Source organism: Tauraco erythrolophus, chromosome 9 (genome assembly GCF_009769465.1).
Source record: "Tauraco erythrolophus isolate bTauEry1 chromosome 9, bTauEry1.pri, whole genome shotgun sequence".
In the NCBI taxonomy this organism is placed as follows: Eukaryota; Metazoa; Chordata; class Aves; order Musophagiformes; family Musophagidae; genus Tauraco; species Tauraco erythrolophus.
This window is the reverse complement of record NC_141473.1, coordinates 1,152,786-1,296,964: the sequence shown is the minus strand read 5'-3', so window position 1 is coordinate 1,296,964 and position 144,179 is coordinate 1,152,786. Positions and strand designations below refer to the sequence as shown.

General features: G+C 47.3%; 1 protein-coding gene across 1 annotated transcript; it reads right to left on the bottom strand.

The window, feature by feature from the left end:
• Positions 1-43,578: 43,578 nt before the first annotated feature.
• On the bottom strand, positions 43,579-132,115 carry TCERG1L (transcription elongation regulator 1 like). Its single transcript, XM_086616749.1, has 13 exons — positions 131,789-132,115; positions 130,269-130,415; positions 129,241-129,418; positions 117,554-117,742; positions 79,731-79,856; positions 70,370-70,464; positions 68,511-68,599; positions 64,713-64,867; positions 58,195-58,264; positions 52,877-53,012; positions 49,092-49,181; positions 45,353-45,471; positions 43,579-43,735 (listed from the first exon to the last, which is right to left on the bottom strand). The coding sequence occupies exons 1-13, from the start codon at positions 132,113-132,115 to the stop codon at positions 43,579-43,581; spliced, it is 1,878 nt and encodes a 625-aa protein (XP_086472875.1).
• Positions 132,116-144,179: the final 12,064 nt, after the last annotated feature.

Genomic DNA, 144,179 nt, shown 5'->3' with positions numbered 1-144,179 from the left:
GTGTGTCAGAAGTTTCTGTACCGCAGCAGATTGGCTTAATGAGTAGGGAAAAGAGCAAACACAAAGTCAATGAATGGCCCTAGAAGTTCTTTTTCATCTGCAGATAAATAGCACTTTTTAGAGTCTTCAAGAGATGAAGCAGTCACTTGAGTTTTTCAATACCTCAGCAGCAGTGCCTTTTGCAAACAGAGCATGTCTTTCAGAGAGCAAAATTTCTTTCTCTTTCAAGAACCTGACATCTATAGAAGGTTTCTGGAGCACCACATCAAAAGAAAACCTAGAGAGCCGGGGATGAGACGTAGAAAACCACAGCTGAGCAGGAACAAAGTCATCAAGTAACAAGGAAAAAAGAAGGGAAGGTCTGGAAAAAGAAATTAGTTTATTAACATTTTATTCCAGGACTGGAGGCATGTAACTTTTTATCCACTTCTTGTGATGTCAACTGATTTTTTCAGCTAGCAAAATGCACCTCAGATAAACAGAGATCTTTTTTTTTTCCTTTTGCTGTGTTTAAACCTCCATATAGCTTTAGAGCTTCACAATTCTTGCATAAAGGATTTGAAATAAATATGCAGACAAACCATATTCTTCTTCATACAACAAGATTCTATTCAAGGTACCTTCATTTCTTGCAGGGTGATAATATTTTTTTCTAAGCTAGAGGGGAAACTGCCTTTCACACTCTGATTTTGAAACCATGAATTATGCTTAGATGAAATTAGTGCTATTAAGGAAATGAGTGAATAGCTGAAAACCAGCAAGGCTGGCTCTCAAAAAGTGAGGATCATCCCAATAACCTGTGGTCGCTCCGCAGCCGGCACTGGGCTGAGCATGAGGGCATCAGCTGCTGGGAACTCTCCCAAAGGTTAATCCTGCAATACAATATGCACCTCTCCACTCCTCTCCAGCTGTTTCCTGTCCCACCAGAGCTACACCAGCAATGTGGTGGCTTTCTTTCCTCATCACTGCGTTATTTCTCCGGTTTTAGTAAATAAAGCCTTTTGATTTTGTGTTCCAACGCCAAAGCAAGTCCGTTGCGCGCTGCATTTTTATTTCTGAAGATTAAAACGAGCCTGTGTATGGGGAAGGTTCATCTTTCTGAATTTCCACATCCAGTTAGCGTTCATCTGCTCTGATCTGTGGCACCCTCCTGAGGAATATATTCATTATTATGCAAATCCTGTGTGTGGCAGTACAACTGTCAGGTGCAAGATATTCTTAGAAAAATATTAACGTACACAGCCGCAAGCCTGCGCCCGACTGCGTATTTCAGTATAAAGTTCAGATAAAGAATAGTCAAAGGAAAAGTGCATTCGGAATTATTACATTATAATAAAGAAATAATTTGAAATACATTTTGTGGAATGAATTTGCAAGTTGCAGTTGAGATAAGTAACACACGTTCAGTCTCTTTTGGTGCAACTGCTCTTTTACCAGGTGTGACATTCTGGTTTTCCTCGAGATACCAAAGAAAGGACTTACCCTAAGACCTATCAAAGCCTCTAGAAAACTCCCATTGGTTTCAAAGGGTTTGGATGCTTTTAACCCTCTAAAATGCTGAGCAGATGGTTGGGAAAAAAAGTTTCCAGAACCCCAAGGAGTTCTTCCTCTCCTTAAGGCTTCCATGGGATCACATTGAGCTACCAGCTGAAGGAGAAAAAAGGCTAAACTGTGAAAGATAACAGTTGGAATAGAAACATTACATTTAAAATCCAGGCTCTCCTGTGACTGATCCCTTGGGAAACAGTGTGGACACGGGGGTCTGGCCGCACAGGTGCGGCGCTGAGGTCACGACTGCTGCCCATGGTGCTCCTCAGGGCCCCTCGCTGCACGCTGGTGCACACTTTCTGCTGGAGTCTCCATTCAGCAGCAGCTCTGGAAGTGACACAGATTGCTGGTTGGATGTGAGCTCACCTGAATGGCTGTGGCTTCCCTGAGAGCACCTTACACCCTGACAAGCTGAAATCATCCCGAGTCCGCCTCGATGAACCCACATCACCACCAGATGAAGCCAGCTGCAGACCCAGCATCACGGCTCTTCACATAAACCACCACGTATTATATATTTCTGTGTCACAGTGAACGGTGCCATAAGAAATAAAGCATTGACTCTTGTGCAAAGTACTTAATTCTTTTTTTTTATTAATTACTTTTTATTAATTAATACTTAATTCTGGGCTGCATCAAAAGAAGCGTGGCCAGCAGGTCGAGGGAGGGGATTCTGCCCTTCTGCTCTGCTCTCCTGAGACCCCACCTGGAATACTGCGTTCAGCTCTGGGGTCCCCAACACAAGAAGGACATGGAGCTGCTGGAGCGGGTCCAGAGGAGGCCACGGAGATGATGCGAGGGCTGGAGCACCTCTGCTATGGAGACAGGCTGAGAGAGTTGGGGCTGTTCAGCCTGGAGAAGAGAAGGCTCCGGGGTGATCTTATTGCAGCCTTCCAGTACTTAAAGGGGGCCTAAAGGAAAGCTGGAGAGGGACTTGTAAAAACGAGGGCATGTAGTGACAGGACACGGGGCAATGAGAAAGAAAATGAAAGAGGGCAGATTTAGATTAGATATAAGAAACAGATTTTTCCCTCTGAGTGTGGTGAGGCACTGGAACAGATTGCCCAGAGAAGCTGTGGCTACCCCATCCCTGGAAGTGTTCAACGCCAGGTTGGATGGGGCTTTGGGCAACCTGGTGTAGTGGAGGGTGTCCCTGCTCATGGCAGGGGGGTTGGAACTGAGTGATCTTTGAGGTGCTTTCCACCTTTTCCAGAGATGCTGGGAGCCCGATTTCGGGTGCCAAAGCATTGCCTTGGTTTCACCATGCTCCATGCTGTCTAGAAAAGGTACTTGCATGCAAGAGAAAAGAGGATAAAACTTGGCCTGAGTCCAGAAAGCATCTCCTGCTACATCCCTCCCCGAGCACTCGTCCGCTCAGAGCCACCGAAAGCCTCAGCTGGGATTGAGCAAAATTGGGCTTATTTACAATTTCTGTCCAGCAGGACACCTGTTATTTCTCCGCTGGTACAAACGTGATGAGTAGCAAATATCCATCCCGCCCGCCTTCCCACGCATCCCACACCCCGGGAGGTACCTGTAATCCGTGCAGTTATCGGGGCACAATTTAGCGGGGGGTTTTTGCTTTCTGAGGCTAACAAAACAGTATCAGAGAGCTTTTTTTTGTGATGAATATAAACATGGATTGAAAGCGCTCTTGTAAAGTTTGAGTCGAGTTCTCCTGAATAAAAAGGAAAAGGCAAATTGTCGCCAGTTGCTTGGTAACCAGCCAGAGCTCATTTCTCTTCAAGGGAAACCAATTAGGCCTTTTAACCTATTCTAATGGGGGGAGGGTGGGATGATCTATAAAAATTAAACTTCTTGGCTCTCTTTCTAGTCTCGAGGGTATCTTTTTCTAGGGGAACCCGTGCAGTTAATTTCAGGTGCGTGCTCCAAAGAAGGTGCTCCGAGACCTTCTCAAGTTGACTCCTCCAAGGTCCGTCCATCTCTCCCTTCAGGACATGAGACAACTCTCTTGAAATACTGCTCCATAAAATACCACAATACTACAGGCAACTGCTTTACATAAAAAGCAGCTACTATCAGGTACTGACACATTAGGAATCAATTAAATCTCTGCAAATACTTCTCTGAAGTACCTGGGAGCTGGAGCTATGGATAAGACAAAATAAACAAAACCATTTTTGAGTTTTTTGGGCAGTTCCTTTTGGTTTGTGGGTATGCGTGTGCCTCTACTTGTCTGCTGGGTCCAAATTTCCTGAAAACTAAGAAAGATCAGTGTATGTTTGTGGGTTAAATTTCTGAACTAAACTTTTTAGGTCAGGCTTGCTATATCTAAGATGATATTAGATGATTTATTAGGTCTTGTCCTGCTCCAGCTCAATATAGCGACAACTCTGCAATTCATCTTAATTCTCCCAAAAGTAACTATGCACAGTGGTAACAGGAGACATTGCTTTAGCTGAGTCCTAGTAGATGAGGATTAATATTTACCAGGCTGCCAGAAGCCTGTACCCAACCCTGTGAGGTTTTCCTGCTGCCTCAATCAAATTCAACTGATCTGAGCTTGAGCAGTTTATTTATATAGAACATTTCTAGATTTTGATTTCTGTTTCTTCTCTTGACTAATGATGGCTAGCAACTGGATAACTGGTTCTTAGAGTATTTCATATGTGCTCGTGGTACCCGTGGCCGTGAGGAGCTCCCAGCGCCAGGGGCTGACTGCATCGTCATCAACAATCAACAAGCAGCAAGAGGGGTGGAAAAGCAAACTCTGATACCAAATTGCAATGCTAGGAAGCCTCAGATGTTTTCCACACAACACTGCACTACTTTAAAACACAGATTGGAGGGCTTTCTTGGGAAAGGATTTCCACGTGTAAGTCTCTAGAATTTGTGTAATTAAACGTATCGCTATTAATACATGTTTCAAAGTTACTGAAGTGTGTTATTTCGTGCTCGGTTTGCTGGCCCTGCAGCAGAAGATAAGAGAGCAGCTCTCTGCCACCTGCCCAGGAAGAACAGATGGCACGTGTGGGCACGAAGGAGAAGCTGGAGAAAAGTCTTTCCCCACAAGTTGCCACATGCATCTCCAGACCTTCACCCCAGGGACAACTTAACCTCTAGCAGAAGCTAAATTAAGAGAGAGGGTCCAAAACTACTGATCATTGTCAAAGGATGCAGAAGAGTATTTTTCATGAACAAATCCTAATCAAGAGTGAATATTTTCCTTAGAGATAACTAAAAACATAAATATAAAAAAGATTAACCAGAAATCATGAACACAATGCAAGAATATGGCATGACATTCTGATGCTGTTTTTCTGTAATACACTAGCCCACTAGAATGTAAGGATCCATTCTTACCTTAAATATCTATTAATAAACTGGAGCGAGGCAAGAAGTTTTCTAAATAATTTTTCAACCGGTCTCCCTCCATGTACAAAGTCCATTTTCACATTCATCTCTAAATACTTCCATTCTCTCTACAGCTATTTTAAATCAGTTCCACTCATCTGGATTTCATGCTACACTCTGAACATATCCTATGACATTTATCTTTCAGTTCCTGCTCTACACTGATGCTCTTTCTATTTATTCTATTTGATATTCTCAAATAAAGCAGAGGCTCTTCAAAAGACATCTTCCATCGAAGTGCAGTTCAAACTGAACAGCGGTTCTGGCCGGGTTAAACGGGTGACTTGCTGTCTCTAATGGAAAGATGATGGTGGAATATTTGGCTATTGGCCTCTAAAGGAAATTCTGGCGATTGATAGTTTTCTATTTCATTCCTATTCCCCTCTCATCTTCTGGGACTAAAATGTAACATTCTTCTTTTTAATAGAGCGTACTTTGATGTTGCTGGGAACTTTGGGTTCGGCTAATTCTGAAAGATTTAATGTTTATTTTTCCTGTTACTGTCATTGGCTTAGAGATACCTATTTCTTCAGCCCTGAAATAATTAGGTGCTAAGTTTGTTCCAGGAAAGCAACAAGTATGGGACATCCAGGGGAGCTGGAAGGGGATGGAAAACAGTCCTTCTGGCTTCAAAAAGTGATGAGACAGGGCAATACATCCATCTCTAGCATGCCCTTCTCATAAACTGTGGGTCAGCAGAGACAGAGATTTGGAGGAATTTTACTAAGATCCGTAACCACAGCCAGGGATCATTGCTGCACATTAAATTACACATTGTAATAAAGAAAATCTCCAGGAAGACTTCAAGTCTGTCTCCTGGGACAGGAGTCAGCGGCTACAGTGCCTGGAGGGGCCATGGAGTATGTTCACATGGGTTTGAACTCCGGATCCAAGCCCCAAGTGTGGGTGCACAGCCAGCCAGTACCCATAGACCACCACTCTTTCAAAGCCTCGCAGAAGTGGTTTCTTTCTTTATCTTTCACCACTTCTTCCAAGAGTAGCACCACAAGGGGAGCTGGACTCCCTCATTTGCCATACACCTGCCATCTCAGGTTGAGTGAATAGGTTGAGCCAATCGCCGTTGAAAAGTCTGAGTTTGGTAAAAATCACCCAGGCAGAGGCAGATGATGGACAGGTCAAGATCTGCCCTGTGGAGCGAGATTTAGTCAGAGTGATGGTGGCCTTCACTTGGAACTGGCAGATGAAACCCTTGGCTCACCATTCACCACACGAACATCTCCAGAAACAAAACCTTTTCTGGAGCAGTTCAGTTGTAAAAGTTCAGGCTCAAAAGTGTATGAAATAAGTAGAATTTTGAAGTCTGGAGGAATCATTTGATAAAGTAACCATATAAACTAGAAGCAGATATCAAATACTTTCAACCTGGAGATTTAAACCCTATGCTCTCCATGACTAAAGCATGGTTTATCGCAGTTTATGGAGTATAAACCTTCCCATGATACAATTACTGGTGAAGGCAGAGTCCCTGTGTGATCCCAGGGTGCTCCACGGGTCCAGTCACCTACCTTTGTTGCCATACTCCAAAACCCAAATAATTATTTGTTCTCAGAGATATCATCACTGGGAGAGGTGTAACATAGCATCTTGCACTACCGGAGCATGTTTAACCTACCATTGTTCATGATGTAGGAAAAAAATCAACGCTGTCAGCTTTCTTCATCCTGAATGTCACTCTCAGCTGGAAAACCACTCTGAGACAAATGGAGATGGGAGAAAAAGGTCCCATCCAGATTTTACCAGCAGAGGATATTAAAACATGGATGCAGCAGTCGGGTAGGACCTGGTGCTAAAAGAATCACTGGGTGATGCGCACTACTTGAGAGGAGAAAGCTGATGAGAGGAGCGTCGTGGAAAGGATCATCTCTGTAGGATGTCCCTACCTGCATTTTTCCTTTTGGCTTTAGCATGGATAAGACCGTATCTGCCACTGCCACCTGTGAGATGAGCATTACCGTTACTCCACTATCTCAGGGGGTGCTGATAAGATAATCCTGTTACATTTCTGAATTGCTAAAATATGAGTTTTCTAGTGAAACAGTCATGAGTTTTCTAGTCAAAATAGACAGTGATAACAAGAAGAAAATTGGAATAAGCCAATATACCTGGTTTTGCTACACGTACCTTTACTGAACTCTCCATGTTTCTATCTGATAAATGTGATGAACTTACTTCCTGAGTTTTTAGGGCTTTGAGAATTTCTACTGGTTTCCTATTTTGAGTAATTTATACGATATAACGATAGCCTAACAGAAATAGGTGTAAGTGGAATAATATCAACCATTCCTCTCCTGATGTTCAAAAAGAGCCCAAAGACCTAATGAGGGCAGATTTTTAAAGGATCAAGTCTGAAGGCAGTCCAATCATGGGAATGTCACCATGTCCTGGTCTCCCTGTGACAGGGGCTTGGGCAGGAACGCCACTGAGCATGCACAGACCATTCCTGGGAGATCACCCCCACAAGTCTTGGGTCCGTCTCCGGTACATATCGGGTCAGAGCCTCACTAATCAGTTAAAAAGGAAGATATCTTTTCATGCGTTTTTCTTGAAGGTCTCCTTTGAAGTGCTGATCCAGCCAGGGTCTGACCTCCCTAAGTTATGCAAGAACAAATTTACTTCTTTGACTTCAATGAAGTCAATTCACTCTTCCACTATTTATCAGATTTAATAAGACTTTTTAACTTAGCAGGGTCAGTCAACCTGAATAAAAACTCTTCAAAGGATTGACGACAATTATCATTCCCTCCTCATCACAATTATCACGTCTGGGTGGGTTCAGACCACACATCCTCCTCTGCACATGCAGCTCTCGTGGAGCTGTTGGCCCTTTGCACTTTGTCGACTGAAGAGGCAGGATAGCTGCCTCTGGACGAGAGTGCAACGCCAGAGATGGAGAAACCTGTTGTGGTTGAAATCAGAAAATGTTTTGCATCCACAGCTATTTCAGTAAAAGCATGGACATTCCCCCAGGGGACTCTGGAGCTACAGCCACCCCTCCTGCAACGTTTCGGTGCAGAGGCAGAGCATGGTCCCTCTTGCTCTGCCCAGGGACACCCCAGGGGTGAGTCTGACCCTGGACAGATAAAAGGTGCTCACACTGATGCTCTGCAACTCTTCTCTCACTCAAAATTCTTTGTGACGTGTTTAATTTACAACTCAGATTGTTTGCAGAGACACTGTAAGTCTAAAGGAGAACCAACAGCTTAAATTTACATCGGGCTGTTTGTTCCGCCCTGCATCTCCGCACGGCTTTTGACCCTTCCTGGATAAACCCTGACTTCCATCGCAGGTTTCAGTCATTCCAGGACTTCTGTGCACGAAGCCCGAGGGCTCAGCTTGAAACCTCCTTAGTGCAGTTTGGAAGGTCAAGACACTAAACCACTTAGATTGAAAAATGTTAATATTTTAAGTACTCACATTAAAATAGAAGACCTTTGCACTTGTCTGATTTTAAAAATTAATTTCAATAGTTATTTTGCCTGTAGTATTTTCAAATATTATATTTCAATATAGACCCCCCTGAGAGTTACCCAGCAAAATTTCCATGAGCCTTTCTTCCGTCTCCATTTTTATTGCTGTGTTTGCTGTTATAGATGGGGCTTCTTTTAATGTGACTCAATTAATTCACCAGTGATTTGGAAAAAACATAAAATGGAAGCTACAGGTTAATCTGAAGAATGAAAGAGAAAGGTTCGAGTAATTCTTAGTATTTGGTTGAAAAGATCAAAACAGTTTTTCAGAGGACAGATCCATTGTTCTAAGAGACCTGAAACCACTCAGAATATATATCCTGTCACTTCATGGTTAGAGGACTTGTGGGATATAACGTTGTCATATCAAAAAGGGTGAAAATACTGCTAGTTCCTGTTTATTTTTTAACAGAGCCTGTCTCCTTTCCACCTGCTTTATGTTCTTTTGCTCACAAGAGTCCTCTGCCAAGAGTGCTCATGTTGCGTTGAGACAAAAGTCTCCTTAAAATATCATGTTTTTATGGTTGATGATCGTAATACCTCAAAACACACCACCATGTGCATTTCCAGAAAAATCATAAAAAAGAGAGGAATAACTGGGATGTTGTAGAAGAAGAATTGGAAACATTTTAGAAAAGTGACTTATGCAAAGCCAGTAAAGCATCTCTGTACTTTACAGGTGAAGAATCAAAATATCTTATCTAGACGTTTGCCAACCTGAAGAAAAGTCATTTCACAGATAACTCACGAGAGTGAAAAACATGAAAATTGAAAGTGTATTTCAAAGAGTGGTATTCATAGGTCAGCTCAAAAGATAGGCATCAGACAATTTAAAGAGAAATAATTTTTTTTTTTTCCCATAAGTAAGGAGATATTTGTCTTTGGTTTGTATCCAGCATAACTCCATAGATGTTGCTGGAGTCCAAGCAAGATCCAGAGCTCTTAATTGACCAGAACTGTTCCCATCATTAAGAATGTAGGACTTATTTCAATTACAAAAACTATTCAGTTACCTACACTGAGGCCTTTCAGCAGTAGGTGGCTTTTACATCTACTGATGATGATTGCAGTTTATTCACTTCTGGCTGTTTACACCCTATTTTTCTAGCCCAGGACATCAGTGGGCTGGTTAGCAGGGATCCAGCTTTGATGAACGAGCCCTTCAATGTTTATGATTTCATGGTATTAACCTGCTCAGCTCAACACAGCAAGATTAAACTCGGTGCTACTTTGTTTTGTCTAAGGCAGGATTTCTGCAGACAGACTCTGTTTGTGCCCAGACATATGAAATACAAGAATTTCAACATGGAGTAGAAGGATTTCTCCAAGATTCTCATCAAAGAGGCAGCTTCAGAGAGCTTTGAGAGGAAAAGAAACAGTTTATATACCAGGTATGTGTTGAGAGCCCTTAATTAAGCATTTGGAAACCAGCTGATGACCAGCACAGGCAGCCTGGCTACACGAGGATATTTGCAGAGAGCCATGGCAAGTTATCCCTCAAACTATGTGACATGAGATGATGACAGCAGATGGGAATTTCATGCATTACCCACAGAAAACAGAAGTATTTGCCTTCTGAATTAAAAAAAAAAAAAAAAACAAAACACCAACAAAACACAAAACCAAACAAAAACCACAAAACCTTAGGGAGCTATTTTTCAGTAACCTTGTCTTCCAGCATCCACCCAGGAGTAACTCTCCAGCAAACACGCCAGCCAATTAATTCTGGACACATTGCAAGAGAAGAAATATCAGCCAACAACCTTTTTCTAGTGACAGATTTCTGCCATTTCAGTGGTATACAAAAAGGACAGAAATGCATATCTTGGTTTCTCCAAAGCAATAGAACGGGCCAACTCATTATACATCTTCTCCATCTTCATCCGAAGAGCAGCTGCTTGTCCTGCCCACTCTACGTTCAGCAATGGCTGGAGCCAATTTGGACTAAACTCTGCTGTTCAGTGCCCAAAGGCACACGTGAAGCTTGGGCTGCTCTCGCAACAAAAGGCTCTGTTGCGACAGAAAGGATGGAGAGGGAAAAAGCAGCGTTTATCACTTCAGTCTGTTGTACAGAGGGATTCTGAAAACTTATGAGCAACACAGATTAGTCTTAGGAACTTTAAAGTTCAGGTCATTATTCATGTTCTTTTATACGTTTTGTGGAGGCTCATACATTTTTTTGCAAAGCAGATGAATCTCTGTTCAAGGTTTACCCAGAGGCACAAAGCTCTCTGCCAGCCAGATACAGATGAGCACTCTGAGCATCAATAACACTTACCACGTCAGTTATGACTACAGAAGACAAAGCACTTATTCTAATATGGATCACAATAAAAAAGCATAGATCATAAAACTTGGTCAAGAAATCTCATCACTGAATAAGGCAATAGCTTGGAAATATATCTGCTCCATACACAATCTTAAAATCACTCCCCAGCCAGTTCAGGTTGCTAAATTGAAAGCCTCTGGCGAGTCCATAAAGATTAACGTGGTAAGCTCTGTTAAATACCATTACGTGCCACCGTGATTGAGTTAAGCAGCGCAGCTAAAATTTGGTTATGATAGTGAAGGAAAACTAGACCATGATGTAGATGTATGACAATTTTAATTTCAAATTTTGAAAAATAAATTTAAACCAATTTGCTAAAGACCATTTAATGACACGGGACATTAGTTTCCCTGAATTAACTTATCACTGAACCATTTTGTTTATGAATATAGGAACCCAACAAAGCACCGGAGCTCATGGCTGGAGCTTTTTGCTACCTTTGTACTGCAAATCATACATTGCTATAAACCAGAGAGAGTATAAAAAGCTGTGTACAAACTGGTCTGCAACACCTACTCTTTGGCCACCAACACTGCTGCAAACAGTGGTACAGAAGTCTGTGGGTTGGGGCGTGCTCCCCCCACGAGACCTTCCCTGGCACCAGGCAGGGACCTCCCAGTGAGGACAGGTGAGGGTCATGGCTCGTGGGGAGCAGGCAGGGCTCAGGCTGGGAACAAGCTGATCAGTAGGATGCTGGTGGGAATTTCTTTGTAGGTCAAAACATGAGGTTGCTCATCTTTTGATTAGTATTTGCGTGAAAAGATCAGGATTTCCAGCCTGTCTTCTCACATCTCCAGTCCTTCCATCAGCTGCATCACAGTCAGAGCAGAGTTCAGCATCCTGCACCAAACTGGATTCTACCCTGCTAGAGGGCAAACTCTTTGAATGAGACTAAACTCAGTGGGATGACTGAGCGTGTGTGTCAGGTATGTGAATCTGAAGCCCACAGAGACCAGTGCAGAGCCCTCGTTTCGATCACAGGAGTGGTTTTGGTGAAGTCAGTAAGAGCCTGCACCAAACTGGGGGCCCAGTACCACTCTGACGTGCCATCGTGGGAAACATCAGGTCACAGAGGCCCCTGGTAAGTCAAGTGGTCTCTTGCCACGGGGCACCGTAAGAGCCATCCTTCACTTACATGTTAGTAAAAACCCAAACACAACAACAATGAGGCTGTTATAGGGCAGAAAGGAGCTAAAATGGCACCTGCCCACGTGGTGGCCCCGACCCACAGTGCACATGAAGCATCTCGTGTGCGGAGGTCGGGCTCGAGAGATGCAGAAAGAGCAGCGGGGCAGAGGGAGGAGGGGGCAGGAGGCACCAGCCGAGCAGCGAGGGCACTGGTAGCATCACCTAGGCACAGAAACGGGAAAACAGAAAGGCAAAAAAAGACAGAGGAAAGTGGCGGATGAAAAAAGTTTTGAACTACGAGCAAAGAAACTCCAACTGCTTGAGCCGGGCTACGTGGGGGGGACCTGGCGCCTGGAGCAGCCTGTATAAACAGACCTGAGCCACAAAGTCTGAATCCAACTCCAAGTTTCTCTTCTGCAGAAACCTAATTTTGCCTAAATGCTGGAGTGACAAGTGTAATAAAAATAACACTATAAAATGCATGAAGAATTTCCTTTCCTAAATATCAGATTTTGAAAGCAAAATAAACATTAATTCTCTGCTGTCCCGCCAGTGACACTGATGTGATTCGTGGCTATTCAGCTGCACAAGGCTATGTTCTTTTCTTTGAGAAAAAGAATATAAATCTTCAGACAAACTATCAAATGGCTTTATGATTAATTCTCTGTTATCCTTGAATTTAATGCCAATGGGTGGGAGGAAAAGAGGAATATCCCACAGAAGAGGAATGGAGAATCAGACAAACTCAGAAGCTCCCCAAGGTTAATCTGAAAGAGCTTCTTTCTCATCCCTCCCATGAAAGGTGATGCTTCGGGGTTGATGCTGGCAGTTCCTCCCAAAGTGCTCCTGGGACTGAGCCCCGCTGAGGAGCTGCTCTGGAAGTCACAGGGAAAATGCTGGGCTGGCGACTGCTCCCTTTCTGCCTGCCGTGCCCAACACGCTCAGCGCAGCTCCTCTTTGAACGCCAAAGCTCCACTGCTGCCATGTCCTGCAGGGAGGAGTGTTTAACAAAGGCTGTGCAAGCTCCAGCTGCATCTGCCCGGCTCTCAGGAACATCCTTCTGTGCCTCACGAAAGGCTGAGCAGTTCCCTCTTGCATTGTCTGTGGAAATCTAGTTGGATTTTCATAGAATCATGGAATGGTTTGGGTTGGGTTGGAAGAGACCTCCAAGATCATCCAGTTCAAACCCCCCTGCCATGGGCAGGGACACCCTCCACTACACCAGGTTGCTCAAAGCCCCATCCAACCTGGCCTTGAACATTTTCAGGGATGGGGCAGCCACAGCTTCTCTGGGCAACCTGTGCCAGTGTCTCACCACCCTCAGAGGGAAGAATTTCTTCCTTCTATCTAATCTAAATCTCCCCTCTTTCAGTTTAAAGCCATCACCCCTTGTCCTATCACTACACACCCTTGTCCAAAGCCCCTCTCCAGCTTTCCTGTAGCCCCTTCAGGCACTGAAAGGCTGCTGGAAGGTCTCCCCGGAGCCTTCTCTTCTCCAGGCTGAACAGCCCCAACTCTCTCAGCCTGTCTTCACAGCAGAGGTGCTCCAGCCCTCGGATCATCTTCATGACCCTCCTTTGGACTCACTCCAGCAGCTCCATGTCCTTCTCGTGTTGAAAATTCTTTTTATTTGAGAGGAGTTTAAAATAAGGAAATGAAGTCATGCCTGTATGGCTGATATAAACAGAATTTAACTGAAAGTGGTAAAAGATTTTTATAACAGCTCTTTCTTGCACAGACCACAAATTAGACACTGCCTGCTCCAGTCTCAGGAGGTTCCTCTCGCTCTGATCACTGGGTTGTACCGTGTTAAGAAGCACCGTTCAAGCAAAATGGATCAATAGCACTGACAATATGTGGCTTCCTGGTAAAATTCTCAGATAATTTTATTTTTGAAGTTCTTGTTTTTGTAAAAAGGCACTGACCAGTGTGGAAAGTTGTGTTTATGGGAACAATGGGGCAAAGGGATGCCTATCCCCTGACCTGCACCCAAGGGACCTTGGGGTAGGGACACTCCAGCCTCTAGCCGTGTGTAGGAGATGTCTCTCCACGAATGGGCTGGTGTGGGTTACAATCCCCGTGAGGACAGGAATTTTGTTTTTCATGTTGTCACCTGTGTGTTAGCAGCTGGATAGAAGCTGCCAACCCCTCCACCAAGCCAAGAAGCTGTCAGATCACCTTAAGGAGCATTGAACGCTACTGACAGGTTGTGAATGAATATTCATGGCCATTATTCTGCAGTCTGCACCCTATATAGGCATTGTCTGTTAAAAAAAATATCTAAAAATAATAAAAAAAATCTGAACTGATCTCTCAAGCTTGAGTTGCAAAATTTTGTCAAAATGAAATGTGGTTAAAAATAACCGAGGTGATAGACCGTGCTGTCCTTAGCACAGATTGCTGCTTCCTCAGGCACCGCTGGTCCCCAGCAGTGTAAAACACCCAGGTTCCCCAGGGAGAAGCTCCAGATGGGTGTCACAGATATAGCTGTTGTACTAAAAGAAATAGTTCCACGTTTCTGGGTGTTTAAAGACAAGAAGAGTAGAGCTTGGGGCCCCTTCTGCTCAGTTTCACAGCAGCAGGAGCAGCCACCCCCCAGGAGATACCGTCACAGCTTTCAGACCTATGACTCCAGCAAGCTTTCAAGAAACTTCTGGGAATTTTCTCAGAAAGTTCAGGCTTTTTATTGTCATGACTCAGGAATCAACAGAAATCAAGGTCAAAGTATGAAAGGTCAAGACTTTCTACAGTGTAAACTGGCATCTTTTGCTGTCTGGGCTCTGGAAAAGAGGCTGAGCAATAAAATGGGAAAATTGCTGATGTCACAAATTACTTGAAACCAATAAAAAAACTCAAACAGACTGTGAGGACATTTAGTGGGTACCAAACAAGTCCAGGTCAACTGTCAGGATGACGGTGGAGGAATCTGCATCTTGCCAAAGACACATTACTATAAATTTTGGAAGATTTCTGCCAATCATGTAGGGATTAGACCTGGGAATCATTTGTAAGAGCAAGCTCGTTTGCTCACTGCATGGTACTGCTCATTGCAAGTCAAGTGTTAGGCAGTATAAAAACAGAGTAGAAATCAAGCAATATGAAGGATACCTTAGTATCCTACCTGTTGTAGAATCTCTGTCCCAACCTAAATTTACGGTTTTCTAAACTAGAGCGGGCATACCTGGAAAATGCACTCAGTATTTCTCACTACCTCAAAAGAGCTGGGCAGACATCGAAAGTTCTGTGTCAATAATCAGTTAACACATGAAAAATCAAGAAGATGGGATAGTTGCATTCAAGTGGAAATAAATAAGAGGGTATCCTGCAGAGATTTATGGAATTGCAAAGAAAAGAGTAAGAGACATTAAACCTGACACTTGATCTGTCTTGCTATATATATATAAACTACCAACATTTTCTATCACAAAATTAATTTCACTTTTGACTTATTTTGTGTTGCTGAAGGAAAAGCCTTGCATGGAGTAAAGCATGTCACCCTACAATGACAGTGTTCAAGGTATCCGTGGAGAAGGACCTAACAGAAGTCATCCCTGCAAGCCCATGGGTGATAGTGCCAGGGCTCGTGCATCCTGCCTCCAGTACACCTCCTGTATGTACATGGGCTGGTCTCACAGTCAGATGCTTTGGAGCAGGGTACCACTGAGGTCATGGACTCCACAGGATTTAAAAATAAAAATCAGCACTCCTCCTATCAATGAAAACATCCTAACACACTACGTTAGGTTAAAGCAAACAAGGAAGATAAACCCTCATTCGCCATGGTAAAACTCAATGGTTAACTATTTGGGTTTGTAAGAACTAGTCCTCTAGTCCTAAGTAAGAGGTTTTTCTCCACAACTCCTGAGCTGATGATCAGAAGAGACGGACAGAATAATGTGCAAATGTGGGCCATTACCCAGAACAGCAGTGCCTGTGCTCTGGGGGCGGCAGGAGCTGGAAACCAAGAGTGGGTCTGGCCCGTGCAGGCAGATCAAGCAGTGGCTACGTCTTCATATTGATTAACTCACCATGCTACCAAGTGGTAACGGTGTGGACACTTCTCTGGGAGTTGGAAGCACATCTTGCAAGGCTGGGGCCAATGGGCTGGAGCATGCTGTGCATGCACGTAGGCAAATGGGGGGCTTTGAAACGGGCCAGAACTGAGCTGAAGTAGTCAATGCAATTCTGTGCAGCAGTCAAGAAAACTCACGTGGTCTTTGAATGCAAAAGAGAGAACAAACAAGAGAGCAAAACTCCTGTGTTTCCCAAAAAGAGTGTGTCTACACTGCTGTACAACCTAGAAGATTTAGAAACTCAATGTCTAGGAAAGTCCCAAGAGCATCGCAGGACAAGAACAACCAAAATGTTCCATCAGTTTTCAGTTAGGAGGTGTCAGCAACACATCTGCCATATCTTCCCCATCCACCAGGGTGAGAGGAAACTCTAGCTCCATAAAAGGCCTGGCTTCTTAAATTCTATTTGTGCTATTGAAAAGTAGCCACAAAAGTTTAAATAAAAAAGAAGAGAGAAGACGTGGCTGGTATGCTCAGAAGTGCCACACACGAAGAGCAAACAGAGCCTCGTGTAAATGATGGCTAAAAGGCACCATGGAGGTGGTCAAGGAGCAATGGCAGTGGTGACCGCTTACTTGTCCCTGGCAGGTTGAGCACCAAACAGGCCGGGAGGTGAAGGCTCCCTGGAGAATGCCCAGGGATGGGGCACCTGCAGGAAGGGGGAACGCCGGCCCTCAGGGTGCCAGGCAAAACCCTGCCACGCACTTCTCTGTCCACTCCTTGGAAAACTATTCTCTTTTAGACAAAAGGATGTGAAATAGAAATTAGTGATCACGCTACAGACTGCTAACACACGAACGAGAATTACTTAAAACATCATTAAATTATGTTGTAACGTTTATTCCATTTTGCTTATGATATAATTTTTCTATCTATTACAGCCACAGAAATAAATGATTTAATTTCTCCAGCCTGCACTCCAGATAAAGCCTTGCACTTGGAAGCTATGGAATATATATGTTAATCAGCTTCACTGCTGCCCATGCCATTACCAGCCCTATTCATTTGTTTCCTGTTGTCATTCTTGATTACACGTTTTTAGAACAGATTACTGTAATAACAGGGGGTGGGCAGGCAGCTCCCCTGCCACGAGCATCCTTGGATCAATCTTCTGATCAAGCTGAAATATATTTTTTCTAATAAATTGCCAGTCTGCTTTATGTTTTCTGTAACTTTTCAGTTTTGGAAATCAATTAATATTAACGATTCCAAGGAGAGGTAGTTAGAGCTTTGAAAACATCGTAGACAAACACTATTGAAAGAGTAAATGAAATACAGCACCGGTTCTGCTCGAAACAGCAAACCGAGGAATTGAGTGATTTTTCTGTGCCTCCCACTTCAGCACCCTCTGAAAAGAAAACTCTGCTCTGCCTCCGAGCCAGAGGTCTCAAGCGACGTGCCCGTAACGCCAGCCTTTTCCTGCTGCTTTGTCTGGGTTGGCTGTTTAGGTTGTTATTGATTTCTTCGTATTTTAAGCTGCCTTCTTTGAAACGGAGTAATTTTTGGCGTTTGATGATGTACGCCCTGTCAAAATAGCACAAAAGTCTGTACCTCACAAGAAAAGCCAACCAGCAACCCTCCCCATCTGCTGTTTATGAGTGAGTAGGTACTCCTATGACCATTACATTTTAACAGAAAACTACTGATTAATAACAAAGACCATGACCAACGTACCACTACCCAAAAGGCATCTTTACATCTGGATTTCCCTGTTCCTCTTGACCAGCCTTTGGAGACCACCTCTTTCCATTTCTACCACTGATCTGTCCAACTGCTCCCCGTGAGAACAAGGGCTTCAGGACCCAAACTGCACAAGAATTTTCAGCGGTGAGCCCGGCTGCAGCCAGACACCCCTTTGCAAGAGCTCTCCTTGGCTTTGGACGCGTCTCAGCCTTTGCAGTTGTTGAGGCTGGAGCAACAAGAGACTTGATAGGCGCAGGGATGGCTCGATGCTTTCCATCAGCTGAAACAAAACGGGATAGGAGCCAGTCGGAGCTCATAATTAGAGTATAAACTCAGACTCAATAACAAAGAACAGCAGCAGAAAATCCTGGATAGATAAAGCTGGAACAAGAGAATAGGTTGTTTCACCTTCTCATTTCTTTCATTCACATAGTAGAAAATTACTCTCTCTCTCTCAAAACACTCCCTCAAACCTCTGGTTTTGGAGGTGCAGATCATGGGGAGAACAGACCCCTTACATCCTGCTGAGCTCTAGCAACCACCACGTTAGGTCAAGACCTTCTCGCCACGAGCCACCGCAGAGACACAGGCGGCTGAGGTTTGGACTAATCATCAGTCCAGTAAAGATGGTGGTGGCAGATATGCACCACGCTTTTATGCTCTTCATCAGCAGCTTTCTGGTTTCCCCAGCATCACTGCAAGCTTGGCAGCCAGCTGAGCCCAGCAGCCTCCATGCCAGCCTGGCCAGCACCCCTGGGCACAGCATCTCCCTTCTCCGCTTCGCCATTCGGGGCTGCAAGGTCTCTCCAAGCGAGCTTTGCAGTGAACTCTAACAGCAGAACACCAAAGTATAAAATATTTCCTACTCAAATATAAGAAACCCATCCCAGTTTCAGCGAAGTAGAAGATACCTGCAGAACTAGAACCTGCTGGAAAAGCTCGGTGGCAGGAGGGCAGGACACAGCAGCAGAGCAGTCGTCCTGTCCAGCAGCACCCAGAGCAAGCTCCATCTCCTGCAGACCCACACTGGCCCATCAACCTCAAGACCCCACACCCCGTGGGGTGAGGACTGCACCATCCCCATGGCTGACTCCTTCCCGTGACCTTCCCTTGGGAAGGCAGCGAGTTCCTTCATTTCACACACACAATGCAATAAACCCCCAAGTGCCCGTGAGAACGACTCAGCAGCATATTCAATAAAGAGCTTTACTTCAATTAATGACTTACTTTCAATAATTACTTCACTTGTTTTGAGTTAGGAACTGTGAATCCACTGATAAACTGACCGATTTGAAAGATTTATTCCCAGTGTAGCTTCTGCAGCTCGGTTTCTGTGCAGCGATGCATCCCGGTGATTTACACCCGGCACTCAGCAGCCCCCGCAGCCAGCGGGAGGAGAAGCCCACTGCCCCGTCAAACAGGGGTGAAACACAGTCATGCTCCAAACACAGTCTCTATGTGGCCAAGGCCTCTTAGGTTTTCCAAAGACAAGGGTTAATTATTAATATCCAAGTAATTTAGATATTAATCTAAACACTGGCACAGGTTGCCCAGAGAGGTGATCGATGCCCCATCCCTGGAAACTCTCAAGGCCAGGTTGGACGGGGCTCTGAGCAACCTGGTCTAGTGGAAGGTGTCCCTGCCCATGGCAGGGGGGTTGGACTAGAAGACATTTAAAGGTTCCTCCCAACGCAAACCGTTCCATGATTCTCTGAATTTCTCAGCCCATTTCTCCCTTGTAGACCATTCTGCTGGATGACCCAGATTCACCTCATCCTGCAGCAGCTGTTGGGAGGGCTGGGAGGTGCCTGCCAGTGCTTCCCATTGCAAGACTCTGCCATCATCATCTAACTCCCTTTTCAAGTGCAATTACTGGAAGCAAACCTTTCCGCAATCCATATTGGCTCTGCTGCTTCACTACTATTCCCTGTGCTTTTTAAAAATAAAATTCTTTTTGCTTAAAACCAGAAAGCCTCTCAGAGCAGGGGCAGAGCTGCAGCAGCTGTGCAGTGGTGCGGGGACATGACTGTGTTGCCCGGGGCCCCGGGAGCGCCGCTTCCCGCTGTGCCCATGCTCAGCCCCAGCTGGATTCGGGGTGGCTGTGGGAGGTCTGGCCACAGGGCACGGGGCTCAGCACCCTCTGCAGCAGCTGCTGCTTGCAGGAGAAACGCATCTAATAGTCCGAGTGGTTAAACACTCAATTTGTCAGTAAGACGACCTATACTAACTGGATTTACATCAATTTAATCATTGGGGATTAGCATGCGTTGTTAGTGAAGGTGTGATAAATGGGGGTCTATAAAGGGACATTTAATCACCTCACTGCATTTAACCACGGGAAGTTTTTCAACAGACCAGACTCCTTGCCACACATGCCCAGGCAGCGTCCCACGAACTCCTGGCACAGGCACAAGGTTAACAGGGAAAGGCCAGAATGGGCTGTAAAGCATCGACGGTGGGTTCAAGGGCGCTGCTACCGGTGTGGTTTACAGCAAATCCTTCTCCGGTTTGGGTACAATCCTGCTGCACTGGAACAATCTCACTCAAACTGCACCATGGTCCAATTTTACGATGAAACCGATTTCTAAGCTTATTTCATACCTTCCGAGCAGCAGTGCCAGCCGGCGGCCGCGGTGCCACGCCGCGGTCCATGCCGCTCGGACAGCCGCCCAGCGGGCAGGCAGTGCTCCAGCTGCCCACGGCCCAGCAGGCTGCCCGCTGCGGTGCCCAGCGCTCTGCTGGGGTCATCTCTGTGTGTGCAGCCCCAAGGACGGGCTCTAACACCCCCCAGCGTCCCCCATGCCATGCACGTCACCCGCTGCAGCGCCCAGGAGCCTTGTGGCGCCCGGATTCCCTGCACGGTTCCAGATCAGCATTGCACTGGCGAGGCTGGTCCCTAAGGAAACAGCTTTACCCCTTAAGACACTTGTTGTTACGTTAAAAACACGTTATGCCCTCTAAGTGGCACGCACAGCCACACGTGTGCCTGCAAAAGAGCTGTTTAAAAATCTCTTTTTAAGCTTTTCCCAATTCTTAAGTCATCCCAACCCTTGTCTTTTCCTTTTTCTACCCTTCCCATCGCAGTACTCGCAGGTGATGTTATTATACTCCAGCTTCCATGACAGGAGAAATAAAATCCTGACACGGAACATTTTCACGGAGCTTTTTTCAGGTTAAATGTAAGCAGATTTGGCACGGAGAAGCTAATCCTTTCGAGGTGTACTCAGCCATCTCCCCGAGGAGCGGATCAAGTGGTACGTAGTGCAGAGCTCACCAATCACATTAAAAACCATCCCATTCTGCTGCGGATATCCCTAATGCCTCCCAGCGTGAAACGGGAGTCTGCGCAGGAATTTCAGGCTCTTTCCCCCTTTTTATTGGTGTCACGGGTGGGCCAAAGCCATGGGAGCTGCTGGTGGAGGAGCAGGGCAGAGCACAAGGTGTGAGTGGGGGGGGTCTGAGACCACCCTCTGCCCCTGGAGAAACGGGACAGAAGGGCACAATCCTGCCTTGCCCGTTTGCAACAATCATGGGTGTGATCCATTAAACAATCCGCTGAACTATTGAGAGGAAAGTCCTCGCGGTGATTCATTCACTACTCTGAGCTAGTCCTTGATGGCCAAACTGCTGGCAGACTCTTCAGGCACATAGATGTTTTACCTTACTCAGAAGAGTGCCTTTTTTTTTTTTTTAAAATCTAGTTGATGTTTGGTTGCTTATTCACAGTTTTTTATGACTTCACCAGTTTAGAAACAGAAATACCTGAATGTAAGATATACCAACCTGAAATCCATTCGGGGGAGTGCATGCTGATATATCAGGTATCTTTATGTTCACAACCATAGCAGCAAAACGTTTTTGTTAATTTAAGTATTTAGCATAGATTAGCTACAGGAGGCACATAAAGTTTCCTTAGAATCATAGAATCGTTAGGGTTGGAAGGGACCTTGAAGATCATCTAGTTCCAACCCCCCTGCCATGGGCAGGGACACCCTCCACTACACCAGGTTGCCCAAAGCCTCATCCAACCTGGCCTTCCTTATCTCCATTTGGCCCTTTTCTGCTGGTTTGCTGAAGACTCGGGACGAGCTGATATCCACAAACTTTACATCCTGACAACGTGCTCCCCTGGGACAGGGCCTGGTTGCAACCCCGCGGGAAGCAGGTCTCTGCCCTGGGAGCCCTTCATCACCTGCTGCCTTTTCACTGCGGGTGCACTTAGACTTGGGTGCAGAGCTTTTTGTCTGGTTGGAAGGGGGGTGTTTTAATTTTTCATTTCCCACAGGATTTGGAAGGCGATTGAGGCTTTTTCTTAAATGTTCACTTTTATGGAACCAAACACCCAACACCATGATCAAACGGGTGCCACTGAGCAGGGTCCCACTGCTGCCTGTGCCACCGCTGCATGGCATCGAGCATCACTTCTGCTGCGGGAGCTGGAAGCCAGGCTGTCGAGGGAGCCCTCCGGCACTGCCAGGAACTGAAACTGGGGGTTTTTCCGTAATTAAATGTCCTGGAAAACTGATGGGGTTCTGTGGGTGTTAAGGAGAAACAAAGCAGAGCAAGGAGCCCAGACACGTCTCTCTGTGCTCAGACGATGCTCTGGAGGACTTTGCTGGACCATAAAAGGAAAGGGCAACCAGTACGCTCCAGCATTCTGGTACAAAGAAAGCCCAGTCTTGTTCTGTTTTCTCATCGAACCGCATTAAAAGATTAACAAGGAGGATGTGATCTGCAGGAAAAGGGCATACGGGATTTCTGTTAGGAAGTCTATAAGCCGAACCAGATCAGCAATACCAGAGGTAGTAAAATATCTTTCTGCGAGCCTCACAACTCAGATTAAAGCCTTCAAGCAGCCCACAAGATTAAGGAAGTTACTTCCATAAAGCATAGTCTGTTACCCTTTCTGGACTTGGCTCAGCCACACAGTCAATCAGGGAAGAATATTTTCTCCTACTAAGAAAAAAATGTTTTTACAGTGACACTTCTTTGCAAAAACGAGAGTTTTCAGTGATAGCAAAATCCAATTTTGTTTCATCCGGCTTCTGCAGAACAGCAACTACCAGTTGGATGTTGTAAACCACTTCTCAAACCTCCCAATCCCAGGGTTAGCTCAATCTGCCTTCTGGTGTCTGTTGGAGGAGCAAGTCCCTCTCCCAGCATCTGGACACCGACGTCCTGTGCATTCAACCTGCACCGTGCTGAGCGTGCACTAGGTCACAAACCCCACACTTTGCAACCAGCTACAGAGAAAAATTCTTTTTCTGGGATGAAACAAATTCCATTTAGATTTGACTGAAAGAGGTCACGCAAGAAATCTACTTGGAGATGCTTTCAGGCAACCTCAAACCAGATTGTTCTTTCCACGTTAGCCATGCATGTGCAAGGTGTCACCTGCTCCGGGCATTGCCCAGCTGCCATCGCTGCCCTCACACTTCAGCTTTCCCAGGGAAAGGGCCAGAACCAGAGCAGAAGGGAAGGCAAACCAGGAAAGTCCACTGCAATCAAAGATTAATTTTTTTTCTGAAGGTTATTAGAAAGATTAATGTCTGTGCACGAACTTGTTGAATTTGTACCCAAGTTAATTGAGGACTGGATAATTGTATAATTTCTATATACATAGTTACACATATATATAACATAAATTAATAATAAGAGAATATTTCTTCTATTCTTCAACAGCCAACTTGCTGTTAATGCAGTTTCAATGTAAAATGCCATTTACAAAAGCATCATCTGATCAAGCTGCCCACAATGGTGCCAGCCCGGCCGCAGCAGCTGCGGCCCCATCACGGCCACGGCGGGTGAGACGCAGAAAGGCGGTAGGAGCGCCTGGGGAGAAGGGGAGGCAGAGCTGCCACTGGCCAAAATTTAGATTTTCGAATGTATCTTTCATCCACAACTGGAAATGGTTGACTTTAGGCTGGGATTTGGTGGGGCTCCAAAGCCTGCCATAAAATTTGGGGATGGCCAGTCAGCGGCGAGCCCCCGGCTTGGCAGAGCCACTTTGCCTCACCCTTCTTGCAACCTCCCATTTCAACCAGAACTGCACGGTTTCAAACACCTCTGCTAACAGGTTTGGATGTTTTTAAATTCTTGCAGCTAAGCTGACCAAGAAAAAAAGCAGGAAGCCAGGCACTGGAGAGAAGTCTGACTCTGGAAAGTGGAGTGGGCAGGAGCAGGGGTGCCACCAGCCCCATCCAGCCCCCGGCACACCTCTGGTCGAGACGCTGCCAGTGCCAAAGGCAAATTAAAAGCACATTAGGAGGAATCTCGAGATTTTTGACAAAAGGTTACGGAGGAGTGATGTGGGGCAAATGGCTTCACTTTATATACACTTCCAAGTGTCGCAGAGGGACGTAAGCATCAGTTTGACAAAATTATGGCAGCAGGAAAAGGCTCCAGGGAGGCAGCTGGGCTGGGAAGGAGCACGTTTGATGGGAGCAACGCAGATGGTAGTGGAGTTTTTGCTTCGCTAAGTGACACAACGTCAATAGAAGTGGTTATTAAAGGAGAATGATGCAAATTTTAACAACCAAAGTGCTGGAAAAGCCTTGCCTGGCCCAGGGGGATGCTTCTCCTGCCTAGCACTGCGGGAGATCATGGTGCTGACCTCCATGGGAAGATGGGGGAGGCCAAGAAATGAACCTGCACCAAGGAGAGTTTCCATTTATGCTATGATAGGAAAAAGAAATAATAATAATTCAAGTGGATGAGAGGATAACAGGCGACGGCAGTGTGTGCGGAGAGCAGCCTTGGCTCCCCCCTCCCCGTGTCAGGAGCGAGGAAACTGAAATTTCCAACTGGAAATTGCAGTCCAACTGAAATGGGAAGTAGCATCTCAAAACCAGGGAGCGTTTTCCTGGGAAGCCAGCACTAACCCACCCGGAGCGAGTGCGGAGAGGACGCGGGCAGCAGCCGCGGGAAGCGGCACATCTCCGTCGCTCCCCACTTCACCTCCGTGGTTAACTGGTCGTAATGGTGGCTATTCCTTGTCTGAAACAAATGAGGTGTCACTTTTCTGGGACAGTGCTGTGGAAGCAGCTGTGTGCTCACTCCCCAGCATCAGCCAGAAAAAAAGTAACTCCAACAGTGCAATGAGAAAGGAGTCTAAAACCAAAATTTAATTTGCCTTGTACCTCCAGTGTCCTCCTGGAACAGCTGTAAACTTCTCCCCGAGCATCCTTTGATTTGGCATTTAACTCTTTCCAAGCCAGGCAGCCCAAAAGCCCACCAGAGTCAGTGACTAGAGGCATCTGAGATGGGTTGGCAGAGACGTGCTGCTGGAGGAGGCAGTGGGGCTTTATTGAGCCCCAGGAAGGGCAGGAGGATGCCCGGGTGCCACGTTCAATCTGTGCCTTCAGAATAACCCATTCTCCCTTGCTTGCCAGGAATGTGAAATCTATGCCAGTTATGTTTGCAAAACGTAATTAATCGTTCTCAGCACACCATATCCAAGGCTCGTCGTAGCACAACAAGGAGTCATGTTGGGACATGGGACTAACTTGGAGGGACCAGGACGCAGCTCCTTTGGGTTAGCAACAATAATTTGTTGCTGTCAGAATGCAGCAACGGAGACAGACCCGCAGGTTTGGGAATCCTTTTGGCCCACTGTCGCCATGGCACGGCTTCTAAATCAAGCCCAGACATAATCAAAAAAATACTATTTCTTTTATAAGAAAGGATGCCCCATACCTGCACATATCAGCCCACGCAAGGGACGTCTGCAGGATTTGCAAGAGATTTACCAGTGGTGGAGAGCACTTTGGAAGGAGCTGGCTTTGCTAAATAGCTCGGCAGTTTTGGAACAAAGTATTCTTTCTCTATCCCCAAAGCATAAATTATCAGTTATAACACGTAATTGCGGCGAGAGAGAGGGGAAAACAAAAGTTAAATGAGCTAAACTGTAAACACAGACACTTTGTGAAAAAGGTAAGTGTGAAGTAAGTGAAGCAAAACTGGCGTAAACACAGGGGAGAGCGGATAATCGAGTTCAGGAATTAAAGTGAAAAAATAGGAGACGGAGTTTAGAAGGACGTCTATCGAGCGGCATACCAAAAGATCAGGAAAGTCAAGTCAAGGATAATCCGATCCCAGCAGGATTTGTGCAAAGTGCTGTTCTCTGACTGCAAACACTCTGCTTGGGCCTATTTACGACTGTTACTGTTGTTTGGGCTTGTCGATAACGCTGTCGCACCTTCCTGCCCGGTGACGGGTTTCAGACGAGCTGTGGAGGAACGGGAGCTCGTGATGGATTACGTCGGACTGACCAGATGCTTTTGCATCCTGAGATCCTGCCCCGGGCACTTGCAGGTACCCATCAGCTGCCAGCCACCCGCCAACAGCTTGTCCAACACCAGCAAAGACTTCAGCTCCAGTCTTTTAAATTGGATTGCACATTTACTGGGGGCACTTTGCAGCCTTTGGGGCAGCACGGGCAACAGGGATGGAAAGGACAACCAAAAAGCCCAATCATATGCACATGCTCTTGCTTCTTGCTCCGTTTCTGCTACTTTTAATGCACTGCTGCAGCTAGTCCAGGAGCGTTCCGAGGGGAGAGGGAAGCAGAGGAGATGGCAGAGGTAATATCATTTCTCTCTGCGAGCCTCCATAAAGCAGTATGATTTCCAATTTGTCAGCGCTCATTTCCAGGCGCGTTGCTTTGACGAGGCTGTACCCCCGAGCTAACGCGCTGCAGGTGGGGCTCGTGCTGGATTGCAAAATGGTTTTACACCAGCCCCTGATCTCAGCAGGGGACCAGGCCACGAGCTAAATGGGTTTTTATATTTGCTGTTTTGGAGGACTGGAGCTTTGGCATTTGGCTGTACGTGCTTCATCAGAGCAGCCGTGCCAGCGAGGGCCCGGGGAAGGCGCAGAGCCCCAGCATGGGCTTCCTCCGACAGCAGGGGCTGCAGCGTTGCTGCTATCAGCTATGGGGAGATGAACCAACTTTGGGTGTGAGGACCCACAGCTCCAGGTCTGCCAGCACCCCAGGTTCCTATGGGATATGCATTTCCATGGGTAGGGCTCAGCCAGCTCATCACCCGGGGCTACGCTCTGTGTTACAGGATCTTCTGTTAATGCTGCTACCAAATGATGTGCTGATTCGTGAAATAATTTGCTTAAAGATAAAAAAAGTCAGCCTGGAGAAAAGCTTGGAAAATTCAGGCACGTCTGGGCAAAACACTGGCGTGCAGCCCAAGGGCCACACTGAAAACAGGGGGTCTCTACGTCTGAGGGCTCAAGGGGCGACGTTGAGTTGATGGCTGGGGGCACCCACAACACATGCCGAGGGGAGCTGTCCCTTACCCGGGGTTTTCCTTGGTTTTCCAGCCCTGCAGATGCTTTGCTGTTGAGGCTGCGCCGCAGCAGAGCATCCACCTGTCCTTCAGGCTCAGCGCACCTCCCAGTCTCCCATTAGCTGATCTTCCGTGGTTAGATGGAGAAAAGCAGCATCTTGTTTAATTAAAACCTGGGAACATTTCCCTGAATTGCTCAGAAGATGCAGGGACGTGGTGTGAAGGCACAGTGTATATTTTCTTATTAAAAGCATCATGCCAGACGTACAAGGAAGAACTGAGCTACTACGTGTTTCATATCAGACTACCCTCAGCAGCACGCGGGGCAGCCGTGAAGATTGCTTTAGAAATTATTCAGGCTGTGGAGCATCAACTAAAGGTGGCTCAATTTATTGCTGTTTTTTAAACTTTGGAGTGATGTCACTATGTTCACACACACATATATACATCTCTCTCATATATCCATTTGCTGTAAAGTAGCTGTCAGACTCTAGCTACAAACCCAACACATGGGTTGGGTAATTATCATTACTCACAGTAGCAGCTAAGACCATTTAATAAAGAATATATATTTAGCATAGAAGTCAGAATAAATGTTTGTTTATAGAAACAGAAATAAAAACCATGTGCAAAACCATCTGCTCCTGTCATTACTGTCAGAAGGAACTGAGTTACTACCAGCCACTGATCCATCAGCTTTACCACGGGTTTGCATCAGTGCGACTGAGATTATCAACGGTGTCAGCCACAATAGGTTCTCCAGTTTGTTTTGCTTTGTTTGCTTCTGTTGCATTTAATTGAGAATCAGATCAGAGCTGGCTGGACTTAAAAACAATGTTTCTGATACACTTGGACAGACATCACCTTGTTGTTGGGCTTCCTGGAGCGGGTATCCCCAGCAGCCCTTGGGGATGCTCGTATGGGAGCAGGGACCTGGTGCCCTGCTGTCTGCCTGCCTGCTCCAGGGGCCGATCCCACAACACACCACAGTGAAGGAATACATTGATTTTTGCCTCTTCCTTAAGGTACAGGTCCCGCCCCCGGGAGACAGTCTGCTAAATACACACCAAAGAGCCGCTGTGAGAATATAAGTGAGGTTTGGAATATGATGTCTTCCTGAATATTATGGACAGATCGGTGGAGTAAAACTTATCATCTTGTCTGCTGTTTCAAAATAAATGTATATAAGAATCACAGAATGGTTTGGGTTGGAAGGGACCTTAAAGATCATCCAGTTCCAACCCCCCTGCCATGGGCAGGGACACCCTCCACTACACCAGGTTGCCCAAAGCCTCATCCAACCTGGCCTTGAACACTTCCAGGGATGGGGCAGCCACAGCTTCTCTAGGCAACCTGTTCCAGTGCCTCACCACCCTCAGAGGGAAAAATTTCTTTCTTATATCTAACCTAAATCTGCCCTCTTTCAGTTTAAATCCATTGCCCCTTGTCCTATCACTACACGCCCTTATAAAAAGTCCCTCTCCAGCTTTCCTGTAGGCCCCTTTAAGTACTGGAAAGCTGCTATAAGATCACCCCGGAGCCTTCTCTTCTCCAGGCTGAACAGCCCCAACTCTCTCAGCCTGTCTCCATAGCAGAGGTGCTCCAGCCCTCGGATCATCTCCGTGGCCTCCTCTGGACTCGTTCCAGTAGCTCCATGTCCTTCTTGTGTTGGGGACCCCAGAGCTGAACACAGTATTCCAGGTGGGGTCTCACGAGAGTTGAGTAGAGGGGCAGAATCACTTCCCTCGACCTGCTGGCCACGCTCCTTTTGATACCAAAACTACCAAGAAACTACCAAAAAACCCACCTCCTCTTTATTCTGTCCAACACTACCAGATACCAGTTGGAAAACAACTGTTTAATCACCATGAAGGTTTTATCATGGAAAGATGACGACAAACTACTTACATAGCCCCAGAAATAGCTGACAACTCCACTGAGGGAAATAAACTTCTTGCTTCTCATAGTCAAAGCCCAACAACCAAGATTAAAGACATCGAGAAACACGGACAGAAATCTAGAAACATGATTTTCATGCCATGAGAATTCCTGCCCAAAGCCCTGAGGAACAGACGTGTGACGGGCTCCAGGAGGCACAGTGGGATCCCACCTTGACAGAGCGGTCCGGGCTTGTGATGACCGCGGCGACGGCAGCCACCGGCACCGGGATGAGTAAATCGGCACCGGGATGGAAACCCGCGATTCCCGTGCCTGCACGCGTTTCAACTTACTTTTGGCATTCTGCATAATTTGTATTATAATTCCCAGCATATAAAGTAAACAATCTTACAGCTTTTTTGGTTTGTTTTTCCGTAGTATCTCTCCCGTGGCAAAACTTTTCTCCTAACAGAGGACAAGTGTGGAATACTTAAAGAGACCAGCAAAGCAGAGAGGAAAAAATTGCCTTTTCTCTTCCCAATCAATCTTCACGTCGGAGAAGAACACACAAAAAACTCCACTCTCACGGCGCAGGCGACACGCGTGATGAGCGCAGTAGGGCACAGCCGAGGCTGCAAATCCTTGCTATATAGAGCAACTCCTTCTTTTAATGGGAATATTCTGTACTGGATAGCCTTAGGGGCAGGCTCTGAAAGCTGTCCGAGCAATAGGGGGTTTGGAAAGAGCCTCGGCCATGCTCCTGGAGAACAGGGGTCCCCAGAAGAGTTGCTCTTTCACAGTATGCTCTGGTGTCATGCTGGGCAACCTGTGAAGTCTGCGTGGTCAACAGAGTGTCACAGGTGCTCCTGTTTCCTTTTCATTTTAGCATTTTCCTAAAAACTCACAATTAAATATACATGCTGCTGTAAATCAGACATATGGCACCTAATGCCAGCACTGACTTTGAGATCCTCAGCAGATAAAAACGTTCCTGCACGGACGCTGTGATGAGTGCCAGCTTCCCCCCAAGCCACAGCATGTCCTTACCCACACTGCGGGCATCGAGGCACAGGCACGTGCGTGTGAACTACTCCTACATCACACCACAGGGGCACGGGGCTATGGGGTGTGAGTAGTGGGGTTGAGCAGTGCCTGCACCGTTGTCTCCAGTGTTGCTGAACCACTTCTGCAGGGTTTTTCCAAACCAACCCCATGCAAAAGCTCCTTACTCAAGTGTTACGTATTCATGCAAGGAGCCCCAACCTATCACTGACTGTCGGGAGGTGCTGAAATTGAGCCAAAGTGTCTCGGAGTAGATCTTGAGGAAAACATGACACCACTGGCCCTTTGAGCAGAGGTCAGGAGGGGGCAGGAGCAGCCTGGGGAGCTCAGCTGTTCCCAGGTGCCCAGTGGGCTCAGCACAGCGCGGGTCACCCTGCCAGGGTGGGAAGGTGCCAGGAGACTTGACAGGCAGAAAATAACGGAAACGGGGGATTAATTAAATTGCCTGATGGCACGTCCAAAGTGAAGTTTTAAACCCACAACAGAAAAGTCCAAGTTCTAGTTTTTAATTTTTATTTTAGTGACACAGCAAGTCATCCTCGTCAGCCGGTTGGCGGGTACTGCATCTCCCTCCTTCCTCCCGAGCCCCACGGAGTCGCTCCGACATCAGCAACGACTCTCTGGCACAAGGCATGAGGAAGACCCTTTGACAGGTTATTATAATTCAGTCAGTTTGTGTTTTATCCACTGCACTGCATTTTGGGGGTTTTGCTTAAATTAAAAAAAATAAAAAAAAACACAACAGAAAAAAAAGTCCCTCATGCAGTTCATGGAAACAGCGAGCAGAATATTCATGCTCTTAATTTCAGCACTGAAATCAGTAGCTTGCATTTCATTTTAAATTAAAAAGTCGAAATAGTCTTTTTTAATTGCCTGAAGCAAACACTTTAATTTCAAAGCAGCACGTTGATCTGCTTTTTTCCAAAGCAACCTGGGGCAACAGAGATTCTGGTGCAACAGTTTCAAAAGTTGACATGATAGAAAACGCTCCTCCTTCGTAGCAACAGCAGAGACTTTAGCGACGCGAAGAGATGGCAGAGATCTGAAAGATTTAATAATTCTTAATTAGCCAATATTGGCACAAATTGGCACTGACAAAAGCATTATCTGCAGAGCGCGTCTGCCACCCGCGGAAAGCCACAGTCGGCGTTTCAGCCGCGCTTGTCTGCTCCGAGCGTCAGAAGCACCAAGCCCATCAGTTCTGCTTTGCTGAGACCCTTCATCGCCCGTCGGCAACGGCAATTTATTACTCACTCAACCAGTGCCCACCTAAGTGATTCCAACACAAAGGAATTAACTCTACTCTTAGGTCGCCCGCCTCCCGCCGGCGCGCAGCACAGCCCGGAGCTTCACCTTGGTGGCTACGGTGAGGTGTGCTCCATGCACGTGGATCCTGCTCCAAAGCCACAAGGGAGGCAGTGGAAGGGCTCAGTGGTCAACGTAGACATGCTGAGCATCCACGTTGCCTTGCAAAGGACAATGCAAATCAACCCTCTCCCCCGTCGCCCAAAGCCCTGAACCACCACCGTCCCCGAGGTCATCAGGACAACTGCATGGATGGAAAGTTATCCTGGGGGGAAAAGTTACAACGTCCCTTATAAGTGACTGCTTTGAGGCCAGAATAATACACGGAGACTGCCGGGGCTGAGAGCAATGTCTGCTTGGAATCATAGAATTGTTTAGTTTGGAAAAGACTTTGAAGATAGAGTCCAACCATTAGCCCAGTACTGCCAAGTTCACCACTAAACCATGGCCCTAAGCACATCATCTACACATCTTTTAAATGCCTCCAGGGATGGTGACTCCACCACTTCCCTGGGCAGCCTGTTCCAATGCTTGGCAACCCTTTTACGGAAGAAATTGCTCCTAATATCCAATCTAAAACTCCCCCTTGATAAGCAGCAGAGGGTGAGGGTTTGCTTTGTATCGTTTTTGCAGACACCATGCACACAGTGACCCAAAAAGCCCAACATATTTAGTCTTGAAGAATGATGATGTTTCAGTGCAGAAAATTATTTCACCTTTCCTGCGAGGAGGCCAAACACTCATGAAACCTGTCGCTTTTCTGACAGAGAAAAAAGAGGAATTTCTAACTGGCAAGAATTAAACACCATAAGGATCTTTCACAAGATGGGATCCCACCCCAGGAGACTGGTGCTGCAGATGACAAGCAATAACTGCCTCCACTGCTCACTTCAAGCTAATCAAACACAGAGCAAACCACCAAAGGAATATATTTTTTCAGGATTTCTTTTCCGCCTCCTCTACTGCTTCTCAGCGTGGGATGAAGGGATGGCCGTGTTTCAAAGATACAGTAATACACTCAAAAAGAAGCATAAGACCCAAAAGAAGCAGTTCAGGTAGCCATGCTACGTTTTGGCTTCTCACTGGTCCGAGGAGGACAAGAGGGACCTCCTGGAGCAGCTCACCCTGCCCAGAAGGGCTGTTTGCTGGGGTTGGTGGGCAGGAGGGGGTTCCTTGGCTGCAGACACAGCCTGGACGGCCACCAGCACTACCCAACCATCCCTCCCTTGACACAGTAACACCATTTTGATGCTGCTCCCCTCCAGCAAACAGCCATGTGCAATTCCAGAACAGAAGTGCCTTCCTCCCAGTGTATCACCCATCATCACTTCTTGCTGGTCTCAGTCACAATTGAGGCTTTGAGCAACCTGGTGTAGCGGAGGGTGTCCCTGCCCATGGCAGGGGGGTTGGAACTGGATGGTCTTTGAGGTCCCTTCCAACCCAAACCATTCTATGATGTGTGTGTCAGCATCATGTGCCGAGCTGCTTCCCGGGACTGAAACCAAACAGCCACTCCCTCGAGAAGGTATTGAGTGAGGAAAGGGAAGAGAGAGCTCTCCAGTGGTCTGTAAATAATACATTTTAATTAAGGTCTGAATTTCACCTCAGGCCACTCACAAAATCTTATGAATGAATTAAATGCCTTTAATCTCCTTCAGGATTATAAGTATTAAATGGCAACAGAGTGGAAAGCAGAAACACTGCACAGAGCCGCCAAACCCAGCCCGTTGGCATTGCTCGAGTCCTCCTAAAGTTTCTATTTTTGCTGTTTTACAATCTTCCTACACAAAACATCCAAATGTATTTCCTTTAACCGTGGACAAGGTTTGGCATAGTCCCCTGTGGCTCTTTGTGCCGGGCACCCCGCTCCGAGCAGCACTGCCGGGTGCTGCAGGGAAGAGGATTTCCACCACTTTGTAACACTACAGCTGCTCCGATTATTCCTGAGAAAAATATTAGCAGCTTTTGGTTAAAACCAAAAACATACTGTTGCAATTTGTAAGAAGATGTATGCAGGTTAGACGTATCAACCTCCAGTTGACTGTGTTTGAATTATTAAATCAATATTTTATTCTTTTAGGAGGAAAAATATCACATCTTATGGAAAATTGTTTTTAATGCAAACAAAACACAGGCCTTGAAAGTGCTTACAATGACAGTGTTTTCAGATGTAAAAGATCTTTATTAAAAATGCTCTTTGAAGTTAAATATTTTCCTGTTTTCCACGCAGTGCTTGTTGCAAGCAGAAACACTGCTTTCCTGTGATGCCAGAGAAAACCTTTTCTCTTCAAAGTTGGAAAAGAAGAAATGTATAAAAAACCCAATTTGCTTTACCAGGTAAAGCCTGATGTAAGAACACAGCAATCTGAAGCTTCTATCCAGCCTTCTGGATCGTTGCACCCCGGCACAGCGCTGAGCTGCCCGGAATCTCCTAACCCTCACCTCTCCTCCTCCCTTCCTTGGCAAGTTGTTCAGCTGCTTTTTGGGCAGTTAAGACTTGATTTAGCATCAGCAGCAGTTCATGCTGCTCACAAAGCTGGGGGAAGGTGGTGAAGAACGTAGCCTCTAACAAGTGCCCCTTGAAGTCGTCTTATTTTGTTGTATATATTTGAGGAGAAGACATGGCAGAAGAAGCTTGAGGAAGGATCAGTGGAGGTTCTCGTATCAGGAAGGACAATACTGGAATTTCAACCTCACCACAGTTGTGCTCTGCCATGAAAGCAACAACACAGAGGGTTTAACAGCAGAGCTGCTCTAGCTGAACACATCAGATAAAAATTACTAACAAAAGACGTCGGTATGTTAAGAATAGGTTTGATAAACGCCTGGAATCGCACAAAAGAGCTAGTTATATACAGGGAAAAAAGCCCAAACCAGTTTGATTAGTTCATCCCAAAGTGGTTTGGTTCAAAGTCAATGGCAGCTAAAGAAAAATGATTCCAACAGGCACACGTGGAAAAATTCAGAAAGATGACAACTGGTCCTTACAACACAGAAACTCATGTGTAGAGCAGAACTGGAGACTCTTCAGTTGAAAAGCTGCCTGCAGTTTGCATCTCAGGCCAGAATGAGAACTCACAAGGATTTTTTTCTTTTTCCTCTCTAGATAAATAACAAGTTCACAAAGATGGGGGAGTGTTCAGAGCCTGCCAATCAAAAAAAAAGGCTGAATCAGCACAGAAAGACGTACCTTTTCTGTATCAAAAGCTAACTCAAAAGAAATCAACTACAGAAGACATTGTGACATGTATCTTGAAAATTGTTTTTGAAGTTAAATGCTGAAAAATTATTCAGTTTTATAAATGGGAAGAGAAGAAAAAGGGGGACGTGTTGAGATCTTCAGTGAAGATGAGAGGACAGGAACAGCTGTCTAACTGTAGCTTCGAAAAAAAAAACCACCTTAATTTTTCTCCCACAAGGTAAATGGTGCTGAACACCTGGGCGTGGAAATACGATGGATCAGAAACAGATTGTAAACAAACCCAAACACTTCTGATATGATCACAGTCCAAACATCTTCAGTGGGGAGAACCACCAGGAAACACACCTGGCACAAGGGTGGAGAACAACCTGAGCAGAGCAGCTCACAGCTCCACGGCTGAAGTGGGGCAGAGCCCCGATTTTTTTAGGCAAAATGGGACAGAAACACCATGACGTGCTGCAGGAGAAGCTCTGGGGCTACATGGCATCATCTCCAAGGCTTTGCATGACCTCCAACACATGCTCACCATTGACGTGCTAACGAGCCTGACTCAAAAGGCTTAAATGACAGAAACCAATGAGCTGGCAGGCAGGATGAATAGCAATGGGAAATGTTTAACAACGAGAAATGTGAGATCAGGCACCTGGGGATTAATTTATGCCAAACCAAAGGTGATCATCAAGCAGAAACATGAAAGACTTACATTTACTTTATACCTGTATGGTAACTGCATCTAATTATCATGTTTTGCTACATGCACTGAAAAAGCCTCTGTAGATACGAACTGTGGTAGGTACAGAGAAAAGCTGAGAGGCAATTGCAAAAAGTAGCGTCTAACCTGAGAGGCTGGAAGAAACCTGTCTGGGTGAGGGATGGCAGAGCAAGGGCACCTTAGAATCATAGAATGGTTTGGGTTGGAAGGGACCTCAAAGATCATCCAGTTCCAACCCCCTGCCATGGGCAGGGACACTCTCCACTACACCAGGTTGCCCAAAGCCTCATCCAACCTGGCCTTGAACACTTCCAGGGATGGGGCATCCACAACTTCTCTGGGCAACCCGTGCCAGTACCTCACCACCCTCAATGTAAAGAATTTTTCTTATATCTAACCTAAATCTCCCCTCTTTCAGTTTAAATCCTTTGCCCCTTGTCCTATCACTACACATCCTTGTAAAAAGTCCCTCTCCAGCTTTCCTTCTACCAGCACACTGGGCCAATGACCACTAACAATTGTTACGGGCTTTCTAGGGTTGCATTTGGACTGGAGAGTAGATAAAAAATAATGTTGTCACCATTAAAGAACTAAAGTCTGGGAAGGCATCAGGCATCTCCACAGGGATGCAGTAGAACAAGAGCGAGCTGAGACTTGGAAACCAAAGCCCCTGCTTCCTTTGCTCTTTTCCAAGTTTCCAAATTTAAGCATTTATGACCCAAGAGGTGAAGCCTGCCTTTGCTGATGTCAGCAGGAATGTCAACAAAACCCTTTACGTATTAACTAAAAGTTACCAGTTATTAGGAGATTTGGATGCTCAGAAAAAGTTGGGCTCCCAACACATGTCCATGCTTCCACCTCTTTCATTTACACAGCTACACATTTTACCTTGTACCTTGAAAAAACAGGTTAACGCACACCAAAACTACAGGCAGACACCAGCAAGTTTTGAGTTAATATTCCCCCTGCCCTTCCCAGTATAGGACGCTTGAGGAAAAAAAGTCCAATTTATAGCAATTTTGACAAACTGTAAAGCATTCAGTCAGGGGTAGAGGGAGTATCCAGTTTACTATCTCAAGGTAACCTTTCACAAACTCTTCAAAAGCTAAATACTCTACATCAGCTTCAGATCTCTTTCTGCAGAAAGCTGCCAAAATTGGTCCCCTTTCTGAGAGGAAGCATGTTTTGTTGTTTTGGTTTTTTTCCCTGTGTTTCTAGTTGCTGCCCTGTTTTCCTTCCCCATGTGAAGACATTATTAAATATAACAACCTCAAGACAAGTAAACGGAGGAAAACCATGAAAAACTATCTGGATACAAACCAGCTCCGAAATAAGCAAACTTGCCAGAAGTGTATTCATTATGAAAAGCATGTGGAGAGGCAACAATTCTGGATGTCACAGCCACTGCTGAAGAAATACAATATATAGATATTTCATTGACGTTTGGAAGGATAAATCAAGTTCAATTGCTCACAGAAGCAAACCCAAAGCATCTCACTGTGAATCTAGAAAAGTAAATTCAGGGTCTCTTGGGAACGTTGCCATCATTTGTTTTCATTTCTCTGACTTCTCTTCATTTATGCTAGAGATTAGCTCTCCCAACAATGATCACAGCAATATAAAAACGTGTTCCCAGAGGAATGGGATGAAAGTAACATTTACCAAAGTAAACCCAAGTGAAGAAATCAAAGCAGGAAGAACTAGGTTTTAAAAAAAGAGCCACAAACTACTTAGGAACGGGAAACAAAATGACTTTAACTGTCGCTGAAGCACTAAACGTCTACCCAAAAACATGTAGCCTTGTCAGGAGGCCAAAAAGCAGAGAAAAATACCACGCCAAAACCCATAAAAACCTCCCATCAACAGTCTTTTGTCTAATTTCACATTGCCTTTATTGTTCAGAATTTATTTCCTAAGTATTTTCCATTTTTCCTAAAGAAAAAAAACTATAATATTATCAACTCTGTTTTTTCCTCCTATTTATCTCATTTTTAGCCAAATATAATCCTAACTAAGGACGTAAACGAACAAATTACTGTTGAAACAGCATTATTCAAGCTAAGTGAGCATTAGTATTTTATCCGTATGCCAGGCTACTATGCAACAAGCTCGAACCTTTGGCAGTCCACTTCAACTCAACTTAGTTTTAAATTACAACTTCCTTAATTTTTAGCATTTTATTTGTAGGGGAGGCAAAACCAGAGCTCTGTCTGGACACGTACCCTGCGGTCAGCTCAAATTCATTCTTCTTCCTCAAGTGGTTTCCCAATGGCCCAACCAATTATAAATTTATCTGCCACACATACCCTGTTCTGGGTAAATTTTTGAGGTTTCAGGGCTGCTGTCCCTACACCGTTGGTTGAACTGAAAACCACTAGATGCTTTGCAATGTGGGTTTGAGGGGTTTTTTTTTTCCAACTTGAAAATTGAGAAAAAAAAATATCCAAAAACTCCAAGGCACTTACCTGAGCAGAAGAGGACCAAGTCCATCACATACACGAAATCACGGAGCAATCAAAGGAAGACATGGAGCAACTGGAGACTCCAACGAGAAGCAACAAAACCAGTATCTAGCCCAGCATTGCCATGTGAGCAGACAGCAGGGCAGGAGCAAGAGAAGCTCCAAGACATGATCTAGCCTCTTTCCTTGTCCCATGCCACAACTGGGTATCACTCAGACAAGAGTTAAGTGTTTCAAATATATGAAATATATGAAGTTTCCAGCCAAAATAATATATACACTCCTTGCCACGACCATGCAAGTCAAGATGTAATAGATTTAAACTGCAGCAAGAGAAGGTCACATTTCCCAGGAAGGGGAAAACCCTTCTTGGCAGGAGCAGTGAGACCAAGGGATGAATCACCTGGGGAATCTCTGAAATCTCTGTTTCTGCAGGTTTAGAGAATCAAATTACCCAAAAGCCTGTCAGGGGGTGATTATATACAGCTGAGGCTGCTGGAAACAGGGAATGGCTTAAAGGAACAGGTGGTGGTGGTTTTCCCCACCAATCCCCACAAGTGTTCCAAGTTTAGTTCCATAACTCTTTCAACAAAGCAGACCAGGATCCGGTTTACCGAAATATCAGCAGCGTTGAACAAATGCTATAGGATCAAAATCTTTTCATTTTGATACAAGATTTTCTGGTCCTAAGAAATCCAATATGCTGAAAGTTTCACCAACAGCAGCAGCTTCTTTTTGAAGGTGTTTTAGCTCACCCTTGCTGCTTGTGTTCCCAAACTAATTTTTAGTTCTGTCCCTTGATGACACAGCAGGCTTGGACTCTGCCACTGATTGCATTTCACTTTTTTTTTTTTTTGTATTTTCAAACATAGCCAAGGTTTTTTCCTCTTACTACAAAGAAAGACTGTATTTATTAAAAAATCTTATTGCAGATTTAGTTTTAGTTATTTTTCCCTTTTTTTCCTCTGTAGAAATAGAAAATTCAAGGCTGTTATGCAGTTTTATTGGCTCCTTTAGGACCAGTTAGGGTCTTTCTAGAATTTTTTCCTAACTTTACCAACAACAAAAAAGGAAAACCTCCCTCACACACCCCGTTTTTTATTCCTCATTCTCAGAAATGCTGTATAATTTGACCTTTTTCTACTTTCAACAGCCAGACAATCCACCGCTGCTCATCAGAGGCTCAGGAGAAATGGTCCCAGCATAGCTACACCAGAAACCCTAAGTCATCTCCTCTTGCCCAGCCCTGGCCAGGTGACTCTGCCTGGGCTCTGACCAGGGCAGGTGGAACTCACCTGAGCCCATAAGCTGAGCCATGGTTGCAGGTAAATGTAAGTCTTCATGGGATCAGGCTTGGTACTCATCTCCAGTTTAAGACATGCATGTTGAGTGTTTCTTGTCAAAAATCCCCCACGTGCAAGTTGGAGAATCACAGAATGGTTTGGGTTGGAAGGGACCTTCAAGCTCATCTAGTTCCAACCCCCCTGCCATGGGCAGGGACACCCTCCACTACACCAGGTTGCTCAAAGTCTCATCCAACCTGGCCTTGAACACTTCCAGGGATGGGGCAGCCACAGCTTCTCTGGGCAACCTGTTCCAGTGTCTCACCACCCTCAGAGGGAAGAATTTCTTCCTTAGATCTCATCGAAATCTCCCCTCTTTCAGTTTAAAGCCATTGCCCCATGTCCTGTCACTACATGCCCTTGCAAAAAAAAAAAAGCTTGTGTTGGGTCATGGCAAGATGGGAAGGACTGTGACTCCCAGCAGATTCCCACCTCTACACTGGGGCAGTGACCTGGGATAAACGAATCCCCCTCAGGTGATCCTGGTGAGTCCAGGACTTAAAAGATGGATTTCACTTGGTTTAATATGACAGGTATTAGGAAACATGGAATTCCTGGAGAGCCAAAGATGAACAAAATTTGTAATTTGAACTATCTAGTAACAACCCACCCAGAGTGCTCTGTCCTTGAAACCACTCTAGGAAAAAATTCAATGGGTTACTCAAGTCAGGAATAATTAGATTTTCCTCTTCGTTACCCAGATAAAAGGAAGAGTGCCCTCATTTTAGAAGGTAAAAAGAGAGCCCTGAAAATTAACTCCTTACTCATGAAAATCAGTTTATTCTGATTTATTCCTGCAGAGTTGTTCAGGTTTAGTGATTATCATCTCCTGCTAGGCTTAGCCCCCCAGCGTGACCATGCAGAATAATGATCTCTTCTAGACTTCACTGTGCTGGCCAAAGTCTGAGCCTTTTAGGGTCCTTTTTTTAGTCTTCTCTTACATTAGCACCTTCTCTTCTCCTTGGTGTCCTCTAGTGAGGGGGCTGCGCTCCCCTGGTCCGGCTGCTACTGCATCACCTTGCATGGGTGAGCTTCATTCCAAACTATTTTGGGCAAGGTCTTGCCCATGATGCAGCAGTAGGCAAGCCTGTTGGGCTGGCCTTGCTACGTCTTGGGAAGGCACTGGGGGAAGTGTGTATCCCACCAAACGAAAATTTAGACATATGGCAGAAAAGGAATCACTAATGGTGGGTAAATAATATTTCCTGAGAAAAATAACCAACTCTGACCATTTAACGAAGCCCAGTGGTTTTTTAAGTGTCCTGAAGAAGCTCGAAGCTGTGACACAGCTGAGGTGAGAGCCAGGACACCTTCAGCCCTGCCCGACCGTCTGCAGGACAAACGGACGGACCTGGAACCAGTCCGTGTGCCGAGCTTTTGGACCCATCAAAGATACTTGCAACCTTCAAAGCCATCTTGAAGGTAGAGTAGTTATATTTTATTAAAGTAATATGATTGTCAACAACATTATTTAGAATGAGAATACTAAGGGCTATAATGTGCTATATTAGTCCCCCAGCGTATATTAGCCCCCTTCCAGCCCTAACCATTCTATGATTCTATGATTCTATATACTATCCCAACCCAAAAGATAACGTGGTAAAGCAAAAAGCACCTATGCTCATCCCAGACTGTACTAAAAAGTTGTAGTGGAAGGTTTTTCTTTGGCATACTGGACATGAATGCCAACTCATTTATATGCATAATGCCAATGTGTGTTTTGATAATTTTTAAACACGATGAAAGTGGTTTATAAATAAAGGGATGTAATGGTTCCCCTCAACCCATAGATTCATAGATTTCTAGGTTGGAAAAGACCTTAGAGATCATCGAGTCCAACCGTCCCTAACCCCCATTAAACCATATCGCTAAGTAGATCATCCACCCTATTCTTAAACACATCCAGGGATGGGGACTCAATCACCTCCCTGGGCAGCCTATTCCAGTGGCTGACAACCCTTTTAGAGAAGAAATACTTCCTAACATCCAACCTGAACCTCCCCTGACTAAGCTTATGCCCATTTCCTCTTGTTCTATCACCCATCACTAATGTAAAGAGCCCTTCCCCCACCTCCCCACCATCTGTTCTCAAGTATTTGTTATATTTGGATATTGTTATCCAGGCTTCTCTTTCAGCTCAGCAAAACTATTTCTATATAAGAACAGGAGAAGGTAACGTGGAGGACGGGCTCTGCCATCATCTCAGACTTCTGATGAACAACAAAAAGCAGTCGCCCCCCACAAAGTCATTTCTCTTATGTATCAATAACAATAAAGGAGAATGTTTTAATTTGAGGTACCTGAAGTGAGATTCAGATTTGTTAAGGGTACTGTGAAATAATTAGGCCATAAAAATGTTATTTTGGGATGAGATCTTACGCTTCCACAAACTTGAAGTGCTTCTCCAAAGGTATTTTACCTCCGTGACTATCAGTATTTTGCACTACAATGTTCCTTAATACACACATTTCATTTTGTTGTACCATGGGGCTAGTTCTGTTTATTTTTCTATTCCTCCATTTTAAATAAAGCAAAACCAGAGCCCAACTTGGAGGCTTTCTGACAGATACGGATCACCGCCGGCACCGATCACTCCTTGTGTTTCACAGAATTTCACCAGAAAATGAACCGCGCTGTCCATCTGCTATCATACTCACATCGTGACGAGGATTTCTGACATTGTCAAGAAATGCTAAAGTCAAGGAGAATCCCCAACATAATAATACCCCATTTTATTCATATTTGAAATAGGGGAGGGCAGTGTAAGGTCTAGATGTGCACATACATTTAAACCAGAAAACATCACAAGGGGTACAAGCCACTGAAACAGAGTTTTCAGCCATAAAAGCCAGATCTCATTGGTTTTCTGCATCTTACTTTTTCTTTTTTTTTTTTTTTTTTTTTTGACAGGAAAATTGGCAAAACCTTATGAAAACCCCTGTGAACTCTGTCTTCAAGTCTACTGAAAGACCTACACCTTCTTTCTGGGTCACCGCTGCCTGTTTCTACCACGCGCAGAAACTCAAGTGATCGGCCTTTGTCTCTCCGAAATTTGTGCAGGACCCCCGAGTCACACGGGGGTGGGAGCAGACCGGGCTCCTCCAGGGATGTAAAAATAATTGTTAAATAAAGTTGTGAGTGAGCAGCTGTCACGAGCCTTGCAGGCCCTGTAAAATCAAATGGCACTGGCAGCGCCGGTTTCACCCCGTAATTCCGACACGGCCACACGTTCCCTCGCTCACACCAACGGCAACTTTGGGTCAGGTCTTGCTCTCACGGAAATAAATGACAATTTTTTTCATGTGGGAGTTTGGAACTCTGTATGCTTTCTAAAACACATCTTACATTAAGTACTCTTCTTTGAGTTATTCTGAGTTTCATTTTTCCAAAGCATTAGAAAATACTCTTTATTTCCTTGATTCTAAAAAATATCCAGCACACGTCTAAAAAAAAGATTACCACTAGTTGGAGAAAACATCAACATCACTCCTAGCAAATGGAAATCTATAAATCTAATGGGTAATAACTTAAAAATTAGGTCAACTGAGAAAATTATTATGATCACAGACAGAGGAGAGTGGGTCTTTCCTTCAGCATAAAGGAAGGGCTGTATCGACGTTCAGCAGAGCCGTGCTGATTTTTTCTAGCCATGATATCCTACTTTTGCAATCAGAGCGACTATTTTGCTCCTAATATGCTCCAAACTCCAACTGATAGTAGTGGGATTTGCATACAAACCATGAGCCATAGGAACTCTCTCTGTTTTTTCTACTTCTCAAGTAAAAACCATGAGACCTGCACTATCTTACCCAATATTTCAAAAAGTTTAGAAACTTAAACCCCCCTGAAAATTGGCTTAAAATATTTATTAATTAAAAAAGTTAAATATTTGTTTATACAAATAGGATGAGAAAAATCTCATGCAGACTTTTCACGTACAGTAACATAAACTGAAGTCACACGGTGATGGTTTTCCAACAGAACTTCCCCCCAGGAACTGTGACGGAGAAGTGTCGCTATCGCCTGTGTGCCTGAAAGTCAGTTAATTCACGGTAAGTAGAAAGCAATTCCTGAAATGTAGACTTTTCCTATGGAACATATGCCAAGATTTTCACACTCTTCACTAAGATTAACAATTAATATCTCATTACTACTACTCAGAGAACTGGACGGAGACGTATGAACACCGGGTAATGGATTCCCGCGTACCACCGCACCTCTAAACACTTTATGGTAATGCATAAAGTTGCCCAAAGATTGCTTTAGATAATTCCCCTAAGTGATGAAAATATCTTGAGATCGTTATGGATGGCATCTGCTACTGCTTAATTACAAATCTGCATTGGATTCATAACTTGTGTATATTACAAGTAATTTGCATAATTAAAACAATTAAGGGATTGACATATCATGGCAATTAGAAATGCATCAAACTCTGGATGTTGTACAAAAGAGAGCTTCAATATGAAACATTAATTCTTTGAGAACAAAATATCCTTCAGATTCCTGCAGAACAACCTTCACAAATTCAATATGTGTCCAATAAACTCCGCTCAGAGCAAGTTTTTCTCCGGGATATCCGCTTCCTCGTCAAGGTGTTGCAAGTTTAACCCCGAACGCTTCAGCCTTCGTTTGAATTTCTGACTGCAGTCAAGCACGGACTTGGCTATTTATTGCCAGTTTCAGGAGTTTTTATCTCATTTTCCGTAGCCTTATCCTGTTTTCTTTGTCCCTCTTTTTAAGAATAAGTATGAACTGATTGAAAAAATGCTCTTGGTCCTTCTTCTTCTGAACAAGGCGAAACCGCTGATCTCTTCCGTATTTCTCTGCAAATTCTTTAAACGTCGTTCTGCAGAAAAGAGAGACATTTTAAAGCTGCGACTTTGCTCGTCCACGCTCGGACTCTTTGACCTGGATCTCACTTCGCTTTCCCACTGACACTCAAAATGGGTGTTCTGGGGAATGGCTGATAGGAACGTGATGGTAAGCTCTGGGATGAGGGAGGCGAGACCGTGTTGGAACTGCCCCGGCTTCGACTCACAGCTCAGCCTGCAATAGCTAATTCTGGTTTTTTGAATTAGAAAACTCTGCATGATTGAGGCCCTGAGCAACCTGATCTAGTTGGAGATATCCCTGTTCCTTGCAGGGGGGTTGGACTAGATGACCTTTGAAGGTCCCTTCCAGCCCTAACCATTCTATGATTCTATGATTCTATGGCTGACAGGACAATTTTGAATTATTAACACAGTGTTTGCTGCAGCCCAGTTACTGCCAGTACTTATGGCCAGTATTTCAGTAATTAGCCTGTAACAGGGTGGAAAACCCCACCCGTGTCTAACTGCAAACAAACGAGCTCTGACTGTCAGTCGTACACGACACCTGCTGAAATAGGATCAAACGCCAGTTCCATCTTTTCTAAAACCAGCAAAAAATTAACTGTACCTCTGAGTGACGGGCTCAATGAAATTGAAATCCACAGATGCCTTTGCCTGCGAATTCCATCGTCAGGTCCAGCATTTTCCAAAGCAAACACGGCACTTGATGGCATATCACATCAAGCCAGACACTACTGACAGTAGACGACTTCCTTCGATGCTGCGGTCTCACAGTCAGCTCAACAAAAACACTAACCAGTAAAATGTTCCCTGTCCTGTAGGCCAGCACGATTTTGCCTTGCAGACTGAAAACATCCTTGCTGGAACCAGCATTTACCTGCTACGTTAGCCCAGAATATTCTGAGTTTTGTTGTAAAAAAAATCTTGTAATTACTACTTCCACAGAGAGTGACGTGTTGCTTGTATCTATGTGTCCAGGCAGCAGTGCTGTACAATTACCTGCGTATTTTAGTAGAAAACTGTAATTTCTTAGTTCCAACAATGTAAACAGACATAATAGATAAGCTCTTTTTTCACATATAATATACAAATGAGCAAGTGCTATCCTAAGCACTCTCCATTGTGCAGTTTTGGATTCATTACTTAAAAATCGATGTAGAAAAGTAAATCACTGCATTGCATGTGGGGTTTTTTTTTTTTTAATTTAGTGATGTGGCATGAATACTAACTTTGCTAAATTATGTTTCTCTTCCATCAAAAACCAAACCTAAACACAGTTTTTCACTAGTTACACCTGCATGCCTGATATAAATGAGATTTAACATTCAGGCACTGATTTTATATAGCTAATATACACGTGTGCATGTTCTATAATTACAGCATATATATGCATATAAAATAAATGGGTTATGCAAAACATTGGACACTCTAATGAGAATGAGAGAAGAGAACAGAGAGATGGAACGTTCCCTTTCCCAGTAATATTAGGGAAGGAATGTCTGCACAGCGTTGTAACAACGGATGGACAAGCTTGCTGCAAGGAGTACGTTCGGTGTGACGGCGTTCTGGGCTGATAAGCGCGGCGAAATGAGACAGCTTATCTTAATTATCTCCATAATGCAATGCCATACCTTGGCGATAGCTTGGATTCTTCAAGGAGCTTTTTAAATTCTTCTTTGGCTAGCAACAATTTATTTTTCTTTTCTTTGTACTCTTCTCTGATCCTGGTCTTGACAAACTGTTCAAATATCTTTCCAAGAAAGGGAAACAAGATAGAGCATTTATTAACAAAGCCTTTATGGTATTCATGTTTGATCAAAGGGCTGTCAATCTCACAACCTACAGTTCTTATCTGCCCTCGGTACAGGCTGACTCGCACGCAGCTGAATCTGCTTCGTGCAGCCCTGATCATGTTCTCACAAAATAAGTAGCTGGAAAGAGGTATAATTTCGACAGATAACACTTTCATTCAAGCATCCAGTGCCACATCAACCAAAATTTCTTGACTTCAGTGTCTTTCTTGCATTTTCATGCCTATAGCACTATTTTTGTACATCTGTACAACTGACTGCATTTATTTGGTTTGGATCTCGCATCTTTCCCAACTTGCTGCAGTTCCTGAAAATGTCTGTAATGCTAAACATCAATATTCTGTAGATTACCCCCAAAAAAAGCCTGAGGACTTTTCAAATCAGTTGTCAAAAACCACGCTCGTACACATGATCCTCTGTACACCTCCCCCTGAAAGCTTTAACATGTTTGGAAGGGTCGACAACCTTCCTCTAACAGGATCTGGCAGCTAAATATGCAGCTGGGCACGCGGCATCAGGATTTTTGGTGTCTTGAAAAGGAGTTACGGAGTTCACTATGCCACAAAATTCTGCCAACTGCTTTAATCCCGTTTTTCATCCCAAAAATCTGGCCCTGCTTGTTTCACGCTTTAGAAGCGTGGCACGCCGAGTTGTTGAACCAAAGGAGCTGCTCCTCAACATGCTATTAGCTGTCCATAGTCACCATCCTTTCCACCACGAATCACACACATTAAATATGATTACTGCAGTTACTACCATGGTTGCTTTCTCATCAGCCATGAGGATGCACAGGTGCAGACCTACACGTCATGACAGCTAAAGGAACCAGATTACAACCAGTATTTAGTATGGTAGGTGGAAAAGGGAAGAAACAGCGCTGGAAAAGTAAACATAAAAAAATGGCCATGAAAGAAGCACTGTGAAAAACCTAGGGAATCTAAATATATTACACTGTATGCAATGGTGTAAGTTGAGTGTAAGAGGAGATGGAAAAAATGGAACGAAGTAGGTGACACTGTTGTTGCTTGCCTTGCCAGTAGCAGTGAAGCTATCGGTAATAAATCAAAATTAACAGAGAGCTCATCATTTAATACATTTGCTGCTTTACCCTTCATTGTTCCTTGCTTAAACACAGTAGCACCTTTCAACTGTTAACAACCCCTTGGAAAATATTGGAAAATAAGTGGAGCAAACCACAGACGTTCAATAACAAATCGTTACGTTCCTCGGGCAGTGTAAGGTCACCCACCGACAGCAGAGCTTGCACTCCTGGAAGTCAAACCCACCTGAAGACAAGTTCAAGTCAAGAGGAAGTTCCCTCAGATGCCTCAAACCACCCCTTACTCCTTGTCCTTCGTTAGACACAAACCATTGACCAGATCTGGGACTCGGCCCGGATTCAGCTGCACCTAGACTACTTTTAGAGATGGCGTTTAGAGAGCAAGGGGTCCTGGCTGAACATCATGACTCAACAGGAGGGTTTCCCTCACTCCTTGTCTTCCGTTAGCCATGAACCATTGACCAAGTCTGAGACTAAGCTTGGATCTAGCCGCACCTGGGCTCCATATGGAGTTTGGAGCGCAAGGTGGTCCACTCTGAACCTCGCGACTCAAGAGGAGTGTCTTCCTTACCATTCTGTGTCTCCAGCCTCTCTGTAAATCACTTCAATGTGAGTATAGCTTCATTTTCCTATGTGAAAAACTAGCCCTCACTCTCTCTCGCTCATCTGCGACCAATTGGCAAGATCATAAATCACTCCTAAATCAGTCGTTTTGCAACAAGATCACAGTCAAAATGTTTTATTTGCCCTTTCCAACCCTCCTGCCCAACCACAGAGAGAAGAAAACTGCAGTACAGCCAGCACTCCAGCACTCCTTCCTTCCTTCCTTCACTCCATCATTCACTCATTCCTCACTTTCATTGTGAGCCACTTTTCACCTCTACCCCCCTCTGATATAAATTCATTTGCATAATTTAAAAAGTACTCAGATGCTTTCTATTCAGGCCACACAGTCAGCATCCATGAAGGTAAATATTTCCATAAAACTAAATAATGTCTTCCAATTTGAGTTGCACTTCAATAAGTACTTTCATTAAATCAAACATCTACACTTGTCTGAGTCTAACTTACTTCTTAAATTACTTCTTGGAGGAAAATGGGGTCTAATTAAACGGAACTACTCATAGTGAACATCTAGAATGCTTAACTTCAAGGGTAGTCTCTAAAATACATCACACACCTGGCATGTGCTCCCAAGCTTATTTTTTTTTAACCCTGTTTTTCAGAAGAGCTACCAACAGTCATCCTCTTTCCTCTTAACTCTGAGCCTGAATTACTGTCACTCGCAGAGCCAACCTCGACCTGACTACGGGTTCCTACCTACAGGACTGCCAACAAATTGCTTTTCATAGCCCTTCCCTTGAGTATTAAATACACTCCACAACCGAGGTCCCCCTCAGCAGTGCTTCAAGCACAATATATTATGTGTATCCATTACGTATTTTTATTATATCATCTCCAAGGCTGATAAAACGAAAGAAGTAGATCTTGATTGACTCATCAAGGTCTAGGTTTCGTCCTTGCTGATTCCTTGAAATAAATACAAAACTCCTCACTCAGTCTCTTGTTTAGCAGTATTGCCCATTCTAGCAGTTTCTCTTACGTTTTCATTCTCATATTTCATTATTATTTTATTTCACTGCTTTCTTAAGAAAGGAAATATCGAAAAGGTAGTAAACGAAGATGTATGGGCCCCATCCCTCAGTAAATACCTACAGGAGGCTCTCTGGAGAATTACAAGACAATAAGGGCCCCAGTGCAGTGGAACAGGAATAAGTACATCTTTCATTGTGTTTGTTTAAAAAATGGATAATTCCATATTCAAAATTCCTCCTTCTCCAGGATGACAAAAGACTGGTAAGGAAGAGAAACAACTAGAGAATAGAAGCCTTCACCTTCTCTGCAACATCCTTGCACCTCTCCTAAATTTTTTAGACTGATCTGCAGCCCTCGGGTCCTTTAACATCCCTAGTGATAATTAATGCCCAAATAAACAAGGCAGCAAAAAGTCCACCTCCCTTTGCAGCTTGCCAGAAAAAGGAAACCCTTTCTAACAGACACCAGCACAGCCACAGTGCTCCGTCCATTTACGTCCAGCGAGTTTAGTTATTGCAAAACATAGCAGTAAAAACTGCCAAACTCCTAGAAAATATTCTAAGTTATAAAAATGAAGTAGTCTCTCTACAATATTTAAATAATTCAGAGTTACCTCACGGCCATTTCCCTTTCTACAGCCCAGTTTCCCAGACTCAGTAGCAGTTGTTCCTACAAGCTAAGAGACCGTAGCTCTTCTCTACGTGCAAACTCATTTGTTACCAGTTGCTTTTCAAAGGAGACAGCACTTCTGTATGAGCAGAGCTTATGTCACTGAAAAACTCAAAAAAGAAACTTTAATTTTATGCCAGTCTTTTTATCCTACCAAGATAATTACTCTGTTATTGCAGTTAATTTGGGAGATGTTTGCTGCCAATCGGAGGCTATGCTGGAGGTAATGCTCACCTGCTTACGTTCTTCTGAATTTAGCAGAAGGTAGCGTGGATCAAATACTATTTTGTGTAACTCTTTTTCCCATGTAGAAAATGCTGAAACCTGTGAAGTACACAAACACAGGTGCATTAAGGGATTTTAATATGGATGTGAAAGAAGGAAATGTTCCAAGGAGAAGCAAAAGAGTAGTTCAGAGAGCTAATGAACCCTCTAAAGAATGCCTCAGAGCTGTTGGAAGCTGAATTTTAATCTGTTTCTGGCAATGCTCTGGTCGCCCCCACACCATTAGTATTGATTTGCTCTAGGACATCTCCGTGAGGATCTGGGAGATGCTCATTCCACGTATTTTTGATGGAAAGAATCTGTAGCAGAAAAGAAAATGCCACTTTATTATCCCCTTTGTACAACAGAAGCATCAATTTCCATTTAAGCAATTATCTCAGCTTTAACTCCCCTTCTCTCCAAAACGTAAATTACAACCCAGGCAGGGCTGGCAATGCGGGCACACACCGAAAACCTTCAAAGCACCCTGTTTTTGTGATAAAGGTGCTGCCTCCCTCCAACAGCACGGCTGCCACGTCTCCTCCAGTTCGGGGCTTCCACCCCTTCCTGCTGAACCCAGCCCCACGCATCGCTCCCACTCCCGCAGCCATGTCAAACGGAAACATCACACTCCAACAGAGCTTCTTCCATCTTCTCCAACAGCTCCTTCGGGCCAGCGGGATGTAAGGACCACCAAGAGTCCGAGCAGGTCCCTCACCTGCCCCATCCCCTTTGCTGGGGGCATTCACCAACCGACGTTCTGGGAGCGCGAGACCAAACCCCCCCAGCCTGGTTGTGGCACCTGGCACAACATCGCTGCTAATTTGTTACGGAAAGCTCTGGAGTAACACAAAATATTCTAATCACTCCGTCTAATAACAAAGAAGAGTAAATCCACTAAAAAAATGAAGTATATGAAGTATAATTAAAATAGGGTAATTAATACTCAAACAGGAAAGCTCCTGAGGTTTGGGTTCCTCCCCTCCAGAAGGACCAGCAGCAGGAATCCTTTTTTTTGGGGATGTCTTTTATCCTCTCTGGGACATGAGCTTTGTTTCCAGTAGAAAGGCCAGTCTGAACTCAAAGCTAGTTAAGCTCAGGTTAATTTATCCTGTAATCATGCCTGTTCGTGATTTTTTCGTTTAGTAATTATTTAACTTCACACACTGCAGACATACACCCAAATTAAGCGTTGGCTACAGATACTTGTAATTTAATTCTCGCTACATGTCATATGCTGTTCGGGATACTCATTTCAGAGCTCTAAAAATCCATATAAAATACTAATATTCCGACTAACCTCCCAACACGTATTGTATCGTGGTCTTCCCTTCTGTGGGACTTCAACCAGGGAACACATGTGCTGGGGATGGTGGGGATGCCATTTCTTCTCAGAATAAATAATCGTTTCTGTGGGCTAGCATTAGCCCAGATGAAAAGGAGAAGAGATCTGAGCTTGTCGTGGGCTTCCAGTTCCCAACTCCTGCTCTTAGCCAGAGCACAAAGTACGGGGAAAACCCAGACGGGAAGGTGGGGGTTAAGATCCCTCTGCCCCCTCTTTTTTCTCCCCAATATTAAGAAGGTAAAATCTTGAGGAAAAAATTATGATTTCGAATTCTTAAAAAGGTCTTGTTTCACTGACACCATCCTAGCAAAGAGAAGAATTTCCTGGAAATGCCGACTGGAGAACTTGGCTGTTTTGATGCCGTGGCTGCGAGGAAGCCAGGAAGAGGCTGGATTTTCTCAGGATTTTGTGAAGATCTTTAAATTTCCAGGTGAATATCAGAAATTACATTTTACACTGGAGAACTTGCCACAGACTCAAGAATAGTGCTATTGTCTTGCGGCTACACCAAAATTTATTTTCAAAACGTGACAATATTCTTCTGTTGATCTAATTTATGCAGGAAGATGCGGAGCACACTGAACAACTCCATCTTGTTCACGCTTTTCGTAACGCCATCAAGTAACTTCTTGAGAAACGACACGACAAGGAAATGGCAGGAAATGTTCGTTTAAATAATCAGTTTAAAATAGCACTAATGGCCGCGCTGCATCTCAAGCGATGCTGGTGCTAACCAGCAGCTCTCAGACATTAAAAAAATGCTTAGGGTAAAAGCAAAGTAACCTATTATCTATATATTTTTAAATAACAGCAAAACCAAACCGTAAATTCCCTGAATTTCTTATTTTTATAAGTGAGTCTGAATCTTATACTGGAAACACTTGAGGAATCCTATTATAGAATATCCTTAATACTTTCAAATTTTGATGTATAGCCCACTGATTTAAAATATATCTTCAACCAGTATTTGTTTATAGCACTTCTGCATTTTTTAAGCATAAATAACAAAATATATTAATAAAGCAGGTCTGGCATGGAGATAATTTACCGTTGGGCTTCTGAAGCTCTAATTATCTACCTTTAAAGTCTGCTGATTACCAGTGATAAATTTTACAGGTTTTACTGCCTAACAGACGCCTCGCATTTTTTTTCTTTACAGAAATTACATGAACTTCTACAGAATACATATTTGCAGAGTGGTGGAGGGAGGTGTAAAATGTGCATACACTGCTCCATCATACACCCATTTACATCTGCAGGATCAGGACGTGTTACGCTTCTTAATTCCATTCACACTCAAACTCATCAGCTCTCTGGAAGAAGGGACACTCTGAGATGCACTTTTGCAGACGTGATTTTATGTTTATGGATAACGGTCCCCAAAACTCCTCATATCGACGGCAGTCTTTAGGTGGCCAGTTCAGCACAGGTTTGGAGGTGCTGCCACAGAAAACAGAAGTCAGGCTGAAGCTCTTTGCCAAGTCAGTCACCGGATGCTGGTACGTGATCTGTAACTCGTTATTTCGCTCTTGGGCATGAGGCTCATAGCACTGATGGCTTCTGTCTGTAAATTGAATTTATGCTCCATCTATCGACTCGTAATCTTGATTCGGTCACGGTAAAATGGCTGCAATAACTCTGAGCCCTCCCGTAACCTCCACCAGCCCCGGGGCCGCCAGCTCTGCGGGAGGCACGAGGCTCCGGGAGCGCTCGCTGGGCACATCGGGCCACCTCTTCTTGTCCCCGCTCAGCCCACAGCTCCTGCACCCCAGTCCCAGCTGGGACCACTGGGTCTTCCCAAGGAAGTCCAAGGACAGACAGGGAGGTCCAGGGAAAAGGGCAGGTTTTCTTAACCCCCCTGAGACTCCACTACGTCCCTTCCTAACAAACTAGGCAGATTTTGGATGGCCAGTAAGTGAATTTGGCTTCCCACTGCTGGGACCACTGGGGTTGTGGTGATGAAACCTCTGCCACGCCAACAAAAGCGCCGAGTTTGCCAGGACTATTTCTGAGCCCGGCGCTGTCTGTCAGGTGCCGTACACGACACATCTTTTGTGCTTGGTTCCTCAGTTCTGGGGTTGACGTGGGACCCCCGGGATGGCACGTGGCACTGCTCTGTGCTGGGAGAGCTACTGCTCTGCTTATCTTTGGGTCTGTCTATAGCAATTTAATCAGAACTGCACCTGCAAAGGGCTTCAGCGCCGCACAGCCATGTTTTACGGGATGGCATGGGAGGAAAAGTCACAGTAAAGCACCAGAAAACCGACACAGTGATTAGACAGAAAAACCCCTCTCAATAATTCTTCGTTTGACCACTGACTCACAATTATGAAACGATTCCTGCAGTGGTCCCAGATGACGCCCTATTTTCACAAACGAGACACGCCGAAGAACGCCGCGCGTTGCTTACCCCCCTCTCCAGCAGCATATCTCGGAAATGAGTGATGCGCTCTTCCAGGGGCGGCGTCACCCGAGGGGCTGAGCCCTCCTCGTTCCTCTCCTCCGCTTCAGCCTTCCCCTGGTCACCAGCTGGGGAATCTTCTGTTCTTTAACAAGGTAAGATAGAAAATAGTTCAGTAATCGTCAGCTCGGGGCGGGGGGATTTTTAACCCTCTCCAGCAAACCCTCTGGGATGGAGGGACTTCTTGGTGTGCGCGGAGCAGAGCCGTGGAGCGGGCTCTGACAGCTGAGGAGTGACCCAGACCTCCAGCTCTGACCCCTGCCCAGGCACCACTGGCACCTCGTTATGGGCAACAACGGTCTATCGGTGCCATCAAAGAGGAGGAACTCGGCGGCGAAGCACTCCGCTCTATTTCAAGCTACAGAAAAGTGACAGCTTTATATAAAATTCGTCAAGGAGTGGCGACTTTAAAGGAGTGACTGAAGAGACTCGTCTTGTTTTATTTTTTTCTTTCCTCTGTTTTTGCACCCCCAGACTTGGAAGTCAACACTGACCTTTATTTTATGTTCCCACGCGCCCCACGAGCTCGCTCCTATGGGAAGGAACCCAGCAATGCACCTTGGCCAGTGCCAGAAGGTCAGCATTTACCCTGACCGCCTTTTTCCAAGATTGCATCTGATTAGAATAAACAGGCATTTCTGAGAAAATACTTACTAACTTCTTGCCTGTGCCTACAAGACGCCGTGGCCACAGGCACGCACGCGGCACAGCGGTGCTCACATCAGGAAAGGGCTGGAAGCCAACACCTGTTTCCCCACTGCTGAAGATTTGCCCCCGTGTGCCCTCAGCATCAGCAGGGAGAGGTGAATTAGATGGGAATCTCGAAGGCAGGAAGGAGCCTGCTTCAGGGGTGACGGCATTTGGGATGAGGATGCCAAACTCCTGACTCCAGAGAAGGTGGCCAACTCGGACCTCGAAATCAGACTTGTGCTCTGGGTCCATCCTGCTGTCCCGTAATTGCTCTGAGCAATGAATGGGTTCAGGACAAATTAAGGCTCTTCCTGGAAAGATCAGGAGCCTTAAAATGATCACAAGGTTGAAACGAGGATAACAAGAGAACAGCAATTTGATTTTTGGCCTCCTACAAGGCATGACTGCATTTTCTACTGATGCAATTTTCAGCACTACGGAATAATACTTGGTATGAAATTTCAACAGGAAAACGCTTTTTTACTCCCAAGCAAATGAATTAGATCAGTGCGTAACGTGAGCCCCAGCATAGTATCTCCCTTCCACAAATAATGACATTACACTTACATCTGTCCTGAAACGATGCTGCATCACTAGTGATTTGAGAGATATCAGATTGGTGTTCTTCACAGAATGACAGGGACTTTTATATCGTAACAGCAAATTTTATTCTGTGACATGATGCATCAAAGTTCCAATCCAATTTCCAGTACAAACAAAGAGCTTTTTCAAGCTGAAACTGAAACACAGTGCACTGCTCCATCAGCCCAGCACCAGGAGAGCCCCTCTTGCCTTCAGTCCTTCCTACACAACTGAAAACGATGCTGCAAATCACACAGACCTTTTTTCTCCTGCCAAAAATGACAATGAAGAATACAATTTTCTTGAGCAAAGAATACAATAATCTGCACAACAAACTATGTGACTTCCTACCCAGAAGGACACATACGGGCAGCCTACCAGCACCATCCTGGAAGTCTGCAAAGCTCAAGATGGAGAAGGGGGTTTTTGCATAACTCTGGTACCCTCCGAAAGAAGAAGAGGCAATGAGCACAAACTGAAATCCAGGGAAATCTGTCAGTGTAAGAAAAAGCGACGGTGGGGCACTGGGGCAGGCTGCCCAGGGGGAATGCGGGGCTCTGTCCCTGGGGACACTCAAACTTCCCGGGACATCCCTGAATGAGCTGCTGGGAGCAGGTGGGGCAGAGACCCCTGAGCCCTTCTGTCATTCTGTGAAGAAAACCCAGAAACCCCAAGTTTCTCCAAAGACTGTTTTTCTTTTGCATAGAGTACACCCAGAGCACTGCCTGGGCAAGGATTCAACTTGAGGGCTTTTAAGCCATTCCATTATATCCCAGTGAAACGTAAGTGACAGTGCAACAGCAGCTCGTGGAGCCCAGAGCTCCTACACCTGCAGACTGTGGATGGAACTTTGAGGGAATCAGATCTTTCCATTCGCCCAGCGCTTCTGGACAACACAGGATTTACTGTGTGTCAAAGGGACAATATGGTTTACTAAGGAACTTTACTTAAATGAAATAAAATAGAGTAGGGAATCGAGCATATTTAAAAACAAGCCCTGAAGGACGTAACATCTCCTTTTTCAGCTATACTTAACCAAGAAAAAACGTTGATATTGCAAAAATAAGTGGATAATGGCTGGGGGTGGTGGTGGTGTAAATGGAGTTTGTTTTCCCCTGCTGCTGCAGAAGTGAGGCGCGGGGCTGTGAATGTTCAGCCACAACCTCCCTGCACGCTGGCACGGATCTCGGGGCAGATCCAGCCCTGGTGTCACCACCTGGCACTTGCTGGGACACGCACCCGGAGCAGCGCCGTACAGCGGGATGGAGGTGCTCCCTGGCTGCCAGCAGCGTCCTGCGTTGCACGTGGGAAAACTCATCCTCATCCTTAACGTGGATATGACAGTGATATAAATAGCTTTTCTGTCTGTCCAGCACAAAAAATGAAAATTTGTCTAGCTTTCTGTAAAGACAAATCTTTTTTCACCTCTGGATTCAGTCTGGAGCGCGCAGTCTGCGGCGTGATGTCTCAATCACATTAACAAAAACCATCTCAGTAGAGCAAGAGAGTTTATAGATGATTTTCATCCTGAGGTTAACGAAATTCTACTTTGAAATGAAAATCTGACAATATTTTACTTTTTATGCCCTGAACTGTTAGCCATAGTCTAATATTAAGACAGTTAAACAAGCATTTAGACTGCATTTCTTTAATAAACGTCAGTATTTTAAAGGTCCATCCATGAAACTATTCTGCTATTGTTTCAGAGTACAAAGCAAAATGTCAAGAAATCCTCACAGGTTATAAAAGAGAATTTAAGGCTGTAGAAATCATGTCGTATTTTGGGCATGTATGTTCTGCTGACAGAAAAATAAACACTTTAAGGCTTTTTGGTGACAGGTCAAACTTCTGGGGAATCGGGATCATCACAACGAAGTCGGAGGAAACGCTGTGGTGTCAAGTCAAATCTCACTGGCTTATTATGTGAACATTGCCCTTGACTTTCATAGGACTAACTGCCCAAATACAGCAAATGAGAACTGGTTCCTCCTAATCTAAAGATTTATTTAAAAAGCTAAAGTCAGAACTTACGATAGGGTTCTCGGAGCTTTACATATCCTCTCAATTAATATCTTGCCACCAATTTCAAGTACGATTAAAGATATATTATTTGTTATACCATGCCTAAATACAGCACAATACAAAGACAGAGGATGACCTAAACAGCAGGTGATAGAAATTAATTATCAGGTGCTATTTAACTTTTGTGGCACAAAGTCACAGCCGAGAGTAGCCCGCGTTGCCCGTGGCTCAAAAGACCGAGGGGCATCGCAGCGCTGCTTTGCTGCCCATGCCAAGAGACTGCACTTGGAGCTGGAGGGCTGCATGATGAACGCTTATACGTGCATATGTATGTAACTACAGCGTATATATATACAGCAAAGAAAGATGCTACCAGGCATTGAGGCAGGAGCGTCATGCAGCAGCTCTGCGATGGGCTGGGATTGCCTGGCTTGGGCTGTATTTATCTATTTGCTTTGGGGAAAACCAAAATTATATCCAAAATAAAAATAATAAAAGAGAAATTCTGCAAATATATAAAAAGATAGTCCATATTTGAGTCTTAACAATTTTGACAATTTCCTTCTGAGTGCAAAGAAAATAAGAGACTGAAAAACCCACAGTTGGTCTTTCAAGAGTGAATAAGCCACGGAACGCCGATGAAGATGAGGCAATATTCCTTATTCTCAAGCAGACAGTGAGAGGCACCACCAGACCTTCCCACACACCACCCAGTAAGCCCAAGCCTACTTTGACACAGTACTCTTTGAATAAGTGCATTTTTCTGGAGATTATGAACAAGCTTCTGGAGCTTTAGAATTCTTTTTATGTACATTAATCGAAAGATGTTTTCACAATTTTCCAACCAATCACTAAAGAGAATCATCTTAATATCACACGGAAAATACCCACTTCTATACACAGGTGATAATACTGGGCCATGACTGTCGGAGCCACTGACGTCAGTAAAAGTTTTCTTAAATATTTTATACTAAATACAAACGTTCATACTGTTTATGAATACTGGATACTATGTAATAGTAAAAGTACATATTTAATATAGATAAAGTATAAATATACTCTTTTTATACCACGCATTAAATACTTAAATAGTCTGAGTATTCAACTTGGGAGTATTTGATTCTTCAATAACACGAATTTGATTCTTCAATAATAAAAATCCACAGAAAGTCTTAACGAGGTCGAAAGACCCACCCGCTGCAGTAACACAAGAATGGCAACACGAGAGAGAAAGGAATTACTGTCAACATACTCACTCGGAAAACACAGAAATTGGTGAGCTCACTCATCGCAATGCCTTCAAAACCACAACACGCTATCTATGCAGATTTATTTTACGGTTTTTTTGGTTTTTTTTTTAGTGGTCCGAACCAGTATGTTAATCACAGGCAGCCCACGTGAACAGCCAACGCTACGGGAAGTTACTGGCCAAAGGTTACACGGAATAAATATCTCTAAGGCACTCCTTAAACCAGAACTGGTCACTTCGTTTTCTTGCTGTTTTGGCAAAGGGTGAGGGAGTTGCTTATTTGGTACATGGTTCTTCTGTCTGTTACTTCACGAGAATTTGAAATACATGTGGTAATAAAGGTCAAATAAAAGCACAATAACAGAAATATCTCAGGATTTTTCTGAGCCGGTAGCCTGGAAACCCTGACACCAGTGAAAAAAAAATCTGCTTCACTTCAACAAAGATAAAGTTTTTATCCAATGTCTTTGAAATCACTATATACCCTTGTAGTCTTTTTTTAACCATTTCAAAGTAAGAGTTATGCAGGCAAAAATGGATGCTGTTCGTGGGAAATAGAGAATTATGGAGTTTGCTGAAGATGGGATACTTTAAGAATGACTCTGATAATCTATTGGTGTAGTTATCCACACAGAAGAAAAGAATTGTATTTCTCTTTGTGCTTATTTGTACCAGACGTTAGCTTCCCAACATTACATATAGATAAGTAAACTTTAGAACTTACTTATTTCTCTTAGTTTTGATGCTAAGATCATCATTTTCATCCCCTGGACAAGAACTAACACATTTGTCTGCTAAAAAGAAATAAATAGTTATTAGATTTCAACTAGATATATGGGAATACAAATTCCTCAAATTAACCTTTCATTTCTTGCCTTTGGCCGCTGCTCAGGTATTTTCTATTTTTCACTCCCCACAGTGTTTTAAGAATAACACATATTTCATCAGATCCTCAGAATTGCCTTCACCCAAACAAAAGTGATAACAATAAGCCCCACCATTTTCATTCTGAACAATCGCTCATTGTTCATTTGTTGTCACAGAAACATTGTTTTAAATCTTGTCATTGTGTCACCTGATGCTCCCTCCTCCCCTCCCTTAAAAATGCAACTACAAAGACATTTCTGTAAAATTATTTCAGTCCTGGCAGCCCGAGGGATTCAGTGGTGCTAACTCACACCAGATCTTCCCTCCTTAGCCCATTTCTCCTTTTTATATAAGTAAACACGATGCTGCTTTTCCATAAACTCAACCACCAGTAGAGCAAGGCTACAGAGATACCAGCAACCTCCACCCTCCTGATGTTGCAGAATAACTCCAAAGCAACGCTGGGCTCCTGCCTTGGCCTGGACACTCGGTCCTTGAAGGACTCTCAGGTGGCACTGTCAGTCAAAACGAATGTGAAGCATGGGGAACAGATATTTATTTCTGGAAATATTTTTTTTCCCTATGTGTACAAACTGCAGTTTCCATCAAAACTCAAATGGACAGACCGCCAGAAGTCATGTCCAACTGGTGCCTGGGATGTGTCGGGGACTCTTCAGTAGTTCACCAAGGATTAGTTGAGAAATATAAAAATCAAACTGCATGTGGTTAGTTGAGAACATCAGAAACACCAAACCTCAGCCTTTTTGTATTAGACTGGTAATGAAGACATGCCTTGCTATTTAGGAAACGATGACAAAATAAATAAAAAATAAACATAAAATTGAACTTAGGCTATGGAGACAAAAAAGTTTGGATAACTTGATACAGTGAGATCTGATCTCACTGGAATCAGATGAAATTCCAAGATATCTGCTAGAAAATGGGTCCAATCTTTGTATTATTGATGCTAACAGAAATTTGGCCATTTATTTCAAGTTTCGATTAAACAATCTTGTTCTCAGGTCATTTTGTTTCCCTCTTTTAGGGAAATTACATGCTTATTAGTGTGCTTCCAGCAAATGTTACCTTTCATTTCTATTAAATCCTTGAGCACAGCATTCACTAAATCACTGCAAGAGGAACAACAGAAGACAAAGAGCAGCGGTAACGTTGCGGCGAGGGCAGACCAGGAACAGGGACCACATGAGGAGGACAGACACAGCAGGTGCAAATGGATGCTCTACTAACTAGAACTTACAACGATAATAAGGAGAAATGAACGGCATTCCAAAATAAGGAGCGTTTGATCTCAACATTCCTGACAGCACATGAGCATTACGAACACATACATGAATTTAATCATGTTTTAAATGAATGTAAATTCACTGGAACGATTACCTCTTCTTGGTAAATCCTTCTTTGGGACACTCGATTAAAAATACAGAAAAATAGGAAAAACAACCTGTGAACTCAGAAAGTGAAAAGTAATTCAACAGAGACATTATAAAGCTATTAATCAGGAGTTGAACAGCCTGTGGAGGCAGTGCCGGTCTTAACTTCAACCCGTTCTGAAGGCAATCACACAAAATGACAGAGTACTTGATGGTGTTTGCCAAGAGAGCCGAAGTTAAAGGCGACTGGGCAAGCACAACCCTGTTCCTACCAAAGTTCAGCGATCCCAAACACAAGTACAGGCTGGGCAGAGAATGGATGGAGAGCAGCACGGAGGAAAAGGACTTGGGAGTGCTGGTGGGTGAGAAGCTCAACATGAGCCAGCACTGTGCGCTGGCAGCCCAGAAAGCCACCCGTGTCCTGGGCTGCACCCAGAGCAGCGTGGGCAGCAGGGCGAGGGAGGGGATTCTGCCCCTCTGCTCTGCTCTCCTGAGATCCCCCTGCAGTGCTGTATTCAGCTCTGGGGTCCCCAACACAAGAAGGACGTGGAGCTGCTGGAGCGGGTCCAGAGGAGGCCACAAAGATGATGCGAGGGCTGGAGCACCTCTGCTCTGGAGACAGGCTGAGAGAGTTGGGGCTGTTCAGCCTGGAGAAGAGAAGGCTCCAGGGAGACCTTCCGGTACCTGAAGGGGCTACAGGAAAGCTGGAGAGGGGCTTTGGACACGGGTGTGTAGTGACAGGACATGGGGCAATGGATTTAAACTGAAAGAGGGGAGATTTCAATGAGATCTAAGGAAGAAATTTTTCCCTCTGAGGGTGGTGAGGCACTGGCACAGGTTGCCCAGAGAAGCTGTGGCTGCCCCATCCCTGGAAGTGTTCAAGGCCAGGTTGGATGAGGCTTTGAACAACCTGGTGTAGTGGAGGGTGTCCCTGCCCATGGCAGGGGGGTTGGAACTGGATGGTCTGTGAGGTCCCTTCCAACCCAAACCCTTCTGTGATTCAATGATTAAAGAAAAGCCGGCGCTCTCACGCCACAGACAGCCTTTCCAGAGCCAGCTGATGGACAGACGCTGCACTGTGCTCGGACATCCCGAATCCTGACGGGATGTTCCTTCAGGGGTGAGCACGCGGAGCAAAGCCCGGCCTGCCCAGGGAGCCCTTCATGTCCAACATTGCCACAGGACAAGAGCAAACTCAGTGGTGATGACAAACCATTACGTGAAGCTCTCCAGCTACTCGAAGGCAAACTCAAATTTGAAGTTACCTTATGACGTGGTCTTCCATAATTTTCTGGAAAGTATATATAATTTTTCAATTTTGTTGTGAAAAATAGGTGAACTGGGCATTTCTAAAACTGAATCTTAGTGGCCATACAGCTTTCAGACAAAAAGTGGTACAGTACAGCCTGATTTTAGTGTTTGCTTCCATCCACTGGTTCCTGACACGCTTTGGGTTCTCCCGCAGAGCAACGACAGCGTCCCCAAGGGAGGGACACCAAATCCTTCTCCCTCTGCCTGCATGAGCGACTGCTACGGGTACGCTCTCGGGTAAATGGGACAACATTAGAGCCAGCATCTCCACTTCAAATTTCAATGGAAAACTCAGTAAAACATGACAAATGGTATCTACGCTCTCACTCAGGAACCTCTGAATCCCACCGCGCCGCTGGACCTCCTTCCCTTGGAAAGGGAAGAGAGGCTGTGGAGCACGAAATCTAATGATTGATTTAAAGCTTCGAGGAAGAAGATTACTTGACAGTAATCATTCCATGAAATCATGAAGCGCAGCACCGCCCCAATCTGATGGCCCATCACGCTTAGTGCCAATTAATTAAATCATTCAGCTAATCCCAGCCATGTGATGAATTCCGGTTCATTGTCCAGAACAAGGAGGAAACACTGGCATTTGCCAGCTGAGTTAAAGCATTGCCAATCCATTGGCCACAAGCAAAAATCTGATTTGCAATTTTAGAAAAAGACCTGGCACCCATGTATCTATTGCAGGTGAGCACGGGAACTTACCCATGCTGTTTCCAGGGACCCTGATTCATGGAATCATGGAATCATAGAATCATGGAATGGTTTGGGTTGGAAGGGACCTTCAAGATCATCTAGTTCCAACCCCCCTGCCGTATTTTTGTCTGAATACTAAAGGGGCTAAAATATTTGTGGGGACAGAGTAAAGTAAATCATAACTGGTTCTGATCAGTGATCATACCAAGTATGAATCAACATGCCATTTTCTGTAGTTAGAATGTCAGTTTTCTTCTAATTAGCTGAAAAAACAACTTTCTCCACCTAAACATCCGGACAAACCATTCAGCAGGTGGAGGAAGAGGAACAGATAAAAATGTTTTTCTCCATTGCAATAAGACGGAAACATTTTAAGGAATCTTTGAGGGGAAAAAAGGGATATTATGGTCAGACTGTGACCGTACTGAGACAGAGGAGCAATGGCAGTCAGGGACAAGAATGGTGAGCTGCCACCAGGAGATGTTCCGCTCGGCCATTGGACTGCTCTGACTTGGGAACACGGAAGATCAAGGTCTGCAAGTCTTGGAAACATCATCTCTGCCCTGGCCCTGCGTCTGGTCGGCGGTGGGTCCCCAAACCAGGTGATGTCCCCACTGGAGGGGCTGGGACAGCCGCTCTGGAGGCAGGGCAGGAGCTGCACCACCGCTCCCATTCCACAGGATGCTCTGACAGGGACCCATTAGCACAGAGCCACGACACCTTCATAAATCTCCCTAAGAGCTAATACTTTGCGGAGGCGGAGTAATTGATAAACGAGTAATTTTTCATGTGTGCCCAAATTACAAAAGCTCCTGACCTGAGCGATGCGCAGACAACCTGCGGTACCCCGTGAGTAACGATGCTTGCCAGCTTCTTCTGCGCCTTTGATTTAAAAACTCTAATTAAAACTCAGCAGCGGCAACTAAGCTAAATAAATCTGGCAACCGTTGTAGCAAATACACAGCTCGTGTGTCACTTATTTACTCGAGGTTACAGGCTAAGAGAACTGCTAACAAAGGATTCCTTTCACCTCGACAGCTAATATATACCAATTATAACCCAACCGTCTCAAACGCTGAGCAACCACAGGTCCGTTGTACCAAGGAGGATGAAGATGGTAGGAAGGAAAACCATGGTCACAAAGAAACTGGTGAATGAATCAAAACTCGGTGGTACTTACAGATAACAAATAAAAAGGATGGAATACACAGCAAAACCCAGCTTTTTTTGAAGTGGCACATATCAACAATGATTTTAGGGTCTTCTCATTAATTAATTACGAGCCATGAGCAATGAGCCTCAGTTTTGTCTTTGGCCATCATTCCCTCTTGTCAGTAATTAATTGATCTTTCAGTATACTCTGTAATGAAAAACATGCTGCATTTTTCTCCTGAAGAATGAACTTCAGCAGATACACTTTGGAATTATTGGATATATAGTGGAAGTTATTCAAGCCATATACAAGAATGATATGTATACAGGCATCTGAGGATGAAAACTTCTATTGAAGAACGTAACGACATTATATGTCATTATTGTATGATAAGGACTACACTGATTGAAAACTACTCCCTGTAGTTTTCCTTCAGTAACCTTCTGCTAATATCAACAACATAAATCCCAATAATCACTCCCTCTTCTCCCCCTGCAGAGGCAAACACCCGCTCGCAGCCCCTGCTTGCGGCCGTTATTTGGGAGCTGTGCCCGTGGATCCCAGCGGGCACCAGCCCCGGATGGCCTGAGGGTACAGGGTAGGTTCACCCCGTGAGACGGGCACTGCTGCCTTATTTTCAGTTATAAAATACTACACTTTTAAAGGATCACAAAACTCTCATTTTTTTTCCCCCCTCTGCATTTTTCTAGACCTCACCACGAAAGAACAGGCATCAGCTGAAGGAGGCTCTGCACCAAAACTGCTGTAAAGCAGAACATTCCAGGATTACAAGCAGCTAACCAAGACAAGCAGCATTTCCAACGGCCACCATGTGCCTTGATGTCCTCCCAGCAAGGGCAGCCCTTACCAACACCGCTCCACGGGAAAGCCAACCTAAAGCGTCGGGAAATAAAAGGAGGACTGACACGGCATGGAGCAGCTCCCAGGAACAGGGAGTCCACAAAAACTGGTGGAACATAAATCTTTGGAGAGAAATGTGGTGGAACAAACTATGGCACGCCAGGCCGCGCCAGGACCGCTCACCGGCACAGACAACATCTGGACTGAACAAGGAAGGGACAGCTGGCAGACCAAAAAGACGGCACGGCCAGGGCATGGGATGGGAAAGTCAGGCTGGGAAAATTGCCTCCATGAACTGGCCATCTCGGGGAGAACAACACACACTGGGATCACTGACTGGCCAAGGGGTGTCTTTTCAACTGCTTTTTGAACCCCTCAACTTGTATCACTACAGATCAGCACGTTGTTCTTCAGCCACGACCGTCCCCTCCAGGAATCCATGGTGTTTAGAAGGTGGCTGCCAGAGTCCTGTTTAGATGGAGGCACCCACGTTTCCACCAAACCTTTTAGCACTCCTTAGAGCTTTACTATTGGGATTTTTTCCCCCCTCTACAACTTGGCTGGATAATCGTTAGCTGCAGAGAATCTGCTTTTGTGTAACAGCTGAATAACGCACCGATAACGCGTTCCTAATGTACGTCTTGGAAATAAGTGTAATAAACCACAATGACAGCGTCTTCTGAGATGTATTTTATACATCAAAGATTCATCCGGTATAAGCAGCCACCTGGTTCTTCACTGCCAATAAGGAGAACGCTCTATCCCCCAGCTCAGCATTTCAGTGAAAATCAGGATTTTGCAATAAGCATCAATTTTAACACAATACTTCATACGAAATCTCAAAAGGAAAACCATTCTAATTACGGTTATCAAACTTGCACTGAACGCATCTAGAGACCAAGTTTCATCTGACATTTGAGTCTAAACAGAGGCAAATAATCACAGGGCTTTAGTTACTTGCTGCAGCTTCCAGCTTGCGCTTGTGAGGAGGATCCTCGATGATCCGGTTTATGTCGCCGCGGTGCTTCAGGTCCACTGGCTTCTCCCAGACTGACAGCTGCATTGTAGGGTTGAAGAAGAAGACCCGGTCATCTCCAGTCCAGACTACACACCTATTCCAAGTGATAAACTATGCTTAGATAATGTCAGATACACCCACGAACAAGAAGTCAACCCGCAGCTGCCTTATCACACCTCTGTTTGCAGGTGAGACTCCTCTCCTGGCAGCCTGTCCCAGGCCCAGCCAGCCCATGCCAGCCACCTCGGGCAGAGAAACTCTCTCCATATCAACAAAATGTCATAGAAATGGTCTAAACCCCCCCAAAAAAGCAGTAGGTGAAATATTCCATCACAGAAGGGAAAAAGAACCAAGCGAGGAGGAACGCCGTGGTGCTCACAGCAAGAGAAGCCACAGGAGAATACATTCCATGTTCTAAAGCCATGGCTGAGGGCAGCCACGGGCCGGGGCTGGGTGGCCATGGCCTTCATGACCAGGGCTTGGGGCTGTGCCTGCTGCTGGCAGGCGGCCGTGGGAGCCTTGGCTGGCTGTGCTGGTGGGAGGAGGTATAACCAGGGCATCTCCGGGCATCCCCATGGTATCCCTGGGCATCCCATGGCATCCTCAGCCGGCTACCACAACGCTCTGCGTGGAGACGTACAGCCAGCCACCACAGAAGTTCTACCACAAAGATTGAGGTTGATCTTTATGGGCTCTGGTTCAAATCTGAAAAACATGACCAAGTGCTGCTGTGCAAACCCCAGTTTCTTCACTTGGTCAGTTCAACCTTTTGTCCTGACATTCATTTAATGAAAATAAGAATCGCACCATCCTTAAGAGACATTCCAAAACCTCAAGTTGTACTTCACTGAATCGATATGTAAATAAACAAACGGAATATCAATTTAAAGCCCACACTTTCTGAATCGTAATGAAAACTAACAAACATCATACGCATGCTCTGAATTCCTCACGCACACACTTATAATGGGAAAATGTTGGTCTCTCTGAAACAAAAATACCTGGAAAGGACAAATCTTATCATTAGAAGCTCTGATGCTTAACTATTATTAAAAGCAGGGAACAAAACTGGTTTAAAAAAAAGTCTGGTCTGGGTAAAAGACTGCAAAGAAGAAAAATGCCCCATCACTGCAGAGTACTGTCATTAAGATAATCCAACACGCTCTCTGGACCACTGGTAAGACATCACCATCGACCTTGCCCAAACATGTAATGAAAAATACACATCCTCTGTAAGGAACCACGGAGGGGGCCGCAGCGGTGCAGGGGCCAGGGGCAGCGAGGGGTGTGCGTGTTACTGATGGGAACATCACAGTAACTATGTTGAGCAGAATCACGCGTCCTCCCGATGACCAGGAGCACAACTTTGGTTGTACAAACCCAGGTGTTGACTTCAGTCACGCTCACGCCCCATGGAAGTTCTGGCATCTTGAATTCGGTGACGTGGACATGACAAATATTTTAATAACTTTCCGTTTGCTTTAATGCACAAACGTTTTGGATCACAAAACAGCCGCCCAAGACAGATGCTCTAATCCTCTACTAGGCAATGATTACATCTAAATTACTGCTCCTTTGTACCTCAGAGCTGCGGGAACCACAGTTCTCCCAGGAACACTGACCCACCAGCCCCGAGCCTCTTCTGCAGAGCCCACCAAGAGGGGCTGCCCCAGGAGCACCGTCAAAGCAAGACCCCACGCGCCCAGAAACACCACGGGTGTCCCACAAAGAAGGGGAAAAAAAATCTTGGCATTTAGGGAAAGAGGGCAGACGTAGCTGATGAATCAAAACGGGTTATTGTTATCCATTTATTAAATATTAGAACCACAGCCAGGGCACAGGCCCAGCCCTGCCCGGCTGCGCTCATCGGAGCTGCTGGTGCTCATTAACCACCGAGTGCTGCCAGGTCTCACGTGCCACCGCCGTGGGTTGGAAACTCTGAGGCCCCTTGTGGCACCTCTTCACTTTTCCATGACTAACATAATTTGACATTTAATTTAAAATTAATGTCCTTTCCCCACGTAACATGTCACCTGTTCCTTTTTGGTATAATAACGGTTTCAATTGTCCACAGGGGACGCATGGAATTTGGTTTCAGTCACGGCGCATAAACTGGAAATGCAGATACTGTTCTGTTCATATTTCCTCTTAGAAAACTGTAATTTGAGACTGAGTAAAGGCACAAGATGATGCTATTAGTATTTTTTAATTTTATTTCATAAGGTAAGTAAGGCTTGGTAACATTCCAGAAATTTTTTCTACCAGTAAAAATTATGGTCTACCTACATCTGCCAGGTGCTCAGTGATGACACACCAACCACGGGTCCCGCAGAAGCAGGGAGCCAACCCATGGGTGGAGAGCGGTCAAAGTAAATTCAGGATTTTTTGAATTTTTGTTGCATATCTAGTTTCAACTTATCAGAAAAACTTGCAAATTGTGACTGAAGCACCCTAGAGGCACACTCCATGTTCCGTCTCGAGCCATGGGGCAGACGAGACGTCACTCCAGAACACAGGACAACTGTCAGCATAAGGACTATGTCCCCTCCCCCTAGTCCCAAGGACCAGGTCTGGATGCCTTTTTCACACCTGGAATACTCACTGGGTCACTGAAGAGTCCTCTGGAAACCCAGAGGAGTAAGGGTTCTCCTTAGAAAATAAAATATCCCAAGTTTGGATCTGCAAGCGGTGCGCTTCGGTGGAGGCTCAGCAGGCACCGCTGGAAAAGGGGGTGCCAGGAGGTGCCCCTGCGGGTACCGCTGGCGATGGCTCTACCAGGGACCGATGGAACCAAAACCTGCTTATGGCACTGCCAGACTCCAATGGCTCCTCTGTGCTACCCCATAGAGCAGCAACTGTCAGGAAGAGAAGCGATCAATGCAAATCACAGATTTATTATGTTGAGATCAAGTAGGACACGGGACTGTGCCTTCAACACTGGTCTGCAAAATGGCACAGTATGATAATAGCGAACAGCGGCTGACACTTCCGTGGTGTGCCTTAGCCAGAGAGCCCACAGATGTCAGCCACTAAGTGCAAACTAATTATTATTTGGGTAAAGAAGGTAAAAAGTCCTTCCAGTCAACTGTTCAAGACAGAGAGTGAAGAAAGTCCTTATCTATTTAAAAATAACCTGAGAGCTTTAGTTACTCAGCATTTGTTACCTGAATGGAATGCAGTCAGGAAACCTGGATCACGAGACACAACCTATTTTCAGCAATACAACCTGAAACCAACACCAAACTCTTGCAAGATAATAAGTCATCCCCTGCCAATGGAATAACTAGGAAAGAGCATCTGGCCCTAAAGAGCACGGATATTTCTTACAGACGTTGCATTCCCTCTCTGATCCATGCAAGCACTATCTGAGCTGAGATGTGGCGAGGAGAGCCCAAGGAGCATGGCTGGACGCAGCTCTGCTCTCGGGGAGGATGGTGGCCGTGCACCCCCCCAAAACCAGGCGGAGGCACCACCGGTCACCTCCTGCCAGCCCAGCCCTGCCCGGTCCCTGCGTGCGTCAGGAGCCGCTCACCGCTGGCTCGTAGCTTCCCGCCCGCCTTCTCCCTTGGTATCCCATTACCAAGGAAAAGCTCCCGCAGAAGCTGGAACAGGAACCCGGTGTCACTACCAGCCACCCAGGGCAAGGCGTCCCCCACGCAGCCGACCACTGCGGCACGCCTGGCGCGGGAGCTGGTGTCGGCAAAGGGCTCCTGGCAGCTCTGACCACATGTGCTCACCATGGCGATCCTGGCACTGGAGTGGAAGCCACCGGCTTGTTGCCATTCGACGTGCTGTCATCCTCATTCACTAGTTTAAAAGAATGATCCTTGAAAGAGAAATGGAGATCAGTCAACAAACGAAGCCGATGCAGAAGACAGTTACTGTTGTACAAACCCCTCTATCCCACGGGAAGCAGATTACCCTCATCACCGTTATCCCACACCAGCTCCAGTGAGGGCACAACGGGAACAGCTGGGAGCACGGGCACAGCGGGAGCAGCGGAACGAGCCCGGGGAGCACACACCACCCCGCAGAGCTCAGCACCTTCGCTGCCATCCCCGGCTTCTCCCTTCCGAGCAGTTTTTCTGGGATGTACGAAGGATTTAATAACGGGAGTGACAGTCACTGGCTTTAGCCTGCAGGAACCACCCTGAGATAGGGGGACCCCGCTGCACTCCTGTCCCCATCGACCGCCCTGCGACAGGGCCGGGCTCTGCGGAGGCTGCACGTACGGACGGAGCAGCAGCTGACGCGGGAGGGCTGTACGGCACCGCCGATGGGTACGGGATATCCACAGCTTATGGACACCAACTGCGAGGGGGAGGCGTGGGAGGAGGCAGTGATCGAGCTCAGCGCGGTATCAAAACATGAGAAGCACGTACTTAATTAAAAAATAATAAGGCATCTATCCAGAGGTCATCTTGAAAGTATTTTATAACTTCAAGCCCTAAGGAACGTGCCCGAGGGGAACGTGCCAGGCGGGCAGGGAGGGTCTGACTGGCACAGAGCCCAACGATGGCAGCGGGGCAGGAACGTGCCAAACGAGAACAGACTGGAGGGCAGCTCGGGCTGCAGGTCCTCCTCCTGCACGGCGGAGCTCCAGGTGCACAGAGCGCGTGTGCACGGAGCAGCACTGCGGGCGGACGGAGCGTGTCCGCTCCAGGGTGGCTTTGAGCACCTTCTGCACTGCGCTCCTCCGCAGCCCCATGCCCAAATAAAGGTTCTCCTCTTCTAGCTTTAGCCACTTCCATGAGGTCTGCATCAGCTGTGCGGAACGCAAATACTTCCGTTTATTTCATGGAAGGTGGGGGCACTATTTAGGTCCTTCTTTATACAACAAAGTAGGCTTTTTTATAGAAAGCTAATGAGGATGCACACCCATAGAATTACCAAGTTGCACGTACTATTTGCTGTCCGTTTACGTTCATCTGTCAGTTCTACTCAAGGACCGTGCAATTCTCGGCAAAGGAGGGCGACAGAAGTGCCCAGCACAGTTCAGCTGGTAACACCAAAGAGGTGACGGCCACGAAAACATTCTGCCTTGCACCTGGGGCTGATGTTGCAGTAAGTGCAGGAGGTGTAGGGAGCCCACCCTGCTCTGGGCAGCGGCTGGCCCCACTCCGCAGGTCCCTGCAACCACAGCGAGCCCGACAAAATCACAGATACTCATAGAATCATAGAATGGTTTGGGTTGGAAGGGACCTTAAAGATCATCTAGTTCCAACCCCCCTGCCATGGGCAGGGACACCCTCCACTACACCAGGTTGCTCAAAGCCTCATTTCTGCACTTGAATTTCTCCATATGGAAACTGTGTCGCGGGCTGTGTCACACCTCCACGTCTGCACTCTCATACAACCCCCCCGGACTCGCCTCTCCTCCAGCACGGGGAGGAACCCCACCGTGAGCATCCCTCCTCCGATACTCTGCCCCTCCAGCGACAGCCCCTGTAACGCACCGCGACACACGGAACAGATGCCTCGGGAAAATCCACTGCCAGAAACAGCTCCGGCTGGGAGACAGCCCCCCGCACCCACCCCGACTCGTGCAGCTCAATGGTTTAAAAAGGTTTATAAAAGCAGAACCGCCGCTGCGGACCTTCTCGCCGTCGCTCTCCGCGGGGCCACTCTTCCTCTCCGCGTGCAAAATCAAGGTTGGTGGGCAGGAGGATCTGCTCGGTTCTTTGCCGCTGCCTGGGAGGGGAAAGGATTTCTGTTTAACGTTCAATAAATACATCCCCAACAAGCTAAAACCAGTGAAGAAAAACCAAACCACTCCCTGTGGCTCCGACCCTCCTCCCTCAACCTCCTCCTCCTCACTCCATCCGTCACCTGCACATGGACGTGTGCCGAGGGACACACCACCTTTCAGAACACCGCCCTGTATTTCCACGGGACATATTCATACAGAGCGAGGCTTTTCCTGCACTGAGCTGTTTGCCCTGCTTTCCCTGAATCCCAAACTCTCCCCCCATGGGCCACCCCCCACACCCACCAGCCCCAGATCTCCCGGGCTCGAGGTTAACCTCGGCAGGAGCCACCGCCGAGCCCTGGACTGCCTTCCCTCGGGAAGCAGCTGTACAGCACATCCCGCTCCTTTACAAACAGCCATCTCCATCCTGACACGCCGAACACTAGAAAGCGTTCCCGCTGGCTACAAAACGTGTCTCCGTACCAGCGAGGCCACAGGGACAGCGAGGAGAGGCAGCAGGTACGAGACAGACCCAACAACCAGAAAACAGCAGTGTTCACAGCAAGGAACATTAAGAAAGACACTGGGTTTTTTTGTGGTGGGTTTTTTTTTTTTGGTCGTCTTGTCCTCTCTTGTCCAAACACGCAGTTGGGGGATTGAGCAAAGGTACCCTCCATCACCCAGCCCATCGTGCCTGCGGCAGGGAGGACACGGTGTCTATGTTCTTTGTCAGTCAACCAGTCCCCGGGAAAGCACACGCAGCCCCTCCGCTCCTCCTCCCACCTCCGGTGCTCAGGGGGAATCGAGCGGTGACAGCGATGGCTCCGGCACGGGGAACGTAGGGTTGGTGACACGCAGCCACCCAGGCGACGTGACCCAGTGTGCTCCTCCTGGGATGAAAGTCAACAACCTGATCACCGCCCGTGCCGCAGCACTGGGGTTGCTACCTTAAAGCCTGCAAAATTTTAGGCAGAGTTAAAAAACAAATCATAGAATCACAGAATGGTTTGGGTTGGAAGGGACCTCAAAGACCATCCAGTTCCAACCCCCCTGCCATGGGCAGGGACACCCTCCACTACACCAGGTTGCCCAAAGCCCCATCCAGCCTGGCCTTGAACACTGCCAGGGATGGGGCAGCCACAGCTTCTCTGGGCAACCTGTGCCAGTGCCTCACCACCCTCAGAGGGAAAAATTTCTTCCTTCTATCTGATCTAAACCTCCCCTCGTTCAGTTTGAATCCATTGCCCCGTGTCCTGTCACTCCACACCCTTGTCCAAAGCCCCTCTCCAGCTTTCCTGTAGCCCCTTTAGGTACTGGAAGGTGCTGGAAGGTCTCCCTGGATCCTTCTCTTCTCCAGGCTGAACAGCCCCAACTCTCTCAGCCTGTCTCCATAGCAGAGGTGCTCCAGCCCTCGGATCATCTTCGTGGCCTCCTCTGGACCCGCTCCAGCAGCTCCATGTCCTTCTTGTGTTGGGACCCCAGAGCTGAACGCAGCACGGCAGGGGGGTCTCAGGAGAGCAGAGCAGAGGGGCAGAATCCCCTCCCTCGCCCTGCTGCCCACGCTGCTCTGGATGCAGCCCAGGACACCGTTGTCAAAATGATGATGATGTTTCAACTCATTTTTAATGAAAAACCTTCATTTATAATAAAAACCCCACAAGCAATGTATAATCACACCCGAGCATTCCTGTGCCTGAAGAGCTGCAGCGCAGCAGTTAAATCGCCAGAAGAGGCTCAAACCACACAGAAACGGGGGCCGCAGGGACCCACCCCCCCAGCATGCCTGCGCGCACAGCTCTGCAGATTCACACGTTAAAACATCATTCAATTAATTTCAAAATTACTCAGACTACAGAATAGGCACATGTGTAACCGGTACTACACTGGGGAGAAGGCTGGAGTCAGCCATCTGACTCTGCTTCACCATGGAATGTATCACAACAATAAGAATTCAAATATATGTCATTTTTTTTCAGAAGACGACTTACTCAACTTTTATGGGTAGTGAAAAAGGAAGATTTACAAACCATACGAATTAATTTCCACGTTAAGGAGTGGCTCCCGACCATGCGCCGGGAGCCTTTGAGGGCAATGCTGCTGAGCGGCACAGCACGTCTCATGGAGCTGCTGGAGCAGGTCCAGAGGAGGCCATGAAGATGATCCGAGGGCTGGAGCACCTCTGCTATGGAGACAGGCTGAGAGAGTTGGGGCTGTTCAGCCTGGAGAAGAGAAGGCTCCAGGGAGACCTTCCAGCACCTCCCAGTGCCTAAAGGGGCTACAGGAAAGCTGGAGAGGGGCTTTGGACAAGGGAGTGGAGTGACAGGACACGGGGCAATGGCTTTAAACTGAAGGAGGGGAGATTTAGATTAGATCTAAGGAAGAAATTCTTCTCTCTGAGGGTGGTGAAGCACTGGCACAGGTTGCCCAGAGAAGCTGTGGCTGCCCCATCCCTGGCAGTGTTCAAGGCCAGGTTGGATGGGGCTTTGAGCAAACTGGTGTAGTGGAGGGTGTCCCTGCCCATGGCAGGGGGGTTGGAACTGGATGATCTTTGAGGTCCCTTCTAACCCAAACCATTCTGTGATTTCCAGCTCTAACTCTTCTGCTGTTGCCTTGAAATAGTCCCTGAAGCCACAACTCTGGAAGACCTGTTAGCTGCTGACGGAACAGCCACAAACAAACTGCTGTTGGGATTCTGTCACCCAACCACGGGGCAGGTGAACACAGAGCAGCACGCTTGGGAAACGGCACTTAATGGACCCGGGATTTTTTTTTTTTTGCTTTTAATAGGGAAATGACATCAACCCTACTTCCAGCTCTGCTTCTTCCGCTTTTTAACTATTTCTCTAATCCTAGAAAAAAACTTTTTATTATTATTAGAATTTCGATTCTTATTAGTCTTCATTATCATGTTGGTTGAAGAAGCAGCCCAGATCTTTCACTCATGCATATGTGCATGAACCCAAGCATGAGGAACGAGAACACGCATTTACCTACCTGATGTCAACTTCTGGTTCATCATTATGAGCATTAATACAAACACATAAACGTCAACTGGCAGATTCAAACAAACTGTTGCACAAGTGCAATTCGGCAGAGGAGTTTCCCACAGCTGATGCTGAAGAAATGAAAACAGGAGAGAGAACCTAAACCTCGCTCGCAGAGCGCCCGAGGCAGCCTCTCTGCTCTCCCTCCTTGGCAAAGCTCCCTGGCAGCATCTGAATGGCAAAGCTGAGGCCCCAGGGAGGGACCCGGGTGCTGCAGCTTTTGCTCAAGACGCAGCATCACCGGCACAGCGCACGCAGGTGAACTCCTGCAGCACGCGGGTCGTTGGGCATTCACACGGGAAATACGCTTCCACGGAGTTTTGGACAGCCAGTACATATAAATGAAGATGGAAATAAAAAAAACGAAAATAAAATAACAAAAAAAAAGTCCGGAAAGTCACCGTGCACACCAGGAGTCATTTCTTTTTATAGCTATAGCTGAACATCATGACCATTTTCCCGCAGTATAATGTCAAGAGGAAAATACTTGATGCTCGTGTCCCCCCGGAGCGCAGGAGCCCCCAGCCGACGTCGGGGCAGGGAGAGCCCGGATTCGGCTCTCTGTGCCGGGAAGGGATGCCCGGCTCCCACAAAGCGCGGTGGTGGACCCGTCTGCTCCGAGGGGACACCAAGCAGACCACCGTCAGGACTTCCCAGACCATCACAGACTTCTCCACACGTGCTGGGGGAGGACGGCCAGCGAGATGCGTGTCCACCCTCCTTCAGCAACTCATGCATGTCTTTGCTCAGGTTTACTCTTTTCTCATTAATTAACCATTTTTTCCCCCCCCCCTTCAACTAAAGTGCATAAAATAAACTGCAGCATGACAATTAAGCTACCATGATGTATTTCCAACATAATCATGCACCTCTTCTCGCCCCTAAACTTAGCAGCGTAATTACTAACGATGCGTTCCCGCACTTGCTGTAACGCTGCCGGAGGATGCGCTGGAGACGGGAGGATAAAGACATCTGATTAGAGAGACCTCTCTGAGGCGCCACGGCAAGCAGAGAGCCATGAATAATTCACAGGAGGAAAAGTAAAGGTGAAGTAGCAAAACTATCTTGGGTATATCACAGAGGATGATGTAGGTGTATGATCATAAACATCTCATTAAAAGCAGAATTAGAGAGGAAGGGAAGAGGGACGAGGCAAGAGGGACGAGGCAAAAGGCAAGACTGATTCACTCCAGAAGCGGCTAAAAATTTATTTTGCAAAGGTATTGAGACGCCAAATCTCCATTAATCTCAAAGAAAGTCTAAAATTTTGACTCTGAGTGTTTCAGAGAATTGGATTTACTTCAAGCGCACCCATCTAAACACTCAGCTTCCATTATCCCACCAGTACCTCTGTGGATCAGTTCTGTCTCTCCTCACAACCTTATTGCTTTTGTTTGTCGAGATCAGCCTAAAAATCATATCTGACACATTCGCATTGCCTCCTCCGTGGCTTCTGGCTCAAGCCAAGCGTGGGAATTCAGCACTGGCGACGTCAGCCGGCTCCGCTCCCCGCTCCCACAGGGGATCCCACCTCCAGCCCATCATCACTGCAGCAGGGAAATGGATCTTCTCCTGGCAAAGTCTGCTCCTGCTCCTGCTCCTGCCCCTACGCTGTATTTCACCATTTGGTTTGTGCCTATTCTCTGCCGTGACCGGTTTCTCCGTGCCCCACCAAATGCCGTGTCCTCCCTCCTTGGGAACACAGCTCCTGGAGCAGTAGCTTTTTTGCCTTCTGCAGCAATCTTTTCCCACTCACCCCTTTATTATTCTGCAGATTTGTAACAGGAACAGTAGAATAACAAGGAGAAATCCTTTGTTGGCTGTACGCCTGGTGCAGAGTTCAAGGTCTGTCGTGGTTTTTGGACTGAGGGTCGAGACAAGAACCGAAAGGGAGCACCCACCAACCATGGTCTCGGGCAAAACATGACTCAGGCTTTCTTAATAAAACAAAACAATTTATTAACAGTTACTTAACAAAAGACAAAAGGGAACGAAATCGGTTACTTGAGAGGAGAAAGAGAAAACAAGGCCCGATCTTAAAACAACACCTCCCCACCCCCTATTTTTCCTTTCGTTCCTGGCTCTGCCTTCCCCCCAGCGGCGCAGGGAGACAGGGAATGGGGAGTGCAGGTCAGTCCGTCCATGTTGTTCACTGCCGCCTCTTTCTTAAAGGAGGAGGAGTCTTTACACCATTTTTCCCTTGCTTCGGTGGATCCCCTACTCACAAAGAAAAAGTCCCCAAACTTTTCCAAAGTAAGTCCTGCCCGCAGGATTGCAATCCTCCCCATGGATCGCACCAGTTCGGGCTTTACCAGTCTCGGCCTCTTAGGGAGCTGCTGCCACTCGCGTCGGCGTGGGTCGTCCCACGGTCTCCAGATGCCTCCACGACCTCGTCGTGCATTCCATGCCCCATTATCAACAGTACCTGGTCGCGCATCCCCTGCTCCACGACCTCTCCTGGGCTCAGGCATCTCCTTCCCGACGTGGGTTTCTCCACAGGCCACGAGTGGGCCGCTGCTCCGCCGAGTACACCCTGGCTGCAGGGGGGCCGCCTGCCATCTCCACACCGATTGCAAGGGAAGCCTCAGCTCCAGTACACCTCCTCCTGCTCCATCTTGGCTGACCCGGTCGTTGTGGTTGTTTTCTCTTAGATATTAATCCTCTCTGGAGGAGCTCGGCCCGGCGGGCACCCCGGGAGTGGGGCCGCTTACCGAGTCCCCCATGCGGCTCCCCCGGCGCCATCTTGAGCACATGGCGCCGGCCCGGGCCCGAGCGGCCGCTCGGCCGGGAGCCGGGAGCGAGGGCAGCGCCCTCCTGCTCTCTCCTCGCTCCTGAGCAAAAAGCCCCTTTCCCGCCCCTTTGTCCCAACTTAAATAGGGCAATTCGCAGAGGCGCCGCCTTGGCTCAACCTCCCCCGGGGGGGATGGGACTCAGATCTGGTGGCACAGGGAGCAAATCCCCTCCCCTGCCACCAGAACACCCCCCCACACATCAAACTATCACAAGGTCAAACTCGTTTTGTTGTTGGACTTCTCCGGCACACAGCCAGCACTGCCCAATAGATGCTATTTGCCACACTCCGAAAATAGTTTCTTTGTTAAAGAGGGAAAAGGTGGAAAACCCCTACGGGCATGTTCCCTTGGACACCACGCAGGGTGGGCAGCTGCTGCTGCCTGCTCCTCAGCAGGATATTTCTGTCTGGTTTTGCATTTCCCCCTCATTGAAGTCTCTGTACCATTTCTCCAGCCCTTTCTGCATCCCTGCGAGGCTGGCCCGGGCTAAGCCGGGCTCTGCGTCAAAGACCTTCGCCGATCCCTGCCGACCTTCCTTCCTCTGCTCTTTACGTGTGATTCTTTTCAAATATCAAGTTGAAGATCTCAGCCCGGATCTGGAAGGCACTCAACGGTCTGAGCTCTGCATAACTCACGGAACGATGCAGAGCAACACGAGGGTGGCAGTTACCACTCCACCTCTCCTGTACCTACTGGGACGCCAAAAAGTCGGATTTGTAGCTGAGGCTCGACTTTTCCAGCTTCCAGTACAAAAATGAACACTTACTAGAAGCCAGGATCATAGCAAAATTTACTCCTTCTGCTCCAGAAATACAGAAACTTTATTAATTTTGTCTTCGGAGAAAGATGGATTTTGTGTTGTTATGTGCCAAGCCTGGCTGAGCACCCAACTTTCTCTTTAGGAACAAAGTCAAAGAAAGGCTTATCTGCATGGCAAAACGGAAGCATGCCTGTGATGCCATGTGAAGTCTGTACATCAGCTTAGTGCTGCCACGGTATGTACCAGCAGCCAAACACGGTGGCACACGCCTGTACACAGATGTAAGACTCATGGCTTAACGGGCTGGTGTTCCATTGTCTGTCCAAGTCCTCTCACAAACAATTACCTCAGTGCTCCTGGGCTGGAGACACTCAATGAATATATTTTTCAAGGTCCAGAGCTTTTAAGTTAAAACAAAACTACCCACAAATCTTGGAGGATGGTATCTTCTCATACCATCTTCCCACCATAAGTGTCCACCTGGCCAACGCCGGTGGTTCAGAGCAGGCTGAAGCACTTGAATTTGCCCCCCAGGCACCAGAAGGTCTCAGCACCAGGTGATGCTCGGACGCGGCCAGGAGACGGCTCCGTCCCGGCCCGCCACCGCCTGCTGAGCCGGGGACACGGTCACCCACGGGACTGCATCACGTTCCCAGCGTTTCCAACAGCCTCCTAAAGAGCACATCTGCTTTTCTGCAGCACTTCGAGGCTGATGCATGAAAACACTTTTATTACTGTCATTGGCACTTAATTATGATTCCTACTTTGATTGTTTTTCCACTGGAGATGACAGTTTGTAGCAACCTATAGAAAAAGAGTGTGATCTCCTCAAAAACATTGAAGAAAAATCCATACCATACTTGAGTGCAATGACCACTTTTCTCTTAAAGGTAGTTGGCAGCAAATCAAAGATGACAAAAGGAGGAAGAAAATGGTATTTTGTATTTTCAAGACAAAGTTGGAAACAAAAATATAATGTTCATGTTATTTACATTACTTGTATGCATATAAAAATGTAACGATCGCTCTTCCAAAACGATGGCCTCCCAACAGTCTAGCCACTTGATTCACGCAAGCTATTGACCAAATGTCATGCTGGCCTCAGCATCAGAAGTCATCTAGTCGTAAAAAGCCTTTATATGGTTAAATCCTTATTCAGCATGAGGGATAAAATCAGGAGTGTTTGCGCTTTCAAGTCTGCCAAGAAGAAGATTATGAAATATATTTGATATGAAAGAGATTAGAAACCACGACTTCAGTTTTCAACACACCGCAGATCAGCGCGACCCTTGGACGAATCTTCCTCTTTCTGTCCCTGCATTCTTTGAACAGTTCTAATATTTCCCCCATCTCACCTGCTTCTGACAAGAAAGCATGTCAACACAATTCTTGGGGACTTGAAGGAGGAGCATGCAGGTCTTCAAGCACAAGAACAGAACAGATGCTAAAACAAGTAGGTGCTTACCAAAAGCAAACCAAACCAGACAAGAAACTTTAAACTGAAGCATGTTCAAAGAGACACGTATGAAGTTTCCTCCAGTTTTAAGGTGTCTGTGTCATAACATTTTCAGCAATTTCCAGACGGAACTGGAATACTCAGCGACATAAATTCAACCAGAATTATTCCACACAGGCTCAGCAGCAGGCAGACCTGCTTCCAAGGGAACCTCCAGCTCCACTTAACGGACTGGCCTGGCACAGCTGGCCACAAAGTGTGTTATGAAACTTTTATCTGGGCCACGGGTAGAGCTGTGAGCCTGAGGTACCCATGAAGGAAACGGCTTTGTTGGACAACTGAGAGCTTTTATACCAAACACCCATGCATGAACAAACACAGTACAGATACATTTACTCCCAACTCTCCAACACCTCCACAACCGTGCTCATCCCTAGGAGTGAAGGACCAGATATAGCACGCCGGAACTGATACCTAGTCATTCCTGATGAACCCCAGGTTTTGCCACGAACCACGGCTGGAAGGCACGCTCGGGAGGAGGGCTGGCACCCCCCCATGGCTGCGTGCACCCAGGTCTGGCAGAGGAACAACCTGTCCAGCCCCATATCACAGCCTCTCACCTCCAGCACCGGAGCTCCTGACTTCATGACGAGAGGCATTTCACGTTATTAGGAAAGATGATCCCAATATCCTAGCAAAACCTGATCGCTTTTCCATCGTGATGTGCGATGCTAAATAAAGCCACGAGACCTCCTCCAGCCTTCGGGAGCAGCACTGCCCCTCCTCTCACGGCAACACACACACCTTTACACGGCGGTGAATAAACCAGTTTTATCACACAGCGCAGCACAAAGCATCCTCGGAGGCTTCGGCCAACAAGGCTTCATGGAGCAACTATCCAAAAGAGAACCTCGTTCTCACTGTAAGGCTGGGGAACATCACTGACAGGGGAAATCAAAAGCACAAGGATGTTTCAGAAACTTGTCTTTTGTATCATGAAATGTGAAGCTACTGTCAATGGCCAGACCGAGTAAACAGGATCCGAAACGCTCTGAATACACTTGTAACCAGCTAAAGCAAACGTCATAAAATTTGAGCGGGTGTTTTAAGGGTCCCCCATCTCTACGCAGTACAGAAAGCACGGTTTGGTTGGAAGGACGCGAATATACAACATCTGCTTCAGTAACATGATCAGTACATAGAAACATAAACACACCTGTTAGTGCCTGATCCATCAGGTTGGTTGCCATGAAAGTCACGGCCGGTGCAGACACAGCGGTGACCCGGGTGACTTGTGTCGGCATCAACGGACCCACATGAGCGTCCATTCTGGAGGCAGAACCTGCATTCAAACCATAAGGAAACCATTTGGGTTTTTTCCAGTAAACAAAAATGCCTTTAAAAAACTCACTTTTTTCCCAGCCATGGAATGCTGGGAAATGTTTCACAGAATGCTCTTTCGACCTCCTGCTGAACGTTTCTCCCTATAACCCATTATCATGGTAAAACAATAGGTTTTGTGTTTAGTTGAATTACTGGTCTAGTCTGGCCATGATGTCCATTGAGTCTCAGTAAATAAGCATTGGTGGGAATTTTAAATTAATAAAAACACGGCCTTCGAAATCAGAATTTGCAAGGATATATTAATGCCTTCAGAAATGATCACAGCACGATCAGTTTTCTTATTTAAATAACACACCTCCAGTTGCCACTGTTACTCATCACAAACTCTGTGTGTCCCACTCCATCCATGCGAAATTATTCTGCCGATAATTTAAACCAGCAGCTTTATCCAAGGGAATCACAGTCTGCTCAGATAATTCACAAAACAGAAAATCATTAAATTGCTCATATACGTTATTCGTGATGAAGTCGTAATCCAGGTCTGCTGCCAAAACTACGCTAATTAAACCAGGCTACTTAATCCTTGAGAATCCGTGGCTATTGCCGAATTTGAGGTCAAATCTTGAGCATTGTTTTCCCAATAACTGTACATTTAGACATAAAATCTTTTTCCAGAACCCAACAGACCCCTACGACATCACCTCATCTCAACTGCAGACTCAGGTGTCCCACCAGCAGTCTCCATATCCTGTTGGGAAGCCACCATTTCAAAACTGAACCGGCACAGGGACATATCCCAAGTTTAGGGCAGGCTCTGGGAATAACATCTTATTTCCCAAGCATGACCCAAGCTGCAGAATTTACTGCCCTTTTGTTCTACTATTCTTGTGGTGTCCAGCACTTCTCGTCCCAACTTCTCTGCATTTTGCAGCAGTGTGGATCATTTCCGAAACCGTCACTCTGTTACAAAACCTCACTCGCACGCTACAAACCTCTCCGCTGATTTTTGTTTCACTGACTCCGAGTGCCAAAGCAGATTATTAAACGTAACTCTCACCAACATAGGGACACTGGTCATTTTTTTTGAATGCAACTAGAATATGGAATCAGAGAACGGTTTGGGTTGGAAGGGACCTCAAAGATCATCCAGTTCCAGCCCCCCTGCCATGGGCAGGGACACCCTCCACTACACCAGGTTGCCCAAAGACTCATCCAGCCTGGCCTTGAACACTGCCAGGGATGGGGCAGCCACAGCTTCTCTGGGCAACCTGATCCAGTGCCTCAGCATCCTAAGAGGGAAGAATTTCTTCCTTATGTCTAATCTAAATCTCCTCTCTTTCAGTTCAAATCCATTGCCCCTTGTCCTATAATGACATCCTATCATTAAAAAGGTCACTTTTTCTTCCTCAAAACTAGAGTCTTGGCTACCATCTGGGCTGGTGGTAACACAGGAGGCATCTCTCCATCGCTCTGAGCCGTGGACCAGCAGCTGGCCCAGCCAGGCAGAGGGACCTTCCCCTCCTGCAGCCACGGCTGTACGACACATCCCACCTACAGGCACCTGAACAGGCATGACGCGTTCCAAAGGCGGGTATTTTAGCAACAATAATGATGATGATGCTAATTATGGTAACAAAGCATGTATTTTGCTGTTAGGCAGACATATATCCTATTGAATATAATCTGAATTACCTGTATAAGTAAAATAGAACATGCATCATGAAATTCACGGTGTTTTTTTCCGCTTCTCTCCCCCACCCCCCTTGTCTCCCACCCCAATGACCAGGCAACAGCAGTTGGAAGCCAGAAATTTCTGCAAGAAAATATAAATCTTACTACTTTGTAGTAGATTGTTCAAATGAAGAAGAAAGTAGAAATTGGGACTATAGAAAGCCTAAAGAAAACCCAGTTTGCAGCATTCAGAGGCTGCCTGGCAGCATGTCCATGGACACGTCCACTGTTCCTGACCTCACCCTGAGTCCCAAACCCAAAGGGTCCTGCAATGCACAAAGGTCTCTCGGGAAAACTGGAGAAGGGCTTTCCTGGTGGTCCAAAAAAACGTTAAACATCATCTTCTGCCCAACAGGATGCAAGAAGCCCACAACTGCTACTGAAACAGGGAAAGCCCATGTCTTCTACCCAGACGTGGTGACATTCTCTACAGAAACACAATTCCAACAACTGCTATTTTCTTCCTAGCCAGCATGTTTTCAAAGCTGTCATTTTAATGCACTTTCTCATATCAGCAGTTATATGTTCCTAAGCAGACTGGAATTCAGGCTATCACCAGACTTTGTGGGATTCACCCCCATAACAAGTGAAGGAGAATTTAAAACATAGTACATCATTTTTATCAAATTCCAACTTTTTAATAATATTTTACAACAGCAGAAGTAGATATAAAATAACAAATCTTCTGAAAGAAATAACATTTTCTAAGATTAGACAGTCATAGTCCTATAAAGGGTTAGAATGGCTAAAGAACCACCGACGCAAAAGTAGAGCTTTGCCAAAAAAAAAATCTTAGGAAAAAGTAGGAGGTTTATAAAGCTTTAGGAGTTGGGGCCAGAACACAAAGTTCCTTGAATGTTCAATAATGCATTAGCCTAATCCCAACTTGCCATTAGCCAGGGTATTGTACAGACGTCACCTGGTAAAGGATGATTTATTTATTTTCAATGCAAATGAAGCACCTCAGAAAACCATGATCCCCCTCCAGCAAGGAAAAAAGAAACGAGTTCCCAAATGTGCCGAGTGGAACAACTGGGAGGACAACTGTGAGTTTTCCATATGAACAAGTGGAAAAAGATGATCGGTCCCAACTCACCGGGGGGGGATCCCCCATTAATGTCCCCTTCACCTCCTCCCCTTGGGGACCTCCAGACCCTCAGGACTCACAGCAGCATATGAACATCCCATCATAACCCATCACCTCTCGCGGGAGCTGGCAGCGTTGTGCAGAGCGACGCCTGAACTCTGGGATTCGCGGAGGCAGGATCAGGCCTTGGGACAACCGAAAAGTCACCTTAGATGCGTACTTTGCAAACAAACACCACTTGCACCACACACCAGGAACGTCTCCATGTGCACATACACGTGTGCACAGCGAGAACCACGGCCCCGCAGCTACCGCACAACAGCGCGTCGCATCCCTGCGGTCCTATTTCACGGGAATCACAAGAAGCACATTTTGTATTTTTATGGGCTTCCTCCCAACCTTCAGTCTTTACCTGTACCTGAGCACAGCCCTCCAAGGGCAGGGATCAACGAGCCAGATGCCAGCCCAGCTCGTGGAAGAACATCCCAGGCTCAGCAGAGGTTCGTACAGGACAGATGATGGAGAAGACCACATGTCTCAAGGCACAGGCAAAAATATATAGACAACGAACTTTTTTAAGCCATAATGTGCATATTTACACCCAGGTATGAGGCCCCATCTGACCTGGTGAGTGAGAGCCCTCCACAGACCTGCCGTGGTCTAGAACTAAGCAAAACGGGTACCAAGAGACACTCCAAGATCATCAACATCATCATCATCAATGGAGTGGGGGGAGAGGGGAGGCAGTAACAAGACCTCTGTGACCCACAAACCGTCCCCACAAAGCAGCCCCATGCTGCTCTCCTGGTGCTCTCCTCCCTGGGACAGCAGCACGGGCTGCCTGGGGCGTGGGCAACAGGAATTGGAAGCATCTGCAGGAAAAACACCAGAAAAAGAAACTTTTTATTATATCACTTTTTTTTTTTTTTGCCATTAAGACAGCGTAAGAGAGATTCCTGCAAGACACGATCCGTAGCATGATAAAGAAATTACCCTGCAAGGTACTGTGATAGATTTCATCCACGTTTGCTTTGAAGAAAGAACGATAAATAAAGCATCACAGAAGAGGAGCAGGTCAGCGCCACGTTTGCTGTGCTCCCCACAGCACAATAACGCCACTGGAGGCACTTGGCCATCTCTAACAAGACAGTGAACCATTTTCCAGCTCAAGAAGATGTTCAGACCTCAGGCAATGACAGTTTCTTTTTTCTGCTTCTGTCCAAGCCCTTGGCAAAACTATTAACTTTGATGAGCTCCCTGGATCTAAAGGAACGCAGAGGAGCCATCCATTCCAACGCTGCAGTCTAAGGTGCCTTCAGTTATACGGAGCAATCCATGCAATGGCAGAGTCACAACAGCCCCTCCAGTTTTATGGAGAGGCCCAACAGGACACACATCAACGGACTGAAATCCTGGTTTCCATACCCTAGGAGACCGTTTCTTATGCCAGGATTTCCATCTCTAGCTTAGATGCACATTACTACACAATAAATTCCATTAATAATTTTTTATAGAACAAGAGCTGCTCGGCTTTCTTTATCTTTTCAAATTAATTTTAATGACAACATAAAGGACACTTTCATCCTATCGCTTCCAGAGTCATCAGAGACAGATTAAAATAGTGGTGAAACACTGGACTAGGCTGCCCAGAGAAGCTGGGGCTGCCCCATCCCTGGAAGTGTTCAAGGCCAGCTTGGATGGGGCTTTGGGCAACCTGGTGTAGTGGAGGGTGTCCCTGCCCATGGCAGGGGGGTTGGAACTGGATGATCTCTGAGGTCCCTTCCAACCCAAACCATTCTAGGATTCTACGTATGCCAACACGAAGGTACGGGTGTGAATTTCAGCACACGAGCCATTCTCCACACCCAAAACTGGAATAATTTTCGTTAACGTGCTTAATGACCCCCCTATAGTTCACACACACCACTCGAGCTCTGCTCATTTTGCGACCGCAGCGCACGCTGAAACGGGACCTGCCATTATATAATTTCAGCTGCTTCTTTACGTTGATTTATCATCGCATCCAGGAACAATGAAGTTATCAGTGCATCTTCTGATGCGATGGAAGCAATTATCTCACAGCTTCCACCCATACTGGAGTCAAGCATAGACAAATACATACACACATTATTTCATACATGCAGACCGAGTTCAACTGCTTACTTTAATTATATCTGATGCTCACCAAATAAGCGTGAACAATTTAAAGCAATCATAACCTTTAAGGAATAAATATTTATGCTTTCTAGTTCTTCACGCTCACAAAAAGCAGCCTTTGCGAGAGATGGATTTGGAATACAAATAAACTCTGAGAATCGAGTTTAATGTCATAACTCAATAGAAGCTTTTGGTAGGAACTGAACGGAACCTGGGCTGGAACAACACCTCAACATGAACCGTAAAGAACCCAGCACCCACTCACCCACCCTGTGTGTTTTGTGATTCAGTCTAGGCAAATTTTACTCTAAAACAATAGCGAAGAGGGGGAGGATAACAGTGATCTTTTCCATGAAGTCTCAGGTTATTGCTGGAGCCAAGGAGCCCTGACTGGCAACTCGTGCGTTTTGAGAACATCTGTCTGTCTTTAAGATTACTCCAGTGCAGACGGAACATGCACAACCTACGTCCCAAATTAAGCGACGAGGACGTTATTTTTTTGGATGTCCCAAATTTTCCACGAGGACATTACAAGGACAGAGGAGGACAAAGCCTGGAGATTCTCTTGCCAGTGATGCGCAGCACCCAGCCCCTGCCCAACACAGCTCTGGGGCCACATCGGCTTCAGCCCCCGGAGCGTGTTCTCCATCCTCCATCCCTGGAGACCGAGTCCCATGGACCTTCTGGCCAAACTGGGAATGGTCACAGCCGCACTGGCTGACCTGGGAATGGTTATAAGTGACAACCTTGTCACCCAGCACGTCGGAATTGGCATTTTTATGCTGCTGCTTAAGCACTTGAAGAAGAGAATGGGAAACTCCTCACCACACAACTGACTGACTGCAGAAGCCACCATCCCCAGGCATGCACCAGCAGTCAGATTAAATCAGATATAGTGGATTCTTCCACCTTTGTTATTTCTAGCAGACAGTATTTAAAGGCTATTTCTCTTTCACCCCATGCCATGCAGATGGATCTCTGTTGCTGCCTCCCTCCCCTACTTGCTTGTGGCCAAAACAGACCCCGGGAGAGGGAGCAGACACCTTACTGACGCTCGTGACCCGCTTGAAAGGGATAGGACGGATTTTCAGGGCAAAACTGTTCTTTACAAATGTTTACTCTGTGCCTCAGCAGACCTGTCAGCTCTCACCATTCCATTACACAGCACGTGGATGTTAACGACCCGCATTAACGGGAATCATGTTGCCCACGGGAAAACAACGTGACGTCGGTCCTGGACTGCACCACAGCTGGCTACGACAGTGGAGGTTTCCTACTCCTGCTGTTAAGCTTTAATTCTTACTTTTTCCAATTCAACCATGGCACTTCCAACGTCATCACAGAGCTGGGTTCACAGTTTGGCAAGGGTTTAAGCCTAATTTTCCTCGGTGTGATTCAAGGAGTCCCTTTGACAGCACTGCACCCAAAAGACCAGGGGCTACATAATTTATTTTAACATACTGATATTGAAAATATCCGTAGCACGGGACCTAATTCCAGTGGAGTCAGCACAAGCCTCTCTGTTGAGCTTTATGGGCACTGAATCACGCTCCCGAAACCAAAGCTTTTCTTCCTGCAACACATTTGCCTCTTTACACCATGGGACAAAAGCTCTTAATGCATTATTGAACAGCACAGTTTGTCATTCATATTTATTTTCACTAAATATATCTCAGTCCTTGTTTTTATTAATGGCTTTATAAGACTGCCTCGGGAACGGCATCCGCCGTCAAGAGCCCAACGTGCCCAGGAGACGGCAGCGGCACTGGGCACGTGGCACGCAGAGCCAACGGAGAAGACCGATAAGAAGTCCTAAAATTCAACTATATGATCAAAACACTTGCTTGGTGAGAAACCCACAGTGAAATAGGAAATTGTGTTCCCTGCAGAGATAGGGTGGAGGGACGGAGGGTCCCCCCCACGCCGGGGGCCAGGCGCTGCGGGGCGGCACTGCCCACCTGGTGCCACTCTCCGGGTGCTGGGATGCTCGCTAAGGGCTCCGGCTGCTCCCGAAATGACCAGTTGTCCCGATGCTGGGCTTTATGGCCTGAGCTGTGCCAGCTGCCATGCCATGCACCATAGATGGTGACTCCTGCCCTCGCCTACGTGGAAGCTCTGTGGCCGCAGCAAAGCAGCACCGGGGCTGCGGGGCTCCCCCCCCACCTGCTGGAACAAGAAAAACCGCTGTGCTTCTGCTGCTAAGAGATGGAGATGGCACGGAGGGGTTACTGTTACTAAAAAGCTCTCAGCAGAGCCCACTGGCGCCAACGGAATGACACCGAGAGCCTCGGAAGGAGGACAGAAATATTCGATGCTTCTTCCCACCTTAAATAGCTCAGAAACAAGACAACAAATGGAAAATACACTTTAGTCTTAGTAACTAAACTAACTAGTAACTAACGGGTCATCCCGTTGAGTCTGCAGGGCTGGGGCGGTCAGTGTTTCCCCTCTCCCATCAAAACTCTGGGCTCCCTGCTCCCGTTGTTCCCCAGCTTAATCTCTGGACCGAGGCGAAGGCCCGGGAGATGACGTGGCTCAACTGCCCAAAATGTGGCGCTGCCAGGCCACCGGCGGGGCTGAAGCCCCTACCAGCACCAGCTTCCACAGTGATGGCCATCTCCTACCAGTGCAGCTGGGCTCAGGTGTGGGAGGAGGGGAAATCTGCTTCCTTTCCTATAATATTTTCATTTATTCTAGCACTTTGTTCCGTTCCTGGAACAAATGGTTTCACTCCCCTGCTTTGTCAGAAGTTTTATTTTTGCTTGTTTGCACACACACCCATCACACTCTGCCGTGCACAAACAGCATCGCCTTTGGTTTCTAAAGACAGCAACAATTCTCAGTGCTATAAAGCCCAAGACTGTAATTTTCAAAAGTTTGCCCACGACCAAAGAGCAGGAAACCTATTAACACCGTAATTTTGTTGACTTCCAAGTGGCTGATGCAACACTGAAAATCCCACACCCAACAAGCAGCCCAGCAGGTACTTCCCCATATCCCTATTTCTAAGTCAGATGTGAGCCGCAACGACTCTTCTTTACATCCAAATTGAAATGTAATGAGAATGTCTTAACAAAGAGCATTAAATATTCAGTGATCTGGCTCTGTTCGGGAAAGGCTTTACCCCTAGTGCTTCCAGAGGGACACACGGAGCATGGCTGATGCCAGGCAGGCTTCGGGCTCAGCCCTTCTGATGTCATTTAGAGGAATTTCACTTCTGCATGGAATAAAAAAAAAAAATAATAAAATAATCAAACAAAGCCCAACTACCCAACACCAGAAAGCCTAAAGCAGGAGACAACCTCTAAATATGAAAGAAAACACTAATATTGAATTTAAACACTCAGAAGAGCCTTCCTCCCAGCAGCAGATTTAGCTGCTGTTTCCTTTTGAGGTGGGTATCCACAGAAAGCAGCGGTTTTGGGAGCACACTACTCCCAAACTTGCCATCAATTCCCTATTTCTTACTGAGAGTAATCCTGAATGGGTACAAATTCGTGGAGTGGATGAACCCAGCGCTGCAAAATCCAAGCACAAGGAGTAATTCTGGCCCTGAGCACATCTAAACCTCCCTTCTCCAAGAATTTTACTTACAATTTTCCTGGGTTCTGGGGTTTTTTTCAGACTAAAATCTATACACAGCAAATCTATGGAGCTGCTAATAATAATTTGAAGGGCTACAAGATCAAATGAAGAGAAAACATAACGAACCAAAGGAAGAACCCTTGCACACACCTGGCAAAGAGCCCCAGGCGCAGTGGGTGTGCCACGAACGGGCAGCTCCCACTGGTGGCACGGAGAGCCCTGGTTTGAGAGGTGCTCTTAATGCACACACGTGAAAAAAATTAAGTTTGAGGTAAAGAAGTTTGTTGATAAGAACATCAAGTGTAGGATGGACACGCTGCATCAGAGCAAAGATCCTTCCCGCCCAGCTCCCAGCCACAGCTAATGGCAAATGCTGCGGGAAGAGCGTAGGAATGGAGCAAGGATGGAGTCATAGACAGGGAAAAGGTGTAAGGAAAAAGCACGGAGATAGCAAACCACTCATTTACACTCCCCACATCTCTCATGATCGTACAGCCCTCTCCCATGTCCTCTCCCACCCTGCCCTTCATCCCTGTTCCAGCTGAAGGGCATAAGGTTGGTCATCTGTTCTTCTGGCGTTGCCTTGAAGATCACACAGCAGAAGGGCCATCAACAAACGGGCACCAAGACCTGTATTTAGCCATATATACCTGTACGTATGGATCTGCCGCATTCAAATATAATCAAGCTAGTTTAACACTTCCAAATTAAAGAACTGGTTTAAAGAAAAGCACTGAACTGTGAAGGAATCTCCACCGAATTCCTGGAAACTGCTGGAAGGAACAGAAGACGGAAGAGCAGAGGAGTGAAGCCATGCACTGATCAATCCCTCAGCAGCAGCTAACGAGCACATCGACACGGCAAGGCGGGCACGTGCCAGCCCCATCCCCGGCCTGGAAAACACTGCCCTTCCCATATGGACACAGCCATCACAACACGGACATGGAGACAGGGAAGAGGGAAAGGGGCCTGCGCCCACGCAGCATCTGTGTCACCTTCTGGCGATGATGGCTGACCCGTGTCACGAAACACTGCGCGCTGTCCGAGGCACCGGGTCTGGGAGGGTTTGGTGCTGGGCACTACACAGCTGGGCACAGCTGGGCACTACACAGTTCCCACAGGATCTGAGAACCACGTGTCATATCCAGTTGCCACCACCCGTAGCTCCGTAGTTTGGAGGTACCTACTGGGAATGAAAACGCGACACGCGATGCTGCAGGGAAACCGCAGCTTCCTTATAAAAATCATCCACCACATTTCACATTTAACTCATTTCTGTTGTCTCTCTAGTGTCTCCTAGGGGATTCAGACACGAATTGAGAGAAAGAAACAGGGGGAAAGTTCAAAGATCTTGAAAAAGAAGATAATAACCTACAGAACTGCGTGACTAGGACTAAGCAGGTCGGGCAAGAAGCACCAGAAGGAACCCGCTCCCCAGTATAAACCAAATCCTGCAGAGAAATGCAGCCTTTCTGCTGGCGAGGAAGGTCACAGGCAGAAGATGGTTTGGTAATCAGCAGACAGAATAAATCCGTACCTGGTCCAATTTTTTCATTACTGAAATATTTATGATGTTGGAGGACTTTGCCTGTTCCCAGCCCGTGGGCACTCACCCCAGGGAAGGGCATCCCACCAGCCGTGCCAGGACAAGGTGATGCCGACACCGGTCACCCCGCTTTGCCCGTGAGGACCCTCCCTCTGCTCGTCCTGGTCCGGCCAAACTCTTGTCAGCGACAGGGAAGATCAGTTTGTAAAAACCCCTGGAACATAAAGACGTAGTTTACTATTGAAATTAAAAATTTCAATGGCTGTGTCTAATAGCCAGTAACAGCAACACACCAATTTGGTTTTATTATCACTGTTATCATCATTTTATAACCTCAGAAGTTACTGCAGACCAGGGCCCAGGGACTGGCGTCCTCTGGAAGCAACATCCATCACGATTAGGTAATTTGGGGTGACACTGCATGTTTGTAAAGGACAAGAGAAGCCTCTTTGCTTGAACAAAGGAGGAATTGAACAGTAACAACAAAAAAATAAAAATCAATTTTTACAGACCGAGCAGACTCGTCCAGCTGCATCCAGCCCCTCAGCAATGCTTCCACCTGCTCCTCAAGGTCACACCACGCTCTTCCTCAAGGCTGTTTTCAGCTGGCCAAACCCAAGGCTGCCCAGAAGCCACCTCTGCCGAATTCCCCTTCCTTACTCTGTCTCTTTGAAAGGCCCAGATACACCCATTCAAAATATTCAGCACTTTTTCTGAATCCAATTGTCTTCCCTCTACTTCAGATTGCAAAATGTCTTGTGTTTCCTCGAGCAGCAGCTGCCCTCACCGCTCTGTAAAGGTGCTGCTGGGTGAATCCTTGCCAGAAACATCTTCAGCACAGCTGGCACCGGCACTGCCTGGCTGCTGAAAGGTTTGGCGCAGGCTGCCCTGTCCTCCTTCCACCCCAAACCCAACCCAGCAGGAAGGCAGCGCCCGGCAGAGCCAGCCCAGCCTGTCTCCTCTCCTTCCCTCCCCTCCACCCACCAGTTGGGTGCTGGAGAAAATCCCCAGCACACTGCAGCACATCGTGATGCTAAATAAGAGCGGCACGGAGACCACACGCACCCTAAAAAATACCCGAAGCTGGGGGAGGTGGAAATGGCAATCCCTGTTTATAATTTTCCCTATTCCTCTTTCCCGTTTCCCGATTTCCTTTTTGTCTGCCGAGACACAGAGGGTAACGACGGTTCCTGGTGCCCACCTGAGCACCGCTGGGCACTGCCTCCCTCGGGACGTGCTCACGGCACCTTCACTGCTCGGTTGGAAAGCAGAAACTGGAGCAAATTCGAGAAGGAGATGCAAACAGGATTACAGAGAAGGACGGGCCCTGTGTGAACGGCGCTTACACCGGGGATTTCAAAGCGCGTTTCCCGCAGAGCCCGCCAGAGCCGCCGCGGGGAATGGTGCAGGATCCGCCCTCCTCTTCCCTCCCTCCTCGCGGGATACATGGCGATCTGCAGGCACTTTGGGCTTGTTCCAGGGAATGGCACGGAGCGTGAAGTTCTACCACCACTCACCCAGAAAGGGAAGGATGCTGGTGGGGAGAAACACTCCACAAGCTGGTTGGCACAACAAGGACCTTGCTGAGCACGGGGCACAAAACTGCCTCGTGCAGCCTGTGCTTCAGCAGCAAACGTGCACAGACGGGGCATTAAAAGGGGCAGTTTCATAGAATCATAGAATGGTTTGGGTTGGAAGGGACCTCAAAGATCATCTAGTTCCAACCCCCCTGCCATGGGCAGGGACACCCTCCACTACACCAGGTTGCTCAAAGACTCATCCAACCTGGCCTTGAGCACTTCCAGGGATGGGGCATCCACAACTTCTCTGGGCAACCTGTTCCAGTACCTCACCACCCTCAATGTAAAGAATTTCTTTCTTATATCTAACCTAAATCTGCCCTCTTTAAGTTTAAATCCATTGCCCCTTGTCCTATCACTGCACACCCTTGTAAAAGGCACTCATGGCACTCCTTAGAGGAGAGAAGCCGTTCTGCAAGCACGTGCTGATGGCACCCATGGGATTGCGTCCCAGCAGATGGCACTTCGCCTTCTGCAGGGATTGGGACAACCCAGCCACCCTTGTGATCCTTTACACCGATGTCTACGCCAGTCCTTATGTAGAATAACCCCCTGGAGCACCCGCAGACCCCACAGGCGACGGGCTGGTCCATCTGCAGGGTAGGGAGGTGATGCAGCACATCCCAGGGGCACACGACTCCCAATGCCAGCCATGCCCCCCCATGCACTTTTATAGTTTCCTATCCAAATAGAAACAACACTTTAAATTTCAGCAACATCGTTGCTTTTGGCAGAATTACCGATTGCCTTGCAGTTCTTTGTCCAGGTTTCCTGTGGTTTTATCTTTGCTTGAGTTTTCCTACTTTTAAATTAAAAAAAAAAAAAGAATTATGGAAATTGCTATGGAAGATCTATTTTGCTACTGTACTGGACAGTAGCAAAAATAATATATTCGATGATCTCCTCTGCTATGAGGACAGGCTGAGAGAGTTGGGGCTGTTCAGCCTGGAGAAGAGAAGGCTCCGGGGTGATCTTATAGCAGCTTCCAGTACCTAAAGGGGCTACAGGAAAGCTGGAGAGGGACTTTTTACAAGGGTATGTAGTGATAGGACAAGGGGCAATGGCTTTAAACTGAAAGAGGGAAGATTTAGGTTAGATATAAGAAAGAAATTCTTTACATTGAGGGTGGTGAGGCACTGGCACAGGTTGCCCAGAGAAGCTGTGGATGCCCCATCCCTGGCAGTGTTCAAGGCCAGGTTGGATGAGGCTTTGGGCAACCTGGTGTAGTGGAGGGTGTCCCTGCCCATGGCAGGGGTGTTGGAACTGGATGATCTTTAAGGTCCCTTCCAACCCTAACCATTCTATGATTCTATGACCTGGGACAGAAAATAGAAGGGTGGCAAGGAGATGGAGGGGTGAAGGGTGATACCAAAATGAGCATATGCTTCTCAGAAGGAAGAGCTCTCAGCAGGTTACGGTACCGCCTGGCACAGACACACAGGACTTGAGGGCATCACAGCAAACTAGAAAAAGCATTAGCTGGCTTATGAATTTTAACACAGAATTTTTTTTTTTTTTCAGTTAAAAATGGATAGCGTAGAAGCTATTCCATTGGATTAATAAATCACCCCATAAGGAGGTCAGAAAATTAGTAGAGGACTTTCGCTCTTCAGTTAAATGAAAAATAGCAGCATGAGACACATAACTACAGATAAACATATATACACACATGGATGTACACGTATATAACTGCACAGCAGGACAACGTGGAGAACTGTCACCAGTCTCTTCTAAAGGATACGCTTATTTTTCCACCTTTGCACTGGAATTTAGTTAAAAGGTACCAAGAAATAACCAGTTAATTAATATGAAGTAAACAAATTCCTGGTTGTTAATCACAATTGTTTGACTCGGAATGGCTTTAGAAGGCAAAGGTGGCAGAAAGCTCTTCCCCAGCACCCCCCAACCCTCCCCTCGACCCAGAGGGAGGTGATGCCAGTGGCATGGTGCTACCACCAGCCGTCCTGCTGCGGTGGCTTTTACAGCCCTCCTCAAGCCTGACTTAAGCATACTTGGGTATTTTATAGCCAATTATATCCAGCTTTGAGCAGAAACCCAGCCTGAAATGCCTTGTAAAAAGCAGGCACAGAAACGGGGGTCGGAACTAGATGATCTCAAAGGTCCTTCTGTTACCCAGCTTTTGGGTATCACTTCCACCTTAAACCATTCTGTGGTTCTAGGCAACACGACAGCCACCAAGGACCGGCTGTCAACAGCACCAGCCCAAAGCCCTTCATCCCTCTCTTGATCCGAAACTCGCGGGAGGTCGGTAACGAGCGGTTAGAGATGAGCTCCATCCCGCTGGAGCTGCCCCTGCTTAACCAGCCTCCTGCACAGCAACGTTTTTCCATCAAACCTTCTGGTTTAAGGGAGATTTGCCCAAACATACCTGTGTGTTCCTCTGCAACTACGCTTGGAACCACTGGCAGCTTTTGTACCAACCTGAAAGGGTCGGTCAATGTTTCCCACGACAAGCTGGGCAGGGGGAGATGCTATAGGGGTGGGGGTGGGGAACGGAGGCGACAGGAGAAACCTCAACGGGCCGTACAAGCCCAAGCATCCATGAGAACAGAAAGCACTCTGATGTCAAAAAAAACTTCAACTGAAGTTTGTGCTTATTTAAACACCAGGAGGCATCAATCCAAAGCAAACCAGCCCTCGTTAGGTCAGGGAGTTGCTGCAGGAGGTAAGTGCCCATCTCCCCCCACGCTCCCTGCCCCGCAGGCACGGCGCGCTCAGCCATCCAGCACCAGTCGTCTCCTCCGACTGCCGCCGAGCTACCCCGCTGCCCGACAGCCTTAGTTTGTCACCCGTGTCACGTATCACCGAGCAACTAAGGGCTCTTCGGGTTCAGCTGCGAGGTCTCTGCCCGGATTTAATTCCCAGGGTTTTGTCACAGCGAGCGACGCTGCAATGATTTAGATCTGAGGAAGAGATTCTTCCCTCTGAGGGTGGTGAGGCACTGGCACAGGTTGCCCAGAGAAGCTGTGGCTGCCCCATCCCTGGCAGTGTTCAAGGCCAGGCTGGATGGGGCTTTGGGCAACCTGGTGTAGTGGAGGGTGTCCCTGCCCATGGCAGGGGGGTTGGAACTGGATGATCTTTGAGGTCCCTTCCAACCCAAACCATTCCTTGATTCTATAATGCTCCCCTGCGTGGCCCCATCGAGCTTCCCCCACCCCTCTGCTGGCGGGTCCCCATCACCAGCCATGCCAACAGCTGGTGCGTGTGGAGCCCACGGAGCAGGAGCAGCATCGCTCGGGGCACCGAACCGGCTGCGGGAACAGCACGCGGGGCACAGCTTCGGAAAGGGCCCCCAGAAAACACTTACAGCTCATTACAACCCTCCTCTGTGACAGTGCAGAGTGCCAGCCCAGCAGCGAGTCCCCCATAAACCCCACGTCGTTAGTGGCCTCACGTGTGATGAGGCGATGCGAGGGATGGGATGGCAACACCAGGGATGGGATGGAATGGCGACGTGAGGACAGGATGGCATCCAGGCAGCGCGGTCCCACCCCTGCTCAACGTTCACATGGGGAATTTTCATGATAATCTACATAAGAAACAGCTGCAATGCCTGAAGAAGGTGCTTGAGAAGATAGAGTCAGCTCTCAAAGTACAGGTACAGCAGAGAAAACAGATACCTGTTTGTTTTGAACGAGAATATCCCTACTTAGGGTGAGTACAAATGTGTATTTATTACAGTGGCTCACAAAACAAACATTATTTCTTTTTGTTTACTTCTTACGATCCAGTCCTCTGACTGTGGCAGCACTTCAACTCAGGAACCTGCCCAAGTCCTCCACCACTTTCCATTGACCAGACTGCAATGCTGACCCCCGCTGTGATTCATCCCTGCATCCCACAAGAAAGTTCAATCAAATTTTTCATATTCAGATTTTCAAGGGAAGTGCTTTGGGGTCTTGTTTGGCAAGTCCCAGTATTCACCCAGTGAAGATCTGGCCACCTGAACGGCAGATCCATGGACAGCATGATGACCTTTCAAGGTCTCTGAGTAAGTCTTCAGGCTTCCCAAAACCAGAAAATACTCTCACACCAGTTACCCTCTCAGCACTTCTGTAGAGATGAAGCACTTGAGCACAATACAAAAGCAGCCCACCCACGTCTGACCTTGGCAAACACAACTGACGGATACGCATTGCCACTGTGGTTGAAATTACGACCAACTCCCCAACTCTTACGTCCTCCCACGCTTTAGACTTCCTTGAAAAACTTAACTTCTCCCAGGATTTTGAAACAGGACTATCATTTCAGATTTCATCACAGTTGTGGAGAAGCTTCTCATGATCCAATCTCTCTTAGACACAAATCTACTACACGGACTAAGGTTTAAGGACTTGTGTCATTTTTGCAAAAGAAGCGAAGTCTTTGACCTCCTCTTTCCTCTAGCTCTTTCTTTTGGGAAAGGGATATTTAAAAAAATGGGAAAACATTGGCTCATAATACGTCTCAGCGCAAATTTCTGTGCTTTTACCAGCCATGACCCAACCCTCATGTACAAATTTCTCACAAATCTTAATGGATTCAATGTTTAGATGCAAACCAAAACCTAAGGTACAACCCCCTCAAAACTCGTTCCCATTTTACGTCGTTTTATCAGACTCTCCCTGACGTCGACACGAGTGAGCGCTCGGGGAACGCCTGGAAGATCCAACACCAGCATCCCTACAGCATCACTTGGAGACGGGGCCCGATTCGGTGCCCACCTCCCTCTCCCCACGCAACACCTCGGGGTGGGCGAGCGCACCCACCTGCTCCTCTGACTCCTTCTCCGGGGCAAACCTGAGGGAATTCCCACCGAATGACTCTGCCCTCAGCTTTGCCGTGCTCTTCACGTATTCCTCTCTGCTTCCCATATTTGGAAACATTGGAAATATTTTGGTGTTTTGGAACTGATGGATGAATTGGGAACGCCTAAGGCAACGTGCTGGCTGCCGTGCAGGAGCCGCTCTCCCCAGGCTGAAGCTGTGATTTCTTAGATGTCTGCTTGAAAAAACGGATCAGCAACAGCAAACAAATGAAACTGGGCACCTTCTAAGGTGCCAACAAGGATAAAGAGGAAAAGGGATCCTTCCTGAGCCAAACCAGTCCCCAGTAACGCAAACCCACTGGAGTGTTACGCTTCTGGTTTGCTGCCAGCTACACAAACACGAGCTGTTCTGGGCTAGAAACACTCACTAGCATGGAATTTTAAAGGAACCCAACACTGCGCCAGATCCAGATCAGCCGGGAGGTACGGGCAACAGCTCCGGTTTGCTTCTGCAAAAAATGCATTTTAAAAATATGCAAAACACGTGCTTAAAATTATGCACAATATTATAGTTCATTAAAGAGAAATTAGGGATCCTAAGAAAAGCAATTTGCTTGGCACCTTTTTTCTCTCACCAGCTTCCCCCGTTTTCAGCGATTCCCGGGTCTGACTTAGCGCAGAGATTGGCACACGGGGTAGGTACAACTGCAAAGAGAAACTGAAACAAAGCGTGTTTCGCCCGGCATCGACACTGAACTATGAGATCATTGTTGATGATTGTCCTCTCCCAAAGGCAGGGAGGCTCAGAAGTGCTGGAAAACTCCCTTTCCCCTATGTAAAGGGCAAAACTCAGGGTTCTGATACAAGGAAGAAATTTTTTACATTGAGGATGGTGAGGCACTGGCACAGGTTGCCCAGAGAAGTTGTGGCTGCCCCATCCCTGGCAGTGTTCAAGACCAGCTTGGATGAGGCTTTGAGCAACCTGGTGTAGTGGAGGGTGTCCCTGCCCACGGCAGGGGGGTTGGAACTGGATGATCTTGCAGATCCCTTCCAACCCAAACCATTCTGTGATTTTATGATTCTTGCTCTTGCCATCTTCCCAGGCCACAATTTTATTGCAGCAGTTGTCCTCTTTCTGGAAATCTACAGTGAATGTCAGACTGGTCTCCAGGAGCACCCAGGCTCAATAACTGACCTGGTACCAGAGCCAGCAGCGCACAGCCCAGCCAGCTCCGACTTACAGACCCGTTTGGGAACCACAATGTTTAATTGCCAAAACTCCCTAACTTTAGAGCCGAAAGTGGGAACAATGCTGGGTTTTTTTTTTTGGGGGAGGGGGTTCAAAACCAAAAGGAGAAGCACAATGCAAACACACCCTGCCGGTGACGCAGGACCGTATGCTCAGCACCGCTCCCTGCGCCAGAAACCAGCAGAACGGAAACCTGCGTGGTTTTCTCGCATCCAGAACTCAGCCTCTTCTCCACTCTCACGGAAAGATGAAAGAAGGAAAGTGCTGATCAGGTCTGGCACCCCGCCGGGTGCTCACCCGCAGCCGATGGATTGTACAAGCCAGTCTTAAATCCTCACTAGTAACTCATGAAGCTACTCAGTGCTTCTACTCTTGTAGTTGTTTGAAGGAAAATCCTGGGAGCATTTTAGTATTTCCTAGCTAACAATATGAAAACACACCGGCTGGGAAGCACTGGGTTACATCTAATCTCAAGCACTGTTTTCTTCAAAAAAGAAAGACACGAAATTTAACAGAAAAACAATATGATAGGGTGCTAAGAGAAACTGATACATTTTTTTAGAAAATAACATTTGGGAGTTTACAGGTTTTGTATTTTTACGTGCAAAGATCCCTCGTTCCCCTAAAGCTAAAATAAAAAATAAACTGTCATGTCAAATAATTGGCAAACTGTGCATCATTATTAGTTTCAGATGATTAAGTGACATTTATTTTAGAACAGAGCCAAAAGCTGATAATAGGGCGATTACTTCTGTAGAGCCCACTCCAGACCATACAGCGCTCTCCTCCTGCATCTTCATTGCTGTCTTGTTTCAAACTCGGATCTTCAACTATCTAAAGAGCTTTTGGAAAAACAACAGCACTGCTTTCACACCACTGCTCAGTGATGGCAGTCACTGGTCACCCGTCGGCAGCCCAGGAGAGAATTTGCATGGCATTTCCAGATGACTCACTTGAGTGCAAGGCACCAGCATGGTGCCATCAAGGCCAGGTTGGATGAGGCTTTGGGCAACCTGGTGTAGTGGAGGGTGTCCCTGCCCATGGCAGGGGGGTTGGAACTAGATGATCTTTGAGGTCCCTTCCAACCCTAACCATTCTATGATTCTATGGACCAACCCACCCCAGCCCAAGGATGGACCAACAGCCCTTCCCGTGCAGGAGGCTCCCAGGGACAGTCTTCCACCTCGGGATGCTCTTAAGCCTCATGTGCTGATGCACAGATGGCTTTGGTACCATTTATTCCTCCTACATCTCTCTTTTTAAAACGTCTGCCAGTTTGCAGAAGCCAGGTCAGGATTCAGGAGACTAGGAGAAGTTCAAGAATCTCAGTATGGGCTCACATTTCCAAAGTCTTGGCATTGCATTCCTTCCCATAGCCCAACAGCAGGGTCTCCACCGCCAGCTTTGTACAAACTTCTATTCCACAAATAGCCACCAAAATCGTGTTTTGAGCAGCAGAAAGCTCAAAGTTTGTCTCTGAAGATGGATCTCAGCTCTGGCCGGCGCTATGGAAACACGTGCTGGGTCCCTGCTCACCCGGCACGGGCAGCTGGAGATGGCCCCCAGACCCACCGTGGCACAAAGCCATGCCTGTGTGTCCTTAGCTACACCCTACACCCCGTGTCCTTTACAAAGGAAGGACGGAGATGACTGTCATCAGACCCACGAGCAGACCAGAAGAACGGTCAGACTGCCCTAGGCGGCTGCAAACCATGACACAGCTCTGCAGTGTAGAATTTTCATTCACTACCATTTTAACGGGACAATTGATTTTTAAAGGACGAAAAGGAAATATGATTTCACCTCATTTCAGGCAAGCAGATATTTACAAGATACAAATCAGAAAGACGACATGGCTACAAATACCCGATTACAGTCTGTGCCAGACTGGCATGGCTTTAAATTACTTCACTCCTACTAAAGCTTATCCCAGAAAATTTTTCCTCAAAAATGAGCCGTATTGATACCAAGTATATATTGCAGGCACACACACGAAAATAGTAATTTGAGGGAAGGAGAGCAAAATTATCCACTTCACTTCTGTGAGCAGACATATTTAGCATGTTGTCGGTGTTCTCCAGTTTTCCCGCGGAAATCCCAGAGCAGTAACTGGACACTTCAAGGCAGAATCTGGCTTTTCAGGAAAACTGAATCAGGAAGTTTTCTGAACTTCCCAACAACCCATTTATGTCCACTTATGCAACTGAAATGAATTTGCCAGAAAGCCTGGGGGTATAAAAGGTTCAAAAACTCCACAGCCACCTGACCAGCCCACCAAGCAGCAGAGTTGGGACACCCAGGGCACCCTTTTACCTCCAGCCAGCTCTTAATTTCCATTACTTTGCCGCCCCTCGCAGAAAACAGAAGCTGGGTAAACATCCAGGACAAAACTTGGACATATTTTGCTGCTTCTTCTCAAAATCATTTTGGCAAACAGAAGCCATGATGTGAGGAAAGACACCGAATTCTGCTCAGCAGGACAGGTTTGGGTGGCAGAAGTGACCGGATGGACAGAGATGGTGGCACAGCAGCCTGGCAGAAAAGCTGCTCTAGATAACGGGGTGAGGATGCAACTTCATGAAACAAAGGACTGATGGACATCAAAAGCTGCGCTCTTGTGAAATCACCAGCACATGCACTAACCGGACAGCTGGAGAGAACTGTCCAGCAGAGCAGATGGCACAGCACTGGCAGAAGGCACCAGGAGCGTCTGGGAGCGCCACGGGCAGCTGGCCCTGCCCGGGGCTTCACGGTAACCAAACAGAGCCCCAGAGGCTTTTGCAAAACTCTGAAAGTGAATTTGGACAACTTTGGGTCAACAGAGGAACCTGCAACTCGTTCTTGTTTGTAGGTTGGAAGAAAAGTGGGTTTCAGCCCTTTCCCTCACAGCTCCTCATGACATTGCTCCTCAAACATTTTCCTCACTAGAAATGGTTTCCTTCTGTCCTTTGCCACCGCCTGCTCCACCTGGTCCTGTCCCATCACCTCCTGCAGGCTGCGTGTCTGCCTGCAGGCAGGGCACTGACCGCACTCCTCCTCCATCACACCCACCACACTAACAGCAAGTCCCACGCTCCTTCTCAAAATTTGCTTTTTTTCTTTTACCCGACCTCCAACCGCCTCACCCCGTATTTGTTCCTACTACTAAAACTGTGGCTTTGCTCCTGCTCTCCAGGAAGGTGAGAAATGCAAAAGTCATCACGTATCTCCACCAGCAAACGCGGATTCCCTGCGGGCACGGAGCCCACCGCACCCCCGTGCCCCACCGCCGCAGCACGAGCAGTAGCTGCACTTTTGTTTCTGCAGGATAATTTTAAGCTTTCATTTCAGTACCCACTGACATAACCACTTTAGGAACAAGTAAATGATGAAGTAAATTGCCCATCGGAGTGGGAACTGAAGATGAGCAGATAGAAAGTCAGCAAATATTTCCGCAAATCTGCAGAGTAAGTGCTACGTGTCAACGAGCATCTTCTGCCAACGAGCTGAGCTGGGGTAAGATTTTTCTGTCCACTTTCTCTTCTTTTAACAACCTGGGGTTTTTTTGCAATTTCCAACAGATAAGCAGAGAAACAAGTAAAGCCAAAGTGGCTTCAAAAGCAAAGTGAAGTCAAAACCAGTCAAACCCCTTAAAAGCTAATGGCCAAATTGCCACGTTTCACCTTTTTTAAAACTCATGTACTGTATTGCTGATGCTTCTAAACACCATCAGTTAAAAAACAATCAGAGAAACTCTCCCTGGCCTGAGGAGGGGGGAAAAAAAAAAAAAGTGCTGAGAGAAGCCCCCAGCCTCCCTCTCCACCGCTCCCCATCCCGGCCAGGGAGGGAGGATGCACAGGGAGGGCAGCGCCCGCTCCTGGGGATTCAACGGGGACCAAGTCTCCCACAAAAGCAAAACCATGTACCCCTCTCCCTGCTCCGCTGCGGTTCTGCCATTCAACAGGCGTTAATCGCAGGCACGAACAACTCCCACTGCTCTTCAGGAGTCTGGCTGGGGAAAGCTGAAGCTTCTCGATGTAAAAGATTTCTTAGATGGATTTTTAGCGTCCTCATTTCTTCCCTTTTGGGGAGAAATGGTTCTTCGTCTCCATACACCCACCCCACGCCATTCCCTGTGCTCCATCTCCCACCGGTGCCATCCCTACACAGCCCCGACCAGGGCTGGATCAGTCCCCTTCGTGCCACACATCAGCCATCACCTGTCGCTGGCATCCCCTTGGAAAAAAAGTCCAAATTTAGAGGAGAGCTCTGCGACCAGCAACAGTTAACACAGATCATTTCCCAGCTTTTCCTTGGATTTCTCATCGCAGTGGCTGTAAAAGCGAGGACCGTGGTAACGGTATTAAACCCGACATATTCAACAACACAAATAACAAGACTATTAAACACCACTGGAAGCCCCACAGTTAGAAGAGCAAACGATGCCGATCCCCAGGCCCAGCTCGTGTCACTGGGCGGCTGTCGGCGCTTCTGTGCTCGAGCCACTTTGCTCGGGGTCGGATTCCACAACTTTAGAAGACTGAAGATACAAACTCTGTCTGGAAGTTTTTTCTCCCCCTTTTTAGTTTTAAAGATGAAGAGGACACCCCAGAAGACACTCAGCTTCTGAGCCATCAGACACCCACTCCTCGCATGAAGCCACTAAGGTGCAATTCCCCATCTCTAATATTTCAGGTTTTTCCGCAGTTTGACAAGTCAGGCGGCCATGGAAGGGAACCGAGAGACACCCCGAAGATTTCAACCCCAGGAAAGATCTTGATATATTTAGTAACAGATCTTCAGCAGCCAGATTTGCAGCCAGCCTCCCAACAGCTGCATACATCAAGGGTGAAATGAGATTCCCTGCTTTTGCTCTCATTAATTAACTCCCAGAAGCCACCTCAGCAATCACAGAGTGCACAACACCTGGGGCAGGAGCTCCAGCTCTCCCCGTTCCCAGGGGTTCCTCCTCCTCCCAGCAAGGAGCCTGTCCTTCCCCAAAAACCACTTCAACCCCCTGACCACCGCCCAGTCTACCCTGTGCCACTGAGTCATTTTTCCATATTAAACCAATAGTGCATTCCTGCTTTCAAAAGCAGTGGTGTTAGTAGCAACCACACTTTTCCACCTAATCCTGCCTCTTTTGCTAAGAGAGGGGAAAGAAAAAACGGAGGGGAAGGGAGGGGAAGGGAGGGGAAGGGAGGGGAAGGGAGGGGAAGGGAGGGGAAGGGAGGGGAAGGGAGGGGAAGGGAGGGGAAGGGAGGGGAAGGGAGGGGAAGGGAGGGGAAGGGAGGGGAAGGGAGGGGAAGGGAGGGGAAGGGAGGGGAAGGGAGGGAAAAACAGCCAAGTATCAGAGCAGGGAAAGCTCAGGTGTTTTATGCCGGGAACCTGCGCGGAGTTCTCTCCCAAAACGCTCCCCTTCAGCTTTGAAATTTCCGCGCCACCGTTTCAGCCAAGGCTGAGTCTCTGCCCCACCGCGGGGGAGGAGGTGGCAGCCCCGTGAAATCCCTCCCGGGAGCCTGTCCAGGAAAATCGATGTGAAAACACCGCCGCTCATGGATTAACTGCCGAAAAGGAAAACAAACCATTTGTCACAATTCCAGTCAACAAAGGAAAAATTAGCCGCAAGTTCTCATGCTCTGCCGCACGATTCCTGCTCCCCGCACCAGCAGTGCCAGGAACGATGCCAGTGCCAGAGGGAGCTGCCAGGTGCCATCCCCAGCACCCCGGCACCGGCCCCGCGGGGTGCAGGTATATAGGCAGGTGTACACACACACTACCAACACAGCGAGGCACAGGACTGAAAAAAAACCACCTTCACTCACTTTTCCTCCTTTTTTTCCCCCTGCACCAGTATGGTTTAAGCTGAACCGTGAGACCTCTCCCTACACTGGGTGTCCGGGGAGAACCAGAGCGGCCCCAGCACTGCTCGTGTTGTGGGAGGTGGGATGGGACAGCAACAGACATCCAAATACATACTGGAAACCACAAACAATTCCGTAAGCCCCGCTTCCCGGGATTATTCTCAATTACGGCAAGTTTCTCTGAGTTACTGAACTGTTTGGGAAATGTGGGAAAGGGCCCTCAAGAAAGCTGGAGAGGGGCTTTGGACAAGGGTGGGTAGTGACAGGATATGGGGCAATGGCTTTAAACTGAAACGGGAAATTTCAGTTAGATCTAAGAAAGAAATTTTTTGCACTGAGGATGTTGAGGCACTGGCACAGGGTGCCCAGAGAAGCTGTGGCTGTCCCATTCCTGGAAGTGTTCAAGGCCAGGTTGGTTGAGGCTTTGGGCAACCTGGTGTAGTGGAGGGTGTCCCTGTCCATGGCAAGGACGTTGGAATAAGATGATTTTTGAGGTCCTTTCCAACCCAAACCATTCCATGATTCTAGGATTTCACGGCACAGCCAGAACGCACCGTGTCGCACACTTCCTGGGATAAACTCCTGCCATTTATCACCCCAGAGACTGTCCCTCACATCTGCTCCTCTTCTGACATTACTACCTTCCTGGGTGAATATTCTCCTGAGTTTCAAAATACTACACTGAGAAAAAAACTACCAAGGTGGTATTACTGATTAAAAAGAAATCTTGCCAGAATTGTGCCAAAAAATGAGGCACACTTCTCCACCTAAGAGCTGGATGCCATTATCAGATGATAACGAGGGCGACGTTTGAGGCAGCACGATTCAGTACGAAAACAAAAAACACTGAAAACTTTTCCAGCTGACATGGGCTCAAGGCAGGAGAGGGGAAAGGCACCAGAAAAGACAGAAGGGAAGGGGCAAACAATAAAAGTGGAAACGCTCTACCAACCACGGACCAAACCTCCTCAGCAGCACAGAGCCCACCGCGTGCCGTGCCGGACCCGAGATGCCATCAAAAAGTGAGAGGAAGAGTCTGGACATCTCGGCACCCACGATCTGGAGGTGGGAACCACACAAGGTTACACAAGCCTCATTGCCTCACCAGGAGCTGGGATTGCATTGCCATGACTGTGTGAGCTCACCACCACTCCACAATTAAATTAATTCCTGCAGCACGCCTCGGGAACGCGTGGCCAGTACTGTACATGTACAGAGGGAACACACACAACGGTGCCGAGTCCTCCTACAGCAAACAACAAGGGAATTATCTTCATCCTTCCCAAAGCGACTACAGCCTTCCAAACCCAAGCAGCCCGGGGGATGTGATGGTCTGGAAAGCAAACAATATGCTAATTCAGGCAAAAAATTCAAACAGTCCCATTCCCAGAGCAAAATCATCGCTGCCCACAGCAAACAGAGCTCACCCGCCAGGCGTGACAAAAGCAGCGCTGGATTTGGGCAACGCTGCACCCAAAGTCCGACTGGTCATTTGTTAAAAGCGAAGGAAATCCGGGCACTCGGCCTGTGTGATTTGCAGAGCCCACGGAACTAAATCATCCTCTAGATTTACCACCGAAGTACGCAACGCGTGAAGCGAAACCAAGCTCTTCTGCTCACTTAAATCAAAATAAAAATCGTTTGTCCTTTTATTTTAAAAGGCTGTTTCTCCTCTGTGCTTCGTTTTCCTGCCTAGTAAAGCCAACGCCATCCCACAAAAGATGGCACCGTGTGGATTGTCGCTCCTGAGGTCACCCATGGAATGTCCGTGGGCACGGGGCCCATGGTCCATCTCCCGCCCGAGCTCCACGGCTGCTGGAGATGGATGGGTGGCCACGGGCTCAGCCTCGTGGCCAGGAGCCCCCCAAGCCGTGCCACTGCCACCCGCACCCACCCCTCCCCAGCAACGGACCCACGGAGTCGCCCCGCACCTCCCCGGCTGACGGACACCCGGTGAAGGATCCGTGCTGTATGATGCTGGAGGAGCTGACACGGATCCTGGCCATCCTTCCCACCAGACCCCGTGTCCTGCTGGGCTGGAGAGAGGGTGACACCACATCCCTGTGCCATGGCCGTGCCAGCAGCCCCCTGCCAAGGCAGCACGCAGAGCTCTTCCGTATTCTGCCGTCGCATCTTAGAGATGTGGAACTAAACCAGCATGTTCTCAACATTTGAATTATTTCTTGATATTTAAAATAACGTAATTATTCATTCTGGTATTAAAGAACCAATAATTTTTTTTTTCCTGGCTTTCCATTTTATAGATTACTTTCCCTTAATTCCCTTCTGTACAGGGCACGATCGCAGCATTGCTGTTTTAGTCTTCAGTAACGCACAAAGGAGATGTAACTGACGGCTCAGAGGGGCGGGATTTGAGCCGCCGCGGTTTTCTAGGAATGGTTCATGTGTGTTCCAGGGACACATGTCCAGGCTTTAGGCAGCGCTGGCTCCTCTCGTGTTACAGAGCCTATGCAGTCCCCTCAAACGGAAAGAAAAGTTACTATTACATTTTGAGCAAGTTTCTCAGTGCAGTAGGATCATGGAATGGTTTGGATTGGAAGGGACCTCCAAGATCATCCAGTTCTAACCCCCCTGCCATGGGCAGGGACACCCTCCACTACACCACGTTGCTCAAAGCCCCATCCAGCCTGGCCTTGAACACTTCCAGGGATGGGGCAGCCACAGCTTCTCTGGGCAACCTGTGCCAGTGCCTCACCACCCTCAGAGGGAAGAATTTCTTCCTTAGATCTAATCTAAATCTGCCCTCTTTCAGTTTAAAGCCATCGCCCCGTGTCCTGTCACTCCACACCCATGTCCAAAGCCCCTCTCCAGCTTTCTTGCAGCCCCTTCAGGTACTGGAAGGCTGCTGGAAGGTCTCCCCAGAGCCTTCTCTTCTCCAGTAGCACCCAACCCGGGTGACCTCTGCACACAGGGGGACCTCCCAAACCCAGGAACACATTGGTATCGGGTGAAAGGCTCCTTTTGAATTATTCACATGATCGATCACATAAAATTGGAAATAAGGACATAGGTCCCCAAACCCAAAAGCTGCGATTTATGCCGTGAGGCTCAACATGTTTCACAGGTAACCGCGTCTCCATGGCTGCAGTTCCCACGCAGAGGGTGCACGGGAGGCACTAGCAAACAGAGGAGGGCTGCACCCATCCTGCACCCACAGGAGCCAGGGGGATGGGGAGCACCTGCCCAATGCCGGGGACAGGAAGGGGATGATGATGATCCCCCCACCCCTTCCATCTCCCATAACGCTTCTCGCTGCTCCTTAATATGGTCCCATTTGCAAAAGTTTTATGATTTATTTCCAGCCTTATAAAAACCAACTCCAGCATAAAATTTCCATCTCTTCGTTAATAGGATGTAATTCTGAGAGAATACACTAAATTATGCAGTATCAAACCTTCGGAACTTCCACTTCCTCTGTCATATCAGAGTAATTATTTCTGCATGAATCAATCCTTTGTACTTCAGAGTAAAATCTTCAAATACTTATTTCTAGGAGGATTCGAGTGATAAATTAGGTTTGGAATTTTGAAACCAGTAAAGTAGAAACCAGAAACGAGATTCTCTCTCTTTTCAATTCTCGCACAATTTCTATGATGGTACCTGAGCTGAGATTTAAAAAGAAAATTAATAAATTTAAAAAAAAAGATCGAGTCCTTTATCCTCGCCATGGGCAAGGGTCGGCACGGTGCCAGTGCTGGTGCCAGCCCTGCCCCGGCGCTGCCCGACCTCCTGCCTCGGCGGCAGACACACCATAGATGTGCTTCACAGGCCGTAAACAGGAGCAAATTTGCAATGAAATCAATGAAATTCTATTTAGCTACTCTAGGGAAGCAACTACGGCACACTTAAAATTGTAGAATTTAATTAATTTTCCTTATTTATATTCTGGCCAACGAGCTAAGGTTCATCTCGCCTCGTTACATTTACTTACACTGATATAGTGGGGCCTGATTGAGAAACACATTAAGTCAACCAGAAAACGTCCACTGACTCCTAACCATAACTGGTCAAAAATACCATGAAAATCGCTATAAATATGTTTCCCACCACGTAAGAGGTTGAATGGGTATAGCTGGTTTTCTGGATAAATGAAAATAATAATTATTATTAATAATTATTGATAATCAATAATAATAAACAACCAAACCCTCCCATCCCGTGTGTCCTCCCTCATTGTGTGCCAGCCACCTGTGTGTCCCTGGGGCTGGAGGACCAAAGCCACAAGCAGAAGGGCCAGCAGGTCCCTGCCAGGAACCCCACCAAGGCCTCACCCTTGCAGACCCCCTTGCCTGCTCCGAGCTGCTCATGGGCAACAGCACGTACCTGCTGTGGTTCCCCAAAACTTACATTTACATTTGGGTTTCTTTAAAATAATCTTCCAAACAGGTATTTATAGATCAGTTTTAATTTCCAAGATTAAATGAAACAGCATTCTTCAATTATCTGAAGGACGCTTTTGTGGCACAGGGTTTACCCAGTTCACAATTACATCAGGCAAACTGTTCAGGAGAAAGTGAAACTATCAGCCTTCCGAGAACCTGTTCTATTTCAGGGAATGCTGTGAAATTATTTCCTTGTCTAACACATCATACTGACAATTTTCTACCAGAAGGTACAAGATTCTGCAGGTACAAGAACGGATCAATCCAGCGAGACCACAGAATTCCTTCCTCCATCAGACGCTGGGTTTGCTCTCAGATTACACAACGGACAGATCCGACCCGGTACCGCAAATTCAGATCAAACACGTTGGTTGAAATCCACGCTACTGCTTCATTTCACAGTATCAAAACAAGCCAAAAAAAACCCCAAATCTGAAAAACAGAATAACGTTGGATGAAGGCATTATGAAAAACTATTTCCAAAAAAAGGACTCTTTCTCTTCTCACAGATGACATCATAAAGTTTTCTGTAGTGCAAGAGAAACGGGTACAAAGTAATGTCACTCCTGTTGCATCTTTCCCTCTTCCACATGGACCTTGGCAAAATCTGCTCCTTTGCACTGCTCTCAAAATCTCCACGACATTTCTGGTGGGTACCAATAAGCAGTTCAGAAAAGACAGTCTGGGGTCTTCATACCTTCAATTATTTTGCACTGCAGCTACATTACATCGTAACGGTATTAAGCTTTGGCAATACATGCAAAGCTCCTAACGGTTTAATTGCATAAATAAATTTAAGGAAACAACAGCAGCAGCCACCAAAACAATGTGTTCCCTCAGCTCTGATCTAGAATTCATGATTGCAAACAGTAATTCTCATCTGTCCATCTTCTCCTGGAGCGGGACAATCTAACAACTGTCCTCTTGAAACTATCACGTTATCCTTGCAAGCCTATTTCTTTATTTCAGTCAATTTGTGTTTTTCTTCTAAGACTCCTGCTCCACTTACAACATACCAAGTTTAGCTAAGACTCTGCTTTAAGCTACAGAAATCATAGAATCATAGAAAACAGGCTGGAGGGGACCTCAAGAGTCATCTGGTCCAAACTTTCTTGGCAAAATCTCAACTAAATCTGAGTCTGCAACAGAAAAAATATGAAGTGGGAGAATCCCTTACTGAAAAGTCTTCCAGAGGCAGAAATGGTGTCTCTTGTAGCTAATGAGGAGGAACTGAAATGATTTGAAATGAAATATTTGAGCAAGGATGGGAACACACACACCAACACACAAAACTGCCCCCAGCCTAGGGATCATGCTTCAGGAACGTTGGTGGGCAGTTTCGGGACCAATGGAAAAGGAGACCTATGGATCCCCAGTGGCCCCGTCTGCCCCAAGGTGGGAGGAACTGAGCCCTAAAAGCAGCGAGCAGACCTGCAGAGATCCCACCAGTCCCATCCCCACCACAACATCTGAGGAGTGAGACAAGGAGAGCCAGAGCATCCACATCCCACTGAGGCACGAGTTCAAAACTCCTGAGATAGGCACAAAAAGGTTCTGAGGCTGGCCAAATAATCACAAAGCAGAAAAGATAAAGAAAAGTGATATACCACGTGCTTTTAGCTCACTCTCCGCGTGCCATGGCAAGGGGGCCAGCAGCCCACCATCGCCCAGGAGACCTGTCCTGCTGCAGAAGGGGCAAAACGTCACCAATTCAGACAAAACTCCTCAAAGTACCTGTGCCTTCCGTAGGGAAAACTGCTAACTGCTGTATCAGTATTAACCTTCCAGGTACAGCAGCACTACCTGCCCAGGTCTGCACCCCTTGCTCGTCCCTTGAACGGGGACAACCCACCCCGCAGGTATGGTGGCAGTGTAAAGGCTGTTACTATCACGGGGAATCTGATTTAAACTCTCTCCACAGCAGAGCACTGGCATTTTTCAACAGAAAAAAAAAACAACCTACTACTTGTTTTAACAAGCAGTTAAATGTATAGTAAATTAAGTCTGACTTCCATGACATTTACCAAGCAAACACTTGGGCATGAATGAAAGGATTTGGGCTGCTTGTCTTTTCTAACTGTTACACGAAATATTTTATTAAGTTTTTGCTATTGTCAATATCTTGCTATTACGCTCAAGACACTGAACCAGTTTCTTCTGGTTCCCTCTAGAGAAAATAGCTGTTTATCCAAGAGCACAGCATAAACGAAGCAGGGCTAATTTGTAACTGATACCAGCTTGGCTGTAGGATTCTGGCAAGGAATAAGATGAACTACCAGGCAGCACATTCCCTCTGCAAGCGTATTTTTATCCTGCCAGAAGATCCTGCCTTCTACTTCTAGTTAGTCATATCAATGGTATTCCAGGAAAAAGAGGATTAGAGATGTATTTTCCTATAGGTACATTAGATAGGCTCAGACAGACGGCATCTCAATGCCTTGGAAATCGCTGTCTATTTGTATAGAATCAGAATTGTTAGGGTTGGAAGGGACCTCAAAAATCATCCAGTTCCAACCCCCCTGCCATGGGCATGGACACCCTCCACTACACCAGGTTGCTCAAAGCCCCATCCAGCCTGGCCTTGAACACTTCCAGGGATGGGGCAGCCACAGCTTCTCTGGGCAACCTGTGCCAGTGCCTCACCACCCTCAATGTAAAAAATTTCTTCCTTAGATCTCATGGAAATCTGCCCTCTTTCAGTTTAAAGCCATTGCCCCGTGTCCTGTCACTACACACCCCTGTCCAAAGCCCCTCTCCAGCTTTCCTGTAGCCCCTTTAGGCACTGGAAGGTGCTGAAAGGTCTCCCCGGAGCCTTCCCTCCTCCAGGCTGAACAGCCCCAACTCTCTCAGCCTGTCTCCAGAGCAGAGGTGCTCCAGCCCTCAGATCATCTCTGTGGCCTCCTCTGGACCTGCTCCAGCAGCTCCATGTCCTTCTTATGCTGGGGACTCCAGAGCTGAACGCAGTATTCCAGGTGGGGTCTCACAAGAGCAAAGGGGCAGAATCCCCTCCCTCGCCCTGCTGCCCACGCTGCTCTGGATGCAGCCCAGGACACGGTTGGCTTTCCGGGCTGCCAGCGCACGTTGCCCGTTCATGGTGAGCTTCTCATCAACCAGTATATACCAACTGCATCATGACCCATAAAGCCAGTTTAGTCCATCCTCGTATTTGCATTAATAAATGCTCCATGATTAACTTTTATTTTTCAATGGGGATGGTGTGGAAAAAAAAATTGCAATATCAAAAAGTTCTGCCTGCTCTACATCTCCTTCTCCTGTGATGTTTGCCTTGGTAAACTCTTCTCCCTCTCCAAACACCATGCTGGGCCATCCAGCTTTTTAGGAACGACAAAAGAAATGGCTGAATTTTCACACAAATAATAAGAACTATCTCAGGAATTATTATCCTGTTTCTTAGAGAGTCTTAACTGGGCAGCTGAGCACTTGCAGTTTCCAGCAGAGATTTACTGTCCCACAGTAGAAGAAACTTGATGCTCATTTAAATGTGATCTCTGGCATTATTTTAGCTTAGGAGCCCACTGTTACATTCATGCCTTCCTTGCACGTGCCAACACAGATATGAAACTGGAAAGTAATTTTATGCTGGATATTAGCTCGAGTGGGAAGTTATAACTTTAATAACTATAAACATTCATTTGCCTGCTTCGTTACACAGGATTAAAGCTGGGCAGATCATTTACAACAAGCTTGTTAGAACTACTCAGTATTCAAAGTCAGGCCTGTTTTACTGCGAGGCACGTAGGACACCCAGAGAAGGGAAAGAAAAGCTTCCCGAGGAGATGAGCATCACATTTTGGGTTGGAATATTTCAATTTGCTCATCTGCTTTTCTATAAGCACAATTTCTTGCTCACCTAAAATCCAGGAATTCTGGTATACATAATGGCTCGACTATCTTAAAGAGCAAATGCACAAGGAAAATTACCACTGAGAATTGCCTTAATGATGGGATGAGCACCTGGGGAACTGCCCAGCAGAGCGCACCTGGGCTGGCAGAAACCATCCGAATGCCCGGAAGTGCACAAGCTCTCCAAGTATTTACTCACTGGATTCCGTTTTTTAATTAGTCTTGTTAAGAAAGGAAAGAAAAGCGTTTGCAGTTTCCGCAGAGGTTGGACAGATTTCCTCAGCCCCACTGCTCGCTGCACCAGCCCACCCCACCAGCCGGGAGGATACAGTGAGCCCCAGGGAACGGGAAGGCACTGGAGATGTCTGACCTTACTCCTTCATTTCCTTTTCCCAGTAAAAAATTACTTCTGACGGACAAATTCTATCACACCTCACTCCATCTCACCTCTGACTGCAGTAGGAAACAGCGGAGGGAAGACGTTAGGCTGAGCTTTAGGGTTTCCCAGGAGCAGCTCCGCTGCCGCACCACCTTCCCCCGGCGCGCGTCGAGCCCTGGCTCAGTGCTGTGGCCACCCCGAAACAGCCATCGCTTCTGCCTGCTGCAGAAGAGGAAAAGCTGGCTGCCTCCAAAAAACACCATAAAAATAATTGAGTCATTGTTGTTATGAAAACGTGTTTTATATCAGCAGAATCTGCTAATGAAGCAAGCTGAGAGACACGGGAGGGAGCACGGAGGAGAGCGCTGGCGTTAAGAGCTGGTTTTAACATATCATGTTGCTTGGCCGTTAAGGTACTGATAGGAAAAATACTTAGTCACTTCCCAGCTGTTCTGTGGCAGGCTAAAACATTAAATTTAAACCATTAAATAAATCTGAAAGCAAGGGAACAGGTGGCAAATGGTTTATATGGCAGATGGTGCCTTTTTTAATATTTGTACTCACTGCTAATTTACGGAGTCCATAACCACAGACTCATATCTTACCTTTCTCACTCGAATAATTAAGAAATCGTATGTGAGGGTAAGAAAATAAATACCCCAATTCTTAATACAGTAGCCATAAAAGTGATATTAGACACTATGAGATAGCCCATACCTCCATTACTCCACATAAACATTTACATTCCCAAAGTTTATTGCATTTTTGGGTTTTTTTAAGATAGAGTCTTCTTCAAAGACTTGGCTTGACAGCGCTAGAAAATTAAGTTTTCTCTTTACCAGCAGAGCAAATAAGCAGGAAGATGAGGTTCAGATCACTGAGGAGCTGCATCTCCACAAGCTCCTATTTAGTCTTTATGTTAAATCTGGCACAAAAACTAAGTTAACAGCAAGGCTGGCATTAAATATTTAAGGGAACGTTTTGCTTGGTACAAATATGAGCAGAACTATCAGTGGATGAAAAAAGAAGAAAGGAAAAAAAGGAACAAATAACCCAAAACGGAGCTCCAATAGCTTTGCCAGAACCTTCTCCATTTTAGCTCACAATGTGAAAACAGTTGTCCTCGTGCTCAGCAAACAGCACAGATAGACTGCACCGAGACATTTCCCACCACACGTTTCTGATGGCTCCATCCCCATGTACTTGGATGTTATTCTAGCGGATGCTCCCATCACGATGCCCCAGACAGGGCAGTGCCCAGCACGGACCATCTCTGCACCAAAGCAAAACCCATTTGGGGGGAGAACTGAACAGCACGAGATGATTCCCTGGGCTGGGGGAGAGACAGAGGTGATGGTCCAGAGGTGCCCGTGGTGGGCCCTGCATCACCAATGACCTCCAGGCTCTGCTTTGAACCCCTTCCCACGGCTCTTGCTTAGGAGCTTTCACCCCCTCTCTTAATCCCAATTGATGGAGACTCCAGTTATTGAAAGAAACGTGAAAGTTTATAAAGAAGCACTGCTTAGAACGCACTTGCTGCTGGCAAACAATTCAACTTAAATCACGAGGTTCTCTAGAAAAAGAGGATGAGCAAAAAGCATCATTTAACAAAGAGCTAGAAAAGGTCCAGCGCCTTTTGGGACGCAAAACTTTCCGTGAGCAAAACCTGCACCCCGAAGGCCGCGGTGCCGCGTACCAAGTCCCCATGTCAGCTCCACCCAGCTGGCTGCCCGCTGCTGAGGAGGACTTTTTTCTCCCAGGGATCAGGGTATTTGCTGGCATTGAAGAGTTGGTGGGTTTCCCGCCAGATGCTCAGGAATTGAAGCCCATTAAAGAGGGCGTTCACGTGGCTACACTGGACACACGGGGACGTCTCGGGGAACAACTCACAAATGACCCAGTGATATCGATTTAGTCGAACGACCACATCGTTTGATCGGGTTTCTGATTTTTAACAGATATTAACAGTTTAAATCGCAAGTCCAGAAGCATTAACAGCTAAAAACTCATGTCCTACACACGGAGAGCTGGATGCAGCCATGGTCTCTTGGGCCAAAGGCCCAGTGCAGAGGTGCTGAGTCCTCCACCTAAGACAAAACCCTTGTTACACAAACCCCTGGGCACGAACTTCTGAGGGGGAGAACAAGTTGTGTGTTTCCAGCTTTTCTTGGGTTTTTGAGTGTTGGCTGGTGGTCAGAGCCTTGCCTGGATTTTCGTTCTGCATCATGTTGCAAGATCCAACCACAGTCCCCTGGACGACCACAGACCACTTCTCGTAGAGACAAACAGTTTCCTCAACTTGAAGTATAGGGTATTTTGTGTTTCTTCTTCTCCATAGATTTATTTCATCATTAAAAGTTTCCAAGATCAGCGTGGTGCTGAACTAACACCTAACACCAAAACGCCCACCGAGGCTGCTCCCGTCAGAGCCAAGGGCACGAACCTGCCCCATCCTCCTGCGACCAGCACATCCACCCTCGCCTGCTCATCCCCAGGGCCAATGACCCAACGGGGATCCTTCACGGCATCCCGCACAGGGAAAGGCTACAAAAGGGTTTAAATTCCCCAAATATCCTGTATATACCCCTCTACTTCTCATTTTCTTCTACAAAATGTAAAATAAACTGTATCAAAATGAGCTTGTGAAAATTGCCACCAATTTCTGAAAACGTTGAGTTCTCCTTAATCCACGGGACCTGGCGATTTGCTTCAAGGAAGCTCCAAGAAATTCCCTCTGTGAGGCAGGAAAAACACCGGAGCCTGGATCCTCGCCCAGCCAGCACCCACACCTCCAACAGCCGCCGTGTTTCACTAACTTTCTATTTCTTACTAACTCACCAAGTTTACTAATGAGGCTGGCAGAAGGGAACACAGTCTAACTGTAAGGCTGCAAAGCTAATCATATTAAATTAAGAGCAAATACTCAATTATAAGATTATTGATTGATTGAACAAACGGCCGTGATTAGAAGCGCAGTTCTGCACAAGGTGCTGTTATAATTCCGGTCTCCAGCGTAATCAATTAACTGGGAATAACTAAGCACACAACATTCAGCCTTATGGGCACCAATATATGGGCACCAAGATTTAAGTTAGAAATAATTTAATCTTTTGTTTCCTAGCTTCATTCCTATTACGTGAACATTGCCTTGCACAAACTTTAGACAAGGAAAACACAGAAAGTTCATTAATTACCATGTCACTTTATAAACCACACAGGGGTGAAGAAAAGCGCAGCTGCCCCCGGGGTCCACTGATTACGCTCCCTCCAAGACGTATTTTCCTTTGGGAACAATAGAATCACGGAATGGTTTGTGTTGGAAGGGACCTCAAAGACGATCCAGTTCCAACCCCCCTGCCATGGGCAGGGACACCCTCCACTATACCAGGTTGCCCAAAGCCTCATCCAACCTGGCCTTGAACACTGCCAGGGATGGGGCAGCCACAGCTTCTCTGGGCAACCTGTTCCAGTACCTCACTACCCTCAATGTAAAGAATTTCTTTCTTATATCTAACCTAAATCTGCCCTCTTTCAGTTTAAATCCGTTGCCCCTTGTCCTATCACTACACGCCCTTGTAAAAAGTCCCTCTCCAGCTTTCCTGTAGCCCCCTTTAGGTACTGAGCCCCCTTTAGGTACTGAGCCCCCTTTAGGTACCTTTAAAATCATCCTTAATGATGATGTTTAGGTACCTTTTAAATCATTCTTAACGAACACAAACGCACGGATGTTTTCATCCGAGAGGCCAACAGGGTTATAAAGCCCGTTCCACGCTCGGGGTCACCTGTACAGGAGATATGGTCCCATCCCAAGGGCCCGCCAACGTTCCCATCCAGCCTCTCCCCAACCCAACACCGGTTAGGGAACCTGTTCATCAAGCTGCTGTTGACAAAGACAACCCGAATCCCACGTCTTCAAGTGCTCTTCTCCACCAGCAAAATAAACCAGAATTTCCTAAAGATGAATCTCAAGTTTTTCTACACGGACTGGGCATTTTCAAGTGTTCTTTTCTAAAAAGCTACTACATATTCTGTAGGACAGAAGCCCCAGAAGCGTGTGGTTTCCTGTGAAGGATTGATAACAGGATGACTGCTCGGGCACTCCGCGTGGTATCTGATAGCCTATCCTACAGTCATTCGAACGGAAAGCAACAATGACCGTGCCTGACATGTTTATCATCGTGGAGCAGAGCCGGTTATCGAAGTAGTGGAGCTTCCCAGCATTATAATATTGGATCATGTCTAACCCTCCACGCAGAGCTCACCTCCCCAGCTGGAAATCCAATGTCCTGGACGGCTCCATCCCCGACGGCCCGAGCATCTCAGTTCAGGGAGGAACACAGCTGGTACCAGTTCTGACTAATTCACATAAAGAACGATTTTTTTTTTTTCCTCCCCTTTGGATTCCCCTCTAAGATGATGCTCGCTTACAACCAGGGAAATAGTTTCTGTGGGTGACATACGACTCGGTGGGAAGCTCCACCACCCCCTGCCCCATAGCAACCATCAGCTCTGCTTTCTGCCCTCAGCTCAGCACCAGCCTGTCTCCCAAGCCTGACAGACGTGTGCCTTTGTTCCTGGGGGTCGGTCTGCTCCTCAGACTCCCCAAACACAAAGCTGCCGCCGCACCCTGGCAGGCATTTATCTGGGTGCCACTAACGGCTGCTCAACAGGAACAAGAATTACTGAGATGCATTTCTCATAAAAAGATTTCATCTCAACACCGCAAACCGTAACTGCGTACCTTCTGCGAAATTCAATCTCGCTGTATCTCGCTGTGCTATGCTTCAAGGACCAAAAAGATGGAAAACGCACCCAAATTTAAATTTTTGACTTAATTAGTATTTAACATTTCTAAATATGGCCTTAAGCATTCAAAGTACAAACAGTTCCAAAAACTACCCTAAAGACTTTAATCAGCCAGGCTTCCACGGCAAGTCAGGGATGCCACAGCTCTGCCCCAGCTGCCGTATTCAGAAAGTTGTCACACAGCATCACGCTGAGAAAAATCACATTTTTCCCAGCAAGCAACCACTTCGAAACCAATCAGAAAAAATGCAAGACCATAGCTACCTTTTTCCAGCATATTTTATAATTATGAACACCCAAGCGATCTACTTAAGTCTTAAGGAAATATTATTGTATGTCGAGCGGACACCTTCCAACTGCCAGCACTGCAACCTGAGGATCCACCGCAAAGACCTGGTGACATCCATGACTTCTGCAAGAAAACGTGGCCCTGTGATGACCGAGGCTGTGTCTCAGTCCATCTACTGCTGGCAAACGCCACAGCCCACGTAAACGCTGCAAATGCAGATGCAGTTTCAAACTCACTATTACCGCACAATTTCAGAGAATGCTTCTAAGCAGCACCAGAAGAAATAACTTTAATTCTGGATTACAGTAATGCCACCCACGTCCCCTGAACGTTCAGCCTACCGAAGCACACCAACAGCAAAACCCACCCTCAGAAGCTGCTCGTTAGTGCTGCCAGGAGAGACCTTACCTGGGAAAGGCGAAGCCAAGACTGGGATTTTGATAGGGGAGAAGGTGAGCACGTGGCAGGGCTGGACGCTCGGCGCAGAAGGTCCCTGGGGGGCTTCGGGCTCCACTGCCACCAGTGCAGCGGTGGCCGCGGCCGCCAGCGCCAGGGGCTGAGTGCCGCCGACCACTTTAAGGCTATTCTGGCAACCACCTGCGGAAGGGTGAGATAAAACACATTTTTAATTGGAAACCAGTGGGTTTACGTAGGATGACGTTCTCAGCATTATGAAATTCAACGCGAGCCGGAACAAAAGTCTGCAACATTCTCCACCCGGCCTCCACAGCTTGCATGTCCCCCTCAGTGAGACACTAGGTTTTGATTATGTTATATATTATATTTTCTAAGAGCTCTCAAAACCTCTTTATGAATCCTTATTCTGAAAGTCCTCGTTCGTGACTGGTGCATTTTTAGACATTAAACCCCCATACACGTGAACATACCACCACAACCCAGAGGGACGGGACAGTAGTGAGTCATACATAAACTGGGCAGAGTTGTTAAATTCAAATGAAAAACCTCAGTAAAGAAGTCAAACATTGGAACACATCGTTGGCATTTTCTTCAGCTCCCACAGCTTCACGACGACACATGATCACCCTTATTCTGATTTTTCCTAAATCTAAGTTGTCTGATTTCAACTCTGAATGTTTTGGTCACTTGCTGTGTTAACCCTCCAACGCTACTGTCACTGCCCACCTGCTCCCCTGTGCCATGCACGCAAACACCTGAGTTGTACAAGTTGTGTGCTAGCATCCTTCATCTCAAAAACACACCATGCAGGAAACTTCAAATGGTTTCACGGAGGAGCTCAGACGTTGTCCACCAACCCTTGGCTCAAACACACTCTCGACTGTGTCACTTTTACCTTTTAGCCTAACAAGCTGGGGGGGGAAAGACCTTCAGAGCTCAATCTTGGCTAAATATGTTAAATAAACAAGAAAATGAGGAGCAAAAATCTTAAGGAAAAAACCTAATTTGACAAACACCAGCTGTTGCTCCCTCTACACTGAGCTATGCGCTCAAAAATTAAGCAATCATTAGCTTATTATGTCATTTAGCAAATGGTTTCAGTTCATGTGCAAATCCTTCAGGCGATAAGAGCCAACTGTAGCTCTGCAAAAAAATCACTGTTTGATCAGGCTCAGCGCTTCAGGCATTCCCTGACTTTGTAGGGGCTCTTTTCCAACGTGGACCTCTGTGAGGAACACACAGACTCGGCCCTGACCAGGACCACAGGGGTGGGCGATGCAGACCCTCTGCAGCCCCAGCACCCTGGGCAGGACCACCACACTGAGCACATCCCGTTAACACCATATCTCCCTACACAGCTACGGAGCCCAGACACCTCATCCAGGCTTTTCCATTCTTCCCTGGCTTCAGACACCGAAAAAATTTTGACTTTCAGAGGTTGGCGTTGGGGAATGAGCGGGTCAGGGGGGTTTGGGAAGGAACCTGCTTTGGTGGCAGCTAACTGGGGCTCCTGAGGCCATCTATTGTCCCGACTTTTAGCAGCTTTGCTCCTAATTCTTCAACAATTATTTTCTTTTTTAAACAATTTGCTAACAAAATAAGCTCTGCATTAGCAAAATGGAAGTCAAGTACTTTCAGTAAGAATCACAAAAAAAAACCTATTATTTCTACGGTGCCTGTCTATGTCAAGAAGAATTCACTCAAAACACCTGTGTATGCACTGATTAAGAGGCACACAGGCAAAAAAACTCAGAAATATTAAAGTTTTGATCACTCAGCTGTGGATAAATGAAAAACAGATTATTCTGCCACAGTCATAACGGAAATTAAAAAAATAAATTATAAAAATCAGTGTCCAACTAATCTGACTGTTTAATACAAGTTTATTGTTTATTCACCTGAGGACTCACACAGACCATTAGGTTAGGTTAAGCACTCAGCCCCCGAGAGCCTGCACTCATTCCTAATTCCAGCTGTTGGAAAACAAAATCCATGAAACATCTTCTCTAACTCTTATGAAAACTAATATTGTCTAGAAGAATGACTTTTCTACAAGTTTCCTACAGGGTATATGAGCAGAAAGGTTGTTTACTTCTCATTTGATTCTTCTATTTTGGAGAAGAAGATGCAATTTCCCCAAAGAGCCCAGGAAAGCTGCAAAATAATGCAAGTCTGAGCTGCCTGGATAGCTGAAGTCTTCCACCAGCACAGATGAGTAACGCTCCTGAAGCAGGGCTTCCTTATTAAAGTTTCATCAATCCCCTTATTAAAGTTTCATCAGTCAGCTGAAAGAGCAGTTTTGGTGATTTCCTCGCCTTTGATGAAGTTCTCTCCCTCTCTCCTGCTAAATAATCCCATGAAGAAAGGACTACCCCCATAACTGTTAATACTGGAGAGGAGAGCAGGGACAGGGTGTCTGGGGTCACCAAGCCCACTCTCTTGCTTTGCAGTCAACAGAACAATCATCTCAGCAATTTCCCAACCTCTAACCTAACACATGATTTGCCAAAGCAGCTGGAAGCTGGCCCAGGACACGATTTGCTGAGAGCTAGGGACTTTCAGCCACACTCAGCGTAGCTGGAGAGAAGCTGTTCTTCTTGGAAACAAACCAGATTTTTCTGTAAGTATTTCCAAAAACTTCTCAAAAGGTTTTTTTTAGAATCATCATTAATCATCTCACATTTACATGAATTTCAAGAGTCGAATGCCTTGAAAATAGTTGTAAAATACTCTCATCAATATACCCTTAAAGGAAAAAAAAATGCTTTTTTTTTTTTCCTAGCAATGGTGGTTTCCCCAAATCTGTTTTTGCCAAGTCATGCTGTATTCTGGGTAGTCAGGTAGTGCTTGTCTGCTGAAATAACAAACCCATTCCAGTGTCCTTCCCCAGCCTTCCAGCTCTGCTCTTCTCAAGGAAAGACATTAGGGGGAAACACCCGGGATGGGCAGCACGTTTTGATGTGAAGCAACTGAAGCGCAGAGAGCAGTGGAAGAAGCAATGAAGAGATTATTCAGATATGATTCACAAACAGTGGGGAACTGTGGTGAAGGCACTGGAACTGGACAGCAAACCCATCACAAAGGATGACATGTGATGGCCAAACACCTACCGGCTAACACCCATGTGGAAAAAGGTCTACGGGCAGAGGTGCAGAAGAGCTGCTTCTGTTGAGCCTTCTCTTCTCTTCTAGCACAAACATCAAAGTTTGTGATTTGTGCCCTGTTTCCTGTTCCTGCCCTTGCTACACCCACGTAACGCTCTCTGCAACCAGGGCACACCACGACTGCCTGACACTAGCAATGGAAACCACGAGATTGTCCTCCTTGAAGAAGAAACACCCAAAAGAACAGAAATAAGACAAAAGCAAAGGCTACTACTGCTTGTGAGACATGAAGACCCACTCTCACCCAAAAAGGGGAATTGAAGACCTTCCCTTTCAGATAAAAAGAAGACATTTCAGATAAAAACAGACAATGCAATGAATTTAAACTGCACTTGATTATTACAGTCTTTCAGCCTTTGTCTTCAGCTTTGCCTATATCTTTACTAAAGGTTTATGAATATCTCTCCCAAAAGACTCACATTAATAAAATAAGAGAGGAAAAGATTTCAAGCAGGTTAAAGACCTCTTGAACTTTTCATCTCTCTTGGAGAAAAAAGCATTAATACACACAACCATAATGTTCCTTGTAACGTTTTTAATGATCCAATGAATCACTAGATTTTGCTCATCGTTTCAGGCCACGACTACCACCACCAGTGCCCAAAGGCCCTGTAAGAGCCCTCCAGCACCAGGAAGCCCTCCTTCAGGTGAGGACAAGGATCTCAACACAGACACCGACCTGGCCACCTCTTCTTTTTCGCTTGGAATAGCCCAAAGACCCAATTTTAACACAAATGGATTCCCACTGCCATGTGCTCATGGGTCTCTACCCAGGTGAATGCACCCCAAAGGTATGGAACCACACAGCACCTGATTTGTCAAACCTCTCCAGCCACCACAACTCCCATTTCAGTGCTGTTTCTCATGCGAATCTGTGGTAGTTTAGGATGGGAAAAGGACACCAGAACTCAACACTGCTAGGAGGAAGGAAAAAAAAAAAAAAAAAAAAAAATCACACCAAGCATTGAGTAGCTTACTAAGGGATCTGAAATGTTTTCCATGTATATTTAAAATAAAAAATATTTTGAAGGGTTTCAATTTAAATGTCTATGCTATGGAAGTCATATTTAATTGAACACCAGTTGAATTTTATATAAGTTAAACACTTTGACCTCAGAGTTTATAAAAGTTAGTAACACTGAAGTCCTCAGCCTCACCCATAGAAGGATCTACACCATTTTCACTTCTTTCTGAAGTGATATGCAAGGCTCCTTATTTTTATTCCTAAACCAAGAGATCCCCAACACCCTGACTGCCTGTATTCCTGGGGTTTTTTGGGTTTCCCTGCTGCCTGCCCTGGCCCGGCACTGCCACACAGCCTCTCTGTTACTGAGTTTGCTGCATCCAAGAGCTGCACAGTCCCAGCTACTATCAAAGAAAAAAAAAAATTTAAGTCCATCATTTGTGATGACAAAGCCACTTCAGAAACGTTCACTGAATCTCAGCTATGCTGCCCAAACCAGCCCCAGCCTGGAGCAGAAGCGATGTGGGATGGCAGGGGATGGCACAGCCCAGCCCAGCGCCAACCCCTCGGGCCACCCCACTGGTGCAGGGCTCCAGCACGGCGCACCCAGCTGTGACCAGCCCGTTCTGACACCGGGCACACACTTGGCACAGAGGAAATGCCTCAATCAGGTGTTGCCACCTGATGGAGATGGGCGGAGAGGAGGGAGCGATAACGGAGAGGGGCCATGGCAGCTCCATCACCCCCGCATCCCCATCCGTACGAGCCCCGGCGGGCAGGGATCACAGCCCAGCCCAGTGGGATGCCATCCCAGCACCGTGGCACCGCTGGCTTAGCCCGAAGGCAACAGCCCTCATAAAATACTTAACGCTGCTTCCAGAGATGTACGCAAAACAACTCCAAAAGAAAGACAAAAAGCATTGCAGTGTGAATTAGTATTATCCCTTATTCCCCTTCCCTTCATCCGTAGAGTCTCCAAACTGAAGGCTTTCCGATGACGGCTCTCTGTTAGACTGTTATCAGAATTAAAGCTGACAACAACTCTCTTTTGCTGGAGAGGGAGCAAAAAGAAGGTAGTTGAGATTGGCTAAAGAGACTGTCATTGTTTGATCCTCCCCCCATTAAAGGGGGGAAAAGCACAACAAAACCAGTGCAGGGATGGTGGCTTCTGCCCTGACCCTCCCACGCCCTCCTGGCCCTCTGCCACGGCCACCAGCCTCCGCGGAGGGAGGTCCTGCTCTCACCACCTTCTCTTGACAACAGTGGTGGTGTCAGAGAAACCATCTCAGCCAGGTAATCTACTGAAACACAAGTTTAAAAAAAAAAAAAAAACAAACACAAAAAAACCTTTTCCTATCGTGTTACTCACCAGCAGATGAGAAGGCTGTTTACCACAAGCCCTGGGGACCAAGCACGAGCTATTCTCCTTGCTTGCTCCGCTCAGCTCTCTGCCATCTAAAAGCCATTACTGGCTGGTGCCCACAGTCGACGGGAGCACAGGCTCCAGCAGAGCGCCGCGTCACTCCAGTTGGGTACTTTCCATACGATAAATGTCTCTCTAAAAAAGATTCACACCAACTACCAATAAAAAGAAGTTTCCTTTTCAGAAACAATGAAACCCTATTTTTTCAGGAGCTGCTCCGGGGGCTCTGGGGTGCCCTCCTGCCCAAAAGCCGGACCGCCGGCCGCTTTGCCAGGCTGGGCAGCTCTGCTGGTGGGACTCTGCCAGGGATGAGTGACTACTGACTTGGCTCCAGTGGAAAAACTCATGTAGACACTTACAAAAGGAGGAGGAAATGGGAAGTGGTGTTTAAACTGAGCACACCCCTACGTAACACGCTGCCGGAGTACCTAGTGCAGGATACTGCCAGGTGACCTGGTTCACCTGAGCTAGTTCGGGCTCACCTGGCCACCACTGGCTGTGTTCGGGACGGTGCTCCGACACAGGACAAAAGTACTACTTTGTCCCTCACCAAGTGCATCCTTGAAACGATGACTTTGAGCTTTGAAGATGGAGACATGGTTTCTTCTCAGCTAATCCCCTCCTGGACACTTCCCACACAATCCAAACTCCACGGCGATGTATAATCACCCCAGCCCATCCTGCGCTGTGCCTTAGGTGCTCTCCCTCCGGGTCCAAAGGCAGCCAGGAATTTCACTCCCGTTCCCTAACCCCACGCAATGCCCACCCCCATGCAATGCTCCCCGCATCAGGGCTTGGCACCAGTCGGCGTTTTCCTGGGAGCTTCCCGTGCCCCTTGGAAGGAACTTTGTCTTTTCACCAAGCACAAGCACTGGGCAGACCTACAGCACGTGCATTCCTGGCACCAGGACTGACACCTGCAGAACACAACGACTGAGAACCTGCTGGACCCACCACCCAAACTGCACATGATCCAAAACATCAGCTGCTGAGCCAGCGGAGCAATAAAATGGAGCAACGGATGGACTTACACGGCGTATTTATCCCAATGCAAAGGAAAACATATTGCTATCCCTGTCTTCTGTAGCCCAGAGGGAGGGAAAAAAGCTTATTGTCTTTTCCATTTGTAAACTCCAGCTATTGCACGAGTCTGCCGGTAAGAGCACCACTAACAGCCACTTTTTTTGCTCATATGCAATAAATAAAAATACCTGGCTCCTTGCAAACAAGAGCAGCTTCTGCAAATCCCTGAAAGGTCTGGATTTCCTTATAATGGGGTCCTGGGATCAGGTAGGACATGATGGAACGGTCAGAACTACAAGCATTTCCCATAAACACATTATACATAGTTTTATTTCTACAATTTAAAAAAAAAAAATCTTAACTGGGCTAAAGTTTGCATTTGGGTAGATGACAGAAAAAGCACCAAAAAAAGGACAAACCATTAACAAAACAAAAACTTGGTAAGGCTGTGATTAAAGCCAAGCATTCCCAGAGACTTAGTAAACTGTTCGTCTCTGCAGTGCCTGAACGCTCCACAAATAAAGAGGGTTTTCATGGCATTTCAGGGATATTCAGCTTCCTGCAGTGCTATTCTTGTTTGACAAACAGGGAGCCCCAGCACATGCACATTAAATAAAAAAAAAAAATCCAGTCTGAGATGCATAAAACCTGACTACTTGCATATACACGTGTGCTTCTAATGTAAAGCTTGTGCTTTCAGTGCTTTGGAACAAGTGTTGTGTGAGGCTCTGGCTGGGTATGATATCCCAGCAGTCTGAAATGTCCGAAATTTAAACTGAAATTATCTCAAAATCTATACCTATACATATATGTGCACATGTATATAAATTCTGACACTTGCTATGGAAAACATTGGCTCAGTTCTGTAAAGCTCAGTGTGATTAAAAGAAGGAAAAGGAAACTAATAGGAAGGATCAGAACTTTAATCTATACACAGGATTGGTGATGCTAAAGCAGTAAGAATATTCATGAACTCTTCATTGTGGTACTTCTGATTTCAACATCAATGGATGAAAGAGCAAAAGGATTGATTTTGAGCAGAGACACTGGAAATGTAGAGGCAGTAACAAAGCTTTGATTTAGCAGAAAATATTTTCTATTGAAAAATCATTTCACAAAAAAAAAAAAAAGAAAGAAAATACAATATCTGATTTAAGAAGACTATTTTCCTTCAAGGACACCAACACTAAAATTCTTCATTCCGGGTTAGAGTGCCCCTGTTACAAATGAAAGAAACACTCTGAGCACTTTGTTGAAGATGAAACCATTAGAAGCCGTCTGCGTCTCCTCCCAGCACCCACGGCCCCCATGGGGCTCCCAGAGGAGACCTCAAGAACACAACGTGACCTCCCAGGCGCGCCGCAGCAGCTGCCGCTGAAGACACCCCCAGCACCAGGGTCAGCCCAACACTCAACATAGAATCACAGAATGGTTTGGGTTGGAAGGGACCTCAAAGACCATCCAGTTCCAACCCCCCTGCCATGGGCAGGGACACCCTCCACTACACCAGGTTGCTCAAAGCCCCATCCAACCTGGACTTGAACACTTCCAGGGATAGGGCAGCCACAGCTTCTCTGGGCAACCTGTGCCAGTGCCTCACCACCCTCAGAGTGATCAGTAAGAAAATGCAATTTCTGTTGAAACGTGCATTCAAAATGAAAAGAATTAAAATCCATTTGAGGACTGTCAAACATTTTAAAATGGAAACAGATGTTCAAACATTAGATCTGCCTTTGCTCCGAGTAGAAGTGCAGCAGGCAGCATCCACGCTCCGTCTACCCAACCGCCCAGCTGAAGCTCCAAACACTATTCCCAAGGTTACACGAGCCCCCACATCGCGGCTGAGCAGCTGCCCACAGCTCCAACCCCTGGAAGCTCCTGAGGGTATTTCTTCCATAAGCCATTCCCAAGGTTTACAGCAGCAATCCCTGTTTCTGTGCGCTGGCAGCACTGGTTGTGGCCAGGACTTGGCGCAGGTGTGGATGGGGTGTCCTTATCACAGGCGGAAGGTCTCCCTACAGCATTCCTGGGTCTGGAGGTAGATGATCTGCTCAAAGCCTGATTCCCTGAAACGAGCTGCGGAGTATTATGGTCTTCAGTAAGGAGCTCAGTAGCAACCATTATATTACTGGTTCTACTGGAGCACTCACATAGTGTTGGGTTTAGCGTGGCACCGGGCTTTCCTGGGGAGCCAGTTACAGGAGACATTGGCTGGCTAACCTCGCATTCCATAGTCACCCTCCAGCAAGCAGAAGGCAAACACGGGTTTCAAGGGCTGTAAGCTGAACGCCACCACCTCAACTTAACAAGATCACTGAATTTTTGACCTCGGTGGGGATGATGTCTCCTTCGCTCCCCTCACCGCCCAGCCGTTGCCGGAGCGGCAGCCCACCGCTGGCTTGGCCCGGCGCTCTCCCACCAGCAGCTCATGGAGGACTTCTGAGGAGCTTCACCTCTTGAAGAGATGACAACACGCTTCATCTGGACCTCCTGCCCCCTCCCTCGCAGCAGGCTGGATGAAAGGTTTGTTCTCCAAGGTTTCCTGGGAAAACCTTCTCGAATATACCAATAGGAACACACCCCTCGCAAGGAACCACTGTCAGCAACGCTCTTGAGAGCCAGGAAGGCCAAACTGCAAGAACATACCTTTGAACATTGAAAACAGCATCAATAATAGCAAAAGCACTGAACACCATGGGCCAGAGGGCTACAGCTTTCATCTAACGGCTGTCACCAACGGGTCCTGCTGGTGGTCCCCCACTTCACGTCCAGCGGCCACTGACCGCACGGGGATGTGCGGAACGCACAGATGCCATATGGGCACGGCCGACTCGGGACCAAACCAGCTCTGACTTCATCCACACGGCACAGAGCACAATGCAGGAGATAAAAATATAAATCCTTTCTCTGCAAAAACATCTAGACGCCGCCTTCCTCACAAAAAAAAAACCACGCAGTATCCAGCAGACATAAACCAAGCTCTCATTCCTAGGTGGGAAAATAAAACGTCACTATTTGCTTTAGCTACACAAAGCGGTAAGTACATAAATTCACACTTTGCAATATGCAGGAGAAGAATAGCCGCTTCCTTTTGGCACAGAAAATAACACCTCCTAGTAGCTGGAGCTGCTAAATGACGTGCATTACCGTTCACCAAACTCCAGCGCCTCGTTCCTTTATCTTTGTAACATCGCTGATGCATCGAGAAAACAATTACATCCTTACTGAGAACTGCGGAGGGCCAACCTGCCCCGAGACAGGCTCTGGAAACCAGCGTGGCCACGGAGCCCGTGGAAACCTTATTAACTTCTCAGCCACTTAACCGAGCAATTTGCTCTCAGGAGTTTTATTACTCTTCACACGCGGTGTAAAGATTACATAGGAAATACTTCCAGCGCCACCACGCCACTTCCCAGAAGCAGCTTCTGATGATGGCTGCAGGGCAGCGACGTGGCCATCCCGCGGCGACGCCACGGCCGCGCGCCTCTCCGTGCACTCCGGAACGTTACCGGGTTAGCGCTGATCGCATCAATCGGAAATAAGATTTCAACAGGGATGGGAAGGTTTAGTAAGATGGACGGGGGTCACCGCGCTCCTCCTGGCACCTCTCCCTCCCAAACAGGAGCTCTGAGGAGGCAGCAGCCAACGCTGAGCACGCTGCTGCAGAAAGACTTGGATCCACCTGAAGATCTCCTGGGAAAACAGGCTTGAGCGTGCATATGTTGTCCAGGGGGAGGAAAATCTTTTCCCTGTGCTACTCACAGACCACAAACGCGGCACCAGGCAGGGAGCGCCCCATCCCACCAGGCACGCTTCCCAACCCCACTGCCAGGCACGCTCCGGCTTTACGTCCAAAATGCCGTATGGGATAAAATACGTTTAAGATATTGAAACATTGAAAAATACATCAACAAATGACAGGCTGTCGCCCCCCAGCACAGAACACCCCCCTCGCCATCCCCCTGTCCTTACAAACATGCCTCGAAGAGCGTGTCCTGCCTGGGAACGCGGCTCGGCTGCTCCCTGCGGCATCCCAGGAGGAATGCGACCCTATAACGGGGTTCGCCCATGGCATCCTCCGTCCCCAGCGCGGCCCCGCAGCACCGCGGCTGAGCGTCGGGCCGTGCTGGTGGGAGAGGGCAGCTCACCGCACCGGACTGCTGAACCATCAAACATGGAACCAATTCGAAGGGGTTCAACGTGTTTCAATAGAGAACGATGTTCGCTGCTAAAGAGTCAGTCTGGCAAACGAACCCAAATATAGGGATGCCCTCCAGCACGCTCCCGCTGAACCCCTGCATTACCCGCAAAACTTCCTGTGTGCCACACAGCTGGAAAATAAGAAGTACTTTATACGGCAGAGACCAAGGCAAGAGGAGCTCTGCTGTCAGCCAAGAAGATATTACCTCTGATCTCAGGAAAGGAGGAACGATGACAGCAAGCCATTAAGAAAATCCTAATAATTAAACCCTAATTTGGGTTTAAGCATCAGTTGCATTTCACCTCTTAGCCTGTTCTACCAGACAGCTGCTATTTCCAATCACTGCTGCAGCAGCAAAACAGAGACTCGGCTTTACTGCCATCTATTTTCTGTTCTTTTCCAGGTATCAGCTTAGCTCTTGTTAACAGCTGTGGCAAACCCGGGTTACACAGATTAATAGAGTCTATTTTGCAAATATGGCTGTGGACAACCAAGTCTTAATGAGATGATGGATCAATCACTCTTCTCTATGATAGCTGTCTGCACACACCACACCAAATCCTTAACGTTAGCAACCCACGGGAGGATTATACACAAACCGTTGGCAATTTCTTGTTTGAAAATAAACCAAGTGTGCTGGGAGTGGCTGACCCCTTCAGTCTGGAAGCAGACAACCAGTTACGGAGTAATCTGTTACGATCTTCTGTAACTACACGTGGTCTTTTCTTTCTTCAAGAGTAATTTAGGGGATGAAACACACTTTGCCATCAGATCAAGCAAGAGATTTTCAGCTGAATGGAACAAACTCCTGAATTTAGAGAACGGCTTATGCATCTTGGGGAAGATGCATTTAAAAAAAAAAAAAGAAAAAAATAACTACTTAATTATTTATGTGCTACTGACCTGGAATCAGCTGCGGTGCCAGCACCACGGTGGGGAGAGGCCTGGAGGCAGCTGGCCTGGCTACAGCCATAGCTACTTGATTTGTCATTAGCAGAGGCTTCTCGTTTCCCCGGAAGAGTCTCGATTCCTCCGGATGTATCCACGCTGAATCCAGAGCAAATGCATTATTCAAGTATATCTGTCCAACATCAATAAATAAAACCACATTAAGGTTTGAGATACAAAACTCAGAAATAAAAGTGAGAATAAAGTATCTTTAACTCAGTATTACGATACAGGTAGTATCTCAATTCAGGGACAAACTTGCAAAACCAAATTGATTTATGCTCCATAAAAGTCGCAGGCTGAGTTTAGCTGACCATTTAAAAATTAACTGGCTTTTAACACAACTAATCAGCTGATGCAGCATCCTAAAAACGAAAAAATAGCTGAAGACAACTGTGTCCCCATCACAGTTACTCTGATTAAGCCCATCTGCAACCCAGAGGCTTCAGTCGTCTTCTAAACAGGAGAGAGGGGGGTGAAGGAGGGAGGTGGGATAAAGTCAAAGCCTCATTCTAATTATTCAGGCAGGTGAGTGCACAGATGTAGGTAACTGTGGGTGGGACGAGGGCGCAGGACCATGAGTGACAGACACCCTGACACCGGGGATGCGGCAGCATGGCGGTGACACCACCGCGGCACCCCTTTTGAGGGAAAAACAGTGGAAGTGCCGGGAAGAAAGGGAAAATGGAGAACTCCCACAATCACATCCTGTAGTAAAACTAAAGCGTTTTACTCCATGTAACACGGATAAATATTAAAGATGTTTTAGTCCTTTTATAACTTCAGAAAAGGGAAGGTGTGTAACTGAAGCAGCCTCCCCCCGAACCACCCCTCACAACATTCCTCCTCCGCGGGGTTTTGCCTCAAAATCCACCAAGCCCTCACACACCTTGGCAATTTCCAAAACCCAGAACTTTTTTCAGCTCAGGTACTTTATATACTTTAGCCTTAAAAATACTTCAGCACGCCAAGATCAGACTTACTTTGCAGTTCGGCAGCCTTTTATCGATCCAGTTTTTCCCAGCATGAGGAGGAACCGTAGATGCGTACACGGGCGGAAAAACAGGAACAAACTCCACGCTCGAAGAAGGTGAAAATCCTATGACTGGAGAATGAGCTCCAAATATCCACTTAGGGGAGAAAAAAAAAAACAAAAGCAGAAAGAAAAGTTAACTAAAGGGTTGTAGCCCCATTAAACGGATGCTTTTAATGATTTCCTAATTACATCAAAGACAAGTACAGAAAATTTCAAATGTGTCTCTTCAGCCCAGCAACCATTTGTGGGTTTTTAGGCATTATTCGGGGTGACACATGGCATTGCCATTATAAGCTGCTCCAGGAAGCCCCGGATCAGCAGCTGGCAGCGAAGCAACACTCGGCTAACGGCTGCGAGGTGCCAGGGCAGCTGGGTTTGTCTCTGCCCACGCAGAATCCCACATACGAAACAAAAACATCACTAGAAAGTGGTTTTCAAATTCATCTCGAGGCAAACGGGAACCAAAGGAAATGTCAGAAACGGGTTTTCTCTTGACTTTGATTCGTTTGGCAAACGGGTTCCCACAGTAAAACCACCTCTGCGGTTTATCTGAGCAGTCTCAGGCTGGGGGATAACTGCTGTTCCAGTTTCATCAGACCCACCACTACCTATTTTCCCCCTCCCGCTCACTCTGCTCCCAAACCACAAGAGACGCTCGTGCTCAAAAAGGCTGGAAATTTTCACACGAAATCGAGTGGATACTACAGCGCTCAAATCCCCGTTTTATTTTTACTTCTATCTAGTAAAAACCAGAAAGGCAAGGCAGAGCTATGAGCACAGCCTCCGATATCTCCACTGTCGCAGGACAAACACTCCGGCCGAAACGCTTTACTATTCCAAGCGGCCTCACGACAGCAATAAATAATGGAAATATTCACCGGGGAAAGCACTGACGAGGCAGATTGGCTCAACTGACCTGACTCAAAACTTTAGTCTTTATGAATATTCAAAGAAACAAAACACTTGGCGTCACATACGACCGAATTTCCTCCTTTTTGGTCTCTTTTGGCAAAAAACGTATCCTGCAACCGGCGTTTACCGGGTGATGGAGACGAGCCTTGCTAGAAAGAACCGGCAGACCCTCTCCCAGCCCTCTGCTTCCCTGGGAAAGCTCCAAGCCCGGTAGAAGCCCCGCGCTCCGCCGGCGGCCGCCCGCCCCGACAGCGGGGAGCCGAGCGGGGCCGCGCACCGGCGCCCACGGCGCAGCGCTCCGCGCGGGGGCGGCGGGCGGAGCCCACGGTACCACCCGCGGCCCCGTGGGAACCCGTCCCGCCGCCGCCCACCCCCCCTCACCCCCACGCACCCCGAGCGCGCCCGCTCCCACCGGCCGTTATCTGCCGGTGCCGCGGCGGCCGGAGGCTCCGTCCCCGCGGCTGGCGACGGGCTCCGGTCGGCGGCGACGCCAAACTTCTGCCCCCGCGGCGGGCCCCGCCGAGCCGCCCCCCGCCCGGCCCGAGCCGCCCGTACCTGCCCGTGGAGGAGCGCGGCGGGGCGCTGGTCGGCGGCGGCGAGCAGCGGCAGGAGCGGCTCGCAGGGGACGCGCCAGCCCGGGGCGGCCCGCAGCAGCGCGGCGGGGGCGGGGGGCGCGGGCGGCGGCGCCGGGAGCAGCAGCGGCGGCGGCGGCGGGGGAGGAGGAGGAGGAGGAGGAGGGGGCGCCCCGGCGGCGCCGCCGACCCTGACGAGCCCCGCGGCGGCCGGGAGCACCCAGGCCCAGGGGGGCGCCGGGGGCTCGGCGGCGGGGGGGGGCGGCCAGAGCAGGGGCGGCGGCCGCGGGGCTGCGGGAGCCGGCAGCATCCTGCATGGCACGGGGCGCGGCGGAGCCCGGCCGGGCCGCCCCACGCTCCGCACCGGCACCGCCGCCGCCGCCGAGTGAAACTCCAGTTGGCGGCGGGGGCCGCGGGCTGGCTCCGCCCGGCGCGGGGAGGGACGGGGGGGAGCGCGGGGCGGGGGCCGCGCTGGGGCCGCCCCGGTTGGGGAGGGGGCAGCCGGTAACCGGCCGCGCCACCCTCCGGGGTCACCGCCCCCCCCCGCTCCCGTGCTGCTTTTGCCGTGGCACTCGTTGGGAGGGAGAGGAAAAAAAGGCTTTTCAGCGCCGTATGGCGTTAAGGTTTTTCACCAGCGCCCGGCATCTCAGGGCTGCCTTCGGGTGAATTAGGGCTCCCCGGTGGGGGGGCGGGGAGAGGCGCCGGAGGAGCCGGGCGGCACCGCGGGGCGACGGCGGGGCCGGGCATGTTGCCTCTGCCCACCCCCCCGCTGAACCCGGGGGCTCGGAACGGAGGAGGTTTCTCCAGCAGCAGCAGGCTCGGATCCCCCACGGACACCCCCTCCAAGGAGGCCCTTCTCCTGCCTTCGGGAGAAATAAAGTCCTGGAACCGCGCTGGGCTTTATCGAGCAGCCCGGGACCGCTGCCGCTGCCGGAGAAAGGCGCTTTGGGCCGCAGGTGCCCACCCGACCCTTTGCGGGTACGGCTGCTGGCAGCGGGGGGCGAGCCCCGGTGCCCGGGGACACCGGCACCCCCCTGCTGCGCCCCGGCCGGGCCGTGCAAGGAGCCATCGATAGTTCCTCATTAAAAAATTAAGCCCTCGACGCTCGGTCACAGGTAACCTCGAGCAGTGAGGAGCGAGTTGTCATAATCCATGCGACGATTCGGAGGAAGACGAGCAGTGAATTCCTCGGGAAAAGCCCGACAGCAGCCCTTGCCCATCCCCGTGCCGGTGGGCCCCGGGTCAGCCACTTGCTTGCTCACAGCCCCTGGGCTTGTTTCTCCTCCCGGCCCTCCATGGCTGAGAGGAGCAGAGCTGAGCGAGCCTCTTCCCGCTGCTGACGGCATCCAGCCTCTCCAGCAAAAAATTAAAGGAATGAATAACAGTCAAATGGGCTGAGCCCGAGTTCTCAGAGCACACGAACGCTCCAACTTCACAGTTCACAAGCATCCCTCCATGTCCCTGCCCAACACCAGCGCTGCTCCGGCTCTCCCATCAGAGTGGCACGTGCTGCTCGGTGAGAACAGGCAAATATCCGGCTATCCCAGGCTGGAGTTCACAAATCACGAGAGTCCCGGAGTCCCGGGGCACGATGGAATGCTGGCTGTGCCAGGAGCACGCAGCTGTGCGAGGGCAAACCACGGGCTGCTTAAAACGGCATGGAAGAAAGTCAAAGGTCTCAGAAATTAATCTTCTCCCCTCAACCTCTCTAATTTTATTCGGTCTGCAAGGGAATTGGATCTCCCGTGGCAGGGAATAACCTTGGTAAAGGTAATTCCCAAGTTTTGAAATCAAATTATTATGATCTGTGGATAAACACGGGATCGGGGAAATATGTTACTTACAATAATCCTCAGAGAGATACTGAGGTACTCTCACTACAAAGTGGCAAAAAACAGATAAAGAGAGGATCACTTCTAAATGTTTTAGTGCTCAGCTGTTGTAAAACTCAAAAATCACTTCCAGGTAATTGTAAGTGAACAGAGAAACTGAAACACAGAGACAACAACAACAAAAATTAAGAAAAAAGGTTGTTTCCTATGAAATGCAGTGGTCCTTGAGTAGTCTGTTTTAAATGCAATAGTTCATCTGTTGATAGAATGAAATACTGAAAATAACAGCAAAATAGAACATTTTCTGTCTATTAGTGGCTGAAGACTTATTCTGGGGAGGAAAAAGGTTGAAAGAGAATGCGAAGAAGTTTGGCAGGTTCTTTAGCATCCGGGTGATGCTCTGAGTCGCATGGTTTAGTTTTGGGTAGTCCTGCAAGGAGCAGGGGGTTGGACTTGGCGATCCCTCTGGGTCCCTTCCAACCTGAGACATCCTGTGATTCTATGGATATTGGATGGGAAAGTCTGTATATGAAACGGGGCTTCGGAACGGCCCGACTCACGCAGGGCAGTGGGCTCAGCAGAGTTTCTCCTCTGACAGCCATGTTGTAGCCTGGCAGAGGGATGGGCACACAGCACCAGCTGCTGTTTCACTTCGCCTTCTTTTTCCTGCTCTTTAAAAACACTAACAAAATTCTTGTTGCCTTCCTCCCTGGCGCTGGGGAAGCGTTTGGATGTTTCCCGGGTGGTTTGTGTGGCGCAGTGATGATGAGCTCGTCGTGGTCCAGGCTCAGTGGAGCCAGGCAGGAGCGAGGGGCAAGGGCAGGAGCAAGGGGCTGCACCACCACCCAGACGCAGGCGATACGCGCTGCCGGGGCTCTGCTTTTCCCGGCCAGCCCAGAGAGTGGCAGTGATGCCGAGTCCAGCGCCAGCGCAGAGATGAAGCCAAGCCGGAGATGAAGCCAAGCCCACGGAGAGCGTTGGGGCAGCGATTGCCTTCGCTGGGAGCAGCCCCCAGCACTGGTGCCTGGAGGCTGGGAACAGACTCCGCTCACCCCCCGCCCCCGAGCGCGGGGATCACTGGGCGCTCGCTGGCTCTGGAGCCGCGCTTTGCCACGTGAAAAGGTTCAGACAAGTTTTCACAGTCTGGACTCACTCCCCGTGCAGGATCTGCATCACGTTCGTCTTCCGAGCACGAGGTGGCCTCCCCTGAGGAAGGGAGCAGCATCTCTAACGCTGCTTTACCTCCCGCCACTGCTTCCCTCTCCAGAACGTGCCATCGGTTGCGTCGTTCAGGTCGGGGGCTGCCCTGAACACGCATCTCCCTCCTGCCCAGCCCTGGCAGCATTTTCCATAAAGGAAAGGCTGGGGGGATGTCCTTGACTTCCAGCGAGAAGTAACATAGGTCTGAGTAGTTCCCCAGTTCCCCATGGGGCTTATTCCCAGTGCCTGTGGCCATCGTGCTGGTCCTCTGCTGATGACCTTGTTCCACGTCCTGTGAGCTGAGGGGGCATTTACAGCCACGTCGGAGCCTGATGTGCCTGAAGCGGCGTGTCTGGCCGAGAGGCTGGCACAGTAACCCGCCTGTTCCAGCACCAGCCCCTTCCAGCCACCCCAGCTGCAGCGTGAGCCGACTGCCGGAGCTGCTCCCCAGTGCTCAGTGAAACTCGTGACAGCGATGCTGGTGGGCTGGAGATGCTGGTAGTCAACTGGGGTGAAGAGTGGAAAGGAGAGCGGGGAACAGGAGTGTGGGGATCATCTATACATGCGCACAGGGGTTTCTGACAAGAAGGGATTAATCTGGTTTATATTTTTTTCAGAACAAGGAGAAGCAGCCCTCAACTGTGGAGAGAAAAATCTAGTCTGGGCCTTGGAAGAGTTTTCTAAGGGTGAGAAAGGGACACAGAAGGGATGAGGTTCCTCCTCCAGCTCAGTCGGGGAACGGGCGAGGGAGCCACCCAGCACGGCTCCCTGCCCCGAGCCCAGTGCAGCACAGCCCCCCCCAGCCAGGCTGGAAAAACCTCACGTGTCAGCACGGCGGGGTTATTTGTCACCTTTCATGACAAAGGGGAGAGTTAATAGAAAGGCCATGGTGAAAGAAAAGATAAGTCTTTGGGGCACAATTTTTTTTCAACCATTGCAAATTCAACTTGGAAGTGCTTTGGGGAAAAAAAACAGTCACCGGAGAGAGTGAATCAGTGTCACATCTGGTGCACACGTTGGCCCTCACATGCCACAAAGTGTACCTTAGGTAGCCAAAAAGCCAATTTAACACTGGTATAAAAGGTTTAGACCCATCATCTTCATTTTTTAAGTCTGAAAAATGGGTCTAAACAATCAAAAAGAGATCCTTTTCATTAGCATCTAAAATACAGACTTCTCTTACGGAGGATATTATCAACCCCTTTTCTTCATGCCGAGTTTGTCTTGTGGGACAGCATCAGGTAACAACCAAACTGTTTTACAGACTAGGTCATGTCACTCTCCGTTGCAGCGTAGCAGTCATCCATAGGGATAAATGTCATTTGGTGTGACACCCACGAACAGAACAGTGTCCTGTACCATGACCCAGGAGGCGCTATGTAGAACCCCTATATACAGATATATTTGTCGCCAGGTATATTTGAACGTGCTGAAGTTGCCTGCAGATGAGAGCACCGACCAGCAGAATTACATGCTTCAGCAAATTCCTAACACATGCATTCCCCCCTGCTCCCATGTGCTCCCCCAGCTCAGCATCCCGGGGAAGGAGGGCTGCAGGTCTCTGCCAGCGGCCACCTCTCAGCTTAAGCTGCTCATTCCACACCGTGCGGAAGGGCTGGAGCGGGACGAGGGAATCCCCTCTGCTGTCTTTGGGCACCCTGTGCTGTGCCAGAAAGCAGCGTGACCACAAGCAGGTTTTGCTTTCGAGGTCCTCACACTCCCGATCCGCTCCTCCACCGCGGCGCGGCGTCCAGGGACCCGTCGGAGGAGCTCTCGTTTCTTCCCAAGCAGAGCTGTCAAAATACCCAGCCAAACAAACGACCCAGCGAGGTGATTATTCTGTTGAGTTTTCTCATAACAACATAGACTAATAGTCTGTCCCTCGGGTTAATCCTTATCTGCTGCCTTAGCCGTTTGTTTCCAGCAGAGGTAAATAGCAGATATTTCAGGAATTTATCAAATAAAGCTGCTATGCGCCTAATTGTGCGATGCCGCACCACGGAGGGGAAGGCGCCTGAGCCCAGCTAGCCATCAGCTTACAGTCTGTGGCATGAGGGCTGATTGTTCCTACACCTTTTATTCTAGCTAGCAGAATCACAGACACTATTTTTGTTCTCCTATGCAGCTCATCTGAAGCTTTGACAAATCCCCCTTTTTGGAAGCGGTGGCTACGGAGCAGTACTCCCTCTGTACCTGGATAGAAGAGTGAAACGCTGACGCCTAAGCCAGTCAAGTTCTCGTGTGATTTAGCTGCCAAAGCTTGTGCCGAGGAGGAGATACCCACTGCGTGTGAGTGGTGGAAGGTGGAAGGCTCCTGAGAACACAAGTCAACCCTCTGCTGAACAGAGTCCCCAAGGCAAACACATCCAAGCACAGGTACAGGCTGGGCGGAGAATGGATGGAGAGCAGCCCTGAGGAAAAGGACTTTAGAGTGCTGGTGGATCAACATGAGCCGGCACCGTGCGCTGGCAGCCCAGAAAGCCACCCGTGTCCTGGGCTGTATCAAAAGCAGCATGACCAGCAGGTCAAGGGAGGTGATTCTGCCCCTCTACTCAGCTCTCGTGAGACCCCACCTGGAATACTGTGTTCAGCTCTGGAGTCTCCAGCACAAGAAGGACATGGAGCTGCTGGAGCAGGTCCAGAGGAGGCCACGAAGATGATCTGAGGGCTGGAGCACCTCTGCTATGGACACAGGCTGAGAGAGTTGGGGCTGTTCTGCCTGGAGAAGAGAAGGCTCCGGGGTGATCTTATAGCAGCTTTCCAGTACCTAAAGGGGGCCTACAGGAAAGCTGGAGAGGGGCTTTTTACAAGGGCGTGTAGTGATAGGACAAGGGGCAATGGATTTAAACTGAAAGAGGGGAGATTTTGATTAGATCTAAGAAAGAAATTTTTTACATTGAGGGTGGTGAGGCAGTGGAACAGGTTGCCCAGAGAAGTTGTGGATGCCCCATCCCTGGAAGTGTTCCAGGCCAGGTTGGATGGGGCTTTGAGCAACCTGGTGTAGTGGAGGGTGTCCCTGCCCATGGCAGAGGGGTTGGAACTGGATGATCTTTAAGGTCCCTTCCAACCCAAACCATTCTGTGATTCTATGATTCTATGAAATGGAGAATCCTGAAGTAAAACGACCTTTTGTTTCTATTCCTGCAATGTGAGATGCCCGATCTCTGATCCGATTTTGCTAAATTCCATTGAATTCCTTAAGCCCCATTTCAACCCCATTAGGAGAAATCACAGAAACAGGAGTCGAATGAATAGCGGCTTCTGTGCAGTGAAAATCACTGCAGGCAAACATGGGTGACTGGTAACGCCAGCCTTCCCAGGAGCCCTTTGTCAGTCTCTGGGGATGATAAAAACCACCCAGAGACCCCCAGCTCCCCGGGAGGCCTCTCCCCGCTCTCTGGCAGGAGGTGCTCCATGGCAAACCCGGCCGGGCAGTCGGACAGTGCTGCGGAGCATCCAGAGGACACTGACACCCCACGCTGCAACAGGGCACAGACGAGGAGAAGTGGAAAGTCAAACAGCAGAGAAGAGTGGTTAAACGAGGGGAGACCCTTCAGGAAACTACAAACAGACCATCTAAATGAAGGGATCTCCCTGCTTGAGGGGCCCCGGAGTAAGAGGTTATAGATATTGAAATGAGCCGCAGAGGAGCGGGGAGATTCCGGTTGATCTTCACCTTGCTGGGCACTACATTAACCCAACGGAGGATTGAGCAGCTGTCAGAGAAGGATGTGATTGCACAAAGATTATTAATTGGCAAGGTAAGCTGTAAAATATGAATTTCCCTTCCATTATACTGCAATCGACTTGTTTTCCAATTTCTTATACAACATTCTTAAGGGTATTTTCATACAAAGACGGAGTTATTGATACCAACATTTCAAACTCTGGTTATTTAGGAAGGGAAAACAAATGAAAGACCGCTGCCCTTCCGTTGCATGGCCAGCTGAAAGCAGGAGCACAGAGAGGACAGGCAACCATCTCTTGCCAGGACTGCTGGGACAGCTAAACCTGTTCCCTAAAACCCTAAATGTGTTCTAATCATGTTGGGTACAGAATTCAAACACACCTTTTCTCTTTAAAAACAGAACCACTAGTGCATCGTCCAGAGTAAAGCTCTGCAGGGTTTTGCTTATAGCAAGATCAATTCAGGCAGCTAAGAAAAGAAACAGAAGGGTGTTCAAACCAAGAGAAATATAAGAAATGGCATGTTTTGTATGCGCACGCAAGACACTGCGTTGCTGGAAACATTTGCCTTTGGAATTGAAGAGTAAAGAGCACAGTCATGTGAGGCAGGATTTGCTTTTTAACTAGTCAGATGGAACACATCTCTTTGGTCTAATTTTAAGCCCCTTCGATAGCCATTCCCAGTTCCACCCCACAATGACAGAAGGATAAAAAAAATCTGAGGCAAAGACACCTACCTCTGGCCACCCTTGGTCCCAGAGCACCCTTGAGAACACACACGACTCAATTTCATAGAATCACAGAATGGTTTGGGTTGGAAGGGACCTCAAAAATCATCCAGTTCCAACCGCCCTGCCATGGGCAGGGACACCCTCCACTACACCAGGTTGCCCAAAGCCCCATCCAACCTGGCCTTGAACACTTCCAGGATGGGGCAGCCACAACTTCTCCGAGCAACCTGGTCCAGTGCCTCACCACCCTCAGTGTGGAGAATTACTTCCTTACATCTCATCAAAATCTCCCCTCTTTCAGTTTAAAGCCATTGCCCCTTGTCCTGTCACTCCATGCTCTTGCAAAAAGTCCCTCTCCAGCTTTCTTGTGGCCCCTGTAGATACTGGAAGGCTGCTGGAAGGTCTCCCTGGAGCCTTCTCTTTGATCCGGACCTTCATTTAAAAGATTCCAAAAAGCTTCCATGCTGGTTTGGAATACATAGATACATCAACACATTGCCCCTCTACACACAGACAGATCAGGTGAGGATGGCTGAAGCCCACGAGAGAGGAACCCTCAATATCCACATGGAGTTTGTGTGACACAGTGATGCTGCCCTCAGGCACCACATGTCAGTTTGTGAAAATTGGAGGTGCAGCAGCTGCTTTTGGGAAAGCGTTGTGTGAAGGGAAGGGAGCTGCTCCCTGATGTCCGGGAATGGATATGAGGGAGGAGATCCACCCCACCCATGCACGGTCACCTCCCCCTGAGTACAAGCATTGCTGAGGCAAGTGTGTTGACCAGATGCTGGTCCACACAATCAAGAAGGGCCCTCGGGGCTTTCCATTAGAGATACTCCTGGTGGGCACTGCTGACCACAAGCGGAAAGACACAAATTTCCTTATTCCCTCCTGTCTTTCAGAGCCTACAGATTGCCTGGAAGGAATCTGTGGATCTCAGAGGAGACATACTGAAGAAAGGTAGCCTTCTCAGGGTCAGATCTGCACCTCCTTAATCCTCCAAGTACCAAGGGACATGCTTAGCATTGAGAGTTTGAAGAGAAGGTGTTGGATTGTAGCTGGTATATCCCAGGAGAGAACCAGTAAGGGTGTTTTAACTTTTCAAAAGAGGGATGCTTTCCTGATTTACGTTCTTCAGCCTTCACCGAAAGCCTGGAGAACTGGTCCTCTGCATCACCACGTCTCACATGCATTTCGGGTACCTCAGATAGCTAGGAAGAAATTTTGAGCGTTCCAGGTTCCCAGTGAAGTCAAAGCAATGAATTCACTCACAGTAACTTGCTTGGAAATTAACCATTTCATGAATTTCAGCAAAATATGTATGTGATAAGCTCAAAACATCTATCTAGTCAAAAAGCTGTGGATTCCAGAACAACAAACAACAGATGGTGCCATCTCACATCTACCTACTACTCTAAAGAGATGCTTGACGGATAGTCAGATGAACTCCCTTGTAGAAAGACTAACAGTAGGGTTTAGAGTATAAAGATCCAAATTTTTTTGGTGCCTACTAGTAACCAGTTTATCAAGAAAAGGTGAAGAGCAGTCATCAAATCTGCACACTCCATAGCTCTGGCAGGGCAGGCAGAAGGTATGGCAGCCCAGCAAAACAATCTGTCAAATACTCAGCAACTTGTTTATTTACTCTCCAAAGCAAGCTGCATCTCATCCCAGAGGGATAAAAAATTGTCCTCTTCTCACTGCTGTAGGCCACTCAGCATTTTAACGCTGTGATTTGAGTGGAAGTTGGAAGAATAGGAGTCTTCATATCAGTTCTTGGGGTCCTAAACAAACATTTGTTATTGCCTAATCTCCAGCTTAGAAAAAAATCAGTTTTCCAGAGAAGATGTAGGAGCAACACTGCATTAGCTGATAAGACATCAGACAGCAGAACAGCCCCACAGCTTATCTGATAGTCACAAGGCCCTTCCTGAAACCTGCTTTATTCAAACTCAGCAGTGAACCTTAGAAATAAAAGGAACAAAAGGAGGAGCTCTGAAATGTGGGTAATGCTGAGAACAACAAAAAATATGGTCAGCTTTGCCGTGGGCTGGAAACAGTCGTTCATCACATTGTATTTTGTAGAAAGTCTTCAAAACTGCCCACCGGACACAATTTTCTGTCTCGGAGCTGCTTTTTCCAGCATGCCCAGTGACTGCTGGTCCTCAAAGGACAGTCATGTCATCTACCAGACATGGAGAGGGCTTCTGGATGCAGCCAAGATGCCCCACAGCAACGTTCTGGATGCAAAGCGGGAGCGTTTGAGAGGTGCTGCACCCACCCACCACCCTACTGTTGTGCACAACGCGCACCAAATCGGCTGGTGGAGAGACAGTAGCGTTTCATGCCAAGGACAGACTTTTCCTGAGGCACCTAATTACCATCAGCCCACACGCTATTTTCACAAATTGCTTAGAAGGGCTGATTGCAAAGGCAGCGTTGGGAGACAGTTGGTTACACTGAACTCAGGTTATTTAAAATACATGAGGGGAGGGAGGGTGAGTCGTGGGCACTTTGGGCTCTGCAGAAGGTGGAAAATCATTCCTACCTCTTCTTTGTACACATTATTCCAAAGCACAAATACATGTTTTTAGCTTCTTAATTAGGTGTTTTACCTCCCCACGTTAACACTGTTACATCAAAGCTCATTGCAAGTTTAAAACTTCACTTTATCAGCCGAGCAATTTCATTTTTACGAGCTTTATCCTCTTTGTAGTAACTTTAACACACTTCCGTTCCCTAATTATTTCTCTTCCCAGGTTATTGCTCTTAAATAACATCGCTATTATTCTGGATTCAGCGGTGGAGACAGCATACCAGGTCACCTACTAGTCTCCAAAACCATTCTGGGAACCAAATGTGGAAATACCAGTGTCAAGTTACAAAAAACCATACCAAGAACTAATTATTCCATCTGGAAACCTTCAGCTTTAATTTCCCCAACATTAAATCCCCCAGTATGGCTCTCCAGTCACTCAGCTGTAATGGTTGTGTTCCGCTCCCAGAAAAGCCTTCGCAGCACTGCCAGGACAGAGCTCTCCCGCTCTCTCCTCACTGCAGCTCCTTTGCTCACTGCCTAATTACCCATTTCAGGGATGATGTTACTTTGCAGTTGGCTGTTGGCTTAGGCCATTTATTCCACCCCCAGTCCCTTCATCCTACAGTTGGAGATGGTGACTGACAAGCCTACGAGCAGGGCTGGATGCTGCATTCCAGCTCTGCCCGCTCCAGGAGCTTTCCCGAAGAGGCTGGCGAGCGCAGCAGGGATAGCTGGCAGTGGCACAGCCGCCGTCCTCAGGAAGAGGCCCAGGACTGGATAAAGACTTTTGGTTTTCATACATATCAAAGCGGTGAGCTGTTCAGTTAGGGATTAGGTAGAACCCAAAACCATCCCAAAAATAAATGCTTGTGTTGAAATTCCAGCCTCAGAGCTGGGTGCTGCTGTGTACAGGAGGCACCCAAGCCCAAGAGAAGTGGGGTCTGTGATCTGCTGGAAACCTCTGGTGCCTGGAAGTCCTCAGACCAAGAAGAAAATCCAGTCCAAGCTTCTTGGGTTGGAGTTAAGCTCCCAGCTATCACATGGTAAGCAGATACCAAGTACATTGTGAGCAGATACCAGTTGTATCTCACAGTTTGATTTTGGGGGCAGGACTTGGTCCTGCTGCCTTGGGTAGCCACCATCCCAGAGGAGCTGTCACGTTGTCCCATCGAAGACTGCCCCATCCCTGGAGGCGTTCAGGGCCAGGTTGGATGGGGCTTTGAGCAACCTGGTGTAGTGGAGGGTGTCCCTGCCCATGGCAGGAGGGTTGGAATTGGGTGATCTTTGAGGTCCCTTCCAACCCAAACCATTCTATGGTTCTATGATTCTAAGAAAGTGAGTTGTGTGGAGCAAACAACGGGGCTTGCTCCACCGGCCGCAGGGCTGGGGATCTGTGCTGCCTCCCTCCTTGCAATGGGGAGCCCGAGGTCCGAGGCTCCAGATGCGGTCACCGTGTCAGGATACGGTCCAGCACAAAACAAGCAACTGTTGATAAAGCCGAGCAACTAGTCAGGCTAGCGATGGAGGCAGAGGAGCTGCTCATCAGGACTCGCCAGCAGCTTCTTACATTTCCAAAGGAGAAAGAGAATTATTGATGGTCTCGTTTCACACAGGTTGTAAATAACATTGACTGAGCTGTAGCTTTCAGCCTTTAAAATTAGTGCAGAAAACACTATAAAAGGTTATTTTCTTGGTTCGCAAGAAGAAACTTGTTGCTTGGAAGGAACTTACGCTAAAAGCTGCACGAATTATTAAATCATCTTGTAAAAAGCCAAACGTGAATTTCCAGCTTGAAGATGCCACTGAAGTTGCCACCAGCTTGCAGAGCCACGTGCAGGTGGCCATGACTCCACAGCTCCCGCGTTGTGGAGAGGAAGCGTTCAACGCAGCCCAAAGGGAAAGGCTGGGAAAGGTTATGGAAAGTGGTGGAATATTTTTATTGTTCCTTTTTAACTATTTTTTTTTTAGATAGTCAAATTACCACAAAAAGTGAAAATAGATTAATTTCATGTACAGTTCTGCTGGCTGTTTCTAGTGGTGTGTTATCCCACTACGTGACACCGACTTGAGTAGCAAATACAAAAAGTTATTCCTGTCGCTCCAGATCAGGCTGTAGAAGACCATCCCATACCCCAGCGTTGCCATATTTCTCTGGACACTTGCCAGGCAGCCTCCCCTCTCCTTCCCGGCCTCAGAGGTTTGCTCAGGCTGGTTGTAACTTTGGCTTTCAGATCTGTTTTTCCTCCTCTGAGACGGTTAGCCTGATTCCACTGATTTAGAAATCTTAAAATACATTTTTGGGTTGGTTTGTTGCTGTTGTTTTTCAAATAGCCTTTGGAGTTCATCTTCCCTCTTTATTTCCCTGACACTTTGGTCAATAAAAAA

Coding starts and splice junctions, on each gene's coding strand:
- TCERG1L (XM_086616749.1), bottom strand. CDS start 132,115: ATGCTGCCGGCTCCCGCAGCCCCGCGGCCGCCGCCCCTGCTCTGGCCG. Junction 53,013..58,194: donor ATCAAAACTAAGAGAAATAA/GTAAGTTCTAAA, acceptor ACCTTGTTAAAG/AACAGAAGATTCCCCAGCTG. Junction 49,182..52,876: donor ATATGCTGCTGGAGAGGGGG/GTAAGCAACGCG, acceptor TGTACTTCACAG/GTTTCAGCATTTTCTACATG.